A 144179-nucleotide genomic window follows, 5' to 3' on the forward strand; every position below is an offset into this window, starting at 1 on the left:
CTTGGTGGCAGCGAATATTTTGTCACGTTTATTGATGATCATTCAAAAAAGCTGTGAATATATTTTATAATGAAAAAGAGTAATATATTTGAGCATTCCAAAACCTTCAAGGCTATTGTTGAAATAAAAACAAGCTTGAAAGCTAAGTGCTAGGCCACATGGAAGGAAAAGAGTACCTCTCTAATGAGTTTAGTGACTTTTTGAGGTCTCATGGAATAAAGAGATAGTTTACTTGCAAATATATCCCACACCAAAATGGGGTTGTAGAAAGGAAAAGTAGACATATTACAAAAGTTGCTTGTGCATTGATGGTTGAAAAAAATATGCCAAAATACTTTTGGTGTGAAGTTGTTCATACTATTGTCTATATTATAAACAAAACTCCCACAGCTGCAGTTCATGGAATGACCGCTAAAGAATGCTTTATAGACAAGAAGCTCAATGTGTCACACTTAAAAGTGTTTGGTTGTATTGCATATGTTCATGTGCCAAATGATCTATGAAAGAAGCTTGATCCAAAGGCTGAATAATGTATTTTCCTTGGATACTCTTTAAAGAAAAAAGGGTATTGTTGTTATAACCCTATCATCACAAGTGAGTTCAGAGTGAGCAAGGATGTTATTTTTTATGGGATGATCAATTGGTATATATCTAATGGGGATGCATTTGATGATGATCATGATCATGATAGTTATGTGCGGAAAAAAAAGCAAGCATCACATCGCCTTAGTGGACCAATTGGGAGACTAAGAAACAGTCATGCATCTTTAGGTGCATCTACTAGTGTTGTAAGTAAAGACAAAAGGAAGAAGAAAGTGTCAGATGATAATCATGCATTTGCTAGTCATTTGGAATTTGATAGAGATTCCAATAGTTTAGAGAGTTTGGATGATGAGCTTGGTATTCCTTCATCCAAGATACTAGGTGTACAAAGTGCACATCGTAATGTAAAGGCTCCATTGAGTAATCCAATGGTATGCAAGTCTAGCAAGGTCAGATACCCTATTAAAATATTTGGTTTTGAAAGTTATGTAGCTCACCATTATGCTTATATGGTAAAGGTGATTGAGGATGTTGAGCTCACTTATTTTGAGGATGCTATTGGTCATGCTCATTAGGATGTAGTAATGGATGAGGAGATGGATACATTAGAAGCTAATAAAACTTGGAATCTTGTACGCTTGCCTAAGGGTAAGAAAGCTATTGGCTGTAAGTGAGTTTACAATATCAAACATAATGAAAATGGTTATGTTAGCATGTATAAGGCTAGGCTAGTCGCAAAAGGCTATGCTCGAACATATGGCATAGATTATGAAGAGACATATAATCTACTTGCTAGAATGGTAACTGTTAGATGTGTGATTGCTTTGGTAGTAGCCAAAGGTTGGAGTTTGTAGCAAATGGATGTCAAGAATTCCTTCTTGCATGGTGAATTACAAGAGGAGGTGTGTATGGAGAAACTAGCAGGTTATGAGGATTTAGAGCACCCACATATGTGTGCAAGTTAAAGAAGGCACTCTATGGATTGAAGCAAGCACCTAAAGCATGGTCTAATAAGATCAAAGAGTATCTTGTCAACATTGGCTTTTATGTTTCTGATGTTGATCACTCACTTTATGTGAGAAAGGGGGATGTAGGCTTGGTCATCATAGTCATCTATATAAATGACTTAATTATTACATGTGATAGTGACAATGGGATTATTAAAGGACTTTTTGATTGAGATAAAGGATTTGGTTGAGCCAATGTACTTTTTTGGTATTGAGGTGATCAAATGTGATGATGGTATATGTGTTGGAAGTGAAACATAATAGAAAATCTGAGTAAGCAAGGGTGCATGAGAGAAGGTAAGGTTTGAATGAGCTGAAGGGTAAGGGAAACCCTAACCCTAGCCCACAATTAGGCTATATAAACAACTTGGAGGTCACTCTCAAATGTAGAGAGAGTGTACAAGTTGTACTTATGAGCAACTCATTAAGCAAGATTTCCTTATTGTACTTGAGCTCTCTCTCCCTCTTATGCACACATCCTTTGGCTCTCACTCTACTTTTCAACATGGTATCAAAGCCATCTCTAATCCATCCTAACCTAAGTGCACAAGAATACCTCGTTCTTCTCACTTTACCTTCTTCTCCACCATAGCGAGCCTTTACCACCAATCAATGGAGAAACTGGGGAGAGGAAAGGAGGCAATATTTCTACCTAGTTTTTTTTAAATATCATTTTCCTACTCAAGGTATAGCAACAGAGAATGATAAAGCCCAATAGTTTCCACAACAAAAGCCAACATAGCAGCAAATGCATAAATAGGTACAATTTTAATTGCACAAAGATCAACAAGGTTCACTAGGTTGCAAGGGGCACAATCATCCAAGCCATCCTAGGGCATTTGTAGCTCCCCAAGTGGGCTACCTCCACCTTAGAGGGTTTCTAAAAATTTTATCACTATTGCTCAAACCCTAACTATGGGTCTTGGCAACCATGAAAGCTTTAGGGTTTTCTTAAGCCCAATCATTATTCCAACTCTAACATTGATTTTAATAATCATTGATTAACCTTCTCTTAAGCTCATTGCAGATCTGGAAGCTCCATCTCAGGCTTGGACACACTTGGTGGATATTACTAAGTTCATTAAACAAAAAGTCAACATATAGTATGAGATCAGTGCTTGTAGCACTAATGCTCCACCTCTCAGTCATAATCTTGGTTTAACTCAGCCTGAAAGCTAAGCCTGAAAGGTGTTTTATGTCTTCAAGGGATTAAGTGGGTCATCTTAAGCATATTTTCTAAAAACTTAACTCCCACTATTGATCATTGCAAGGATATATGTCAAGTATAAATACATAGACCATTTTCTTCTCTTCATCTAATCTATTTATTCAAGTTCACATCAATTGTTTTCAACTTGATTGCTTCTGCTTGTAGTGCCAAACTTGCCATTGTCCAATTGGCAAGACCTTCCTATCATGGCCTCCATTGATGTGAAGCCTCAAATCCACAAGTTTGATGGGAGAGACTTCCACCCATGGCAAGTGTTAGTCAAATATGAAATGATAGAGAGGGGCTACTAGCCATTCATCAAAGAGACAAAATCCATTGATCCATCCAATCCTATGGATATTGAAGATGATGAAAGAGCTCAAGCCATAATAATTTTGCACTTAGATGAATCTTTAATTCACCAAATTGAACAACTTGTAATCGCAAAAGAGAAATGGGATGAGCTCAAGAAACTTTATGATGCAAGAGTGAAGAATTCCAAAATCTTCCTAAAAATAGAGTCCTTCAGCTTGGAATACAAGTAAGGAGAAGACTTGGCAAAGTTCATTTTCCATATGAAGGGTCTGATAGCTTAATTAGCTTCAGTCCAAGCTCTAATTGTTATTGAAGAAGATGCCATTGCAATACTTTTGAAAGTCGTAAGGAAAGTCTTTTCAACTCTTGTTACTACCCTAACAAATGTACCAAATCCTACACTTGAAGGTGTCATTCAATCTTGTTTGGATGGGAAAGAGACTAAATAGAAGGCAACACCAGCTCAATATTTACCTTAACAAGTACATATTGTGATGACTACCAAGTGTTCCTATTGTAATAAAAAGGGAGATATTATAAGCAACTGCTAGAAAAAATATCCCAAAAAGATGAAGTGCAACAAATGTAAACAAGTAGGACATATCACTAGTAAATGTCCCAACTCTACTAAATTTCCCAAGGAATTTGAGGCCATTTATGTCTCCAAAGCACCTGATGACCGAATTTTTTAGTCCCCGTTGTACCATCTTTCCATAAGCATCCTTGTAGCACATTTTATAAAGGCATCCCACTGATCCATTGAGGGTCATGCTATGTAATCCAATGCCACTGTGGCATTGCGACGGGGTGTTAGAAGTGTAGCATAGAAACCCTAAGTAAACAAGGGTGCATGAGGGAAGGTAAGGTGTGAATGAGCTGAAGGGCAAGGAAAACCCTAACCCTAGCCCATCATGAGGCTATATAAATAGCTTGGAGGTCACTCTCAAATGTAGAGAGAGTGTACCAGTTGTACTTATAAGAAACTCATTAAGCAAAATTTCCTTCTTGTACTTGAGCTCTCTCTCCCTCATGTACACACATCCTTTGGCTCTCACTCTTCTTTTCAAAAATATGGATATCCCAAAGATAGTATGGCTTAGATATGTTATCCAAGTATGGCATGACAGTATGTAAGCCTCTTTTAGTTCCATTGGCACAAAATGTGAAGTTGAGTATTGATGTTGGGAATGAGATAGAAGACCCTACTATGTTCAAAAGGATAGTAGGGAGTTTGATTTACATAACTGCAGCTATATGCATATTGAGGTATGTGAAGTCAACTTTATATTATAGACTTTTTTATGAAGCAGGTAAGGATATACATGTATTCGAATACACAGATGCATATTGAGCTAGTAGTATATTTGATAGAAGATCTACCAACAGATTCATGTTTTCCCTTGGTAGTGTAGCAGTTATGTGGAGTAACAAAAAGCAACCTACGATTGCTTTATCAAATACAGAGATTGAGTACAGAGGTGTTGCTATGGTAGCATGTGAGATGGTATGGCTGAAAAAGTTATTGGGTGATATTGAGCTAGTAGTGTATCTGATAGAAGATCTACCAACAGATTCATGTTTTCCCTTGGTAGTGTAGCAATTATGTGGAGTAACAAAAAGCAACCTATGATTGCTTTATCAAATACACAGATTGAGTACAGAGGTGCTGCTATGGTAGCATGTGAGATGGTATGGCTGAAAAAGTTATTGGGTGATTTGAATGTGTAGTGAGATGGTCATGTTGTCATTCTTTATGACAACATGAGCAGCATGTAGTTAGCTAAGAACCTAGTATTCCATGCTAGGACAAAACACATTGAGGTGCATTATCACTTTGTGAGAGAAAATGTACTTGCAAGAGAGATTGACTTGGTATATGTTAGCACAAATGATCAGATAATTGATATTTTCACAAGGGCATTGGGTACAGAGAAACTTCAAAAATTTTGAAGCTTACTTGGAGTTGCAGAGATACAGTTGAGCTTGAGGGGGAGCGTTAAGAAGGGAAGTTCAACACATGTCGACATTTATGATGGATCGCTTGGTTAGATGGGTCTATAAGTCTACACTTAGCACATCGGTGGCCATTATGATCCTCACATGGCCACTGACTTATCACTTATTATATTTGGTTGTTACACCTACCTACATTTGGCATAGTTATAGCGCTAGTTGACTAATATAGTTAGTTATGCACTCTTTGACTTAGTAGGTCACTTTTCTTTATATTGTATCTTATCTATACTTTGTGTACATTGTATCGTGTGTGAAAAAATAAGAAAAAATCAATAATAAAATATTTTTTCTCCATCTCTCTTCTTGTGTTTTTGAGTGAACTTCCTCTTATGTGTATGGTGTGTGCTTGGCATAGTAGCTCAAGCAAGTCCCCCCACTACACAATTTCTAACAATATCCTCCCTCTTAATCCCTTCCTTCTTAATCTCTATCTTACACTCTATCTTACCCTCTATCTTAACCTCTTAATTTTTCTCTTATACTCTCTCTTAACCTTCTTAATCTCTATCTTACACTCTATCTTACCCTCTATCTTAACCTCTTAATTTTTCTCTTATACTCTCTCTTAACCTCCCAAAGCTTCCTTTTAATCTCCCTCTCTTACTCTCTTTCTCCAAGATCCTCTCTCTCTCTCTCTCTCTCTCTCTCTCTCTCTCTCTCTCTCTCTCTCTCTCTCTCTCTCTCTCTCTCTCTCAATATTCATCTCTTTCTCTCTCCCTCTTAATTTCTGATAACATATGTGATGTGGTGCAAAATGAAAATGCTCAAAAAACAACTCTCACAGAATGGTTTACATGCAATCGTTTGCACCCTGATGCTAACACAGTTCTCTCTCAAGACTTTCCAATGTTTTGTGTTTGGAATGCACGCAAAAAAATGTGGACAAAGAGAAAGCAAGGAAACACATGTGGTCGAATATACTTTGTTTCACCTATGTGTGGAAAAAAATACTATTTGCGGCTACTACTCACTGTATGCAAGGGGTGCACATCATTTGAGGCATTGCGTACGGTTGATAATGTGGTATATTCAACTTTTAAGGAGGCTTGCATTGCAAAAGGAATGTTCGAAACAGATGATGAATGGCAAATGTGTTTGCATGAAGCTGCATTGATGCAAACCGGTGCTCAATTAAGAAATTTGTTTGCATCCATCTTGGTATTTTGTTCGCCTGCCCGACCTGGGGCTCTATGGGAAGAGTTCTTAGGTCCACTGTGACAGAGGATATAAAACATCGACTCTCCTTGCAAAATAGGCGAAATGTTGGTATGCAAGATGAGGCCAATAATCATGCATTGATGCATATTCAAAAACTTTTAGATCAACATGGTCGCAATTTGGCAGAGTATCATGGATTGCCTGAGGTGACAATGCAAGAATATACAAATCCTTTGATCCTTGATGAACAACTATATGATAAAGTAGAACAAGAGAATACATTCTTAGCAATGCAAGCTTTGTTGAATGATGGACAAAGAAATTGTTTTATGGCAATAATGAATGCCATTGATAGTGGTTTGGGTAAACCATTTTTCTTAGATGGCCCAGGCGGTTCTGGAAAAACATTCCTATGCAAATGTTTGCTTGCAAATCTTCGCAGTCAAGGTCGCATTGCAATAGCTACAGCATCCTCTGGTGTTGCTGCATTGCTTTTGCCACATGGTCGTACTGCCCATTCAAAGTTCAAAATTCCATTACAGGCAGATAATAATTCTACATGCAATATACATGTTCAAAGTCATCTTGTAGCACTGTTAAAAGAGGCAAGTCTTATTTTGTGGGATGAAGCTCCTATATTGCATCGTAATACCTTTGAGGCACTTGACAAAACTTTAAAGGATATAATGCAGTGTGATATGCCATTTGATGGTAAAGTTATTCTACTAGGTGGAGATTTTAGGCAAATATTGCCTGTTGTACCAAAGGGTACCCGTGAGGATATTGTCGGTGCTGCTATATGTTGTTCCAATTTGTGGCAATATTTCAATGTTTTGAAACTTACACAGAATATGCGGGTCGCATCAAATGAGGGTCAGTTTGTTGCATGGTTGCAAGACATTGGAGATGGAAAAGATTTGACACATACTAATAATATATTGCAAATTCCACCTACATTGTTGTTGAAGGGAGGATCTATGCAAGACTTGATCAATTTTGTCTATTGTGAAATGAATTGTGTAATTGATTACAAAATGTTCTTTAGTGGACGTGCCATTCTTGCACCTCGAAACAATGATGTGGAAATGATAAACAATCATGCATTGCAGCTGATGCTGGGAGAGGTTAAACAATACTACAGTGCTGATTCTGTGGATAGAACCGAGGAGAACTCATTCCTCTATTCTGTGGAATATCTAAATTCCCTTGACCTCAGTGGAGGTATTCCTCCTCATATCTTACTGCTCAAAGTAAATGCTCCAATAATATTGCTCAGGAACTTGAATCCTTCTAAAGGTTTATGCAATGGTACTAGGTTAGTATGCAAGGCTTTCAATAACAAGGTCATTGATGCAGAGATAATTACGGGGACCAATATTGGTGATAGAGTTTTTATCCCGAGGATAACTTTCATCCCAACTACACTGGAACTTCCTTTCTCAATGAAACGCTTGCAATTCCCAGTCCGTTTGGCGTTTGCAATGACAATCAACAAATCTCAAGGCCAAATGTTATCATGTTTGGGAATATATCTAAAAACCCCAGTCTTTACTCATGGTCAACTCTATGTTGCTTTCTCCAAAGTAAAGTCTCCGCATAGATTGAAAGTCTTGATTAATGAGAAAGAGGACATGGTAAATGGTGCAATCAATATTGTATATAATGAAGTTTTACAGAAAGTATTGTAACCTCTATTTTTTTAAAAGTGTAATGTTTGTTCTCTCATATTATATTTGCATAATGTTTTTATTTTAATGCAATCAACGCCTTTTTTTCTTCTTTGTTCACATATCTATAAAATGTAGTGTTGTGCTTTCTTATGCTCTTTTTCACTAGTGAGTTCTTCGTCGATGAAAAGCAAGTTTGACTTATTTTCTCTGATTTAATACTTTAATGTTTTAATCATATCTCTCTTGTATGGATAGATATTCATGATTTTATGCGAAGTTAGACGTATGTTTGTTTTACTATATGAGAACATTGTGTTTAAATTATTTCTACTATAAAAGTTATTTCACCTTTCTATCATATTATATTTGCATTTAATTTTTTGTGTAATATCATCAAAGTGTATTTATTATTTTTTAATCATATATTTTTATGTTTTCTAATTTTTGTTGATAGATGGCCCAAACAGTATTTGAATATTATCGTGTCTCTCCTTATCAAATGAGACTTCAAGAAGCATTGCGAACTATTGCTACGGATGCTATTATCCAGAGAACTTTGGCTAGGGTAATCGAAAGATTACCCAATGATGGATTTACTAATGGAAACACTCCTTTATATGTAGAAATTTTATATTTTGGATGGATCCAATGCTACTATGTTAGACAAACAGATGTTGAGTACTTCATATCTCAGTCCCATACTAGACACATACCGAATGACTGGAGTAAATGGGAGTTTAAAGATTTATCATGTTTTGTAACTTTGCATCAGTTTCATCCAAATTCCGCCAACTGCTCTACTAATGTGAGAGGCAATCATATCACGTCCCCAGGTAATACTTACCATTTTCATTAATTAATGTTTTTCTTTATAGATTTAATCTCCTTATTTTTAAGTTTTTTTTTTCATTTTTAGATGTTGCAGCACAATCTACGGTGGGGCGTGTCACAGCTTCGCCCACACATGTTCCCCGTGCTAGATCCACGGTTGATAATTCATCTAAGAAGAGAAAGCTTTCTTTTCGATAGTTGATTTTCTACAGTACAACTATCTTTTTGAAAAACATTTTATACTCTTTTCCATTTACCTGTTGTTATAGTTGGAATTCTTTCAGTGATATTTAAAAATCACTTTTACTTCAGTTATGTTTTCCAATTATTACGGTTGGGATAATCAATTGTATTGTGTGGAATTATTAGATTTTTTAATAAAGTTTAAAAATTGCAAGACTACTTGATTCATTACTAAGTGGAAGAATGTGTGAATAAATTAAAACATTTGTGCTTCACATCCCGACGCGAAGCGCCGGGAGAAAGTTGGCGCGTAGCGCCGGGCTGAGTCTAGGTGTGGAGCGCCTAGTTGATATCTAAGCTTCACTTGAAAGTGCAAGATTTTATAGATCCATCATTGTATCACTTTTCTTGCAAGTAGAAATACCTAAGTTCATCTCTAATTATTTTATTACATTTTGTTTGTTGAGCCATGTAATTTCACATCAACATATAAAACTCAATAAAGCAGCTATAGGTGCAAAAATTCTCAATCAAATATACTTATTGTTGCCAAATCTGCATTTTGTTCCATTTTGTAATAATTGAAAAGTGTCCATTGCATTTCCTTGGTAGGTTTAGAATCATTCAATAATTTAGGCTTTAGATATTATTGCATTTCCATTGCATTTTCTCATGTGAAGTTAGCTTCATGCACTAATTTAGGTGTAGCTCCTTTACCTCCCATGTAGGTCTAGGTCCTAGTGTAGGTTTTATGTTCCCTCTATTTCTTCTAAACCAAGCACTACTGTAGCTTAAGATGCATCTTAAGTTTTAGGTTCTAAAGTGAGTAACATTGTGGCTTAAGAATTGTTGTTAATGGGAATGCCCCCTAGGCATTATGCACCCCATATCTAGCCTTAGGTAAGTACCACTTTGACTCTTAGTGCTTATATGTCTATGATCCTACTCACGCACACTAACCTAATTCAACCTCAAGTCACTTATTCAGGAGCTAGACTTCCTATTTCATGATAACAATCACTTCAATGTTGAATTTGCAACTTGGTCCAATCTGTTGCACTAAAATCTTTGGGTCTTTAAAACCTCATCCAAAGTTAGAGCTACAACTTGCTCCCACCTTAGGTGCTTTGGGACCTCATCAAAGGGCTTAGAGCCACAACATGATCCTAGCATATCCCAACTTGAGTTGTTTGTTAATGGAAAACACGTTGCTATAGAAAATGTAAAGCTCATGCAAGGTTTGTTGCCCATATTTCACTCTTAATTCAACTCTTTCCACTTGCACTAGCCTATCGGGTTCATCCTCTCTCGACCATTTTGTGACACAAGTTCAAATTGGACAAAATATTTTAGATTATGAACTCCATGAATTTAACATTAAGAATGATGATGATCCAAAAGTCAAGGTTAAATATTAGCATTTACTTCACTGAAGTCATCACCATTGGCTCACCAAATCATATGTTATAATTAAGGTTAAATATCGGTATTTACTTCACTCAAGTCATCATCATTGGCTCATCAAACCAGATGTGATAATTAAGTCGTGTTATTTCCCAATGCACTACCTTCTAAATGCTTCTACTTTACATAGCACTTAATTTGCTTACACAACTTGTTGACCATTCACAAACTCAAGTTTCTACTTATGTGTTATGCATTGTTGCATGACCAAGTCCATAAGAAGGAAATTTCTCCTCTTACTTCTAGTAAAAAGGGAAGGAGTGTGTGTTTGCAAATTTCCATTTCTTTGAAAGGGGTCGATGATCAATGCCATTAAAATGCTAGAAAATCATTGGGTAATTTATATTTAGCTACTACCCAAACCCCTTAATCACAACAAGGGACAGATATGCTCATCCTCCTTGGTAGATGGGAGGAGGCTCTAATCTGTCACCTTATTCCACCCTACCTTGACCCTTGGATGCCCACAACTATCTAGAGATCTACAAGTAATATGGTATATGCCAAACCTCCTCAACCAACACCTTTTGGGGCTCCTAAAGGGTTAATTGAGTAGATCACCAAACCTTCTTTGGACTTTGGCATATTTCTTCCTTTGTCCCTCAAAAGACACATACATGAGGATTCTCTCTTTCTCATAGCTACATTCAAGGGTTAAAATATGCAGAGGACTTACTTTAGGCTAGTTAGGCTAAAGTCGTTGTTTAGCGAGCAATGATCGAGGACAAGCCTCTCTAACAACCCAAAAATGAGACATTAAGGAGTGTTGATAATGGAATTGACTTTGTCGAAGGACAACTCAAAATGAAAATTTTTCAATATTTCATGAACACAATACTCAAAGTAGAGCATCGACACACCTTACACAATGATCAAAAGCACTAGCTTCAAAAACAATAAGTACACAAAGATCTCATACCTCATTGTAGTTTGTTCCAACACTTCAAATATTCAACTCCCAAGTCTTCATACATTTCTACCAACACAACAAGTTCCTCACACGCGTGTGACCCTCAACACTCCTCACATTAGATACAAATTGGATTGCAAGGGAAGGGCCTCTATCTTGTTTATTTCACCTCCTTATATAGGTGTTTACAACATATTGAGTGTCTCGTAAGTTAATTAAGGCTTTTAGCTTTTATAAGAGTGTTTTTAAAAACCTAAGGCATTTTAATCAATGTGGCATTGTATAAGGCTTAACAAATCATTTCTTTTTTCCCCTTTCATTTTCCAAAACACTATAAATCTTTTCTTGTTTTTCAATAATGTTCAATGCTTTAATGAAAACCATTAGATCACCATATGCTTTGGATCTTCTTAATATCACAGGTCACGACAAAGCATGCTTTCTCCTTTGCTTCTTTTTCCTTCTTAACAAATTTACAACCAAATATGACAACATCGGGACTGAGCTCGAATGGATTTTCCAAAATGCCTACAAGTATCATCTCATTGTTTATTGTAAGTAAAGCCACAAGTGGCTCCTAAGCATGAGGTGCAAAAACTATGTCAATGATGTAGTCCAAGGTCCTCATTGCTTTCTTCATAGAATCCTAATCTGAACTTAAAAGAAAATGATCAGCCCCCAAAACCTCCTTCACTTTTGTTCCTTCCTCTTTAACTATACATTCATCTTTTGATAGTCATCTTGTCATGATTTTACAGGCTGATTATGTATGCTCCTAAAAAACTCACAAGATTGAAGATTCCCTTCAATTTCCTTTTCTAGATGCATACAGGAATTTCCCTCCCTTAGAGACATTACTCCTATGCATCTTTTAGCCCTCTCTAGAAATTCCCTTCAATTTCCTTTTCTCTTGTAGTAGGCACAAATGATTCTAGCCCCCCCCCCCCTTAGAGACTCCCAAAGGTTTCAAATAATCACTTCTTTCACTCAAATTAGGTTTTGTTAATTCAACTTCTCTCAAACAGATACTACAACAATCTCCAACCCCATCTCATTTGCCAATTTGAAATTTTTTTGCATATGAAAGGTAGTCAAATCTGGCTCTACAACATTTTCCTCTTTGATGTCAACAAGCCTCTCTTTCAAGTAACTGAAAGAGACTACACATCTTGTCCATACCTTTTTTTCCTTGTTTCTTTGTCATAAAATGAGCATCTATCTCTTCTTGCCGTCTTTCTGCTCAAAAATGGGCACAAATCTTGCATAGACTCTTGTTGTTTTCCTAAAAATTCATCACCAAAATATTTGTTATGAAAGCTTTATGCTCCCTTGTGCAGAAGATTACTTGATTTAGCTCCAAATTCTTCAAATAACTATGCTTCCTACTTCTCTTAAAGAAGATATGCTTCATAAATACTAAACCTCCTATTTTGGGTGACCTGTATTTTATGGGTAAACATCTTTAGTAACCTTCAAATATGATGATTTTGCCTACGCAGCTACTACTCCCAATGTACCATATGATAGGAACTTTAAGAGGCTACATAATGCATGTATGATAAGTATCTTTACTCTCTTTTTCAAATCAACACAATGCCAACCCTCCAAATTATTAATATCCAATGTGCTATTTCTAACCATAATGATTTCATTAGTCCACTCTATAACACTGCTCTCAAAGACTTGATTGTGTTTAGATCTTACAAATAGCTCTTTGTCTTCGCTATGTTGACAAACATCACCATCTAGGACACAGTTCCCAACCATACTTCAAAATCTCGTAGTATCATTATTACCCCTTGCTACCACAATGTCATCATATAAAATACCAGCTACTAAACCCCTTCCTCTTCCATTAAACATCCTTGGATTGAGAAGCCAATTTACATACAAATCTAGTTTCCCTCAATGCTTTGCATCACCTTGCCTTATTTTGATTGGCTAAAGTTTAAAAAATCCACATTCTTGTCACATAGAATATCTTTAAAAATCTTAATATTTTGTGGCAATTTTCAACTAATATCCCTTTCTTCTTTCTTGTCGATTCTTGTTGAATTGCTCTTTGGTGCCTCCCTTTCTCAACAATTAAAATATACTACATAATGTGTCCTAGCAAAATATGCTATCAAATATAAACTTTGTACTCAACCATTCATGCTTTCGAGAAGAAATGCAAAGTTGGATCCATGCTATGCAATCATACAAGTGATGCTCAACACAAAAAGATGGATGCATTGGAAAATGAGTGCCTAGCCTATCTACATGTGTCCATGTGTCATGCAACATGCAAACACAATTCCTTGATTAAAGTAAATCTTTAACCTCACCTCTCAACACTCAGTAAAGAAAACATTGTACTCTGCTCCTCCCACCCAAATCTTACAATCAATCAAGAAAATGTTGGTCCTCAAGGTGTTGACCAAGAAGAATAGCCCATCTCACAACTGAGGGCGTTCTTCATGACCCTCAAACTCACCCAATCACCTTTCCCACTCAATCATAGATTCCGAACTTGGTGATGAATATCCCAACTCTCGTGCATGCATGAAATAGTGCATGCTCAATGAAGGTGTTCTCTCAAGTGTGCGTGTAACTAAAATTTACTATGTATAGCTGCAGTAGGTATCATGATGTGCTAGTGCTCAATGATGGTGCAAAAATGTGCATCAACCCAATGCATGGCATGGAAGTATTTCATAAATTCAGGGGACAACCCTCGAGTGCAATGTATCTGACAAGTGCGATGTGAAGTGCTTGTGAATCCATAATCTTTGTGATGTGCAAGAGTAACAATAGGAAAGTATACATGTTTCAAAATGTTCAACAGCTACTAATAACCTTTAACTTCAACTTGACCAAAAAAATACCAATCTTGACCAAAGCTATCGAGTTTCCACACTCAAAAAATCCAAACAAAATCACAAAGACAATTCCTAAGCTAGACAAACACAGAAAACCCAACTACGAAACAACAAAACAAATAGCCATGCAAAAAACTAAACTAACAAAAATCCAAGCTATCTACAATTTTTCTAGGGGTTTTTAGTTTTTGCAAAAATGCTTGATATCATCTAGTAGGGTCTTAAGCTAATCAAGTTAAGATATTTGGAATACTCATGTAGCCAGGACTTAAGATAAGTTAAGTAGGACCATTAGCTAAGCATCATCCTTGAATTTTGGCACTAGGAATTCCTTAGATTTATAGCTGCCTATAGGGGTCAATGTCTACCATGGCCTTACCCTTAGGCTAGTCATCCAATAGGGTCATAAGTTAATCAAGTTAAAATATTAAGAATACTCACATAGCTATGACTTAAAAGAGGTTAAGTAGAACCATTAGCTAGTCATCGTCATTGAATTTTTGCACTAGGAATTCTTTATATTTATATTTATTTGTAACCTTGCACCAAAAGCATTTCAATATGAAACATTAGATGCAATTCATCAAGTATTTCTATGGTATTTACATACTAGTATTGTATTTTAATTAAGGACTATCATTGTAGTGATCTACAATTGTGACTCAATACCTCATGTGTTGACGCATAGAAGCCACACACAAAAGCTTGATGAAGAGATCTATCGCATTGTCCTCTGTGGGAAAATAGGCCACTGCTAACTCAAAATCCAAGATCCGCTCTCAAACATAGTGGTACTGAACCTCAATTTGCTTTCGTGCGAGCATGAAACACACGATTCTTTGCCAAAGCTAGAGTACTCTAGTTGTTCACACACAGCTCCGTAGGTCTAGGCTAAGGAAAAAAAATCTCTACCAACATACAAGGAAGGCAAAATGCCTCCAAAGCTTTAGAACATAAAGCATGATACCATGTCTTTGTAGAAGAAATAGCCACAATATGTTGCCTCTTATTGCTATTCCATGAGATAACTCCCAAGCCAAGGGAGAAGGCATAGCCAGTAGTGGACCATCTAAAATCCACATCACTTTCCCAATTAGAATCATTCCAACTAGAGAGAGTAACCCCCTCTCCATACATGATCCCGTAGGATCAAGTCCTGTGTAATTAACAAAGAATGCATAATGTGGCTCTTCAACGCTCTTGAGTGATAGTCTTCAAAAAGAAGAAACCACAATAAAAGAAAGATTTGACCAAGTGTAAATAAGCCAGATAAGGGAGCCAACAAGACACCTATAATAGGTGACTCCAACTAGAGAGAGTAACCCCCCTCCAAAAATGATCCCGTAGGATCAAGTCCCTAAGTGGGAGTCTTTATGAAATAAGACAACAATGCCACAACAAAAGAAACATCTGACCAAGTGTGAATAAGCTAGATAAGGGAGCCAACAAGATACCTATAATAGGTGGCATCTATAAGGGGAGATTTGGTTGCCAAAAGCTTAGACTCAAGGTCCATGATGGGGCAAGAAATAGACTGACAATCGACCATACCAAACTCCAAGAGAAGCTTGGAAATGTACATGTGCTGCGAAATAAAAATGCCATGTGTTATTTGATATATCTCCAAGCCAAGGAAGAAATGTAGGATCCCAAGGTCCGTCATGTCAAACTCATGTTGCAAAATCTCTTGAGTACGATTAACCTCCTGTGAGTAGAGCTCCCTGTAAATGATAAGATCATCCATATACAAGATAAGCAAAACACACATGACACCTTCAACCTTGAAGTATAGGTTGGGGTCATGGGTTGATCAATCGAAGCTACTCTATAGAAAGAATCGATCAATCCTCTATTACCAAGCACAAGGATCATGCTTCATGCCATAGAGAACCTTCGGCAATTTGTAGACATGGTCCTCCATCCCCTACACAAGAAAATCGGGAGGCTGTTAAACATAAATCTCCTCCTCAAGGACACCATTCAAGAAGGAAGACTTGACATCCATGTGATAAACATGCCAATGGTAGTGGACACAAGAGCCAAAATAAGACGAATAGTAAAAAACCTAGTTGTAGATGCAAAAGTCTCAAAATAGTCCAAGCTTGCCCTCTAAGAAAAACCCCTGGCTACAAGCCTAGATTTATACTTGTCCAAGGAACGATCTGCCATTTGTGGTAGTGCTATAGCCCACAAAGATAAGCTTCTTGGACTTTAAGTCAAGCTTCATCTTTCTCTTCTTCTTGTCCACAGGACAAATGTATCACATCTAAAGATGTGGAAGTGAGATGCAAAGGGCTTTCAACCAAAGAAAGTCGCATAGGGAGTCATGTCATGTAATATAGAAGTCGAGGAACAGTTGTGGATGTGAACCACAATAGCCATCACCTCACCCCAAAGGGAATGAGAAAGATGCAACATCAATCAGGCTATCTCAAACATGGTCCAATTTTTGCACACTCCACTATACCATTCTTTGAAGGTGTGTTCCGATGGGTATACTCCACCCGAATTCCATGATCCCTATAAAATAGAGAAAAGAGGTTAGAAGCAAACTCTCCACCATGATTTTCTCGTATGTGATGAGATTTGGAAGTAGTCTCTATCTCCACAAATCCCTTCCACTCACAAAAACAAAAGTATGCCTCACTCTTGTACTCTAAAAAATATGGCCACACATAATACCTGAAGTCAGCTATAATCAGCATCGAGTTCTTATCCCAATGGAGGCCATGCCCATAGGGCCACAAAGGTCGGTGTGAACCAACTCAAGTGGGATAGAAGCCCTCCTAGTGGTGATGAGGCTATGCTTGTCCCTCAAATAACTAGGGCATAAAATGTGGATAAGAGGGAAGTTAGGAAGTCCCTCCACTAGCTTCTTTTGAGAATATCATCGTAGATGACCATAACAAGCATGCCAAAGTAGCCCAAGCTTGTGGAAAAACCTTGCAGCTAAGATTGTGACCATGCAAAGCCCACCCTCCTAAGATCTTGTCCAAAGAATGGCACTTGTAGAAGCATCCTCCACTATCACCACATCCTGTGTAAATACCACAATGGTACTAAGTTGTGTAAGACCATGAACAAACAATAGGTTGAAACCTAAATTTGGTACATAGAGAACTTTGGCTAAAGAAGAGTATATATTTAGCAATAAAGGAGTAGTTCCCACTACTTGAATGAGAATGGTAGAGTTGTCATCAAATGTGATGATGTTGCCTCTGTCACTCACACGTGAAACTAATATTGGCTGTAGGTCATGTTAGAAGAGGCCCCATTGTTAACCAGCCAAGGCTTCTCCTAAGCGCAAGAAGAGTTGTATCCTCCTTGGCAAATATATGCACAAAGACAAAATTTTTCATCACCAGAAAAGCCTTTGAATCTTTCTCATTTAGCTTCAAATGGGGATACTTTTTCCAACAGTTCTCCTCGAGATGAGTGCCCATCCCACAATGTGGGCACTTGTGCTTCTTCTCCTTCTTCTCATTTGTAATGTCCCCATTACTTAGTTTATTTTAATGTGCATATACATTCTAAAGAAAATTGATTTATGTTGCACATTTTTAGCAAGTAACTCTAATTATGAAATCGACTCTCATTATGAAGATAATTGTTACTATTAATGAGGTATTATATGCCAATTCATGGAAGGAAGACTTGGGAGACCCTCCCAAGACTAGCTTATTAAGACTATGTTTATAGTATAGACAACAAAAAGAACTACCCTAGTGGATAGTCACTTGGCAGTTAAGTGCACTTACGTGACGACACTGCCAAGATGGGTGACCTCTCGGGAAGATTTTCCTACAAGCTAGTGGGAGCTTCTCACGCACAGCCAACAGCGCCAATGAAGCCTTCATAGCCCATTGCCAAGTATGCCAAGGCCAAGATGCCAAGCTCTATGCCTTGGTTCGCTGCCTTGGTCATGAGCCTTGCAGTGATGCCACCCGACAACGAGACGTGCAATGCTCGCCCATATATTCGTTAAATTGGTATCCTTGCTCTACGAAAATAGAGACCCTCCCTAATGTCATCAATGACGTCGCTAAAAAATACTAAAAGAAAGCGTTCCCTCTTTATCATCGATGACATCATCAAAAACACTAAAAAACAAATGTCCTTTTTTTACCCCCACGCAGTTACTATATAAACAGGGGTAGAGCATCACATCAGGACCACACACAAACACAACAATGACCCGTGCAGAAGTCTCTATGCTAGTTGACGTGACGAAGCTCTACTGCAGCTCTCTCTCTCTCTCTCTCTCTCTCTCTCTCTCTCTCTCTCTCTCTCTCTCTCTCTCTCTCTCTCTCTCTCTCTCTCTCTCTCTCTCTCCACAGCTACCCAGGAGCGCTGCTCAAATCCATCAGCTTCTTCCATGGCTCCCAAGAGACGTCAAGATGCTGAGTAAGGTCACGCTCAGAGAGCTCCCCAAAGCGAAGAAGTGGCCACTACTGAGGGAATTCAACACGATATTGAAGTGCAAGTGGAGATTAACCCCAAGCCCATTCAAACCGAAGAACCAGTCATCCCACAACAAATCCAACATGCGGCCATAAACTATAATCACGATGGATGGCCGAACGGAGATAATCAGATTTAGTACATAAAAGAATGATTACTTTTTAAGCTATCAATTCTACAATTTCCTAATGAGGGATAAGCTAGTCCATTACATAGATTACGATCAGTTAAAACATACTTAAATTTACAAAAGCATGTTAGTATTGTCAATTGTTTTTTTAGGAAGAAACACGAAAATTGATGGAGGGGATAGACTCCATTCATCGCATTGACAACTATGTTAAATTGTCTTATGGTTATGACTACTTTTGGATTTGTGAATGATGTATTATGGTTCTTATGATTTCGTGCTTGCCACAAACGGATGAGTTGAGGATTATGGTGGTTTGGGACATTGGGGTCCCCAACCCAATGCTCCTTAACATTGTGGGGAGTGTGGAATAACTCACTTGCGGATGGGGGTCCTATGCTCCTGAGGGAGATAGGTGTTTTTGCGTTTTGATCACTCAAGCTCTTGGGAGGGCAAAGGGTCGAGTGGTAAGTGCTCCTGTTATGTAGGAAGGCTCCGAAGGCTCAGGGAAGCCTAGAGGGACTCTAAGCCAGTAAATTCCCTGTTGACTGTGGATGGAGTGCGATCACATACAATCCAATCCCAAGGGATTGGAAGGTCCGCGGATGGTGTCTTTCTGTGGAAAGACAGTGTCGGAGGGGTTTTTGTCAAAAGATCGTATCCACCGGGGATCAGAGGTTGAAGGAAGTAGAGATAGGAGATGGAAGAGAAGAAAGAGAATAGAGAAGAGGTTAACATGACAAAGACAAAGCACAATGAATTGAATCAATGTGTATTGAAAGAACCTGGAATCCTTGCACTACTTAGAAGCAATCTCCAGGCATTAGATCTCCTAGAGCATCTTCGTAGAACAAAACATGCATCAAAATTATAGTTTCTTCTCTATTGCTTGGAACCCAAATTTGATGGATCCGTTGGCTTTCAAAAGGGGGTAAATGCTCAGGATGCCTGATCAGGGATCTCCCAGATCACTCCTTCTTGCTCTTCCAGTTCAAAGTGCAGTTTTCAATCTGTCAACACCAATTGCGACCCACGCGATTTCATCAATCTGTCTTTTTTGAAAAAAAATCCAATAACTAGTTGAAAAAGCAACTTGCTATTTGCATGCCACCCTAATCTAGAAGCTTTTCTAGCTTTTTCGGATATTTACAATAAATAATAGGCTAAAATTGTCCAAAAATCTAGTAATTTTGGACCATTTATGCCACAAACACTAGCACTAATGACTCAGATCACATTGACTCTCTACATCAATAAAGAAGTCGAATGACGATGCATTCCATGCTTTTTAACACTATGTCCACATAGCATCACGACAACGGTTTTGTACCACTTTGCAAAGTGATGATTCTGGATGTTATTATGAAATAAAGTATCTGATTTTTCGAATTGTTTGTTATGTGCTAAAGATTGAGTTTAACGAACCTAGTTTAATAGAGTAATAAAAGGAAGCTATTTTTATATGTCCAAACAATGTGGTAGCATGCTTTGCTAATTAGAAAACTAAGCAAAACCCCTCGAGGAAAGTGGGAGGCTTCAATCCTGACATTGGACGCCTATGGCTAGGTGGACCCGATAAGTCTGGTAACTTTTCGACACTAGATAGAGCTAATTAAATCGTGGCCCTCCCAATATCGGTAGAATTAGTTACCAGGTTTAACACTGTTTTAGGGGGCCGGAGCTAAAACTTTACCTTATGGGTAGGGGGATCGAGTTACACTTTCCCCTGTCTCTTACAGTCAAGAGAGACAAGCTCATCTCTCCTATCCTCCATCTTTGTGATGTGCTCCTTCATAAAGGAGGAATCATTAAGACTGAGTATTTGCAAAAAAAATTTGAAGGGAAATATTGTGGGCAAACATCTTGTGCTAATACAAAGCTACAAGCTTCTTCCACACTTCTACTACTATCTTCAACCTACGAACATGCACAAGGATAGAACCCTACAAACTCATAAAGAGAAAGGATTGTACTCGAGAGTTCAATCAATCCCATAAGGTTGCATGGTCCGCCATCTGCTAGATCCTCCATCGAATAGGAAATGGAATCTGAAACAAGGGCCCAAAGATTGAAGGCTTCGAGTATGCAATGCACTCCACCTTACACAACCACAACAAATAATTAAAACCATCAAGTTTTTCTTCTTTGGATAATGAAGGTAACACTTGCACTTGTATCGAGGGTATCAAGGATGGCATCTTCTTTGAGGATGGAGCCTTTTGTGAAATATGAAAATAAGGGGTATGGGTGCAAACAGGGGAACTCCTCTCACCAACTATAATCATGATAATTCATATCTACTTAGAAGAGTGTTTGGAAAAAAGCTCCTCCTCTAAGTCATAAAAGCTTGTGAACTGGTAAGATATCTTCAATCCTGAAATCACCTAGAAATCTGTGTTTATCAAAGAAACAACTATCGCCTACCACCAGAAGTTGTTGCATGCATAGAAAGCTATTGTCTACAATAGAGAGTTGTTGCATATGCCTAGGAAGCTATTGTCTACAATAGAGAGTTGTTGCATATGCCTAGGAAGCTATTGCATGTAGCAAGATGCTGTCACCTACACCAAGAAGAGGTCACCTACAAAAAGTAAATTTGTGTTTTCTACAAAACGCAGAGATAGATGCCGCTTGGGTCCTAGAGGCTATTGCTTGGCTATGAGGAAAGTCAGACAATGGACCATGAGAGCAAGCTATAAAACGTAGTAAATGCAAGCTAAAAATTTGTGTTTTAAAGATCTAGCCTGCTCCTCTGCGATTCAAACCTACACTTCTACAAGAAATCTCTAGAATGTGTCCTTACTTGGGCAATGATACCATTTGAGAATGCGTAATGAAATAGAAACACAAACACACTCTTTAGTTGGCCACCAATGAAAGGGTAACTATAAGAGTCTTGAACAAAGAAGTGAAAATTGTCTTTTATGTCTCCAATAGTTATGTGCACATTAGGACATGCAGCATATAAATCTCTAGAAGAATCATTTGCAGCTCTCATTCGCTAGCCTGGATCAACATCTATGGGCCATCCGCCGCTTTCCTAGCCATAACATTTATCTCATAACCATGGTCTAAGAGTGCAATACATGTTTCTTTTTCTCCAATTTTGACGACTATCTCCATTGTTACTCTTGACCAATGCGTACCAGAGTAGTGACTGCTTGGAATGAATCAAGCTTCTTCCTCATCAGGCATGTGATGTAAATGACCTTCTTTTTGAGAGGTAGGATGCCCAACTAGTTTGGACCAATCGACCATTACATTTTCATCCTTTACTTCTTCAATTTCTACTTCCATGCATTCTTTATCTTTAGCTTCAATTTCTACAATTAATTCTTTAACTGCTTCAAGTTGAATTCCTATGCATTCAACTTCTCTTCATCTTACACAAATACTCGAAGAGCTTGCAAAAAAGCATGCATTGTTTCTTCAACATCATCACTAACATATTGTCTTTTTCTTTTGATTACATTAATAATTGAATCGTGAAATTCACGTTTGACAATTCTAAGAATTTCGCCTAAGGTAAACTCAATTTTGCTTCCCAGAATTCGTTCTTTTAGGACTTGTTTAAGATCGATTGTAGTTTCTATGTCAGACTGCAATTTGTAGCCTGCCTGCTTGCCTTTATTTTTTCCTTTGGCCTTCTTAGTTTGTGGTGCATCTTCCATCTCTTGATCTGGGGTTGTATTTTCAACAGGCTTTGGTTGTTCAGACGTTCTTCTAGTTACCCATTTCGGAGGGCCAGAAGGGGAAGGGCCAAGTTCATCTTCTCTTCTTCTCTCTTCTTCAACCAAGACTTCTTTATGATTGACTTCAACCAAATGTGCAAAGGCAAAAAAAGAATCTATCGGTTCTTCCCAACGAGTTATTCTTTGAATGCATTGGCTGGTGTTAGTTAAATCATCTTTGGCTACTTTACCGTGTTCCATTTAATCTAATGCCTGCATCCATACTTTAGATTTCACATCAATTTTACATGCTTTCAAATTAGATTTAATTGGCTCAATTTGTAGCCCATAGGTAGTTGCATCAATCGCTAGTAGGCATTCTTTATAGCTAAATCTTCTAATCTTTTCTTCATTCCACCATTCCCAAAATTTGGCTCCAGTGGAAGACCAATTTCAGGTGCATGAATTTTCTGTCTTTCCAAAAGATGAGCTTCTGTGCTTCAACCTCATGGAAGGCAGCACACTCCCTCTTGTCATGTTGTTGGCTGTCACACTAAATACAGCACCTCTTATAGCCTTCTCTCATGGGTCGTTGAGTTGATGATCGTCCTCGTTCTTCAACTTTGACATTTAGCTTCTCTACTTTGGAACTAATTTCTGTAAGATTCAGATGAAGATCTCACGTGCTTTTAATGAGTTTATCCATGACATCATTTTTAAGAGGTGAAACAGAAGGAAATAAAGAAGAAAGAGTTGGTTGATTAGTCAAAGAGATAGGGGTTTTTGGAGGTGGAACAGGCTCCATCAATGGAGTTGTTGAAGTTGAAGTAGAGCACAATCTTAGTCGCATCCGCTCTCTTTGAGCAATCATGTTAGGTGCATCAATAACATTTGTCCATGCAGTTTTGACTCCTGTTTCAGAGGTAACATCCTCTAGGTGATCAGCAAGCTTATCTTGTAGGATGGGATCTCCAGCCTTAAGGAATAATTCAATCTTCTGACCTTCCATACTTTGTTGGTCTTCAGCATCAAGTTGTCCAAATTTACTTTCAAAATCATGGTATAGAGCTATTGCAGCTAAACCTTTGTTAGGTTTCTCAACCCAATCAGTGAAACTTTTCTTCGTCATAAGGCCAGAGTCTTCTAAGAAGAATTCTTCACATAGGGCTTTTTTGAATGCAATCCAATCCTCATCTCACTGAAAAAGACCATGGATTCTCTCTTGAAGATCGTGCTTGGCTAGTCTGGTAAAATAGCGACTCCATGCATGTTGCGATACACCAAAGAAGAGCATTTTCTCAACATACAAGAGAATGAAAACAGATAAATTTTAACCATTAAATTGTTTTAATTCCCGCCCAACTTCTTCTAGGGCCTTGATAGTTATGGATTCAATATTCTCTTCATCTTGCCTTTGTTGTTGTTGTTGTTGTAACATTTGGATTTGTTGTTGCTGAGTCTCTTACAGTATGCACACCAACTATTGTAAAGTATCTCCTGAAGAATCCCCCATCTTGGAGTTTTCTTACAACCACCAATGTCAATGCCTAGGGTTGAAGGTCACCACAAGGGTTTGGCAAGAAAACTGGACAAGATAGATGGAGATATGTCTTCAAGAGATAAGTAGGATTCAAGTGAACGTTTATTGGTTTGAGAGGAACTTCACAACCTTCAGTTCACCATATACTTTGGCTTATCTTGAAAAGACAGATTATACATACTACACTTGAATAAATGGGTTAAGAGAATGAAAGAGTACAACTTCAATCGATACAAGAAGAGTCTTGCCCTTCCTTGCCTATGAATATAGATGCCTATTTCAGCCTAGGCATGAAGAAGATCTTCAAGACACTTTCTCTTTTCAACTGATTAGTACAATGAAGATAGAGGATCAAGATGAAGACTGCCTACCTTTGAATGATTCAAGATTATGGAACTAGCATCACTATTGCTAGTATTTCATGAAAATATCATGAGATTCATGACTTAGATCAACATAATACGAATAAAGCAGCTGCATAAAAGCTTCAGCCTATGGAATGACTATTATGGGCAACCAAGATTAATTCCAAAGCATGGCAAGAAATCACCAAAAGACTTCTTTGAAACCTCCCTTGAATGAAGAGGAAGCAATATACTATGTAGAGGGAATTACAAGTCTAGTTTGCACTTGCAATGATTGTAGATGAAGAAGAATCTGTGTTTACAGGTTTCAGCCCTAAAATACCCTATTTTGGGCTAAGAAGAAGAGACCAAAAGTATCACATAACAGTGCCAAAAGATGCCCTTGAAACTTTCTTACAAAGAGTATAGCTTGTACTCACTCATAAGAACCAAGAACATCCCATGTTTTACCAAGATAAAAGAAGAGGATCACAAATAAAGCTTTAGCCCATGAATACCCTATTTTAGGGCTGCCAAGGATAATCCAAGATGACACAAATAATCTCCCAAAGAGTACTTTCAATGCCTTTTCAAGGCAAGAGTGATTAGATGTAGCAATTACAAGTGAAAGTAGAGCATGTTCTCTTCATAAACCATGAGAATAGAAATGGAGCATCAATGAGACATGAATGGGCTGCTGCCCTCCTCTTTATACACATTTGCCCCATTTCTCACAGCCAAGAGTGGCCTTCCATTTCAATCAATGCATGGAAAGAGAGATACTGTTGCATGGCTTGACCTCCTACTTCGTGTGGTAGCTTGGACTCCTCTCTCCCTCCTCCATCCATGGCACCTTGACATGTCTTCTAACTACACAAAAATCATGGCAAAAAAAGTGGGATGATCCTTCTCTACCACAAGCTTAATACACAAAGGTTTTAAAGTCTCATAAGTCATATCAAGTCATTTACACAATGTCATGTGTGCACTAGGTTGACCATATACACTTTGGAGAATTATAAGAAGCTTAAGAGAGTGGTTTTCCCATTCAAGAATAGTGATAAAGAAGCTTACAAGGTAGAATCAAAGGGCTAGAGTTCCAACAACCCAATCTTACATCATGTTTTATGCTTGATGATTTACATGACTTATTACAACTTGTGGTCAAAGAAGCAAAGTAGAGTGGGTTTTAACTTCAAAGTAGTCATGACATTGTCTTTATTCAAGGTGGGAACATATGAATCAAGGCAGAAAGACCAAAGGATGGAACATTATGTTGGAATGAAAATAGAAGTGAAGGACAAGAGTGACTGAAGTAAGAAGAACAACTTTTTTTGTGAACTCTCTAGAAAGTTCTAAAGTGGTTGAGAAACAACAGAAAGTGTTATTTTTCATTCATGGGCAAACTTTCCCATGACACCATGATAGGATTTAAGGTACACTGAAAGATTATCCATCACCATCGAGTGTAAAAGAATTTAAGGAGACGAGTTTTTGATGAGTACCATTGTAAAGCAGGACTATGATGGTGCTAAATGGAAGAAGCTATTGCCGCATATAGTAGGCCCACGTGATGTTTACTTAGGGTATCATTGGAGTTCCAATAGGGATTTTCATATGTTTTCAAAGAGTTGAGACCATGAATAAGGCTGAAAAAGATATGAAAGGCAATGGATTAGTGGATGAAAATGAATATATTTATGGCATATATGATAGGTTATCTTATGCGGATATGTTCATTAAAATGTTAGCTATGTGAAATTTGAGCAAAATTCTGAAAATGGTTTGATAGAAGTCTATTCTTTGGACATGTACTCTGTGATAGTGAATTTTACGATGCAAGAAGGTCTATGCTTAGGTGACAGGGTTAAAGCTAAGGTCAATACAAAGTGTAAGACCATGGATAAGAAAGTAAAACCAATTGTAGTGCCATTGCCTCTAAATCGTGAGGAGATGGTTGAGTTAGCCTCTTGTTAGCCAAATTTGAGGGATCCAAATAAGATTTTACTACAGATTCTCTCAAAGAGCTGTGTATTAGATGTGATGTGTTCCTTTTTCCTTCAAAGAAGTAATGTTTTGAGGAGATGCTGTCTAGGTATGGTAGGGCTTTTGCATTTTAACCACATGAGATCGGTTGTGTGGATCCATGTATAGTTGCTCAAATGGTGATTTTTACTATTCCACATGTACCATGGAACTTGCAAAGCCAATTCCAATGCCAAAAACTCATTTGTAGAAGTTGATTGATCTCTTGAATGAAAAGATCAAGATGGGAAACTTGAAGTCTTTCTCAGCTCCTTGCTCAAATTGGTGGTTCATTGTGCCCAAGAAAAATGGAACTTTGAGATATGTACAAGATATGCATGAGCTAGTCAATAAAGTAACCATTGTGAATGTAGGAGTAGGTCCCATTGTTGATAAGTTTGCAAATGATTTTTCTTGGGAATGTAGTATATTCATTGGGAGGCTTATACTCTCACTCTAATAAATTCTAATTAGGAATTAAAAGCATGGATCTTATAACTATGAAGCTACTATTTGGATTAGTATGCATGTGTACTCTACCATAGGGGCAACAAGTTATATTGCACACATCATGAATGCCATGAACAAGGTATTGAGTGATTACATAACTAATCTAAATATGCCTTTTTTTTCATGATGTGCCAACAAAAGGGTGTGCAAAAGAGGATAAAGATGAGGGATTGAATGAGCTAGGATGCCAAAGATTTCTTATTGGTCATATTGTTGATAAAGATGAGGGATTGAATGAGCAAGGATGCAAAAGATTTATTGTCAGTCATATTATCAACTATGAGAATATCTTAGCTCTTTCAGGTCAAAGGTCAATCTTTGAAGTGAATGAAGTCTTGATTCTTGGATATATGTATAGACCACATGGCAAAAGGCCGTCACCAACAAAAGTGGATGTGATGGACAAAATGGATGACACTTACTCTTCAATGTTAGAGGTGAGGAGGTTTTTGCAAGCCTATGTAATGTATCTATTCTAGATACCTCATTTTTCACACATTGCAAGTGCTCTATATCAATTATTGAGAGGCAAAAATTCCAATGGGATAGGATGCACATGATGGCTATGAGGAAGTGGAAGAAATTGTTGACGACTATGCCTACTTTGAGGAAAGAAATACAATTGGAAGACCCATTGGGCTATTTGATCAGGATGATGATGAGGGAAATAGGTATGCAATCAGATTTGGAAAAAAAGTACTAAACGAGAGACAAAGAAGATATCCACAAATAACGAGAAAATTATGGGGAGTTGTTATAGCTTTGAAATATGACAATGGATCCTTTATTAGAGCAATGATTGTGGAGACTAATTGTTTACCTCTTCTTGGGATGATTACAAGTTGTTCTACTCTTGATATTTCCTTGTTGAGGTGGATTATAGATATAAAATCTATTAATCCAGAATTTATGCACATTCTTGGGAAAGATAACCCAATGGTAGACATGTTGTCTAGAGCCAAGTACGATGAGGAAGAAGATATAGTGGTTGAGGGTAATGAGGTTGAAATTGCAACTACTACACTTTTTTAGAGGATCTTTATGATATGGAGAGTGGCTGCAAATTGGACAATATTTGAGTACATTGACTAGGAGGGATGAATGGTGAGCTCAAGAGAATCAAGAGAAAAGCATATGGCTACTTTCTAAAGAATGACTTTCTTTTGGTGCGCAGATCAGATGCTGTACGCTCGCGTAGTGAATGCCGGAAGGTCCCCAAGAACAAAAGAACTCTACTTTTTGCACAAAACTCAAGGTAAAAAGCATGCACGACATGAACAAGAGACCAATTGGGTGCAATCTCCCCCCATGCCTTCTGTGAGCGCTCCATAAAGCATGTATTTTATGTATTAATCATCTTCAAGCTCAAATAATAGCCCAAATTACAAAATAGCAAGCTTTTGGCTTTTGAGTTTGCTTTAGCACAAAATAGAAATAAAGCTAATGGGCGGTGCCCAAAGAGTCAGGCATACCCAATACAATGTCCAAGTACAAATAACATAATCGTGCGCCTATGCGCATACAAAATAATAAACAAATATCCAATGCCTCAATAAATAGGCGCGACAAAATATAGGCACCATGCCTAAGGTATGTGTCCATCAAAATATAAGTGATAACTCAAATACTCGCTATCCTCCAATACTTTCCTCTGCCACTGCTACTATCTCTACACATCAACTGAAGCATTCACAATCGTTAGTAAAATAATACAATTAAACCGACAAAAGTGAATACCTAGCAGTCTTCAACTACATAAATAAATCAACTGGTTAGAAATCAATCCTAACCTTAATTTATTACGAGTGCGCTCTCTAAACTCATAAATGTTTATTAATTTAATATGCATTTTATGGAATCACCCATGTACACACTAAATTAATGAAACGCCTGAAAAGGATAGGCATCCCCATCAACTTCTCGCACAAAGAATCCACTTTGTGTATGAGCCCCGGTCATCAAAGTTTACGGAATCCACCGTGGCACGGAATCCATCGTGAAATATGCCTCCTGGCATCATACCCCTGGGGTGGGATAGCAATTGACCTCAATTGCTATTAGCTCAATGTGGAGCTAGCAGAGTGGGGAAAGCATTTAAGTCTCTAGCGTGCATCCATTGGGCTTCCTCTACAGGATGGTTCTTAAACTTGACTAGATATCTAGAATATCTTCGGCCAGTTCTAGTGGTCATAAAGTCAATGTCTATGATAGCTTCAAGTTCAAGTATTTCAGTCTGTTCCTCTAACAAAGGTGGGTTTTCATAAACAGGTGTAGACGTCGTAATAAACTAATGTGAAATGTGTTGTGAATTTTCCAGTGAGGTGGTAATTCTAACTTGAATGCATTGTCATTAATTTTGTGAATGATCTTAAATGGTCCATAGAATCTAGGGGCTAATTTGACAACTGGGTGTCTATCTACACTTTGTAATCTACGTTTTTCTATTCTCAACCAAACATAGTCATCAACTTTGAAATTCATTGCTTGTCTTTTCTTATTGGCTTACTTGGTATATGATTGCTGGGCTTTGGCAATCATGTCTTTAACTTCATCAAAAATAGTAGCGTGCATAGTAGCAATATCATCAGCACTCTGAATTCTATTTGATAAAGATGCAACAGGTGTAGATAATCTATAACCATAAATCACTTCAAACGGTGCTTTCTTTGTAGATGTGTGTGGTGTATTGTTGTATGCAAATTGCAGTAAATGCAAATGTGTATCCCATGTCTGTGGTTTAGAAATAGTGTAAGCACGTAAAAGATCTAGAATAGTACTGTTAGTGGCTTCTGTTTGTCCATTAGTTTCAGGATGAAATGCAGATGAGAAATCAATTTTTGTTCCTAGATTAGCAAACAAAGTAATCCAAAAGTTGTTACAAAATCTAGAATCACGATCAGAAATAATAACTTTTGGTAATCCATGGTTAGTGAAAACAGTTTTTAAAAACAATTGTGCTGCCTATGATGCTGTTAAAGTTTTCTTACATGGAATGAAATATACTTGTTTACTAAACCTATCTACTACAGTCCAAATCATATCATGGTTAGTTTTAGTATTAGGTAAACCAGTAATAAAATCCATAGAAATTTGTTCCCATGGTCTTGATGGAATAGATAAAGGCATAAGTAATCCATACTGTTTACCATGATGTCTCTTAACTCTTTGACAAATCAAACATTCAGAAACAAAGTTAGATACATTAGTGTCCATATGTGGCCAATAAAAATCTTCAGTTAATGTACGTAAAGTAGATATGATACCTCTATGACCTTGGTATGGAGGACAATGAATATCATTCAAAACAAAAGATCTGAATGGAACTGTAACACATAATCTCTTTTCATAAAATATGAATCCATCATTATAAGAAAGTGAATCAATAGGAATCCAGTTATTTCCAACTAATTTATTCCAATCAGCATGAAAAGTAATGTCTTGATGATAAGTATCTTTCATAGAAGCTAAAGATCAAATGATATAACAGAAATATTATGAATGGCAGGTCTTCTACTCAATGCATCGGCCACTACATTTTCTTTACCTGGTTGATATTGGATAATGGGATGAAAACTCTGAATAAAGGCTGCCCATTTGATATGTCGGTCATATATTTGAGGTTGGCTAAGTAAATATCTAATACTTTGTTGATCGGTCTTAATCATAAATTCAGAACCCATTAAGTAGTGTTTCCATTGTCTTAAAGCTTGTAATACAGCTAATAATTCTTTATCATATGTGGAATATTTAAGTTCGGAGGGTTTCAGTTTACAACTAGAATAGGCTATAGGATGATTGTCTTGCATAAGTACAGCTCCTATTCCAAATCCGCTAGCATCAGTCACTACTAAAAAGAATGGTCTATTAAAATCAGGCAGTTGTAATACAGGAGCATGGGTTAATGCATGTTTCAATAAGTCAAAGGATTTCTGTTGATTATCAGACCAATGATAAACAATACTTTTCTTTAAAAGTTTAGTCAGAGGCAAAGCAAGTAATGAAAAATTACGCACAAACTTCTTGTAGAAACTAGCAAGACCTAGGAAAGATCGTAACTCATGTATATTTTTTGGTATAGGCCAGTTCAATATTGCTTCTATTTTCTTAGGGTCAACCTTAATACCATTTGATGATACTATATGAATATTCAATTTCTGTTTTAAAGAACTCACTCTTTTTTGGATTAGCATACAGTTGATTATCTTTCAATAACTTGAAAACCAAGGACAGATGTTCATAATGTTCTTTCTCATTTTAACTAAACACCAAAATATCATCAAAGAATACAATAGCACAATGCTAATATTTCAAAAATATACGATTCATCATTCTACTAAATGTAGCAGGTGCATTAGTTAATCCAAAAGGCATCACTAAAAATTCATAATGACCAAATTGTGTCCTAAATGCAATCTTGAATATGTCAGACTTATCTAATCTTACCTGATGATAACCAGATTTAAGGTCTATTTTACTAAATATAGCAAAACCTTGCAGTTTATCCATAAGGTCATCGACTCTAGAAATTGGATACCTATTCTTTACAGTGATCTTATTTAAAGCTCGATAGTCAATGCACATACGATAGGTATTATTTTTCTTTTTTACTAACAAAACAGGTGCACCAAATGGAGAACTACTAGGTCTAATCAATCCTCTATTTAGTAATTCCTCAACTTGATTTTGAATTTATTTTTGCTCTATTTGGTTATGCCTATATGGTGCTTTACAAGGTGGTTGTGTACCAGGAATCAAATCTATTTTATGGTCTTCTGGACGTGAAGGAGGTAAACCAGGCGGTAGATCTTCTAGGATTTGGCTGTGAAGTGGGCTTGGGGTTTTGATTGGTATTCGATGGTAAAGCAGGTGGTTTTGCCCAAGTTTTACGGAAAGATGATGAAGAAAAATGACCTTGATTAAATCTTCTAAAATTTGAGTTGAATTGCTTAGATCCATAGTTACCATTGGCTTGAAATTGCTGTGGACGCTTGTCTCTTCCTCGAAGCTTGTCTTCAGTGTCATGAGCTAATGAAATTGTGTCTTCAAGAGTTGCAGGCTTGAACATATTGACTTCAACGTAGTAATGCCCAAGTAATCCAGACATATACTTGCGCTTGTGAGTCGCTTCAGGTACGTCTTCAAGCATGCGTAACTAGAGTAATGCATTCCAAAAGCATTCGGTGTACTGAGGAATAGGCTCAAGATCTCGTTGCTGAAGAAGGTCCCATTGCTTTATGGTTTTTTCATGAAATTGTGGAGGAAGGAAATTCTGCATAACCTTCTTATTGAAATTCTCCCAGGTAGTGGGACAATCTAGACTCTTACGAACCACGGTCCACCAAAGAGATGCTCTATCCACTAAATGATTAGTGACACACTTGATTTTATCTTTTTCTGCGTATGTTTCCTCATGAAAGTAATCATCAAACTGACTGATGAATGCAAGAACAGTTTTTCCATCTCGAGTGCCATTGAAAGTACGGAATTTGAAATTTCTTTTACTTATCTTTGTTTCCTTGCGGATGGATTGAGCTTCGAGAGTCGCGTCGATGGTACGTTGGATAAGGTCTTTAGATTGTGGTTCCTCTTTGTCGGTAGTCGATCTTTGTAAATTAGCCAATTGAACTTGTAATGCTTGTCGAGCTCGTCCTTCTTCATCCAACTACATCATAATTAAATCCAGTTTTTGCTCCATCGTAGGTTCAGGAAGATCGCCTTCAGCCATTAAATCATCCATATGTGGTTCCGTCATCTTGCAAAACTTCAAAAGACCTCACACTCTCAAAATCCAATTAGCGGGATGAGCGTAGCTCAAGATTGGGTGTACAAGGCTTATATATTTTTGTGTGTGGCTTTCACAATCTTCGTCTTTGAATATTGCGGGATTTGTAAGCTTTGAAAAATCTGTGTTTTAATCTTCTGCGCGTGCTGAAACGGGTTCAGCAAACTTGCGTATGCGAACAGTATCTTCCAATGAACAACTTTGCAGTTCGGAGTTTCTGCGCAGGAACGGTCCTTTTATGAGTTTTGAACAGAAGTCAGTTTTGACTTCAAGTGACTTGTCTGACTTGCAGAGTTGCAGACTTATGTGACTTGCAGAGTACCATGACTTGCAGAACTTGAGTGATTTAGCAAACTTGCAGAATTTGAACTTGGAGAACTTTGAAGACTTGAATAGTTGAAAAGCCTTGGATGACTTAGAGGATTAAGAAGCTTTATGCTTCTTGATCAATCGAAGATTTTGAGGACATGAATATGTCCTCGGTAGAAATTTCGGCGCCTTGAACGTCCTCACGTCCCTGCGATTCAACATTTTGAAGCTTTGATAAAGCTTCTAATTAAACTAAGCTTTTAAACTTTAGGGTTTAAGCTTTTAAGCTTGCAATAGATATGGCTTATCTCTGTAACTCCACGACTTGTATGAGAGGATGTAGGAGTGGTCCTCCACTGTTGCAGGCCGGTTCTTCGTGATCTAAGGATGGAAACAGAGGTTCTTGACAGCCAGGAATCCACCCGTATCAACCGTTCGTGATGAGATTGACCGTAGAGCTCGATCGTTCCAGGAGCTCCGCCTTCGCACAAGATGGGTAGCGATTGGAAGCTCTTGATCTCAGCTTTGCTCTGATACCACTGGTGCGCAGATCGGATGCTGTACGCTCACGTAGTGAATGCCGGAAGGTCCCCAAGAACAAAAGAACTCTACTTTTTGCACAAAACTCAAGGTAAAATGCATGCAGACATGAACAAGAGACCAATTGGGTGCAATCTCCCCCCATGCCTTGTGTGAGTGCTCCACAAAGCATGTATTTTATGTATTAATCATCTTCAAGCTCAAATAATAGCCCAAATTACAAAATAGCAAGCTTTTGGCTTTTGAGTTTGCTTTAGCACAAAATAGAAATAAAGCTAATGGGCGGTGCCCAAAGAGTCAGGCATACCCAATACAATGTCCAAGTACAAATAACATAATTGTGCGCCCATGCGCATACAAAATAATAAACAAATATCCAACGCCTCAATAAATAAGCGCGACAAAATATAGGCACCATGCCTAAGGTATGCGTCCATCAAAATATAAGTGATAACTCAAATACTCGCTATCCTCCAATGCTTTCCTCTGCCACTGCTGCTATCTCTACACATCAACTGAAGCATTCACAATCGTTAGTAAAATAATACAATTAAACCGACAAAAGTGAATACCTAGCAATCTTCAGCTACATAAATAAATCAACTGGTTAGAAATCAATCCTAACCTTAATTTATTACGAGTGTGCACTCTAAACTCATAAACGTTTATTAATTTAATATGCATTTTGCGGAATCACCCGCTATGGAATCACCCATGTACACACTAAATTAATGAAACGCCCGAAAAGGATAGGCGTCCCCATCAACTTCTCGCACAAAGAATCCACTTTGTGTATGAGCCCCGGTCATCAAAGTTTACGGAATCCATTGTAAAACCTCACGAAATCCACCGTGGCACGGAATCCACCGTGAAATATGCCTCCTAGCATCATCTTCAGAAACACTCGAAGAACAAAAGAGATTCCCCACTATGAATGTTGTGTAACAAGGATAGTTAGCTACACATTATGCAAAATTTTCATAAGAGCTTATGGATTGGTCATATGGATATTTGGGCGACTTTTGAGAAGATCAAAGAGGGATACTGGTGGTGGAAAGCCATGCACATGGATGTTTCACAATTTGTAGAGGCTTGCAACATGTCACATGTATTCTTCTATGAGACATAGAGATGGTTTGCATCCTGAGATGGTTTGCATCCTATGTATCCTCTTTTGATGCATTATAGATGTGAGGATTTAATGTTGAAATACACTGTTGTATACAACACTGAAACACGGCTACCCTTGTCATAATATACCTATGTAGTCTTGAAGCTCTTTATTAAGAGTGTCAAGGGCTTCTTTTGAAGCATACTTGTTGTTTTATTGTCCCGGATTAAAGGACTAAATTATTAGGCTGAAAACATATACTTTTATTGATCAAGAGCAGAGTTTACTTCATGTTTTGGGCTAAACACAAATAAGGCTGTTCTAGGGATTGCTTGTATCACATAAAGACTGTCTATTGTCATAGATGTAGAGGATGATGAATGCAAGTGAAAGCACGGTTATTGAGCAATCCAAAGCATGATTTTCAATGTCTATGTAGGCTGATTATACCTTGGGCTACTCGTATATATGGGTAGGCCTAAATTTGATACATTGAGATTATGTCTAATCTCTAGTGAATATGATACATTTGTTTATGTGTTCCGATATGTTGAAAGCTATGACCATGATGAAATATGGTTTTCTAAATTGATTTCCTTGCAAGATGTAACATAGATGTATGTTCTTTGGGTGCATCAATAATATATAGATTAGTTTTGAGCCCTATCTCTTGGACCTTTGCCATCCCAAATCTTCCATCTCCTCTCTTTTTCTTCATGTTCTAACATTGACTCCTTCCCTTCTCAAACTCTTCTTACCTAAGTCTGTGTGGATGTTGGCCATACACGCAAAATACCTTGGCAATGTCTTATGAGCCATTCCATACTTTTGACAATTTGATTTATTTCGCTTTTAAGGAGGCTTGCTTGGTAAAGCATGTGTTGGAAAGAGATGAAGAATGGCAAATATGCTTACATGAAGCTACAATAATGCAAAATAGTGTTTCGCGCGCGCAAAGAATGCTAGGCCGCTTTGCGGCAGCTTCGTTGCCTCAAAGCGGCGAGTGAAGTAGCCGTGCTATCGCACGGCAACTTCGCTCAACAATCCATTTCTCATCTTTCTCTTTCCTCTTTTTCCTCTCTCTCTCTCTCCCTCCTCCAAATTCCCTCTATCTAATTCTCTCTCTCTCTCTCTCTCTACCTTCTATTTTAGTTTATTTTTCTCCTCTCATGGTTCTCTCTCTCTCTTCTTTTTTTCTCTCCCCGCTTTTCTTGTCTCTCTCTTTCTCTCTATTCTCTCCCCTCTCCCCTCTCTTTTCCTTCTCTCTCTCTCTCCTCTTTTTTCCCTTCTTCTTCTTCTTCTTCTTCTTCTCTCTCTCTTCATTATCTTTTTAAATTTTTTTCTTTTCTCTCTCTCTCTCTCTCTCTCTCTCTCTCTCTCTCTCTTTTCCTTCTCTCTTTCTCCTCTATTTTATCTTTTCTCTTTTTATAATTCTCTCTACATGTTCTCTCTCTCTCTCTCCTTGCTCCATCCACCCCCACCCCCTCTTCTTTCACTTTCTCCCTCCCAATCTCTGTTAAAATATGTAAATTTTATATTTTCCCTATATATAATTCTCTCTTTATGTTTATATTCTCTCTCTTCTTCTCCTTTCTCTCTCTCTCTCTCTCTCTCTCTCTCCACCCCCTTTTCTTCTTCTCCCCTTTCTCTTAATTTTCCATTTTTTCTTCTCTCCCTCTCTCTTTTAAGTTTTATCTTTTTCTTCTCTCCTTCTCTCTCTTTTAAATTATATATTCTCTCTCTCTCTCTCTTTCCCCCTCTCTCCTTCTTCTTTCTCCCTTCCTCTCTTTCACAAAAAATATTTAAATTTAAAAAAGACTTTTCTCTTTTCTCTTTTTTCCCATCTCTCTTCCTCTTTCTTCTTCTTCTTCTTCTTCTTCTTCTTCTCTCTCTCTCTCTCTCCCCTCTCTCCTCTATTTTCTTTTTTTTTCTCTCTTTAAATTTTTATCTTTTCTCTTTCTTTTAAATTTTATATTTTCTCTCTCTATAATTCTCTCTCTGTGTTCAAATTCTCTCTCTCCTTCTTCTTATCTTCTCTCTCACATTTTCTTCTCTGTCTCTCTCCCCCTCTCTCTTCTCTTTTTCTCTCTTTCCCTCTCTCTTAAATTTTATATTTCCTCTCTCTATAATTCTCTTTCTCTATTTTCCCCCTCTCTCCCTCCTCCTCTTCTTTTTTTTTGCTATTTGTATATTTCTATCTCTCTCTCTCTCTAAAATTTTTCTTTTTCTCTTTCTTTTAAATTTTATATTTTCTCTCTCTATAATTCTCTATTTGTGTTCAAATTATTTCTCTTCTTCTTCTTATTTTCTCTCTCTCATTTTCTTCTCTCTATCTCTCTCTCCCCCCTCTGTCCTCTCTTTTCCTTTTTTCTTTCTCTCTCTCTCTCTCTCAAATTTTATATTTCATCTCTCTATAATTCATCCCTCCCTCTTATCTTCTTTCTCTTTTGCTCTTTGTGTGTGTGTGTGTGTGTGTGTGTGTATCTTAGATTAAACTTTTAAATGTAAACTTTTTGTTTGATTCAAATAGAGAGAGAGAGAGAGAGAGAGAGAGAGAGGGGGAGGAATTTAATTAAAAAGGGGAGGGGGAAAAGAAAGAGAGAGATTATAAGTGAAAGCGAGGGGAGGGGGTTTTAATTTAAAAAAGGGAGGTGGGGGGGGGGGGGAGAGAGAGAGAGAGACTTTAATGAAAAAGGGGAGGGGGAAGAGAAAATGAGATATTACACATGAGAAAGAGGGGAGGGGAAGGGGAGGGAGGTTTGGAAAAGGGGGTAGATTCGGGAAGCCCTCTGGAGGTTTGGGGCTTTCCGAACCTATAGCTAAAATAATATAGTAGTAAGATATGTGCTCAATTGAGAACTTTTTTTGAGTCAATTTTGGTGTTTTTTTTCACATGCCTAACCTATTGTACTTTGGATAAAGTTTTTAATGTTGCTAATAGAGGATGTAGCACATTTCTTATCTTTGAAAAGTAGACAAAATGTTTTTTTTTTTGCAAGATGAGGATAGTAATCAAGCTTTGATGCATATTTAAGATTTGCTATGTCAACATGGATGTAATTTAGTAGACTATCATGGACCACCTAAGGTAAGAATGTAGGACCATGCAAACCCTTTGATCCTTGATGAACAAGTTTATGATAAGATAGAACAAGAGAAACTTTCTTAGATGTAGAAGCTATGCTCAATGATGACCAAAAGAATTCGTTTATGGCAGTAATGAAGCCTATTGATATTGGTTCAAGCAAATCATTTTTCTTGGATGGTTTAGGGAAAGCATTTCTTTACAAATGTTTACTTGCAAAGCTTCATAGTCAAGATTGTATTGCCATAGCTATAGCTTCCTCTAGTATTGTTGCATTGCTTTTGCCACATGGTCATATAGGTATTGTTAAAAGAGACTGTCTTATTTTTTGGGATGAAGCTCCAATGATGCATCCAATTGCATCATTATACTTTTGAAGTACTTAATAGAATTATAAAGGATATTATGCACAATGTTAAGCCATTCAATAGTAAGGTTGTTCTACTAAGTGGAGATTTTAGGCAAATGCTACCCTTATACCAAAGGGTACATGTGAGGACATTTTGGCGCTACTCTTTATCGTTCCAATTTGTGGCAATATATCAATGTTTTGAATTGTACACAAAATACGTGAGTAACAATGGATGAGAACTAATTTTTTGCACAGATGCAAGGCATTGGGGATGGAAAAAGTTTGTCACATACTAACAACATATTGCAAATTTCCATCTAGAATGTTATTGAAGTGAGGGTCAATGCATGACTCAATCAATTTTATCTATCAAGATATGCATTGCATAAATGATTACACATTCTTCTTTCCTAAAGTGAACGTGCAGTTCTTGCACCTTGAAATAATGAGGTGAAATTTTAAAATAACCATGATTTGAAGTTGAAGCTAGGAGAGGTTAAATAATACTCCAATGTTGATTCTATATTGTTTTGATAAGATAGATGAGAACTCCTCCCTCTACACTATGGAATATCTTAATTCCCTTGACCTTCATGGAGCTATTCCCCCTCATATCCTACTATTAAAAGTAAATGTTCAAATAATATTGCTCAAGATGTGAATCCTTCTAAAGGTTTATACAACAACACTAGGCCTAAATACAAGGCTTTCCACAAGAAGGTCATTGACATAGAGATAATAATAGGGACCAAAATTGGAGAGGGAATAGCTTCTTTCATCCCAACAATGCTACAACTCCCTTTCTCAATGAAACATTTGCAATTCTCTATCTGTTTAGCATTTGCAACGACAATTAACAAATCTCAAGGACAATTGTTATTATGCTTGGGGTTATATCTAAGAACTCTAGTCTTTACTCATGGACAACTCTATGTTGTATTATCAAGAGTAAAGTCTCTAGACAGATTGAAAGTTTTGCTTGATGAGAAAGAGAACATGTTAAATGCTACCATTAACATTATATACAAAGAAGTTTTATAGAGAGTAGTATAATCCCCCATTCTTAGCTTCAACATGAAGCTATTTGAATCATCTATTAAGCGTAATCTTTCTTTTCTTCCTATAAGTACTTATTTTTTCTCAAAAATATGTTCACATAAAGTTTTGATTGCATGACCATCAAACTTTTTATTTTCTTATTTGTTTGTTTATATATGTACAAAAAAGATTTACAAAAGGTACTATAATTTCTCATTCTCTTTTTGAACCCAAAGTTGTTTTAATTGTCTATTAATTGGTGTAATCTTTCTTTTCTTACTTTGAGAACTTATTTTCTTTCAAAATATATTCACATAAAGTTACAATTTCTCCACTATCAAACTAATTTTCTTTACTTATTTGTTTACACATATATATGAATAATTTTTATATAAAATATTATAATATGTATTTCTCTTATTCAACAAAAACTTATTTGAATTATCTTATCAAGTGGTGTAATCTTTTTTTGCTTACTCTAAGTAGTTTTTTATTTCCAAAATATATTCATGTATTTCACCACCATTAGATTTATTTTTTTGCCTATTTGTTTTTAGTTTATCATTACATTATAAGCTATGCTATATTGAATAATATTAAGAAAATGATCCTAGTTACCAAATTTTAAAGTATTTTTCTTATCTATTTTAATTAGATGGCTCAATCAAATATGTTATGGATCCCACATCAACTTTGAACAATTCTATTGGGCGGAGGAAGTTGTCATTTCAATGATTGATTTTGGATGATGAATCTTACTCAAAACATGTATATTTTCTTCTTTATTCATCTTTTTCTATGGTTGGGTAGAGCTTGCATCCATTAGTCTACCACTAGAAATTGAACACGGCTTCTCATGCAACCCACATAGATGCCTTAATGACCGCTCAATAAGGATATCAATTTAAAAGTACTGTAAGTTTCTAAATCTTTAAAGCTCCTTGACTTTGTCAGCATTGCCCTTTAGGGAAAATGCTCATATAATGGTCCAGTGATAAGGTGGTGCGTGTCTCAGAAAAAATGACCCGCTGTTTAATTTTAGTTAAATAGCCTACGTCAAGGGTTATGTGAGTGGATATCTTATTTTTTGAAAAAAAAAGGTTTTATCAAAGAAATTTAAAGAAAAAGGATCACACACACACACACACGCACACGCACGCAAAAACGCACACACGCACGCACGCACAAAAAAGGCAATGTTCTTGTGTACAATAGTGTGCCCTTGTTTCGTTGAGAGCGGGCTTAGAGGGCTGCCAAACGTTTAGTCTCTACTTGCATTGGAGAAAGTAAAAGGTGACTATAGAGTTAGTAAGTAAGGAAAAAAGACATGTCACACCCAGCCAACTTTAGTTATTTGAGATGTTAAAGGTCTGCAGGTGAGCACGTGACCTCACTGGGTTATCTCAGCATGACCGCGGTCCTTCTCTAAAAAGCTTTTGAAAATTTTAGACAGGAATAGATAAGTCAATTAAAAAATATATTTGGTAGATACAAAACTATGCGGGATTATTCAAAATACTAGCGAGAAAAACTTCATCTATTGTCCCGAGTGTAAAGGAATGATAACAACTTAGAAGTATCGTCACTTGCATACCCAGCTAGCTCCCGTCTGTTGCCGTCGACGGTGCTGTCGTAGTTGGGGTCTCGTTATCCCCTTCCTTTATCTCTTCTTCTCCTCCTCCTCCTCCTTCCTCCAACCTTGCAGCATCTTGTCCTGCTTTTCTTCCCTTCAGCCATGGCCGCAGATGTCAATCACCCCGACGATACCTATCCAGCTGCCTCTCGCTTGCCAGTGTCTAGGCTCAGTGCTCCAGTAAGTGTTTGATTCTCTTCTTATCACTGCCATGCACTCAAACCACAGCTGATAATCCCGAAGACTGCGCTGGTCATATAATAGCCTTCGAGCACGCTTTCCCCCAACATCTGGCTCAAAACAGTGAGCTTTCTGTTCCATGCCTCTCTGCCATGCAAAGGCTGGCCATGCCCCCCTACTGCAATCGAGAAACCCAATGACGATGACCGGAAACGATGGCTCTCTTCACTTACATGATAGTCGCATGCACCCCCCCCACCCTTCATATAAAATATATGCAATGCAATGATGCATCCTTCACCCCGCGCTTTCTCTAAGAATATATTTTATTTTCAATATGCACCCACTAGCAAGGACTGCCCCTTTCTAGCTTCTGGTGCATTTCATGCTCTAATTGATTTATGCCCTGCTACATTGAAGCCATCTCCGATCCTTACTTTCTCATAATTGGTTTTTCCCTGTCATCGTCGATGCCATGGTCGTGTTCTTCTAACTTGTACAGATCAGGAAGCGTGTTCTGGTCACAGGCGGTGCTGGCTTTGTAGGGTCACATTTGGTGGACCGGTTGATGGAAGATGGAACTAATGAGGTAAAGCTTGGATGCTTCTTATTGGAGCTTTTGTTCAATCTCTCACGTGTAGTTAAGGTCAACCTTCCAATGGCTGTAACCCAATGGATTCCTTTGGTATCAGTTTGAGCAGAAGGTAGAATTTGAGAATTCTGACTGGAATGAAGAAGGAGTTGTTTTTTGAACCAAGAAACCTAGCGAGATACTCACTTCTGCATCATGTTGGAATCTGCGACTAATGGAGACTAACAGATTGTCCAGGCTTCGTTCGTTAATTCTGCAGAATAAGCTTTTTATAGGTTTTCTCTAGAGTTAAGATTCCTTGCTTCCATTTCACTTGGAATGCATTGAGAGTTTCCTTGTTTACTCGCATAAGTTTTACGATGAAGGTCATGCTTTGCTGTTCTGCACTTTTCATGTAACATTAACGTCCCCCTGTTGATGTCTCAGGCCTTGTGTTATCACGGTTAGATTAATTGCAAATTTATTTGAAGAGTTGCTTGACTTTTGTTTTAATTCATCATCAGATCATTGTGGGTGATAACTTTTTCACTGGAACCAAGAATAATATAAGAAGATGGATAGGGCATCCAAATTTCAAGCTAATCCGCCATGGTAATTACTCTTGTTTATCTGGATGCTCTGTTACTGGTAACCCAATGAAAGTAGCAACACCGTTATCAATTCTTGAACCAGTTTATTGACATACTATATGTAGGGAGTTCCTAACCAAAGCAGTACAGTACCTACATATGGAACAAGATAAAATATAGAAGATCTTTCTTTTTATCTCTGCAACCCGAGAGTTTCACTGTATGCAGTTCCAGGCTGCTGTTATAAGAACTGATTGATATTAATATCCCAAATCTGGGTTTGAGCCAGGTTCTTTTGTTGGCTGTGGTGTCCCAGAGAATCAAGGGACTGTCTAACCTGAGTAATACAGAATTACGTTCCCCCTTGTTCTTTTGCATATGGCAATTTAGAGTCTTGCATGTGACTGAAAAACGAGAATATTTGCTCAGTTCATTGTTTAAATCTAGCTACAACTAGAGCTAGTCTTCTCAGCATTATATACTTTACTTTGGAATCTCTAATATTGGAACGTGTGGAGTTACATGCAAATATGTGCTCAATTTTTCTTTTGCCAGGTTTTCTGGTCAAGGTGACTAGATTGCTTCTACATGGTAAGACAGCCTCAGGAAAATTTCTGCTTTCCAGCTCTTTCACAGCCTTACATCTTTAGTGGGAGCTGCTACATTAGCTGCCTTTTCACCTTCCATAGGATAACAAACTGGCGATTATTCTGTAGTTCCAACTGCTTCTGTTTCAGCTCACAAGAGGCCATGTCGTTTTTTCCTCCTAGAGAATCGACATATTGTCATAAGCTGGGTAAGGGAGACTTAGGTTTGTGAGTGCATGTATGGAAGCAGCATTGCATTGGAAAGAAAGAGAGAACACATAGAGAATGAATGCAAAACCTGAATAATGCTGAAAGGAACGCAAAAGAATGCAAAACTGAATAACGCTGAAGGATCAGGACTGCATACAATGCTGAAGATGATGATGGACTGGGCCCCTGCACAAGCACTGATGGCGGACTGCATAGGGAAATAGGCACAACTGCCATAAAAGCTTGCGTCCTGCTCAGAAATGCTGCCACCCTGCCTGGGAAAACTGCCACCCTGCAGTAAATGGCCCACAATGCAAGGACAAGGTGATGCCTACTAAAAAAGGGCCACTTGGCTTGCTGGAGAGTGAGAGAGCAGAGCCAATACACAAACCTGAGAACCTCCATCTTATGTGCTTACCATGAACACTGTTGATGCAAGTGGACTGAGAACCAGAAGATTGTCTCAAATAATGACATGAAACAATGTAATCCTATTGACCCGCTAATATTAGGGTTTGCACTCAGACATAGCTATAGGGTATTAACCACCAGTTTAGTCTCCTTAAAACAGCCTTAGAAAGCAATTAACACAAAATTACCAAAAATAAGTGGCTTATTGTCTACAATAGGACAAATGCACCCAATATCCTCTATAAATACAAGTCTTATGTTTGTGCATCCTTAATCCCTCATTGCAGCTAGCCACACCTTCAGCCCTCTCATCACCCATTGCTGCCCACATCACTTCTGGAGGACATCATTAGTTTGTAGAGCCTTGTTTGATTGATTTGCTGCTGTCTACAGCCTCTTCATCAGCAGGTGACCTGATTTCGAGCACTTCTACTGCTGCATCCTCATTGTCTATTGGCTGGCCTGCTGCCCATGACATTATTTCACCCTGACAACCTGTTCCAGCCTGCTGTACTGCTGTGTTTGCTGATCACACAGGCTGCCTATCTGCTAGGCTTCATCTGCAGACTGTTGCCTTCACTCCAGCACCCTATGTTTTGCTGTTTATGGTCTTGCACTGCTGCCACTCTTGCATTTTGTCATCACCCATGCAGCCCTGTTACCGACCACTCATCACTGCTGGTCCAGATTGCTGATGTCATCATCCTTCCAGCCTGATCTGCGTTTTCAGCCTTTTGGGTTGAACACACTGCTGGCACCTTCTTCATCAGACATATTCGGAGCACTGCTGCATTTCGGGATCCATTTGAGTGCAAAACACTGCAACACCCACTCCTTCAGCCACCTTTTCCCCAGTCCTACAAATGTGTAGGTCCAAGGCCCTCTGATTTGTTATCTTCATGCTCATTATCATTCATTAGCATTCAGCATTCTATAGATTGTGTTCTCTGTGCTGTTGTACACTTTGCATGCATTTTATGTTCGCCATAGTACCATTTCTTTACATGGTATTAGAGTAGAGGTACTCAAAAAGCAAAAGATGCTCACCCCTCGTGAAGAATGAAGTTTGGCCTTCTAGAATGCAAGAACACATTTTGAGATGTCTTTGACATTGTCTCACCAAAGCATTCTTTCTTAGAGCCCCTGACATCAGCTCAAAGGAATTGGTATTCTCAATTGACTTTCTGGAGCTTACCACATTGACTTTGAAGGATTGGTATTTTCAGTCTAGAATGTATATGCTCACTTGTAAGGAATCAACCTGGTACTGAGGCACAAATTTGAGAAAGATCAAGTTTTGGTGAGCTCCTACGCTCTTAATCCACCTCACTCAATATGTTTGTCATATGGGTCCACCAACCAAGTCTACAATGTGGAGGATCTCCCACATCAGTTGGAAATCCTTGTCGGTGCGGATTTTACAAACCCCAACCGAAAGAGGATAAATTGATTTGCGAAACATGAGCTATCCAATGTCAACCATTTTGCCAAGCATGGTGCAAGGTAGGTATGAGACAACTTTTGAAATGCAGGGTGAAAGTTATCATGAAGATCCAAATCCATACCAATATGTAAATGCAAGACAAGATGATTATAGGAAAAAAGAGGTCAGGGGTAATACTTTTATGTCTCATGCTTACTCTAATGAATTTGCTTTTGGTGCTGCATCTTCATTGACTCAAAATCAAACATCGCAGTTTCATTTCCCACCCATCCCACCCATTATATTGCATGCTTTTGCTTCCGTTGTATTCACAAACACATCCATTCCACAATTCATCACATTAAGTACATCATAAGGCACATATCCCATAGCTCACACTCCTATCCCATAGTTGGGTGGTGCTAGTGTATAGGTGGTGGGCTTTCCACTCCCAAACCAAGCCTTGATGGGGACCTACATGTAAGGGTATCCCACCCAGGCATATCGATCCACGTGTTGAGAAATGGTAGGGTTTGCAAAACGCGGAGGAACATAGTGTGTGTATGGCATACATTGTGATGACATGTTTGTAGAATCAGTATTGGATGAGCGAAGATTGGAGATGACTGCACTGTCTTGGCTGATTAGGCGGCACTACATGTGGATCAAGGTGCTTTGTAGAGGGAGCAAAACGTAGTCCTCTAGGCAGTGTGATGTTGGAGTAGGCAGCAGGAGTGAAGGACAATAGTAGAGGGAGAAAAACACAATCCTCAAGGGCTGTTGGATCAGAGAAAACACAGATCTGGCTGAGATGAAATGATGATCAACAGCCCAGTAATGCTCTCGACCCTAGACGACTAGTAGATGACAAGATGGCCTGATGAGCTGTAAAACACAGGTATGGACAGCTATGATGACTTGCTGTCAGCAGACATAGAAGGTGCCAATAATGATGATTGTCTTTTGGAAGCGTTTGAGTGCATGGTGGTCAGTGTGGACAGCAAATGCAGGTGCAAATGGCCACTAGAGTAGGAAATGTATGCAGGTAGCAACTCGGTGGCAGCTATTTGAACGAGGCGACATCTTTAGCTGAGCTAGGTGGTAGCAGAACAGCTCTTGTAGGCAGGAAACAGCCACTCCCTTGGGGCAGCATCCACTGTGCATTGGAGAGGTGAAGATGATCAGTACTAGTTGGTGAAGAAGGAGATTGATTGAGAATGAATGAATAAAATGGGATGAGTCTTGCCCATGCCCTTTTTAATGGCACACAAGACACCGCTCCCTAGGGTGTCGGTCGGGCCGTCTCCGGTGGTGCCCAGATATTTTGCGTTTTTGTTCTACTATGTATAATAAATGCCAAACAATACAAATAAACCTTTTTGGGGTTGCAAATGGAGATTAATGATCCGTGAGCGGCTCATTGATCATTAATGATGAGATCAGTTATGATTAATGATCAAGTCATTAAGTAGCCCTTAATAAACAACTCAATTTGATGAAGAAGCAATTAATTGTTCATTTGGAAACTTGACCTTGGCTATTTGGGGCTCTTCTTCTCTCTCAAATTTTGGAGCAAACTCGGTGGTGCCTAGATATTTTGGGTTTTTGTTCTGCTACAATAAATGCCAAATAATGCAAATAAAGCCTTTTTGGTTTTGCAAATGGAGATTAATGTGAATCTTGGACATCTTTGATATTTGGAATTTTATTACTGCCCCTTTTCCTTGTCTACTGGAGGATACCCACATAGTTTCTATGACGGACCAAGCTACTCTATGGGATTGACTTAACTCTAGTGCTTGGTCTTTCCTTTACATGACCTTATAGGATTCTATCCTTGTCCATGTATGTAGGCTTCCGGCTGTAGTGGAAGAGTGACAAAGTTAGCTTTCCTCTATCATTGAGACCTTTGCCCGTTGCATCACCACCTTAGAGAAGAAACTTTGAATGTTTTCGGTTGATGATTCTCCCTCTATACAAGAGCACATCGAGCAAATGGAGGATGTGGGATGAGCTTGTTGTGAGAGTGCGCAATGGAAAGAAAAGTGAACACGGAGAGGAGACAGAGAGAGAACCCAAGTGAGAGAAGGAACAATGTGATTCCAATGGCTGAAGGTACAAGGTTGCAACAATCAGCCCCAACATGCAACTCTACAAATTAGTGTAGGTGCTAGATGATAATATGGGGGATGAGGGAATGAGGAGGGTTGGTTGATCACGAAGGATCAATGATGGATAATAAGAGTGGGGTATGAAACCAACCTTCCTTCTTAGAAGGGGTGGTAATTTCTTGATTAAGCACTAAATTACAACAATCAGCAAATGAACATAACTTAAAATGCACAATTGCCTTGATAATCTCGGACATTGGACACCCTGTTGGCCCCAAAAATGGCGCCCCTTTCAGTATTTCTTTAACTTGATTGCTAATGGAATGAGTACAAGTTGAGATTCACAATCTCCTTTGCTCTTCCAAAAGCCCCTTTTTCTTAGCAACAATCAACAATCGATTCGGACCGATTGTCCCTTAATTTTTTACCCAAGTAGAAATGAAACCTCCCATTGGCCAAATGCTATCCCAAATTACAATGAATGGGTTGGCATCTGAATTTTGTGACAACTACATAAATTTCAGTGTACAATGCTTTCACCAATTGGCATGGATCTTGAGGTGGCTTTTAAATCATTTTTTGCAGAAATTTAGGGTTTATAGTAGAGATCTCTCTATTGTTCACCAAATTTGACTGAGATTTGATTCGAAAGGCTGAGAAATGAGATTGACTGAGCACAAGCTAGAGAAGGTGAGAGAATGCTAGAAGAGAGAGAAATTTAGGAATTCTTTGCGATGAGAAAGGCCTTTAGATTGGTTGTAGCTTGTCAAATACTGCCTAGGAGTTGTTGCCTACTGCTAGGGATGCCAAAATTTGTTGTCGCCAGCTCCAAGAAGCCTCAAAATTGCTATTTCTTGTTGTTGATTGGTTTTCTCTTGCCCTTGGCTATCTCACAAGGTTCTCTAATGGCTGTAGATAAGATGAGCAGCATCTTTTCCCTCTCTCTTGTGGACTGAAATGCATTGAATGCCTCTCTCTAGCCTCCAAAGACGTTTTTCAATCTCACATGGGCATTTTTGCTAAAGTGGCAGCCTTCTAAACCCATTGTCTAGCATTATCTAGCCATTTAAATAATTTTTATAATTAAATAAAGTTAAAAATTAAATTTAGCTATTCAAACCTTGCCTAGAATTACATGTGCCCATCCATAATTTAATTGGCTAGTCCTTTTGCAATTTGAAGTGATCGCCAACCTTTGTTACCCCTTAGAATGATATTAAATAAATAAATAATTAATTAATGCTAGTCCCTAGTGTCACTATTGATACTTGTTGGTCAAACCACTGTCCTAGGGTCACATTTGATACTAATTGACCACCAAAACCTAGTTGGCATAACTTATTACAGCTTTTGCTTTTGACACTCATTGCATCCTTCAGGTCCTTGGGGTGTCACCATAAAATAACTGCCATGTGCAACACGTGCTAAACAACCTCGCACATTTGATTAATAGCTTAATTGAATGTTATCATCAAGATTAAAGCATCTCAAAGTTTCACGTCCTCATGATAGAGTAGGCTATATATGTTTAAGAAAACTAGAGCCACAATTGGTAATAGAGTAGCTAGGTCTAAAATGTGGTTGCTCAGAACAGTCAAAAGTTCCCAAGCATATAAAATGATAGACAAATAGAATGTTAGAGCTCCTATTTTTCTTGTTTAACTCAGATTGAGGCTCATAGGTAAGAGATGACTACACAACACACATAAGGATGTGGTAGAAGGCCAAAGGAGATGTAGATCCAAGGGAGGTAGGAAGAGAGTCACAATGTTGTTGAAGTCTATCAATGAATAATGCTAGCCAAGGAGGAAGACCCCCTCTCTAGAGGCAAAGTTGATCTAATGGAAGGCCATTAAAGGCCAATGGAAATAAAGGCCTCAAACGGATCACTCTTGAAAATTCCAATCGAGGAAGGGTGAACCAAGCCTCTGACCCAACTATGAGATGATAGTGAGGAACTATTGAAGGTGCTATAAGCTTCATAGAAACAATAGGGATCAATGGCCAAGTGGTAGGGGATGGTGGTTCAATGATGAAGAAAAAAGGTCATTGCATGAAAGAAAGGCCCAAGGTAGAGTGGAATCCCTGAAGAAACTCCTTATGATCCTAGGAAGCCCTCTTTGAAACATAAAGGGCTAGAAAATCCACAGCCACATTATCGATTTCGTCCCCTTTTGAAAGGGATGGGAGATACGAGGGAACCATCAAAGGAGATGGTGGGGGATGGGATAGAACTTGTGGGATAAATGGTGGATAATTGGAGAGAAGAAGATTAGAGGTAAAGTTTTCAGAAGGTATTTGGTGAAATTTCAGAATTATTTACCAATGGATGCCAAGTGGATGGAAAGGATGTCTTGGCAGACCATTCTTAGTTGTTGATTTCGTCCCCCTTTGAAAGGGATGGGAGGTACAAGGGAACCACTAGAGGAGATGGTGGGGGATGGGATGGAACTTGTGGGATAAATGGTGTACAATCAGGGAGAGGAAAATTAGAGGTAAAGTTTCCAAAAGGTATTTGGTGAAATTTTAGAATTATTTACCAATGGATGCCAAGTGGATAGAAGAGGATGTCTTGGCAGACTATTCTCAGTTGTTGTGGCTTTACCTTAAGGCCTTTCACTTAGAGCCGACCTTAAATCACAGGTTTAGTCAAGTTTAGTAGAGCAGGGGTCCAGAGCTTTACCTAATGCTCAAGGGGGAGGTAGCACTTCCACTCCTCAAGTGATGGACAACTCTCGTGTATAGTGGATCTCAAATGTATTCAGCATGTATTCAAGGTACTAAGCTGATAATATGTTTGTTGTGGGGCCAGTATTAAGTGCACTAGTGATTGCAGTTTACTATGCACATGTTATGGTTTTTCACTTGCAATTCTGAAACTATACATTTATAGAAGTATGCATGAGCGTGCATCGGTGCATGATCATCAAAGATTGATTATTAGTTGTTGGTTTTTAGTGGATGATCATCAATTATCAATGATATTCAGCTGGTTTTGTGACAACAATGTGTTTTATGAATGCCATTGATAGTTCGACCATGGTTTATGCTCAATTTTAGCTTTGCTATGGTTTCTAGCTAGAACAATTGAGATATGCTAATGAGAAATGCATTCTATGAGTTTTTGGCAACAATTTTGGCAACAATTTTGGTTTCGGGCTAGAACAATTGAGATATGCTAATGAGAAATGCATTGAGGATTTCAAGGGGGATTTCTATCACCATGATGTGAAATTTTGATGCTTTGCTTAGTTATTTCACATTGTGGAACTTGGGACTTTGAAATATTAGTGAATGCCAAAGGCAAAAGTTGTAACAAGTTATTTTGGATAGGTACTAGGTGGTACGTGGTGTGATAATTTGCCCTAGACCATTTAATTAGCACGAAGTATCAAAGGTTACACTAGAGAATTGGCATTAATTAATCAATTAATGCAAATTCCGAGCTTATGAGTCCTAAAGATCACTTGGGTGATAAAGTGACCTAGCCAATTCAATTGTTGGTTAGTCAATTTTTTTCTTTGAGCCATAAATAATAATTTAAATTAATTTTTAGGATTAATATTTTGAGCATTAATTTAATAAAGCTGAAAATTGTTTTTGCAAGGTTGCCACTTGGCAAGACTTGACTGTGCAAGTGGGGAAAACGTTTTTGGAGGTTGAGAGAGAGAGAGAGAGAGAGAGAGAGAGAGAGAGAGAGAGAGTCATTTTGTAATGCACTAGCTGAAGAGAAGTAGTGAGATTAGGCCGCTTGTTGTTGGAGACCATTTCTCCCATTGGGGGAGACTTTTGGACTAGGCGATTACAGCCCAAGGTCCTAAGGATGCAGGTGACTGTCTTTAGCTCTAGACGACAGCAGTTTTGGGAGGACTCCGTAGTTTGTGATAGCTTCCATGGCTGTCTAAAGAGGGCAACAATTGATTTTCTCTAGTTTCTGTCGATAAAAATCAGAATTTTCGCTCTCCTCAGTATTCTCTCTCATTCTCTAGCTAATTCTCATTGTTCCTCATAAATTTTCTAGCAAAATCAGCGAGATTGGAGGTGGAGATTTTGACTAATCTTTGATGTAAACCCTAATCACAGTAGAAATTAGGGTTTGATAGCCACCTTAGAAAGTGTGCTCGGAGTTAAGGCCTACAGACTTGAATCTCAGTCACTAAAATTGGGGCAATTCTAGGAGATTCAAGTTGCCATTTAGCTAGCAAACATTTGGGGCTGAATTTATCACCCAAGGAGCACAATGGAAGGCTACTCTCCAAGCAAACCAAGGGCCAGATTGGTTTGAAGTCTTGTTAATCATTTGTAACAATAGGAGGCACTTGGATCAACATAGGAGATTAAAGAATCTGAGTGTACTCCATCCATTTGCAATAAAAGATAAAGAAATATTGTGAGAGGCGCTAGTTGTTGGGACCAATAGGCTGTCCATTGTCCAAGATAAAGTGGTAAAGTATACTTTTCAGTTTATGTACTTTAACATCTTGCTGTAATTATTGATTGATCAGGTCATTACTACCCTCTCTGAGGAGGAAGGCTACTTTAATTGACATTGGTATCCCTTTACTGTTTTATTTGTGAGAGTGCACAATGGAAGAGAAACATGAACACAGAAAGAAAAAAGAAAGAAAGATATATTAACGTTTACATAAGGCCAATGTGGCCTATGAGACAAAATCCAGAGTACATCCATGTCTAATGTCATCTCATCAGTAAGGTAAAGATAACATTACAAATAAGTGGGTGGCCTATGAAACAATATAGAAAATAACTATATGATGGGACTATACTAGGGTTGAAACATGTGTAGTGTTATTCCATTGATAGAAAAGAAAAGGAAAGGAAAGGAGAACCAGATCTAATAGAACCATGTACAAAAGTGTGGTGGGGACTATGGGCTGTAGCTGATCTCAAGATCTGCACATGATCTCAGCTATGATGCGGTCCCTAGCTGCTTCACTGATATGCCTGGTGGTGAGTCTACGGTGTCTCGTGATAATGGCTCTAATCCGACTGTGGTGTGGCCTCCTCGGACGTGGTCCTAGAAACCGGGGTTGTTGTACTCGACGAAGGGAAGTGGCTCTATCCAATGTGACACCATGGTGTGGCCTGTAAGGTGTCTGGCGGGGTGGCTCTGTCTTTGCTAGGTTGGTAGTGTCAGTAGGGTCGGCTTTGTAGAAGAAATCTGTCACTGCTCTGTGTGTGTGTCCCTTTGGGTGAGCTGGCCTCCTGTCTCGTAGTAGTGCAGTTCGGTGCCTCTCGAGCTCCAGGAGGAAAAGACCTAGGCATCTCTGGTCCTCGTACTCCAAGACACGATGAAGGGGTCCAAATCCATCACGGAAGAGGCAGTGGTACCGTCCTCGTATGTCATAGTATATTGTGCATCTGCATATGTAGTGCTCCTCCATCTTAGGCTCTCGACAATAGAGCTGGCAAGTCCTATCCTCTGCTAGGGTATTTGTCCATCTGTCTGTCTCCATCTGAAGCCTATGTGAGGAGGCGCGAATCTGTCCGATAGCAATCCATACGCTATGGGAGAGATGAGTGTCCATATATGCTGGCCGAATAGTGAAACCATCATATGAGAGAGACAAGAAATGACTCCTGAAGAACTCCATCCTCGATCCTAGAGGGAGTGGTGGATGGATCCATGTCCTTGTTGTCTCAATCCTCAAGATATCAGCCCTGATCACTTGGTTCAACTCTGCAGCTGAGAGAAAGTGTAGGACAATCAAGGCTATAATCCAAAGGTGGAAGACAGTCAATATCCAAACCATGTAGGCTCATCCAAATAGTCATCTGTGAAAACCAATAGTTCTTCTTGCCTCCAGCTACTAGTTGTCTAGATGAGGTTAGTGCCAATCTAGAGTATCTATGGCATGGAAGTTCCCATAGTCTGTGCCAAAAGGTCACTGCCCTGAAGAGTGCCTCCGTAACTATAGATGTTGCCCCTAGCTCTGCTCGGACAATGGGATGTGGAGTGGAGGGCTTACTCCTAATCATGTGTGCTATCATCATGATCAATGGCCTTTCCATGCTATCCCAACCATCATAATAATCCCTCTCTATTCCAATCTGATTAGTGAGTGGGCTAAGACTCCTGTGGTACAAGCTGCAACCCCATACCTCTGCTCCATATAGTAATGTAGGTGTGACTAGGGTGTCAAACAACTAGAGTATGGTGCGGGGCTCCTGGAACTGTATGTGAGCATATTGACTCTCGAGTGTCCCTAGTGCTGCATATCCACGTGTCAGACATGCTTCTAATGCCCCTCAACGAAAAACGTGGGCCAGAGAAGGTGACTCCCAAATAGACATATTCCCTCACATGCTCCAGTATGTCTCCCCCAAATGTGAACTGGTACATAGATCTAGTCACCCATGCTACTGAAGTATTGAAAACCATGGTTTTGGTCTTCCCAAGGTTCACTGTGATATCTTTATCTCTACAAAAGATGTGCAAAGCATCTAGATGGCACTGCAATCCCTCCGGTGAATCTGAAATGAGAACAATATTATCTGCATAAAGTAATATCGGTATTAGCACCCCTGCCAGGCTGGCTCTAGCTCCTCCTTCTCGGTCTATGTAATCAGACACTTCATCTATGTATAGACCAAACAATGTGGGTGAAAGTGGACATCCTTGTTTCACTCCTATGGTACTGTCAATCCTCTCTGATAGCCCCCCAGGTGCTCGTACGTGACCTGTCACTGCCTCATACAATGCATAGACACCCCATCGTATACCCTTTGGTACTCTAATGTCCTGCAATCTCTGCATGGTGCGTGTACGAGGCACTGTATCAAAAGCTTTGCGAAAATCTACAAAGCAACAATAAATCCTCTTGTCTCAGGTTCGACCCTCCTCAATAATGGCTCTAAGTGTGAGAATATGGTCCAACGTGGTATATCCTCGTCTGAAACTTGCTTGTCCTTGTGCTCTCTTGCCTTGCATTTCAGCCCACTCACTGAGTTCATGCTCCGATATAGATCCATATATCTTGGCCAAAGTATGACCAATCATGATAGTCTTGTAGTTGCTAGGAATCAGGGGATCACCATTTTTAAATAGCGGGATTATAGTATTGTCTGACCAACTCATAGGGAAACGTTCACATACTGCTCTATTGAACATATGTGCTAATATGGGTGCTAATATGTCACAAGCATGTGAGAAATGTTCTGCTACTAGTCTATCTTCATCCTGTGCCCTCCCATTTTGTAATCTATAAATTGCATCCCTAACCATTTTCCATGTGAAGAATGACCATTGTGTTGGCCTACAAGCTTGTGGGGGCTGCATAGGTGGCTGTCCTGGCAGGTTATACAGAGCTCTCCCATAGTCAAGCCACGTATCTGGTGATGTAATCTGTATGGGGGGCTGTCTTTCATGGAACATCTTCCATGCGCTTTTGCTATCCAGCCCCAAAAATAGCTGATATATCTCTGCTTTTGCTTTCGCTAAGTAGTCTCGTTTCTTCTTCCGCACAAGGCATTTGAAGAACGCCTTTGCTTGGCGATGTGTCTGAGTGTCTAGCTCCACTTCCCTCTGTAGGCGAGCTCGTGTTACTCTATACTCATCATCATACCAACTATTTTGGGGAGCAGTAGATCGTGTGGGTCTACATCGGGGCAAGGTGTGTGGGAAAGCATACATGGCTGATCCATGTATGGCCTCTACTAAATCCCTTGTACATTCTTCCAACGATCTACTCAAGTCCAATGTATGTAAACTGGTTTGCAAAGAACCACTGTAGATGTGTTAGGTGTCTTCTGTAAAGTAGTACTTGGGATGTTTAGGGAGGTATAGTGTTTCATGTTTCATATGTACACAAGAGAGCATGAGTGTCCAAATAGCATGATCTGTTGCTATGCCAATTGGTCTCTTAGATATCTTAAAGTTTTGGATGTTTGGTATCAATGCTAGTGAGCCTATCAAGTAGTCCACAGTACTTGCCCCTCCTTTGTGATTCCAACATGTCAAATTGTCAGATCATGGCCATTGTGGCAGAGCATTAAAGATGAAGTAAGCATACAACACTGATTGAAGAAGAATGATGATAAATGGGAATGGATTGGTCAGTCCCTGCATGAGCCCAAAGTGTTAGTGAGGGTACCAGATCAAGCTGATAACGATGGCAGCACCAAGCACGGAGAGTTGGAGTGTGCACCTACAAACGGAAGACTAAAGACTGAAGAGTGTGTGTGTTTGGGGGGTGTGGCTATAAATAGCCTAACCACCAAAAAACTGGTTGACTTGCTCTTGTAGGGGCCATAAATGTTGGCTGACCAGCAATAAATGCTGGTCATTGAAGATAAAAATGCCAAAAAATAGGGGAGACCTTGGAAAAATCCTAGATGACAATGACAATGTCTGGTAGATGTAGGTAGATTGTGGGAAGTAGAAATTGACCAAGGAATGTACATAGGGAGCCGACAAATAAAGAAAATGCACCTAAGTTGCTTGAGCTCCTATGTCTCCATCGGACTTTGGTAGGAGCTCACAACCAGGAGATGACAGAGAGACATGGCTAACATAAGTAGGCTAACACCCCCTCTTAGATCGTGGGAGTGTCTAAAGACCTAACAACCTCATGTGATGACGTATAGAAGCCTTGGGTAAAGGCTTTGTGAAGAGGTTGGTCGTGGTGTCCTTTGTGGGATAGTAGGCCATTGCTAACTCGGAATCCTATAACAGATGAGATCTTAGAGGGGGGCTAACAAGACACCTATAACAGATGAGATCTTAGAGGGGAGCTCTAGCTGCCAAAAGCTTGGACTCTAGGTCCATGGAGTAAGAAATAGGTAGGCAATCGGCCATACCAAACTCTAAGAGAAGTTTGGTAATGGACTTGTGTTGCGAAATAAAAATGCCTTGTGCCATCTGATAGATCTCCAATCCAAGGAAGAAATGTAGGATCCCAAGATCTATCATGTGAAACTCGTGTCATAAAATCTCATGAGTATGATCAACCTTTTGAGTAGAGCTCCTTGTAATGATAAGAACATCCACATACAAGATAAGCAAAACACATGTCTCACCCTCAACCTTTTTAAGTATAGATTGGGGTCATGGGTTGATCGATTGAAGCCACTCTATAGAAAGAATCGATCAATCCTCTGGTACGAGGAGCCTACTTCAGGCCATAGAGGGCCTTCTGCAATTTGTAGACACGGTCCTTCTTCCCCTGCACAAGGAAACTTGGAGGTTGTGAAACATAAATCTCTTCCTCAGGGACACCATTCAAGAAGGCAGACTTTATGTCCATCTGATAAATAGGCCAACGGTGGTGGGCTGCAAGAGCCAAGATAGCTTGACTAGTAGAGATTCAAGTCGTAGATGCAAAAGTCTCAAAATAGTCCAAACTTGCTCTTTAAACAAAACCCTTGGCTACAAGTCTAGCTTTGTGCTTGTCTAAGAAACTGTCTGCAAGGTACTTGGTCTTACAGACCCACTTCACACCTATCACCTTCCGCTTTGGGGGACATGTAACCAACTCCCAAGTTTGATTACACTTGATAGAATTGAGCTCCTCTTGCATGGCTTGATGCCAAATATCGTGTGCAAGAGCCTCCTCAACTATAGTAGACTCACTGGCATGAAGAATCTGTGACATAAGAGCATAGTTTACACAAAGTGAACTATTCCGTTGGGCTTGTAAGCGAGCTAATTTGCGTGGACTTGTATGAGAAGCAAGAAGGTGAGAAACACTTGAATCCTACATGAGCTGTCAATATCAAGAAGGAATCCAAATAGACTCATCCTGCTATGAGGGAGATTGAGTAGTCTTCAGTACTTGTATTGCACTTGTTTGTGGTAGGGACTCCCCCTCACCAAGGGAAGGCAAATTTGCCTCATTTGAAGAAGGCTCCCCCTTTGATGGCTGATCAGTTGAAGGGGTGGAAGTATGCGAAAAAGAAGTAGTCGTCATATTCGTCAAATGTGGTGGGAAAGCTGGAGTAGAGAGTAGGGAAAGAGGAGGGGGAGGAGCCAAAGACGAAGAAGAAGTGCTAAGAGGCAACTCGGAAGAAAGGACAGGAACTGAGGGTGGGGAAGGGTCAGCCGATGATGAAGAATCACCTTTAAGAGAACCATCAATAGGATCCTCAGAGGTCGTAGCCTTGTCGAAGATCACATTCCCACTCACCTTAAGCTTCCGTGTCTGCAGGTCGCAGGGTCAATAGCCCTTTGTGGTAGTGCTATAGGCCACAAAAATGAGCTTCTTGGACTTTGAGTCAAGCTTCATCTTTCTCTTCTTCTTGTCCACATGGACAAATGCATCACATCCGAAGATGTGGAAGTGGGATACGGAGGGCTTTTGACCAAAGAAAGCCTTGTAGGGAGTCATGTCCCATAATGCAGAAGTCGGAGAATGGTCGTGGATGTGAACCATAGTAGCCACCGCCCTACCACAAAATGAGGAAGCCTCGATGCTCCGGACCATCTCTAGTATGGTTCGATTCGCATGCTCCACCACACCATTCTGTGAAGGTGTGTTCGGATGGGTATACTCCACCCGAATGCCGCGATCCCTATAAAATTGAGAAAAGAGATTAGAACTAAACTCTCAAGCATGATCTTCTCGTATGCCATAAAATTTGGAAGCAATCTATCTCCACAAACACCTTCTACTCGTAGAAATGGGAGTACGCCTCGCTCTTGTACTCCAGAAAATCCACACATAATGATTGAAGTCGTCTATGATCAACATCAAATATATGGCCTTCTATGCCCATAGGTTTGCAAAGGTTAGTATGAATAAACTCAAGCGGTGTAGAAGCCCTCCTAGGGGCAACCTGGGGATGAGGGTACATATGTTGCTTGCCCCTCAAACAGTTAGGGCACAAAGTGTGAATAGGAGGGAAATTAGGAAGTCCCTCCACTATCTTCTTTTGAGAAGGCTGTCATATAGCATCAAAATTAAGATGGCCATAAGAAGCATGCCAAAGCAGCCCAAGCTCATGGAAAGACCTTGCGGCTAAGGCTATGTGTATGTAAAGCTCACCCTCTTGTGATCTTGTCCAAAGAACAACACTTGTAGAAGCATCCTCCATAGTCACTGCATCTTGTGTAAATACCATGTAGGTACCAAGCCATGTAAGACTATGAACAAACAAAAGGTTAAAACCTAAATCTGGTACATAAAGAACTTTGGCTGAAGAAGACTGCTTGTTCGGCAATGAAGGAATAGTCTCCACTCTGTAGACGAGAACAATAGAATTGTCAACAATAGTGATGGTGCCTCCTTTGGCACTCAAGTCTTGAAGCCAATCCTATTTGTAGGTCATGTGAGAAGAGGCTCCACTGTCAATGAGCCAAGGATTCTCTCGAGTGGAAGGAGTAAGAGCTGTATGCTCCTTAGCAAATACATGCACAAAGATAGACTCTATCGTCACAGGGGCAACCTTCTTATCTTTTGAAGCCTTCTCCTTTGTCTTTAAATGGGGGTACTTTTGCCAACACTTCTTCTCAGGATGAGTGCCCTTCCCATAGTGTTGGAACTTGGGCTTCTTCCCCTTCTTCTCATCCTTCTTGTCCTTGGCTTGCGCCTTCTCGAGCCAGAACCACTAGCTCCAATCTCTTTGAGTTGCTCGTCATGCTCCAAGACAAGCGGTGAAAGATCCTCCCATAAGAGTGTCTCGCGGGGGTCCTTGATGTGATAAGGCTAGTGTAGAAGACATTGAATTGAGGAGATGGTAGTTGAGTCAAAAGGAGCATAGCTATGTCTTTGGAGGATATTATCTAACCAAGAGAGGCAAGCTCACCCCTCATGCCCTTCATCTTTATGATGTGCTCCTTTAGAGGGGAGTCATCAAGATTGAGCATCCACAACTTCTTCTTAGGGGAAATCTTGCGGCCAGATGTCTTATGTTGAACATGCACAAGGATAGAATCCTACAAACTCATAAAGAGAAAGGATTGGGCCCAAGAGTTTAGCCGATCCCACAAGGCTACTTAGTCCATAGAAGTTCCATTTGTTGGATCTTTCTTAGGATGAGGGATAGAATCAGAAGCAAGAGTCCAAAGATTGAATGTGTCAAGTAGTATGCACTCCACCTTACATGACCACAATGAATAGTTGGAACCATTGAGTTTGTTTTCTTTGGGTAATGAAGGTAATATAGGCACCTGCATTGACGGTATCAAGGATGGCATCTTCATTGAGGATGGAGCCTTTTGTGATAGATGAATAGAAGGGGGACAGGTTCGAATGGGGGACTCCTCTCGCCAACTATAATCGCGATAATTACGTCTCTGTTCAGAAGAGTGTCTGGAAAGAAGCTCCTCCTTAGAGTCATCAAAGTGTGTGAATTGGTATGACATCTTCGATTTTGCAATCACCCAGAAAGCTACGTTTGTCAAAGAAAGGCTATCACTTGGCACTTGAAGGGGGTCGCCTGCACTAGGAAGCTATTGTCTATGCTAGAAAGCTATTGCTTGAGCCAAAAAACTGTTGCCTGCAAAACACAGAAAATTGGAGCCACTTGATGTTTGAACAAGGTCACCGGGTCTTGGATGATGTCACTTGGGTCTTTGAAAGGGTCAATTGGGCATTGAACCACCTGTACAGGCACTAAATGCAGCAAACACAACCTGAAAATCTGTGTTTAAGAAATCTGGGCTACTCATCCACGATGAAAACCTGCTGTTCTGTAAGACATCTATAGTTTGTGTCCTCACTTAGGCGATGATACCATGTGAGAGTGTGCAATGGAAGAGAAACATAAACATAGAGAGAAGTAGAGAGAGAGGGAAAGAGAGGAAGCACAAGATGAAGGAAGAATACTGCAATGACTAAAGAAGAATGTTGATACAATGGGAATGGACTGATCAATCCTTGCATGCAGCCCAAAGCATCAGTGAGGGCATTAGATCAGGGTGATGGCGATTGCAGCACTAAGCATGGAGAGTCAAAGTGTGCACTTGCAAATGGGAGATTGAAGAGTGTGTGTGTCTGTCAAGTGGGGGGTGCGACTATAAAAAGCCAAAACACCAAAAAAACTGGATGACTTGCTCTTGTAGGGGCCATAAATGCTGGCCGAGCAGCAATAAATGTTGGTCATTGAAGAGAAAAATGCCACAAAAATAGGGGAGACCTTAGAAAAATCCTAGATGACAATGACTGTTGGTTAGGTCTAGGTAAACCATGGAAAGCAAAAATTGTCCTAGGAATGCATAGGAAGCTGACAAATAAAGAAAATGCACCTAAGCTGCTAGAGCTCCTATGTCTCTGTTAGACTTTGGTAAGAGCTCACAATCGGGAGATGATAGATTGACATGACTAACATGACTAACATAGGTAGGCTAAGAGTATCTACCCTTTTTTCATTGCATACATCACTGTATCTCATTCCATAATTAATTCTTGTAAAAGGGCTCTTGGAAAAGTGAACAATTCCCCCATGAGGGCACTAGCCAACTAGCACCTTGTTGCATGAATATGCCCCTATTTCATTACTCCTCTGCATTAGCATTTTGTGTATATGTTGGGTGTGCCTTGGTTGAGTGAAAGCTTGCAAGAGCAGATGCTCCTTCAAGGGGGAAAACCTATGCATTGTGTAGCACGATTCCCATTTACTTCATGGAGTAGAGCATACATGAGCACATTGCTCACCTAGGATCTTGAGTAGCTACCATTGACACTACAATTACTTTACCATTTACTTCTTTGATACCTTTATTAAAACATTTGAGTGTGGTTTTGTAGTATTGTAGGAATTACGGAGTCATTGTCAAACAATCTCAAAAAAAGAAAAAGAAGAAACCAAGTTCCATTCCATTCGAGTGACCCAAAAAAAAAAATCCATTGCCTCTAATATTCTTGTAGGTCCTTAGATAGTCCATAGTGAAACCCTTGGTCTCTTTGGGGTAGGACCATTTGGGTCGAGGATGAGCCATCATGTCACTCTACTTTGGTCTTAGTTTGGGCCTAGGAGGGGTTGTTGAGCCACCAAATTTATGCCATTTTGTACAACACTCTAGACAATTTTATGATACATGACATCTTTTGGCTTGAATAGTTCTTATAAAAGGGACTCAATATGCACACTACTCTTCATTCCTTTAATCCCTTTGCACACACTTCCACTATTACACCATCATCATTACCAACCATCTACTATTAGTATGCTACTTTTTAGAGGCATCTTTACCTTGATTCAGCAGCCACAATTTGGTTACCAACATCCTCAGCACTCTTCTACATCAAGCAACTTGCTAGTTCCATACTTCCACATCCACAAATCTTCCGCATGTAGGATATGATCATCGGGGAACCCGTGTAGCAACTTGTGGATATTTGCCAAATCTTGCTATAGGGCCCTTTCCTCCTCCCAATATTTCTTTCTTGCATGGGGGACTGCCTCTTGCAAATCGTGCTTGACTCTCCTAGGGTCTACGCCATCTCCCGGTCCTTGGAAAAGAGCTCTTTGATCTTTCTTTGCACTTCCTCACACTCATAAGTCAAATTTGGAGTGTGATACGAGTAGGGGTCAAGCGCTGAAGTAGGTGCATCTAGAAAAAGAAGAACCAGACAGCATGGTCCATACCAATTTTCCAATTTGCCTACCCTATGAACTATCTCACTCCCCCACATAGAACCTATCTAGTTGCTCTAGAAGAATACCACCAAGCCACATGTACCCTCAAGAAATTCTAGGGAGCCATGTGTCTAGGGAAAGTCAAGTCTCTCTAGATATCACGGTTCCTTTTGTGAAATTGAAAGCCTTGTAGGCCTCTTTCTCATCATCAACAATACCTTGGAAGTCAATGCCTCCGTGGTGCTAATCTTCCAAAGTCTCTAGGGTGTTGAAGTCACCTCCAATGATCCAAAATTCCACCTCAAGCAGTCCGGCCATAGTCTTTGTCCGGAAACTAGCATGTGCTTGAGCCGCTGTATATGCATAAACATTGAGGTTTCTAATTTAGGGGTCCCCATGTCTAGCCTCACCCATAAGGCTTGATCTGCAGCAATACTCATGTGGTCCCTCATGAAGGAATTAGGATAGTAAGCTTGAACCAATCAAGGTGCATACTTCTCCTCTTTTACCATGGGTACTAATAAAGTACTCCCAAAATGTGTGAGATTGGTTCCTCCTGGAAGCACCTTATCAACTCTATCTTGGGATGGAGAGAGCTTATGCTTGTTTTCGACGCTGTCAAAACCACAAACACATGATGTACTTTGAAGGTTGAACAAGAGGCACACACTGCCTAGCCTAATTTTATTTGATCCTATGGTTTGTACCCATCAATAAAGGGAGAGTCGCCGTACACCCACCTTGCACTGTGCGAATGCACTTTAGCCACCAAACCTTGATCGTTAGGAAACCCTAATCCATCTTATTGTATGCCTATGAAAGGGCATTCATCTTTCATGAATAAACTTGTCATTTGCTTTGTACGTTCCCTCTCATTCTCTTTTCAAATATTAACATGGTATCTTAGAGCATTGTGAGGTATGGATCTTTGGAGATCTTTCTCTCAAAAGACATGGCTGCTATCATGGCAATGAGGTTGAAGAGGAGCTGTCCTTGTTAGAGTATAGGCATAGAAACCCACTGTAAGCAAGGGAGTTAAGGGCAGATGAGTGTGAATAGCCCTAGCGGCAGGGGAAACCCTAACCCTAGCTGGCAAAGGGCTATATAAACAGCCTATGGGTCACTATCATTTGTGAGAGAGTGTATCCAAGTTGTACTCTAAGCAACTTAGTAAGCAAGATTTCATTCTTTTACTTTGAGCTCTTCTCTCCCTCTTGTGCACACATTCTACTGCTGCAAACTCTGATTCTTAACATGGTATCAGAGCCATCTCTGATCCCCTCAGCTTCCCTCAGCATCAGTCATCACTAAGTGCACATGAGCTGTCATTTTCTTCATCCTATCCTTCTTTCCTCCATAGCTGCCTGCAACCTACCTCCATTGGAGGACTTGGGGAGGACAAAGGAGGCCATATTAGCCTGAGCTTTCTTCTGGAAATCTCTTCCCCACATCAGGGCGCAGCTCCTCGTCAGTTCAAACACTGATATTGTCCACGTGTGAGGCCAGCATTGGCAAGATTTCAGAAAACGGCATAGTCTGGACAGGCGCAGATTTCGGGCTGCAATCCCAGCCCCTATCATAGGGGTTTGATACCTCCCAAAGTGGGCTATCCTCAGCTAAGAGGGCTCTGAGAAATTCTTCCTCTATTGGCTGCTACAAGCCAAACCCTAATTGTGTTTTTTTGGGCAGCCATAGCCAACAAGCTCCAAACTTGACATTTTGGCATTTTTACACTTTGAGCTTCATTAACAGTGATTCTAATCACTGAAGCAGAGTCTCTGAATCCTATTCCAGAGTCTAAAGCTCTTGGGCATGATCAACGGACATCACCAAGCATCGAGAAGCCGACTTCTAATCGGGTTCCATTCAAGCACTTCACTAAGCTTGATAATAGTGTTCTCTTAACACTAATCATAAATCATCAGTTGAATAGCTTACTGGGCATTCACTAAAACCCAGTGAGTTTCTTATTCCTCTTCATGAATTGTTGTAAGGTTATGTGTAAAATGAACACATAGACCATTATGCATAAGAAGTGTATTGCATACTGTAAGTGACATTGTCTCAAGTACATTGGTCAGTGAAATCAATAGCATGCGTGTCATCATACTCTCCTCGGAGTCGTCAGCAACAAGCATTGAGATCAAAGACAAACCGTGTCCAACACAAGCTTCATCCACTAAGCCATACCACAAGGAGGAGCTTGAAGTCCAGTCTAGGTTTACTTCATTAAAACCTAAAAAGGCTATTAAACCACGGAAGAAGCTTGCTCATAAGAAAGGACCACCAAAGTCATACTTTGAAATATTACACTTATATGATTTTCAGACTTTCTCTTCATTGCAACTTTGACTTCACTTTGTCTAATTTGCTTCCGCATTCAGTGAAAGGTTTGTAAGGGACTAGACACTGCCCTTGTCCTAACAAGTGGTAAGACCTTCCCAATGACCACAACATATGCTGATGTCCGTCCTCAAATTTGAAAGTTTGATGGTAAGGATTTCCATCCATGGCAGGTACTTATAAAATACAAAATGATGGAGAGAGGGTATTGGCCTCTTATTCAAGGAAGTAGAGTTGTAAACTCTGTAAATATGATTGATATAGAGGATGACCAACGTGCTCAAGCAATCATAATGCTACACTTAGATGAATCCCTGATTCATCATGTTGATCAACTAAACATTGCTAAAGAAAAATGGAATGAGCTTGAAAAGCTCTATGGAGCCACTGGCAAGAATACTAAAATCTTCCTTAAAATTGAATTCTTTAGCTTGGAATATCGTTCAGGAGAAGATTTGGGAAAATTCATTTCTCATATGAAGGGACTTATGGCACAGCTTGCTTCTGTACAAGCTCCAATACTTGAAGAAGATGCTATTGCTATTCTCCTAAAAGCTGTAAAACAGTTGTTTCCTACTCTTGTAACCACTCTCACCAACATTCCAGATCCTACTTTGGCAAGTACCATTCAATCCTGTTTGGATGAAGAAAAGAGGAACCACAAAGAAAGTAGCAACAGTCAGGCAACTTCAAATTCCCGTGAATAAGTATTGGTTCATACAGTTCTCACTAAATGTTCTTTTTGTAAGAAAAAAGGGCATCTTGTAAACAACTGCTGGAAGAAGTATCCCGAGAAGATGAAATGTAACAAATGCAAGAAGACAGGGCATATAATAAGTAAATGCCCCAATACTCCTGAAATACTCAGAGAATTGGTGGCCAACTATGTCTCCAATTCATTTGAAGATCGACTGTTTTGACTATTTAAATCATCTACCTAAAACAACCTTGTAAGCCTAATTTATAAAGGCATCCCAAAAAGGGGGGGAATCTTTTACATGCCTTGTAATCCAATGCCACCCTGGCATTGAGGGGGGGTGTTAGAAGATAGGCATAGAAACCCATTGTAAGCAAGGGAGTATAAGGGCAGATGAGTGTGAATAGCCCTAGGGGCAGGGGAAACCCTAACCCTAGTTGGCAAAGGGCTATACAAACAGCCTATGGGTCACTATCATTTGTGAGAGAGTGTACCCAAGTTGTACTCTAAGCAACTTAGTAAGCAAGATTTCATTCTTGTACTTTTAGCTCTTCTCTCCCTCTTGTGCACACATTCTACTGCTGCAAACTCTGATTCTTAACAGTCCTGTGGTGCATCTATATTTGCTGCAGTTCATTCACTTGGATCAAGATCTGCTATGGAAGAAAACTCAAATTGGTGCTGCCCACTGAAGCCCTTCCTTGTTGCTTCTATCTATGCCAATGGCTATCATCTCTGCTTCAAAGAGTTTACCTGAGGAGATCTACCACTGCTATGGACTACATGTCTGCTGTGATCTACACAACTGTTGTATTGGTGAATCAGGAGCTTTAATCTCGTTGAATCATGCTACTGACGTGGGAGCAAAAACATGCTGGTTATGGAGGCACATTCTTCCTGATTCTTTGCTGCCTGAAATCAAGGATGAATCTATTGTTAACTGATAGAGCTGCTGCCCACGCTGAATTACAGTCCCTGTACAGCACATGATTGGCCACTCTCTCTCATATCGGATGTTTTGTGTGATTAATACAAATGATGAGCTGTTCAGACTGCACTCATGTGAACTGCTCTAGCAAGAATCACAATTCCTACAACTGTCTTTGCCTGAATAGAGTAAGGTGCCCATGTGAGCTGTCACGCTGATTCCCTGGCACCATTAGCAGATGAATATGCCACCATTTTCTGAGGTTTCTGCTGCTCCTTTTGACTGATCTGTGGTTATTTACTATGGTTATTGTGCTCAGTAGTGCTGGTTATGAGCTACTCTAATTGTGGCATAGCCAGCTCATCTGCTGGTGTTATTCTTCCTGCTGCCTCTGCTGAAGAGAAACAGATCTACAGGTGCCAACCACATGGAAACTTGTATTGGTAACCATGACATTGCTGCTGCTTATTGTGTCAGAATGAAATGGATTCCATTGAGTGTAAACTGATTGTGCCTTTGACATTGATGCTCATGATCTGCCTCATTGTCTATATTCCTTTACTGACATGAGCTGCTCTATCATCGTTGTAATCAATATTACTAATCTGAGATGAGTTTTGACCACTGTATTACCAAAGAAGTATGTAACATCGTTGCCATTTCTCAACCTTCATAACTGAGAGTCGTTGCTGTAAAAGGAGTTTCTCTTTGCCGTGTCTCCTAGTCCGTATTCCTACTGAGATCTTGTGTTTCTAAACACAACATCATGGCCTTCAATGCTGAAAATGGATCCACCAAGTTCAAAGGTTATGCATTCCATACTCGGCAAACTAGAATCAAACTGATTCTGATGAAGAAGGGACTTTGGAATACAGCCAATGACAAGGAGAAAAACCTTGTGAAACGGCTCAACAAACTGCTTGGGAAGCACGGGATGACAAGGCACAAGCAATCATCAAGCTTGAGCTGGATGACACTTAAATACACCATGTTGATGGTTGTGATACCACTAGAGACATGGAACCAACTCAACAAATTGTTTGGTGTTCAGTCAAAGAGCTCCAAGTTTGGTCTTTTAATTGAGTTTTTATGTCTTCAAATGAAGTCGCAAAGCCCTCTTGCATCTCATTTTACTCATATGAAAGGACTTCTAGCTCAACTTGCAGGTATTGAGCTAAAGATTGATGAGGATACCATCATTGGTGTCTAACTAAAGTCATTGCCCAAAAAATATGACCATGTGGTCACCACTCTCATTAATATGCCTTCTCTAAAAGTGGTGGAAGTAGAGGCATCTCTGAGTGAAGAGGAGAAGAGATTGAAATTTAAACAAGAGATCAACAACACTGCTCCAAAACTCAAGGCGCTCTACACCCAATCAAAATAAAAAGGACATAATAAAATCATTCATAATGAACCCCTTGTATGTGACTTTTGTTACGAGTCCGGTCATAAAGAAAAAGATTGTTTTCATAGGAAGTGAGCTCAAAAAGTGTTTCTCATGAAGATTGCCCAGGAAAGTGAAGAGGAAGGTGAAGAAGACAAGGAAGAAGCAGAAGTTGAAGATGAAAAGCATGAAGCATTATCCATGACATTTAAGAACAAGAAGAAGAAGGGAACTAAGAAGGCTCCTCCAGATGTGTCTACTTATGAAGAATTGCTCTAAATGTGTGATTCTCTTTTGTAACTCTCTTGATTCATGTCATGTAACCCTCGTAAAAATTATTTGTAACAGCCCTTGCTAAAATCATCTTTGCTCAATCCCAAGTCTCCTAAATCATCAAACCTTTGAACCTCAAGTAATCAAGTTAGAAGAGCCTTTGATTATCTTCAGATTATAAGTCCATTGTGCATCTGTGAAACTCAAGGGTGGAGATGTCACTGTAAGTCATGGTGACCAAGCTATTGTAAGATGGTCATGCAGACAGACGCCTACAACCATGAATTTGAAAGGGGGTGTTAAAACCGCAAACACATGTGTACTTTGGAGGTTGAACAGGAGGCACACATTGCCTAGGCTAATTTATTTTATCTAATAATTTGTACCCGTCAATTAAGGAAGAGTTTCCCTACATCCACCTTGCACCCTGTGAATGCACTTTAGCCATCAAACCTTATCTCTTTAGGAAACCATAATCCATCTTGTCATATGCTTATAAAAGGGCACCCATCTTTCATTAATAAACATGCCATTTGCTTTGTACTTTCCCTCTCATTCTCTTTTCAAATTTTAACAGATGTACCTTGCAAGGGTTGGTTGAAGCTCATGTTGAACAATTAGCTTCTTAGGACCGGATACGCCATTGCAATGGAGGATGTTCAAGTTTCAAAATGCTAGGTGTATGCTCATGAGTATACTCTAGGATTTGCCAAACAAGCTTTTGCTTGGCATGGTCAAAGACAAGAAGAGCTCAGTGGTGGCTGGCTTAGAGGGCGAACACCACTTCCCCATATGGGCCCATGGGTGGAGAAAGGGGATGATGCTTGCACTTTGAAGTGTGAAGTGCATCTTGAAGAGCCATGTCATTAGGGGAGCCTATGCGTGATAATAACGAGCAACGTGGACTAGCGGCCGCTCAATCACATCCAATGCTAGCGTGGACTAGCCATGTCATTAGGGGAGCCTATGATGCGTGATAATAACGAGCAACGTGGACTAGCGGCCGCTCAATCACATCCAATGCTAGGTGTGGTTGCATTGTGGTGTGGATGAGAATGCTTTGATGTCCATAATGCATCTAAGCAACTGATGTGAAAGTAGCTTCTACCCTGCCTCTCCTAGCCACTTGGAAACATGCTCCATCACCTCGTCATAAACAACCTCCACTTGGGCCTTAGACATTTTTCATAGTGGGAAGTTTGAAGGAAGAAGAGATGGTTTAGCCCATTTGAAGGAGCCAATGAGCATGCCTTGCTGTTTTGAGACTTACGAATCATAAAAAATTCCACTTCTAGTAGAATTTAGAACTCCCAATGATCCACATCTCTCATACAAGATCAAGGGCCATGACAATGGGAATATTTTGGCAAGATTTGGGCATTGTAGGGACAAAGACATAGCTTTTTGTAGGGGTTGTGGTGCTTCTTTTGGGAGGGAAGTGCCGCTCTATGGCTTTGCTACTATTGAGGAGATGTCGTAGGGGTGGGGGGCTCTTGATTGCCTTGGGGGGGAGTGAGGAAGTGGGGGTGGTAGGGGGAGCAATATCAATGGGGGGATTGGGGTGAGGTGTTGGGCATGTGAGATGGTGGTCCCCTTTGATGTACAATAGATTGTGGGGAGGTGGAGGGGGGTGGAGGTGGTGGTTGGGGGGGGTTTGAGTTGAGGGTAGAGAAGGGGTAGGAGGTGGTGGTTGGGGGCGGGGGGTATCGCATCTAGTGTGCTCGCTCTCCACTAGGGTTGTTGGGGACCGAACTATCCCCTACCTCTGCAATGCTTAACTCTCTTGAAGTTGTTCTCATCTATCGAGAGATGTGCCTTTGCCTGATGTATGTTGTCCTACTGAGTGGCCTTCACCCCAAAGTGGGTGCACCCTTGAAGCTTGATATCCAAAAGCATGGCATTTCAGCCATTGCCAAGGCTATCTTGTGAGTAGGATCTACTAATCGATAAGTGGATAAGTGATTTTATGGTCCCACTTTCTAGAAATTCAAGTATTATCTTGACATTTGCATAATTGCACACACCTTTGACACCCTTGTTCTTAACATTGTGTTGGCAAACAAGTTAGGGAGTACTATGTGAAAGAGTTTCTTAAAGTCCTCCACCAGCTAGTGGTAGTCTACTACATGACTTAGGAGAGGAGGGTGACAAGATATTTGGGAAATCTATGGGTCATCCGAAGGGGGAGTCTGTGAAGTGGTTGTATTGTAGAACCATGTATATGATCCCCTTAGTGGATGCAATTGGGGAGCTTTGGACGAGCTCGTGCAGCATTCACTGATGTGAGGCAAACCATGAATATAGCTTGGCCCATCAACATTGCCTCTATTATGCAATTACTCGTTCAAATGAAACAGAAGATGTAGGCATACCTGATGATGAATGTTTGCTTCTTGAGCCCCCTCTATTAAGATTTACATACATTTAACCATTCGGTTTGTGCACACCAAAAGGCAAAACAAGAGAGGGCTTTGATTCGAATGACTCAAAAGGGTTGTACAAACTTGACATAGGGCTTGACAAAGATGATGAAAATGGATCACTAGTCGTCTCCAATGTAGTATTGCCTCCATGATTAGAAAGGTGGCCAGTCTCACTAACCGGTCTGGAAGTAGCAAAACAGGAAGAAGGGATGTATTTTGGTCCATACTTATTGCATAGGCACTTCTCAAACTCCTTTGTGAGGTTAATGAAATTTGGAATATCTAGCATGGGTGTAAACATAGAGGGTGATGGTGAGGGTGAATATGGAATGTTATCTTCCTGGCTGAGTCCATAAGGCCTCCTTAGGGCTTCCAGTGATGGAGAAACCTGATAAGATATCATGGGGTCACAAGAAGTTGTCTGTGACATTGTGATTCGATCACGAGTTGTATTGTGTGTCTCGTGCAAGGACTAGCACTTCACAATATATGCACAATACTCTTTATAAGAGCATAAGCCCTGATACCATGTGAAGAAGAGTGTGGAGTCACTGCTAGGGTTTGCACTGAGAAAACATAGAGTGTACAACCATGATAGAAGTTGTCATGAGGATATGTATTTTTGAAACCTCACTTAACATGTGGATTAATTTTTAATCACATGGTTAAGTAAATGTTGCACATGTGAGGTGTAACTGGGGTTAGAGTAAATTTACGAGCCCGGGATCGAAGGAAATCACGGGATGTTAAAGGCAAAATTTGCTATAAGTTATGGCGCACAGGTACTTCATGGTATCTGGTGCCAGTTGTTGTCCTAGGTCATTCATTTGGCCATAAGTATCAGTTGGTGACACTAGATTAGTGGTGTTTAATGGTACCTAACGCCAATCTAATGGTCAAAGATGGCGCAGAGACACTCGGGAATGGAAGTTTCCTAGCCAATTTAATTATTGGCCAGTTAGATTATTTTTCAGGGCATTAAAAAATTAATAGATTAATTTTTCAGTATTAAAAGACTGAAATTTAATATTTAATCATGGTTAATGCTGGAAAAACCATTTGGGAAGGCTACCACTTGTCAAAAATGCCCATGCAAGTCTGAAAAATGTCTTTAGAGATTGGAGAAAGGCATTTTTAGTGTATTCAGCTTGTACGAGAGAGGTATGAGATGGTCTAATTTGCAGCCATTGGAGGACCTTCTCAAGTAGCCAGGGGGAGGAGAAGACTAATCAACAGCAGGTGACAGCATCTACAGGCTGTTGAGATAGGGCAGCAAGAGTAAATGAGTGATTTTCTTCAATTCTTTGCATCTATAACTTGTTGAGACAGGGCAGCAGCAGTAAGTGACAAATTTTCTTCAGTTCTTCGTGAAAAAATCTGAATTTTCTCTCTTCTCAGCATTCTCTTTCATCTCCCAGCCATTCTACAGCCTTGCTCCAAAGATTGCAGCATTGAGATCACCGGAGGCTGAGAAATTTCAAATTTCTTTGTTGTAAATCCTAATTTGCAGCAAAAATTAGGGTTTAGTAGCAACCTGGGAAAGCGTGCCAAAAATTGGAAGCTCCAAGACTTGGATTCAACAGGGTTGAAGCTGTTTTTAGCCCATTTAAGTGGAGGGACTAGCAAATAATTGAATTTGGGTCGTTTTTCATCTCCATCAAAGCGGGTGAAGGCCAATTGATTGCCCAAATCAAGGAGCAAATGAGATTAAAGACTTGCTTGTCATTTTGGACAACAAGGGAAGTTGGAATATTGAAAGGGATTGGGAGAATCCCATTGTACATCAACTTCTTCTTCAATTAAGTTAAATAAATACCGAAAGGGGCATCGGTTTTGGGGCTAATGGGGTGTCCAATGTCCAATATTATATGGTATAAAGTGTACTTTTTCAGTTTGTAAATTTGTTAATTGCTGTAAATAGTGCTTAATCAGGTTATTTACCACCCTATCCGAGGAGGAAGGCTAGTTACAGAAGCACAGCGAGACAAACACAGACACAGAAAGCAAAACTAAAGCCCTAAACACAAAACTCAAAACTTAAACACAGAAACTCAAACACAAGCAGAAGAAAGGTGAATGTTGTAAATGAATGTAAGAGTATACAATGTGCCCAAGGGTAGAGTAATGTGCCGGCGAGTGATGTCCATTAGATACAGATCCCACGTTTGCGACCACCAGACGGAGTGTAGGAAGAGGAGAATGCTGCAAGACGATGATGCGAGAAGGGCACGGAGCACCAAACGTAAGTAGGAGAGGTGTGGAAGAGAGAAGGTGGCCCCTAGATGAGTGTAAAGGCAAGCTGCAGATATTACCAAGATGAGGAGACCACTAGCATCTATCGCTTGGAGCAAGAGACACCGAATGCAAGCAGTTGGAGTGTGTAGGAACTATCGCTTGGCTGGTTTGGGACCAAACGCAAGTTGCAGAAGGTGATGAAGATGCTGGCGATGGCTGATGGATGCCAAACGCAGCCTGGAAGGGTGTCACTCAGTGGGTGGCAACTATAGCAGAGGATGCTAGCCACTGGAGCAGCAGCAGATGGAGTGCCAGCAATTGATGGGGCTGGACAGCCACGTGTGTATGGACTGATGGGTGAAATCTGCACTCAAGGGTGAGAAACCTGCACAAAAAGGGATTCAGGCTGAATGGGGACAGCCTGTCTATTTATAGATGAGGATGGACCTTCCCAAATTAGGGTTTCGCTTAGCTCTCCCTAACTGTGCCTTGTTTTAGGGCTTTTATTAAATTAATCTTGTTTTGGGGCTGTTTAAGTGACTAATCAGCATGGAATGGATTTCTTAGCTCAATAATATCATCTCCTTTCAATGCACAAGATTTGTGCTCTTGGTTTGACAGTCGAGTTTGATAAGAATTCCTTTCGAGTTCTTGATGATATTTCTCGACAGGTTCTTTGTTTAGGACATGAGGAGAATGGAGTATACAAGATGCGGTCTTCTTTTGTGTTTTCTTATTTTCTTCTTTCTTCATAGACTTAGGCCGAGCTTTGGCATGCTTGGTTTGGCCACTTTACTATGAGTATCTTCAGAAGGCAGCTCGTGGTTAGTTGGTGCATGGATTGTTAGAGATTGGGGTGAGCCATTTGCCATGTGTATCTTGTATTTGTGGCAAGCAACATAGGGATGCTATAACTAGCAAGGCTTCACAACAAGGTAAGGAGCCCTTGGAGCTTGTTTTGACAGACTTATGTGGATCCATGAGGATAGAGTCCCATAAGGGGAGTTTGTATTTCATGCTAATTGTTGATAAGTTTAGTAGGATGACATGGGCATATTTGTGGGTTGTGAAGTTTGAAGCATTCTTACATTTTAAGGATTGGTTGATCTTTGAAGAAAACAAGTTTGGCATGGAACTCAAGACCCTGCATTTCGACAAGGAAGGGGAGTTTGTTTCCCATGAGCTAACTCGTTTTGGTGTAGATTGTGGCATTCACTAGGAGTTTGCCAACACGAATACCCTTCATGAGAATGTCATATTGGAGCGGAAGAATCACAGCGTGATCAAGATGGGATGGACCATGATGGAGCATCAGTAGACACCTCAGTGTCTTTGGGCCGACACAGTGGCCATTGTTGTCCACATTCTTAATCAATTCCCTACTTTGCCCTGGTTGGCATGACCCCTTTTGAGGCTTATTTTGGATAGGGGCTGGATATCTCTTATTTCAGGATATTTGGGTGTAATGTCTATACTCACATCTTGAAGAAGAAGAGAGACAAGTTCGAGTCGACTTCCAAGAGATCGGTGTTTGTGGGATATAGCTTGCAATCCCAATGATATAGGCTTTATCATCTCGTTTCCTAGGTGGTGTACATGAGTTGAGATGTTCGGTTTGTTGCCCCTAGCTGCAAAGGGGGGTGTTGAGCATCCCATTCTTGGAGATCCATGTGACAACTGGGCACCTGCTCCAATGCCTTTGAAGCCTTTGTCTATTGAGCTTCCACCCTCAGTGGAGGAGGAGATTGCTTCACCACTTGATTCAGCCGTTGAGTTGGTTTCAATGGATATTCCAGAGACTTGGCCATATGGTGAGTAGCGGGAGAAATATTGGCCTCCACCTCATTGGGCTCGAGACACACTCCGTGATTTAGGGATTGAGGGAGTCTTTGACGAGTGGTAGCAGTAGGATGATGTGGTCTCTCGGAGGAACCAAGCATATAACACCAAGCTTGTTTGTACTAACTATTGTTTGATGACCCGTGCCATACAATATATAGGGATCCCACCTCCATGAAGGAGGCTTTACAATCACCACATTGGCAGAAGGCTATGGAGCAAGGGTTGCATGCTACTGAGCCAAATGGCACTTGGGATCTTGTGCCTTGGCCCGTTTATAGGAAGGTAATTGATATAAAATGGGTCTCCAAGACCAAATATCATAGTAATGGTGCTCTGGATATGCTCTAGGTGTGGCTCATTGCAAAGGGCTTTGCACAACGTCCAAGGGTAGATTTCCATGACACATTTGTACCAACCGCTCGAATGGCTACCATTAGGGCTGTTCTTGCCTTAGCCAACCATAGGAGATGACTTATTTATCAGCTTGATGTGAAGTTTGCCTTCCTCAATGGTGATTTGAAGGAGGAGATCTATGTTGAACAGCCTCCTAGTTTTTCCTCATCAGATGGACAGGTGTATAGGTTGAAGAAGGCTCTTTATGGCCTGAAACAAGCTCCATGCGCTTGGAATGAGAAGATAGACTCATTTCTCCAAGGGAAGTTGGGGTATTGATATTTCTCTTTTGATCCCTAGTTGTATATCCACATCTCGGTTGGAGGGCACACGTTGTTCGTGGTTTACGTGGATGATCTTAAGAACCCAATCAATTGCTTGTAGTGGGTAGCATTTGCCACTGGAGAATCTGCATGTGCCGCAACCTTCCAGTTCTGATCCATAGGAGTAAAAATGGCCTTATATCCCTCTGTCTCAAACATGGCTAAAAGCTTGTGTACATACTGCCACCACTGGGAGATGAAAACCCCTCTTGGAGTCTGGTAAATCTCATGGCCTAAAAAGAAATGAAGAAGGCTCATATCTGTCATTTGAAACATCTTGTTAGTGCCGTCGTAGTCTTCTTGAACTTCTAGGCATGGTCACTTGTCAAAATTAATTTGGCTTCTTAAGAGTTGGGTTGATTTGTGCTTTCTTGTAGGTTTGTTGGTTGGGTTCATGAGTGAACCCAAGATGGTACATTGGAAGTACGCTATTAGGATTTTGCGGTTGCTGAGGGGGACCCCCGATCCTAGTATTCATTATCTAGTAGGTATTGGAGATTCACCTTTGGTTCTTATAGGCTGGATGGATTCAAATTGGGCAAGAGATGTTGACTACCAGAGGTCAATGACACGATTTTGCTTTACTTAAGGTGTAAGTGTTATCTTCTGGAGTAGCAAGAAGCAGCCTAGTGTTGCCCTTTCTTCCATAGAGGTGGAGTATAGAGCGTTGTCTTCTACCACATGTGAGTCAATGTGGCTTCGGAGGTTGCTAGGAGAGCTTTGTAGTCCTTAGATAGGTCCTATGACAATTCGTTGCAACAATAAGAGTTGCATTGCTTTGGCAGAGAATCCATTGTTTCATGCTTGGTCGAAGCACATTGAGATTCAATACCATTTCATTCGAAAGAAGAAAAAAACGCTTCCTTAGGTTTTTCTCCGATAGCACTCCAGATCCTTGAGTCTTATGCTGCATCCAGGATTTGAGAGAGATGTTAGAGATTAGTCATCCCTTGGATTAGCATTTCTCAGGTTACTATTGGTGTTGTCAATTCTCTCAGAGGTACTCTCGGAGGGCATTATGCATTTTTCTTGTCAGTTTGGTTATTATTTCTAGCATTCCCCAGTCTTTGGGCAGATTTTGTGGGCTGGATAGCACGATGTGGACAGGCTGGCTTTAATCCGCATTTAGTGCAGCTGTTCAATCAGCCATTTTTAGTGGCATTTGGCCAGATTTGGCAGGTCAGCCAAATCTAGCAGCAGTCAGCTAGATTTAGCTGTCCGATCTGCCATATTTCTCCCCTCTTTTGCTAGCTATTTTTAGCTCATTTCAGTCTGCCCATCCTTAGATGTTCATTTCATGTTGGTGGGAGAGATCCAACTCGAGGAGATACACCGACAACCCTTGTACATCTCCCCTCTTCATTTCAGCATTCATTGACTGCAGATTTCTGCATTCTTTTGTCTCTTTTGTCTCTCCCTTTCTCTCCTATTCATTGTCTTTCAGTCTTGTCCATACGCTTCTGCATTCACTGCACTCTGACAGCAGAATCCCATAGTTTCTAGAAACAATGCTTCCGACTTGTTGAAACAGGATGGCCATTTCTGGCCATTTTCATTTCTTGGAAATGGTGTTTCAGAGGCCGGTCAGTGACAGGCAGGGTAAGACTTCCTTTTTGGCTATGTTTTTTTCTTTCCTGCTCATTTCGTTGTTCCTTGCATGTTTGGACCACTGCGCCTGCTTGAACTACTCCAGACCTGCCCCCACAGCTGCACACCAGTCCTTGGTCACCTTGACAACTCTGAAAGCACTCTTCTCAAAAGGTAAGCTTCAGCTCTGAACATTCAGCTTGCGTTCCTACAGATTTCAGACCTGACTTTTTGCATTTTTCAGCCAAGATATATGAAGTTTTTTGTCTTGCCAGCACTGTGCGTACTATTTCAGCCTTATGGGTCATTTTCTTGTGAACATTGAGCCTATTTTCTTGCAGATTTCAGATCTGAATTTCTGCAATTCTCAGCCAATATGTAAGAAATTTTTAGTCTTGCCAGCCATGTGCACACTATTTCAGCCTTATGTGTTGTTATTCTGCAATTTTGAGCCAAGATATAATAAATTCTTAGTCTTACAAGCCATGTGCACACTATTTCAGCCTTATGTGTTATTTCGTTGATGTTTGGGCATCTTGCAGCCAACAAATTACCATGGCCCCCCATGCTAATTGGCACCATGTTACTCTTGTAAACTCATATGTCACCTGTGGGTTGCTTGTTTCAAAATACTGTAAGTTATTTTGGGTGATTTAAGATTACTCAATACTAAAGAATCTTGCAAGTTGCAATATGCAAAACTGGTATCTATGTGAGATTGTGAAATGAGCACGATGGATCTTGGATTCTTATGTTAAAAATTAAGATTGTTGAGTGATTCTAGTCTCTAGTATGCTTAGTATGTATATATACATATGTTCTATATATGTGTGTGTGTACATCCTTAAACACATATATTATTATTTATATTATAATTTATTGGTACATTCCGACGTGTTTCAAGTGGCCAAAATTCCAAAACTCTGTTTCTTTCAGTTTCTGAAACTTCCTTTTCTGAAACACGTGAAAACTTTGTAACAGACAGGAGGGTGCTCCAACCACCTCTAGATATGCTGTCATACGAGATTGACTAATGCACGGACTTCCAAATTTATAGTCAGACCTTCCTAGTTTTACTTTAAAGGATGTAAACAATTCCAAGGGGAAGCATTGCGAAAAATATTGGGACATTTATAAAAAACCATCAGTGGGAGATGTGACTGTAAGTGTTTTGTTAAACATTAAGGTACAGGTTTCTGAGGGGCACAACTATTGGCACACATCAAGGACACCTATGACAATGGTTTAAAACAGATTAATTTACAGAGCCCAAGCCATTTAATGTGTGAACAAGGTCTTGATCCAAGTAACTGGGTAATGTGCTAGACATGCACACACTTGCTAAAGGATTGGGAGATGAATGAAGTTTCAAAAGCTCATCCTACACGTTTTTTCTACTTTCTTCATTCTGCTTTCTCTGCTCAACCCTAGTCTCTGATCAGACCAGCAATAAAACCCCCTTCACTTGACACCTGCAGATAACATTAAACTTCTGAACTAATTCTTGTATTAGATCTCCCCTAAACTTTATTCATTGGTCATTAAGAAAATTTAGAGGTACACTAAACCCAATTTAGATCTTTTCATGCATAAATCTAGCTATTTTTGGAGACCTAGCCGTGCTATTTTTTGAAGGCCTATGAGCTGAAATTGACTTATGAAGGTCATATTAAAAAACCTTTTCCTTGTTTTTGATATGGTTCACGATTTCTACACCACTGGAATACGTTTAGGCTAGATGCAACAAGTAGTAAAAATCTTTCTGAGGTCTAGGACCTAGGTCCACTGTTCCACAACTACCTCGGGACTTAAAGCAAGAATACAATTCTTGATTGTGTACTCTCTGTAAGACTTTAGCCCTTGTGACTTGCGTCTGGCCAGTCATTAGGTGCATTCTCTGGCCCTTTTGGTGTTTGGTGAAATACTGTATTTAGAAATACTTCAGCACACCAGTGACATGCTTTTAGAATGTCTATCTGAACCTAGCATTCTTCCTGCAGATGGACGAGTATTGGAACTAGGCAGCACCACATGTAGACCATATGTACTTATGATAGCCCAACAGGCCATTCATGGCCAATCTACACGTGTGGCACACACCATCTAATGCGACATTACTAATATATAGCTCTTTCCATTTACACCTGTTCTGTATTGCGATATTAACACCCCTTTAGCTTATTAGGAGTCTTCCTCATGTAAAAACGAATCAATGGATGTACCCAACATTTGTGGGAACAATGGATTTCATAATCCTATCTATGCAACTTTATGTTTAACCATTTGCAACTCATATACTAGCATGATTGGATGAGTGTCATTTGTCTTGTATGAAATACTGTTTTTGGATACAGACATGGTAACCTAATTGTAGTGCTTAAGATTTCAGTCATTCATCTTGTTTAAACTGGTTCCCTTCTACACAGATGTCACGATGCCATTATTTGTGGAGGTCGACCAAATATATCACTTAGCATGCCCTGCATCCCTTGTTTCAACCAAGTACAATCCTATTAAGGTAATTTAAATTTTGTTTTTTCCTGACTACTAGATTTTTGTTTCTTGTATTGTGTGGGCTCTAAGTTGCATTTGTGTTTTCCAAAAGATAGGGTAAATCTTGCAGGAGTAAGAGGTATTTGCACAAAAGCACACTCAACACACACCGATGCATAGCAATGATACGAGGATAGGAGAAGTAGGCTTAAGCCTTAGATATCCCTGAAACTACCAAACATCACAGTAATTGTACATACAGGGAAAGAGGCTCAATGAACTAACAGATGGCTACCTTCCTAGACTAACAGAGAACACAAGGAGGGATGACCATTTACAATGATCCTTATAGTGGTTTTCATAGCACATTTCTCCTAAATGTTCAGAAGTCAGCCAAATTTGGATATCTGTAATTTTTGACCATATCATAACTGTTGACAATCATTTTTAAGCTCCCAGGTCATTGATAAATGCATGTTTCAGGCATGCTTTTGCTGAGGTTCTGATGCTAAATGGTCCTCCAATTGTCTTGCAATGAGAATCATGCTACCCATGCTACTACTTTAGTAATAATTATACATGTTAATGGGGTAGGTCGGTTACATTCCTCACTGGGAATATACCATAATGTCTATGTCCTCCTTGAGACCACTGAAGAAGATGGTAAAGGTGAAGGCGTGTCTACGTCCTCCTCGAGACCATAATGCCTTCTTAGAGCCTCCAATGATGGAGAAGCTTGATAGGGCATGATAGGACCCCCAAAAGAAGGTGCCCGAGACATTCTAAGTCAGAATCAAGTCGTGTGTGAGTCTCGCATAAAGACTAGGCTTTACAATCACTGCAAGGTACTCTTTAGAAGAGCACCAACTATGATACCATATAAAGATATGCTAGGGTTTATACTGAGGATACATCATGTACGACCAAGAGTGAAACACAAAGACTCAGATAGTGACAAGAAAGACTTAAACCCTAAACGCAAAACTCAAAACTCAAATTGAGAGAGAAGAAACTCTGGAGTGAATGAGTGATGTAAATGAAAGTAAGAGTGTACAGCAGACCCAAGAGAGCAATGAAGTGTTAAGAGAGTGATGTCCATTCGTGACGGATCCCCAAGTGCTGTGACCACGAGTCGGAATGCGATAAAAGAGGGAAACACTAAATGTTGATCATCACAAGGCAGTTAGAAGACAGAGGCGATAGGAGGGATGATGCCTGGAGTAGAGAGGAAATGCAGAAAGATGCAAATACAACAATAGAGGAGCTGCCTAGAGGAGAAAGAACACAACGAATTGTTGCTTGCACATAGGAGGGCCAAACAAAAGCTCTAGAAGGTCGAGAAAGAACATAGGACATTGTGGCTTGGTTGATGAGGATGGAACGCAACCTATAGGGAGCAATTTGATGGCTAGTGATGGCTGATGGGACCAAACACAATAGTAGGGAGAGCACCAGATGGTGGGTAGCAACAGTGGATGAAGATGCGAGGCACTGGAGTAGTAGTGGAAGGAGTACCATCAATCATAAAGGTTGGATTACCACGTGGATAAAGGCTCATGGCTGAAATCTACATGCAAGGGTGAGAACCTACACGAAGGAATGATGCTAAATGGTGGTAGCCTGTCTATTTAGAGTTGTTGAAGGGTGCTCCATAAATTGGGATTTTGGGGGACCATTGAAACTCTCATGAAGCGCACACCAAATTTACATTTTTCATTAATTAAGTATGCTTTGGTGTTGTTTAAAGATGCTAATCGGTTATAAAGCGTGTTTTAGCTCAACAATGACAATACCATGATTGTTCATTGATATTGATACTCAGTAATTACTAGTACTCATTGGACTTTGGATAGATTATTCACATGACACAGTTACATGTATTTTGATTTTACTTATTATGCATCTTGGTTCCATTGTTCTTGATGTCAGTCTTCAAATGATTCATGAGTCATATATTATAACTTGCTTTATTATTTAAAGTTTTGAAAATCGAGTCTTAATTGTGTTAACTATTGAGTCTTCACTTATGACACATGTAATGAATCATGAGCTCAATCATATGACATGACGACTCAAAGTTTTGTATGAAATTTGGGTACATGTTGTTGTAGGCATTGATATATTTGTATGCCTATGTAATAGTATATTTATTTAGTGTACAATTTGAAACGTTGTTTTCTCATTTCCAAAATTTAGCAAAAACTTTGAAACTTCGGTTTTTTCTATTTCCCTTTCCTCCATTCTTGAAACTGCCCCGAACTATGCGATAGACTCAATAGGTACTCTTTGAGACATCACAATGAAAGTACACATGAAGTAGATTGGCTAGAAGGGGGCCGAAGAAGTTGCAGCATGCCAAGAAAGCAAATCTTGTCTAGGGAAAATATCTACTAACCCAATCAAGTCAAGTTGCCAATGAAGAAGTCCTTTCGGGCGGACTATATAGCTTTGCACTCTTGATGAAGCATCAAAGACAAATGCATTCCTCATAGTTGATGTGTACTAATAATCCCAGAAATATAACAAACAAAAGAGCACTTTCATATTGGCTTGCACAGGATTCATGAACTTGGAATGTCAAAAGACCCAGTCTTTTGGAAACATCAATAGCCCAACCACTTGAAATCAAATGGCCAATAGTAGTGACTAAACCTTTCGCACTATCTAGCAAGTAAGGAAGGAATGGCTGGGGGTTTCTATAGATGTTTGAGAAAAGAAGCAGCCACGATTGGAAATCCTTAGTTTGGAGGATTAGAGGCAAGAGGAAGAGCACCAATTGACATTTGCCAAATGAAGACCTTGGATCGGAAAGGTGTTTTGTTCAGCCATCTTGTTATTACCACAAATTTCCACCACACTTAACCTTAGGTGATTAGAGATAATATCTTGAGGTTTGAGACAAAGAGGACTTGGACCCACCCACCAATTCCTCTAGGTTTGAGGATGGAGTTCTACTTGAGTCACTTCTTGTGCCTCTTTAATGATAGATCAATATCTAGGCATTGTACAATGGCATATGTGTTGCTATTGGGCAGATTTGCACCTCCTCCCATAGGCTATAGATGGAGACAACCAAATGCACAGATACATCAACATAGGATAGGATTTGCTAGATCTATGATAGAGAGCTAGAGCTAGAGGAGCATTACATTTGGAGATGTTTATTACTATGATATACGGGGATAGTATCATTGTCTCTTGCGATGGCTTTGGACCTCTTCCCACATCATAGAGTACAAGGATCAGAGATGCCCAGGTGTCTGCCTCTTGGAGCCCCAGAGGTGCCACAGGAGTATTGTGAGATAGGAGGCTAGCTCACCTAGAGGGACCTACACAAAGAGCAGCGAGAAACTTTTTCACAGAGCAAACCTTGTAGATACCATTAGCCAAGTAGAGGCAAAGCCACTCTACCAGACATCCTCCATTCCATGCCATGGAGTCACACTAGATAGAGCCATTGCACTCCATTGAGTGTGACAAACTTGTCTACAAGGATGATGATCAAGGATCCTGCACCATAGTCAAATCAGGTCTGTTATTGTGAGACACTATAGACTCACCATTAGGGACATCAGTTGAGCAGTTAGGAATGCATCATAGCTGACATCGTGCACACAGAACTTGAGATTAGCTACAACCTCTAGTCATTCTACACACAGCTCTAGATGTACACTGCATCTTTCTATAGCCTCACTAGAGTTCCTTAAATACTAGTATTAGATAGGGACTTCTCTTTCACTCTACCTATGAGATGACATTACATATACATATACTCTAGCATTGTCTCATTGTACACTTATTTTCAGCATTGTCTCATAGGGCACTTATTTTTGTTGGTATCTCCACTTTACTGATGAAATGACATCAAGCATCGATGTACTTTGGATTGTCTCATAGGCCACATTGGCCTCAGGTAGACATTAATATATATGTTTGTCTGCCTGTCTTTCTTTCATTCTCTCCAAAAGGTCCTCTCCTCCTTGATGCCTCCTCCCTAAAGAAGGAGCTGATCACTTGGAGGCTCATCTAGATCTCTGGCATCCCAGATATTCAATAATGGTCTAGCTCCTGAAATCTAATGCAATGAACTCTCTAAGATCGTAATCATAATAAAGGAGATCATGAAATCCTGATACTAGAACAGGGCCTTTTGATTCTCTTGAAGGAAACCAGCAAGTCAGGAGTGATACAAAATAGCAGTGCTAGGAATTATACCCACTAAACCTCCTTATCATTAGCCTGGTCAACTACATAGAGAATGTGAATCTTGGAGATCTTGGCAATTGCTGCCCTGTATCTCCTGAAAATTTGAGGAGAGCCTCTGGATTTACCAAACTGCAATGTGTACCAAGGATCTTATTCTCTGATTTGGAAGATGAACTCCTCACAGGCTGCCTACTCTTGTCGTCCTCTGATATAAATGCATTTGTCCATTGTGACCTCCTCACAGGCCGCCTACTCTCGTCGTCTCTGATGTCAATTTTGGCTTGTGCAGGGGGGGGGGGGGGATGGCGTGAGATGGTTGTTGTTGTTGTTAGTAGTAAGAAACCATCTCTGTGCAAACAAGTAATGCTTATGAAGCATGAGAAAATGTATTGATTCTCCTTTCGGGGGGTGGTATGGTGAAGGACGATGGCACAAGAGGTTGGTGGTGGGTGGATGACTAGTCACTATAGGGAGGCAGCACACAGAGGCAGTGCATAGTGCAGGAGTAGGTGGTGGCATGTGCAGGAGGCAAATTGGGGCTGGATGGTTTGTAGAAGCCAGCTGAGGAGGATCCTTTTTCTATCTTAGAGTTGGACTACTCCATTATCGTGCATTTCACCCATGAGTGTAGCCATACATAGCAGCAATGCATTGATATTTTGATCTGCATCCATAAAGAAATAACCTATGATACCAAGATGTTTTGTATCAAAACTATTAGTGCAAATGAAGGCCTAATTTTACAATTAAACTTAAACATGGAAGCTCCTATATATTGTTTAAGTCATATCACTGCAAACCCAATTCAAATTCAGTATAGTCATGGAGAGACCTGAAGTTTATGTGTAGCCTTAAAAAGTTCATACACCAATGAGTAAACCAGTTTTCTACTTACAAATATTGTGCATTTAAAGGCTGTTTTCTTCCCATGCAATAAATCCCTGATAATATATGTTTGCATGGGGTCTAGGATATCTGTGGCTTCATTGATCACTACAAGGGTAATATGTCCTCTCTTAGCACAGTCTTAGTTGTTTAAGCTATGCTACATCTCTTTGATTGGAGTGCTTTGTTGCTATAGTTGTTAAAATGATTCATGAGATGCATATACATTGGGGTTACTTAATAGAAACTTTGTTTGTAGACATTGAAGACAAATGCGATTGGGACCCTGAATATGCTTGGCCTCGCCAAACGCGTGAAAGCAAGGTAGCACATAGTTTTCCTTTTTACTTGTCTACATCTTGTTTTTTACTTTGTACATTTTTTTGGATTGCAGGATACTACTAAGCTCAACATCAGAAGTATATGGTGATCCTTTGCAGCATCCTCAAAAGGAAGATTATTGGGGCAATGTTAATCCTATAGGTTAGGAGGTTAATTTTGGACTTTTTTGGAAAGAAATATGAGTAGTGGAAGTCAAGGAGTACACATCCTCTCTAAATTCTTTTCAAGTTAGAAATGGGAATATTTTTAAAGCTTAAAATTGGTCTAACATCTCAGAAGCTTCATATCTATTTACATTGTGCTAGGCACAAGTATTGGAAGTAGCAAAGCAAGTGTGTGAATAAGCTAGCAAAGCAATGATATAATACATAGTTAATTTAGTAAAAGGATAGGGTCTTGTGCTTTTAACGAAGGGACACATGCACTCAACTAATCTAAGGTACTTGCCGCTAGGCTTGAGGAGGTAACCTTCAATAGTCACTTGGACACCTCTTCTCATGAGTGGCACTGTCCTGACCCCATAAGCTGCACAGATTTAGTTCATCAGGTGGTCTCGACGTCTCACTGTGGACGTCAAGGACTCGATCCAAAAAGATTGAACTTGAAGATCTCTAAACTTCTTAAGTCATCCTAAGGTTATTTGAACCTCTACAAACACTGTACCCTTTGCAGCTGGTGGTTATTTAGTGACTGTAACTAATTCTGTACTTGGTTCAAGGAGAAAGATACCTTTTTCTTTTTGTATAAGCATGGCTATGTGGTCTAGATGAATTACAACTCTTACTTTAACTAATCCTTTATTGTTGAAAAGCCGCTTGACTAATTGGGGCCATCTATTCATAGGATGGGGCCATCCGGACCTTCATCCACCCGCTTTCCACCCCACACAACATGCTAGCTTTTGTTGTCTAAGTAGTTTATGCTATTGCACTACTTTTGGCGTGCAAAATTAGCTTCATTAATTAACCAGTTATATAAGGTTTATTACATATCCTTCACACAAAACACACCAATCAAATAATGAAACATGGAACTTAAAAAAGTCGTTTTATTTGCATTAAATTTTTTATTTTTAAGAGAAGAAAATTCCATTAATGATACCTCAAACAAATTTCCATTGAGGTAAAAAAACAAATACAAAGAGTACTTGTAAAGAGCATGTGGCGACATCATAAATATAATGTTTTTTTTTGCAAGTAAAATGTGGCTAATTATATTACTTAGAAGGTTGAATACAATGAAGTGCACATGCTCAACAGACTGGTTGGAACTGATGCAAATCACAAATCCATCATGTATACAAGCCTCTCAAGGCATTTGGGGGGGATGGGGGCAAGAAGCCATGGAGGGGGGTGTATCTCCATTCGGGGCTACCCACTTGTATCATGAAGAATAGGTCATGGCCGCCCCAAGTGCATAGAAAGTGAAGATGGAGTTCCTGACGGGCTCGAGACTCGCCTTGCACCCAGTTCCACCGCAGAGGGAGTGGATGATGGAGGTCCAAAGCTTTGCCAAAGTCGCATATATTGAAAGGCACTCCTTGCCAAAAACCACTCGACAGCGTGCCTTCCAAATGTGCCATCTTGTAAGACTTCCTATGATCTCCCATACCTTTGAGTGCTTTGTTGTAGGCTCCAATACTTGGCGGATGGGTAAAGCCTCCAAGCCGACCACTGCACAAGACCCAATCTCGATGAGAAAAATCGTGTCGTGTATCTCGGCCTCATACAAAAGGTGATGGCCTTGGTTGACTACCTACCAGCAAAAAGCTCCCCACGAGATGCAGCCAAGGCTGGGTGCCGCTCGTTGGAGAATACGACAGGCTCCTCTCCACATGAGCTGTGCCACCTCGCAAGACCAAAGGCATTGCTTTGGAGTTTCCAAATGCTGCTGTGCGTAGCGCTTACAACCTCCATCGTGTTGCATTCTAACAGCCAGACCCCTATGTGCCAAAAGCCAAAGGAAATACGATACCCTCCTCGGGGGCTCCACCTATCCGACAAGCGACTCTAGAATGTCCGACGGAAGGCATCCGTGATGCTATGCTATGCCCAGTATCTGTTGTGCAAAGGTGCCCAATCCATGTCTTTTTGCATCAGTACATGTCTACCAATCCTGGCTGTGTACTCCAAGAACCTCAGAGGCTTCTTGGTGACCGCAGTGGCCGGCCATAGCCACTCTCTCATAAATACAATGGTTATGTGAATAACTAATTTGGTGGACTACAGTGCTAGACTATAAGGGGGCCTAGATGAAAGAAGTTTCCTAAATTCCATGCCCATATAAAAGCGTCTCTTTTGCTTATATTGCATAGTGGGCCTTTGCCTCTGATCCAAGCTTCTATCCCCTAAGTTGTGACCATGTTCTCTGTTGTGCTGTGAAAGACCATCTTAAAGCCCTCTTACATATCTCCTGAGCCCTAGGACAATCCCATAGACTATGCCTTTGAGTCTTCTCTAACTCACCACATCTCACACATGGCATTGGGACCTTGCCATAACCGAGTCACGTACCAATTATCAAAGTGTTATGAGGTACTAGTCATAGAAAGAGAGGAAGCTTTTTAGGCCTAAAGCAATGATCTAGGCTCCTCGAAACATCTAATAAGGGATCTAAAATATACCTATTTGTGCTAGTGAGAAGTGATTGCTGGCTTACTCTAAACTTACTCATTTGAATCCTTCTCCTCCTGAAGCCCGGTGGTGTGGGTAGGGGAAGCTACATCTCACGGTGTATCAAGAAATGGATCTTTTATTGGAAAGTTAGTCAAGTGCCCACCTCTCAAGTCACTTGCCTATATTACAAGAGGATGCCAGTTGGCATGACATGCACTTCAACACATCGTATGAAATGCATGCTGACACATTGCATGCTAACATCAGTGGACATAAGTGATGATGCAGATATCTTCTAGAAACTAAGAAACTTTGGAACCAAGGGCTATCCCAACTTGCATACGAACCAAGGGGCTGTCCTTGCTTGAGCGTTCGTTACAAGAGGTTCCATTAAAATAAGAGGGAGATGGATGGATTAGACTGTTGGGGAGTAGGATATCAAGTATCTTCCGTCAACATGTAATATTAAATATCCAACATGGTTTTCCTTAACTCACCACTCACATGTTTCATCTTAAAGAGATGCTGCTTGAGAATATTCCCAAGTATATTTTTCAAATTCTCACAACTCATCAGCTAGTGTATTTCATTAACTTTCCCTTAACCTCTATAGGCTATAGTATAAATAGGGGTCATGGGCTACAAGCCCTTCAATCTTCTTAATACCAGTTGTGAGGCTCCTGCAAGGTAAGTCCTCCTCCAATTCTTGTCTTCTTTTAGTCTTGTCTTGTAATCAAGCCACACGCATGTGAGCATTTTCTTGTAATTGAGTTATCTCGCATCAAGTTCTAGTTCAATTTCTCTTTCAATTTCTTCTCTTGTAAGCTGTGATGGCAATCTCCTCGCTCTTGAAGAGCACTTGCCATGCCCATAACATTTTGGCAAGGCTCTCCTACCACGATCTTGCCTAGTGGTGATGGAGATTGTGATGGAAAGTATTGTTGCTTCTTTATAAAGCATCTATCAGCAAATCCAAGTGCTTCAAGAAAGTAATGCAAAGGTACAAGTAGAGCAACCGAAAGCTTTGGGCTTAGTTGTGTAAGACCTATAACAACTTCTTCAAGAAATTCAAGAGGCAAGCCTCATCAAGCTAGAAGTACAGCTATTCAGAGGTTTGCTCTAGTAGGTACGATTGTTTATATGTATGCGACTAGATTGTTACATAAATGATGCTTCTCGGGTCAGCCCCATAGGAACTCTCTCTAAGGTCGAGCTCTCTCTTGGTTTGTTCTCTTGCTTGAAAAAGAATCCCCATTGCTAAATAATTTTGAGGCCTTTATACAAGAGTTCTTTGTTACATTTTGAGAGGTAGATAGAGCAAGAGTAGCTGAAACAAAGATTAGAAATCTATGCCGAGGGTGGAGACCCACCTCGATATATGCATCGAAATTTCGACAACTCACATGCTATTTAATATGGCATGAGGATTATTTTATTAGTCAATTATGTTGGGGATTGAAAGATGATGTTAAAGATCTTTTGCTCACTATGCCAAATGTGCATATACTTAGTGAACTTATCTCTCAAACAATTGAATGTGACAATCGTTTGTTTGAGAGAAGACAAGAAAGACATCGAGGAGCTACTCCAATCTTAGAACTCCTTGAATGACTGGGGAAAGCCAAAGCCTTCACCAAGATAGAACTTCGTAGTGCTTATAATCTTGTCAGAATAAGGCAAGGTGATGAATGGAAGATAGCTTTTCACACAAGGTATGGGCATTTTGAATATATTGTCATGCCATTTGGCCTCACGAAAGCTCGAGAAGCCTTTCGACAAATGATAAATAATATCTTTCGAGAATATTTGGATGACTTTATGGTGATCTATTTGGATGACATATTGATCTTTTCCAAGAACCAAGAGAAGCATGAGCATCACGCCAAAATAGTCTTGAATAAATTGTGGGAAGTAGACTTGTATACAAAGCTGGAAAAGTGTTTTTTCCATCAAACTAAAGTTGAGTTTTTGGGGTATGTAATTTTTGAGAAGAGAATTTCTATGGACCCTAAGAAGGTACAAACTATGCTAGAATAGGAGGCTCCTTCATTTATGCAAGATGTTCAATGCTTTTTGGGATTTGCAAATTTTTATCAAATCTTTACCAAGGATCACTTTGATATTGTTGCCTCTCTAACCAACCTAGCTGGAAAGGACAAGTTTGTATGGGATCAAAAAGTTGAACAAGCTTTTCAAAGATTAAAGCAAGCCTTTACCTCAGGACTCATTCTCATCCATCCAGATCCATTGAAGCCCTTTATCATGGGGATAGATGCCTTAGATTTTGCAGTGGGAGTTGTTCTATTCCAAATCAATGATGACAATGGAGTTTATCCAATAACTTTCCACTTCAGAAAATTCTCTACTATGTAGAAATCAACTATGAAATTTATGATAAAGAATTTATAGCTATTGTAGACTCCTTGGAGACCTGGCGACACCTACTTGAAGGCACTGCCCCTCATAAGATCACTATCTATATGGATCACAAGAATCTAGAATATTTTATGACTTCTCGTGTCCTGAATCGTCGCCAAGCAAGATAGAGTGGCTTCCTGTTATGATTTGACTACGTCATTATCTATAGGCTTGACCACCGACAAGGAAAGTCAAATGCCTTATCTCACAGATCTTACTTGGCACCAAAGAAGGGTGATGAAGCCCATTACCAACAGAATTTAGTAATCTTGAAACATGAGTAATTGAAGTTAAGGGAAATTATCAACAAAGCCCTAGGAGACTTTGGATTCTAATCAAAGGTCAAGAAGGAAATTACAAAGGACTCATTCGCCAAGGACATAAGGAGGCAATTACATCAAGGCCAATAACAAACTCAAAGGGATTTTTAGGACATTGATGGGCTGCTCTATTATAAATGACTCCTCTACATACCTTTCGGTTCTTTGTATGTTGATATGCTCAAGAAGAGAGATGATCTCCCCTTACCAGGGCGTTTTGGGGTTAACATGACAATTGAGCTGGTTTCAAGGGATTTTTGGTGGCCACAAACATGGAAACTAGTCAAGGAGTTTGTGCATTCTTGTGACATGTGCAATCGGGCTAAAGTCCCTCATCATTAACCTCATGGGCTTCTTCAACCATTACCTATTCCAAGTAAGCCATGGTCATTCTTATCCATGGACTTCATTGTTAAACTACCTTTTTCTAGTGGTTATGATTCTATCTTGGTGGTGGTTGATCAATTCACAAAAATCATAGCCATGAGGGACGTAGGGGACATGGGCTCCGGACATAGGGGATTGGACTTGGAACGTGCAACTCGACCTGAACATGCCCCGAAACATGGGCGTTCCCACACGACTTTGGGTCACAACAGGATGCAGGTACGGATGTGGTATTGCTTGTGGGACATGACTAAGATTTCATGTGACAAGGGTTGTGCCTGTCACTTTCAACGTTCACGGTGCATACTGTTCACCCGTACCTATCACCTGCGAATCAAGACTCAACTGCCATTCCAAAGTGCCACTGCCATCATCATCTCTGTTACAGACCACCTGTGCCAACTCACATCCTCCACACTCCCTGCAGTCAACTGTCAACTGTGACCTGTCAGCTGCAGAGACTAGTCACATGAGTCATGACACAGTCACATAGGGGCCAGGGCCCACATTGCACAGTCCTCTCACTTGTGACTCCAGAGTCCAGCGGCCTGGCCTCCAGGACCTAGGTAACCTGTCCAGAAACTCATTATTCAGCACTTAGAAGTTAGGACTGTTAATTTTAAACAATACATAATAAAAAATAAAGTCAGAACTGGGAACTGTTAAGTTTCACTAGTCGTGACCTCAGACCTGTCTGGATAGTGGAGTCTGGACTCTAGTCTCTGGACATTTAACATTATAATGAACTGTGCAGACATTATAAGTTATAAATGTTAAATTTAAAATAATGACACAATAAGTTATAACTCTGCTATTTGAAATGTGCAGAGTTCTAACTTCTGAGTCTCTCAGTCTTTAGACTTCAATCTAGACTGCAGTGCGGCAGTGTGCTCAGTAACCAGAGAACAGTGACAGAACTGAGAGTGTGTACTCAGACTCTCAGACTTCCATGCTGCACAGTGTGTACTCAGTGCAGTACAGAGTGTGTTCTCAGACTCTCAGTGGCAAGTGCAGTAAAGTGCAGGTAGCAGGACACAAGTGCTCAGTAATCAGTTGAAACTTGACAGCGAGTCACTGCAGTGACCAGCAACTTGCAAGTCATGGCATCATCTTCCTGAGTCCCCTCAGCTACTTCTTCTTGACCTCCTGCCCCTCGTACCGGTGGGAGGGGCAGGAGATCCAATGATTGGTCATGACAGTGTGAGGTTGAGGCCAAAAGGCCAACATCGGGGGATGGCTCACGACTTCAGAAATGTCCTTTTTGTGGCAATGAAAGAACAGGTTGGGCAAACAAAGCAAGGGCCTATTTTTTTAGAGAGTGAGGAAATCAGGTGCTCTTTTGTGTGAGTGTCAGTCCAGAAGAAGCAGTTTCTTCAGCAAAAGACTGCTGAGCAAGATGCCATTTCAGCACAGAGGAGAGTATCACGGTTGATGGCAGTTGATCCGCACTCATTTGGCACTGCTACTACTGTTGCTTCTAGCGGACCAGGTTCAGCTAGGCCGTCATCCACTATAGCTCACTCCACCAGTAACATTGGTGGTGGTGCTTATGAGATGTCTGGCTCTATAGCTCCTGCAATACCTATTGTGACATGTGTTAGGGAGATCACTCTTGATGCGCATATGGATACCATAAAAAAGGAGGATGCAGACATTGTAGTTGCGAGATTCTTTTCATGATCACATTGCATTTAATGCAGCTAGGTTCGAGTACTTCAAGAACATGTGTAAAAAGATTGGAGAAGCAGAACCCCTCCTATGTTCCACCATCCTTCAAGTCTTTGCACACCTCTCTTTTAGAGGAGAGACGTGCAGTGGAGATTGTAGCAGCTGAAAATACAAGAAGTTTATAACAATGAAATGGGGTAACTTTGATTGCAGATGGGTGGTTAGATACTTGAAGGCGATCTATTCATGGTGTGGTTGCATATTCACGTGACGAGATGCATTTCATAAACTCTCATGATGCCACTGCAACTTGCAAGTCAGTGGATGTACTGGCAATTGAGTGGATAAGCAACATTGAGATGGTTGACCTTGATTTGGCCATCGGATGCGGGTGGAGAGCCCGCAAATAGGGCTGCATGTGATATTGTTTAGCAGGCATATTCACACATTATAGTGTCTTTTTGCACGACATATTGCTTGAATAATTTGCTAAAAGACATTGGTAAGTTGGATTGGATTGAGCCTGTAATTTAGTAAGTAAATGCTATGGTGATGTTTGTGTTAAACCACTAGTTTATGTGTGCTGACTTTCACAAGAGATCTAAGAAGGTTCTCTCATAGTACTCAGAAACACGGTTTGCTTACAAATTTTTGATGCTTGGTTGCTTAAGCACATGCATTGTTGCTTTGATATAGATCTTCATTAGTGATGAATATTGTGCAAATGCATTGCCCTCCTCTATTGTAGAAATAAAATGTGTTGAATATGCAGAAGATGCTTCATTTTGGGATGATGTATGTGGGATTGATGCCATGGTGCAGCCAGTGATGCATTTGTTGAGACTTGTGGATAATATGGAGCCATGCATTGGGAAATTCTACGAGGCAATGAACAAAATGATTAAGAAGCTGTGTATTTTCTTTTCTTTTGATGATGTTGATACATTCATGCAGTCCCAAGGCTTTTATAGAAGTCAAGTGGATCACTGCTTGTACACCAAGAAGGCAGCAGATGGCAACTTGATTATCTTGGTTTTATATGTTAATGACATGTTGATTGCTGGCAGGGATACTCATGCCTTGGATTCATTGAAGCAAAGTCTTCATGGCAGCTTTGACATGAAGGATCTTGGTGATGCAAATCACATTCTTGGCATGCGAATACTCGGAGATAGGTCGACAGGCTTACTTTATCTATCTCAGCAGGAATATATCTCCAAGGTTTTACAGCGTTTCAATATGGAGGGGGGAAAAACAATTGGGGTTCCATTGCCTCCATATGTGAAACTCAGTGTAGAGGACAGCTCTACATTTGATGATGAGAAGGCTGAAATGGCCAAGATACCATATGCTTCAGTTGTTGGCAATTTGATGTATGCTATGGTTGCTACATGTCCTAACATTGCCTTTGCAGTGGGAGTGGTTAGCAGATACATGGCAACCCCTGGCAAGAAGCATTGGGATGCAGTGAAAGGTATTATGAGATACCTCAAAGGCACAAAGGAGTTGTGCATCTGCTTTGGAAAGCAGAAGGCATCTGTTGTTGGCTTTACGGATGCAGACTATGCTGGTCATGCGGATTGCAGAAAGTCCACTTCTGGGTATGTGTTTACTTTCACAGGAGGAGCAATCTCTTGGATCTCCAGGTTACAAAAGTGTGTTGCATTGTCTACTACAGAGGCAGAGTATGTGACTGCCATTGAGGCATGCAAGGAGGCTTTATGGATTTCACATCTGGTGGGAGAGCTTGGCATCACAGAGTTATCTATTCTTCATTGTGATAGTCAGAGTGCTATCATGTTAGCACGGAATCCTATCTTTCATGCAAAGACAAAGTACATACACAAGTAAAACTTAATGTTGTTTGCTTGAGCTTTGAGTTCTCAAGATCTTAAAATTTTCATCAATGTTCTCAGTTTCAAAATGGATTCACTTGTTTGAGGTTGATCAATAACCAAGTTGACTTGCAGTGTGTTGAAAAACACATATAGTGGTAGCATAAAATTTCACTATGCTTGATGCTTATTCTTCAGTGAAAGCTTCAAATCTTCAAAAGCTTTCCAAGGCTTTCTTGTTGGATACTAAATCTTGATGGAGTTTTAGTAGCTCAGTGGATCTGAAGGTCAGAACCTTTCTTGAGTTTAGTTGGTGAAGAGAAAAAAACGAAAATATGAGCTAGATGAAACTTGGCTATGGAGTTTTAGGGTTTCCAAGAATAGGGCCCTGGTTTTTCACTCTATGTGGGCTGTGTACTCAATCATTTCCAGAAATTTTTATCCCAGTGGGTATATCATAAAGATCAATGACCTGGCTACATCTCACAGTCCATATGTACCAAGCTATAATGCTGGAAATCAGCTCCCATTTGTGACAATGTCCTTGAGTCCACTGTGTCTGTCAGTAGTCTGGGGTGGGGATCTTGCTCAAATGCTGTCCAATGATGAGAAAAGAAATGCTCTCCTGAGTGTTCTCATACCCGCATGCTGGACCTCTGTCTGTGACCCAAGCTACAACCCCCCATGTCGCCACCATGGACTCCGCTGTACCATGGAATACTATTCTAAGAGCTCTCCTCCAAATCTCCTAGGCTCTTAGACAGTCCCATAGGCAATGTCTCTGTGTCTCCTCTGGCTCACCACATCGCGTGCATGCCACTGGGACTCTGCCATATCCAAGCCAAGTGCCAACTGCTCTTCCGTCCCAATCTAGCAGTGTAGCCAAAGAAGGGGATGTCGGATGGCCTATCAAGGAAGGGATCCCTCCACACCCACTCTCTTGGATCCCACTGAAGTCTCTCTAGAGGCCTCCTCTGGTATACCCAATATCTCCATCCATCTATAAGACAAGTGGTTGGGTCTGGGTCTATGTGCCATTTCCTTTCAAAGTGAGCCACTATTTTGATTCTCTGCCTGGAGTAGCCAGCGAGTGCTGTAAGGTCAAGGTCCTCTCACTGGAGGCGGCCATCTTCCTCAATTGTGAAAGTGAATGTCCTGTCTTTACTAGATGCAATGATTGCTAAAAGGATATCCCCTCTAGAGAAAAGACCAATCCAGGTCTGAGAGGAAGCTATTTCAGTTTGCCAATTTGGTGGAACCCCTTCCATCACATCCTCAATCATAGCCATGGCTCCCCTAAGACCATATAATCTCTGCCTTTGGGTCTCAGGTGGTAACTCCTGAAATGCAAACCACTTCCCCATTGATGTAGCGACTTGTAAAGAGAATCTCCCCCATGATAAGTGTGTCTGCTGCCCAATGGTGTGGCCTCACTCCGATCTCAAATAATGATTAAAGAGAAGAGGCTGTTTCCTCGTCTCTTCAATAGTAGTCGGGGGGAGCTGGTGGAGCCTTGGAGATGTAGATCTCCAAGCTCTAATAATGGCCGCTGTAAATTTGAGCTTGAAGCTCCTCCCAAAATCTCTAGTGTTGATCTCTTGAAATATATAGTGAATGCTGGGCTGCCATGGTCCTCCATGTGTAGGTATCAAGTCCTCTAGCCTTCCCATCAGAAGTTTCTTCCAAGGCTCCTCATCTGGAAGCAGACCCCTAACAATGAGCATGACCAATAAGGCTTTGCTGTGACTATCTGGGTCTATGATCCCCAATCCTCCTTTGGATCTAGGCTGTATGATGACATCCCAAGCCACCTTTGCTGTGGCTGTGGACTCCCATCTCCTCTTGACCAAATGAAGTTCCTGATGAGGCGCTTCACTTGGCCGATACATGACCTAGAGAATGCCCAACAAGAAGTGATGTACCACATAGTTGCTAGAAGAACTTGATTGGCAACCACTACTCTTCTTGCCAATGAGAGTCTTGTCGAGCTCCAATACAAAAGGTTTTGTTTGATGCTCAAAAGGAGGTATGCCAGCTGCTACTCTGAGGTAATGTCAATCCCCACATGGCATCCGAGATATCTCACAACAGTCCCATGGGAAACCCATGTGAAATTTTCATGTGGTCTCCACTTTGACTATCTAGTGTCACATACCCAGAATCCATATGTGTTGAGCTTCTTTCCTTTAGAATCTCCCTGATTTTCCAGCTTGCCATCTATTGGGACAATCCCTTGCAATGTGACTCTCCTATTCACAAATAAAACATTTATTTGGAGCCATCAATTCTCTACCTTGTGCTAATGTTTTCGAGCCCTTTCTTTGCTGTTTTGGCCTATTTTCAGGTTGATTTTCAGATCTATCACTTTTCTCAGCTTTAAATGGCTCCTATTCTCTAGGAAGCCCGAATCCTTTCCATGCAGCACAATATCGATTGTAGCACCAGTCTCTATAAGTTGAGACATACTAGACATGGTGGATTTAATGCAAAAATCTCTGATTCCTTTGGGCAGCCCACAAATATATTTTTCCACTTGCTCATGAAGGGGTGCGGGGCGATAACAAGTAATAGGCAGCAATGCAATCCCAAAACTTCTTATTATATTGTTCCAAATTTGTACATTCCTTAGCATCTGGCTTATTTCAAGCTATCATGATGTCCACCTCAAAGGTACTTGTCAACCAACACCAAATGGAGCATTTGTATAACTAGCATTTATTTGTTGAGCCCCATAAGCATTTGGGGGTGCAGATACAGTACCAAACATGTTGCTTTATACCCTTGACATAAAACCAATTTTGCTGTACATAGGGTTTTGCATATATTCAGGCATATCCGAATACATTGGGCCTTGCACACCATGCATTCGTTGCTGCATACCATAGGGTTTTGTTCCATACATTTCTGTATGCAGTCCCTTTCCAACCATAGTGTAAAAAATCTTGCTTTCATCAAAATATCATGGCTACCCCATCATAGCATGCATGCCCGGTTGACCAAAATCCATTGGATAGGCACTTCCTTGATGGCCTTGCATTTGCATCCCTTGCTCTGTAGGTACGAAGTTTTTTGTTTCATTAGCATCTTTGGGAGATTCAAATGAAGGGTTTGGTATTATCTTTGGTGCACCTTGGTCTTTGGAAGGTGTAGAATATGTTTTCTTCTTCTTGCCTTTGCTATCCTTCTTCGGAGCATTAAAAAACCAGGTAAATTGAGGATCCTTTGTCAATTTAGCAAAGAGATTTGTTGCTATCCTCATCCGATTCTTGAACTGGTCATAAAATTCATTTTCACTTTGCTGGTTATCAGCCTCCTTATATCCTGAAGGCCGCATCTTGCAAAACAATAACATTTCCAGCTTGCTGTCTATGGTCTGAGCCTTATCCAAGGTCAGGCATTGCATTTTCTTCATTCCCATGTGAATGTTCATACTGTGAGGCATCATGACTGCTTGAGTCCATATTGCTATGATTTCTCAATTAAGACTAAAAATCAACACTAGCACAAAGCTTTGGCTTGCAATCAGGTGCCTCAGGCCCACCAAATCAAGAGATTGGTTGATATCCCGGCAATGGAACCATGAAACTAGTCTTCCTTCTGTGGATGGGTGGTAATTTCTTGATTACAACCTAGTTACAATAGCAACATTTATTACAAAATTGAGAAATGCAAATTAACTTACAATCTTGGACAATGGACATCTCGTTGGCCCCAAAATTGGCGTCCCTTTCGGTATTTCTTTAACTTGATTGAGGAAGAAGTTGATATACAATGGGATTTTTCCAATCCCTTTCGGTATTCCAACTCCCCTTGCTGTCCAAAATGACTAGCAAGTCTTCAATCTGATTTGCCCTTTGATTAGGGCAGTCAATTGGCCTTCACTCGCTTTGATGGAGATGAAAAATGCCCCAAATTCATTGATTTGTTGGTCCTTCAACTTGAACTTGACTAAAATAAGCTTCAACCCTATTGAATCCAAGTCTTGGAGCTTCTAATTTTTGGCATGCTTCCTGAAGTTGTTGCTAAACCCTAATTTTTGTTGCAGATTAGGGTTTTAGCAAAAAAATCTAACATTTCTCAGCCTTTTGATATCTCAATGCTGTAATCTTCAGAGCAAGGCTGTAGAAAGGCTGGGAGATGAGTGAGAATGCTGAGAAGAGATAAAATCTAGACTTTCTTCGCGAAGAACTGAAGAAAATCAGTCATTTACTACTACTGCCCTATCTCAACAACCTGTAGATGCTGTCACTTGTTGTTGATTGCTCTTCTCTTGCCCTTGGCTATCTCTGAAGGTTCTTCAATGGCTGTTGATCCCATAAGCATCTCCTCCCTCTTTCTTGCAGGCTGAATGCACTAAAAATGCATCTCTCTAGCATCTAAAGACATTTTTCAGTTTTGTATGGGTATTTTTGACAAGTGGCAGCCTTCCCAAATGTTTTTTTTCAGCATTATCCATAATTAAATATTAATTTTTTAGTCTTTAAAGATTGAAATTTAATCTAATAATTATTTCAGTGTCCAAAAAAATGACTTGCCAATAATTAAATTGACTAGGAAATTTTCATTCTCGAGTGTCTTTGCACAATCTTTGACCATCAGATTGGCATTAGGTACCATTAAACAACACTTCTCTAGTGTCACCAATTGACACTTATGGCCAAATGAATGACCTAGGCCAACAATTGGCACTAGAAACCACCAAGCACCTATGCCATATAACTTATAGCAACTTTTGCCTTTGATATCTTGTGGTTTCCTCCGGTCGTGGGCTCATAAACTTTAACCCCAATTACACCTCACATGTGCAACATTTACTTAACCATGTGATAAAAAATTAATCCACATGTTAAGTGAGGTTTCAAAAATACATGTCCTCATGACGGCCCCCCTTGATGAGAGCATGGCTCAATATGCTAGCATGTAGGATAAGTTGTTCAAATGACAACAAAGTTAAATTTCAGTCATAAAATGCTTTATTTTAAAGAATTAAGAGAAAACCAGTTTGGATTTTGTTGGCTGCCATCTACTAGCATCTAACATTTGAGTAGGTCAATTTGGTGGACACATTGTTGCTGAAGTATAACATGTTGTATTAGGCACACATGTTGTGAGGAGCAAAAGAAAAAAAACCATAGAGCCCATAATATCAAGATTTTCTCCTCAACATTCAGTTAAAAAAAGAGCACTTGGAATCGTGCCTAATAATGTATAGATTTCAAACACACATAGGAATCATCAACACTTTCACAAATGTAGTAGCCATATCTACAAATTAGGCTTTCAGATTTAGAAATTTCGAGGAGAAAATCTGTATGAGTAGGATGGAAATTTAATGAAGTGTATTGTCCTAGTTTAGGAGCTTCAACTATCATTAAGTCCTTTTTTGGCTTTGCATTTTTAAGGCATTAGGTGTTCTTGTGCCACTAAAATTAAAGGCTTGCAGTAGCACAAAATTATCATGCATTTTAGCCTAATTTTACTCCACAAAAATAGCCCCAAAAAGATTTACTCATGATTAAGGCATTTATTTTATTCATTAAGACTCCTCTTCAAGTGTTCTGTCTCCCCTCTTGGACTCTCTTGCTCTCAGACTCCCTGTAGGAGCTGCCATACATTTGGAGGTGCCTTCCTATTGTCCAAGTGCAGCCTTTCCCTGCTGAGGCTTCACCAGCCTGCTGGACTTCAGGCATGCCCTAGAGGACTCATCGCCAGCCTATCCCTGTTGCTGCCCTGCTGTCCAGCCATGTCACCATCTGCCCCATGCTTTCCACCTGGCAGGCTGTGTTTGGCTGCTGCAGAGAACTGCCTACTGACATCCTCTTCTTCTCCTTCCCTTGCTGAATGTGGAGCTGCTTTTCAGTCAGCAGAACTTGTGTTCTGCTGTCCAGACCCATCATTGACACCATGCTGCCAGGAGGACTGCATTTCACTCCCTCTATTGCTACCCACATCATTCCTTCTGTTTCTTGGAGTCTTCACCAGCATACTACTTCTAGAATCCAGGAGGACCGTGTTTCGCTCCACTGCCATCACCAACCCCCTGGCTCTTCTCGGCCCCAGTCCTAGAGAGACAGAGGCTGGAGGTCATTGTATCATTATTGTATCTCATTCATTAGTACTTTATTGATGCTCGGTGCCTCTGAGTTCATTCACTACTAGTGTTTGTTGTACACACTTTGTTGTGTCCATTGGAGACCCTACCATTTATTTACAGGTGTAAGGTTCAGAAATTTGTTAATCATTTTTTTCTACTGTGCTTAGCACACTTTGGCTTCCAACCTAAAAGAGGCCTCGTGGTCATTGGGTTTACATGGGCAGCGGCTTGTGCCTGCTAGTGTGAGGGTAAGTCGCATTCTACTGTGTTTTGTCATTTTAGCTATGCTTTCTTAAGTAAGTATGCTATTTGCTTAGATTAGACTAGTTTTCTGCTTCATTACAACTCCCTATCAAGGATTTGGAAGTGGGAAACCAAAGCAATGGTCAAACTTGCCTAACAAACATGTTTGGAGGCATCCTCCTTAGTTACGACTCTCGAATCCTAGGTCCAACAAGTAGCACATCCAAACTGAGGGGTCCCACTTGACGTGCTAACAAAAGATAGGGCCATCTGACGGACCCTTAACTTGCAATCTACTGTCTTTTACCTTCCTCACAATCTCTATATTGATCTTTGTTTTTAAGGGAACTCTTAGGTGGCTGACTAGGTCAAAGTAAGTCCATGGTCACTTGCCTGAATATGTTGTGGATTATCAAAGCCTGGCCAGCCATCAGTACCCACAAGATTTTCCTGTTAACTTTTAGACTTTTCATACCAACCTCTTTTTTGAGTTAACAATACATCCTTCTGTTGTAGGTGTAAGGAGTTGCTACGATGAAGGGAAACGAATAGCTGAGACACTCATGTTTGATTATCATCGGCAACATGGACTTGGTAAGAGTTTGACAGCATTTGTCTCTCCATTTCAAATGGTTGGGCATGTTTCTCAAACATGTCATTGTCTCGTACAGCCATGTCTAATGGGTTGTCTGCTTGCTGGACTTTTCTTACAAGCTTTTTTAAGTTAACATATGGTGCTTAAATTTTTTGAGTGGTCTTTTGAACTCTTGAATCATATGCCAGAGATTAGGATTGCTAGAATCTTCAATGCCTATGGACCTCGCATGAACATTGATGATGGGCGAGTTGTTAGTAACTTCATTTCTCAAGCTTTGAAGTAAGATATGAACTTAATTGAACAAATATCCAGGTGCATTAAGCATTTCTGATGTGTGTGACATAGGTGTAATATATGTTCTGACTTTAAAACAGCTTTCACTGGATGTCTTTTTGTCATTGTTGAATGCTATGTTGCAGAGGAGTGCCGATGACTATACAAGCACCAGGAACACAGACTCGAAGCTTTTGTTATGTCTCAGATACGGTATGAGATTCAGGGAGAAGATCTTATACATATTTTCATAGGACTTGTGCTTCCCCTTTTCTTATTAGCTAGGGTGGGCAATTGTCTACTTTGTAATATCACACAGTTTTCATTACTTGAATGCAAAATATATAGACTTTTAATGTCTTCCCTGTAACTGTTCAGACTTAGGAGTTCTTCTTTTGGTTGGTTTTGACTGTATAAATTTAACTTAATGCATGGGAATGAATAAAATCAACATATATTGTCCTTTAATTTGGAGATGAACAATGGAGTCAATTCTGGTATAGATTGCTGTGATTTTTGTTCCAAACGTGCACCTTTTCTGCAAGACATTATGTAGCTTCCTCTTGTTGGTATATCCATGAGTGGTGAATCTTGTTTGAGGATGTTTGAGGATCAGGTTTTCTGTGTGCTGTTGATTTTTACTCCATGTCCTAGAGCAATTTTGTCTAATTCATGGTTGAGGGATTGGTGTTCTTGGCTTTGGAGATGAACACTAAGGTCAGTTCTGCTGTGTTATATTTCATGATTACAAGTCTAAACAGTCGGTGTAGTATCTGTTTCAAACACTGGCATTTCCTTTGAGATTGTAGCTTTCTCTCATTGATTATATTCATGAGTGGTGAATCTTGCTTGTGGTTGCTGCATGAGCTGGACTACTGAATAGAGATGAAATAGATCAGCACAAATTGTTCTTTGCCTTGGAGATGAACATGGGAGCCAGTTCTAAGATATATTGTAGTTAAAAAAGTGCGAGCCTAAAGAGTTGCTGTGATGTTTGTTTCAAACATGGACTTTACCTGCAAGACATCATGTACTTTTCTCTCATTGTTTGATGAAATCCAAGAGTGGTGAATCTTGCTTGGTGATTTTTCTTATTGTTTTGCATAATGCTAATTTGTGCTTTGCATTAAACTTGGAAAAGAAAACAAGTTATGTTTTGCCAATTTATGATTTGGCCATACTCAAGTGCTGTTATATTGTTTTTTCTCTCTCTGATACTGTGCTCTACTTGTCTTCCTTGCTTAAAATGCACGAATGAATATCCATTCATTGTGTTGAATGCACACTTGAACTTAAATTGCACACCTGACCAGGAAACTCTTATCTTTCTTGGTCGTTGAAGAACTGCTATTGAAATTATGCAGTACAAGTTATTGCTGATGTCGCAACAAAATATAGCTTGGATTTTAAATTTGTAACCTAGGGGTTCAGTTGGAGTAACAGTTTTCCAAACTTTGCAACATGTATAGTTATCATGATAGAAAGCTTGAATGATAAGCTGTTGTTGACAAGGAAGGCAACTTAACCTCAGAGAAATCAAACCAATATGGACCTTCAGATCAATTTAAACATGGGAGGAATGGATCTAGAATTGATCTGAAGTATTCTTTTCTTTTGATTCTTCTATGTGCTGAGGATTTTCATCTCCATGCTTAGCCTGAGATGAGGATTCATTCATGTAATAACAGTGGTCATATTATATGTGCTGTGCAGGTTGAGGGCCTCATAAGATTGATGGAAGGAAATGACACAGGGCCCATAAATCTTGGCAATCCAGGTTTTCCTTATTTTTAGGCTGTCAAAATCCATGTTATGGAAACATATTTATGTAATTAGGTATCCATTGTTTCTGGGCTGTTAAAAATACCAGTTTTTAATGCTGATGTGTACTTGAGCAGAAGAGTTCACAATCTTGGAACTTGCTCAGGCAGTAAAAGAGGTAATAAGGCTGGCTCTTACTATGGTGACTTTAATAGTGCAATCCAGTCATTATGGTTCTGTCTCTAATAAACAAATCCACCAGTACTTGGTCTGCAAAATAATTTCTACCCCTGATTTGAAAATTGTTACAGCTAGTTGAGCCGTCAGCATCTTGGAAGATGATTGACAAACCGCCAGATGATCCACGGCAGCGGAAGCCAGATATTACGAAGGCAAAAGAAGTGTTAGGATGGGAACCCAAGGTCTTGATTTGATGCATATCCTGCACATGGTTTCTACACATCACTTGTTCTTTAAAGCTGTCTCTCTTGCAATCAGGTAAACCTTCGAGAAGGACTTCTGCTTATGGCTGCAGATTTCAGAGATCGTCTGGGTGCAGTTGACAAACACAAAACTGTTCAAATTTGAAAAAGTTACCCTTTAGTCCATATTGGTAAATTTTCAGAAGGAGCCATGGCAGGCATCTTGATGCCTCTTCTATGTATAATGAAATATGATTCAAAGGACAATGGCTATTGCATGCATCTGGTCCAACCTTGCGATCTATGGCGTTATAGCTCCCTGGTCTTTCTCCAAATAGGCCTGCCATGCATCCTAAGCCCCAAGATTCTACATGCTTTTGAAAAAAATAAAGAAGAGAGAATTCTAGACTATTTGGAACATAGTATAGTACAAAGCAGCCATGTAAGGGACTTCCATATGTTTAAACAAAATGTAACACGGATAAGTCTATTAGAAGAGTCGGGAAAGTCTGTAGTGCCAGACTATGTGGGTCTAGAAAAGGAAGAAGGTGCCAAAATCCCTTGTCTTGAGAAAAGCATCTCTCCTGCTCCTCAGTCTCTGAACTGCTTTGTATCCTCTGCCATACAAGGAGAGTGTCTGTAATAGATATGTTTGAAAAATCATAGCCTGCAGGCTACGTCTAGCTGTCCATATGTACCAAGCAATGATGCTAGCTATGAGTTCCCATTTGTGACAATGTCCTTGCATCCACATTGTCTGTGAAAAATCTAGCATCATCATCCTACTCACAAGCTGCCTCAAGACAAGATAGGCATGACACCTTTTGTACATCCTCATATCCACAAGTTGGATCTCTATTTGTGACACGCAGGTCATGTCTTGAGTTTTGGTGGGGGGTTCACACACACACATACACATTTATTAATGTGTTTTTTACTCCGTTATATGTTCTATAAGCGTGTATATAAGAATAAACTAATATTATGTTTATATATATATAATCATTATAATATTACATTTATATGCGGCATTATAAATGTACTATATTATTTATAAATGATAGTATACAATATTAATTGATTAATGTGATGATTGATGATTGATGATTGATTATATTATATTATTACATTATGTACATACTATGATAAATTGATACATAGTATGTATATATATATTATTATTATATATTTATAATACATAAATATAATGTAATATTATACTAAAAATATATCATTATATTTAAGTTATATATAATACATATTATCCTTCATTATCAATAAACATTAATGTCATTTTTATTTTTAATATGATATATATATTTTAAGACATTATTATATATACACACTTATTATATGTTGTCAAATAATATATAATATAATATAATATTTATACTATAAAACATCATTTTATGTATATATATGGCATAAGTAATGAAAAATCATGTAAAAAACATGAGTGACCTTGGCTTGTCTACTTAGCATTAAGCATGTTAGATGTGGAAGAAGTTGGTATAGTGTTCTTGCCAACTATGTCTCTTTCATTTGTCACAAGTGTTGATTGTTTAGGTCTAAATATTTACCATGGAATGGTGGAGTTGTAAGAAAATATATTAATTTTTTTTTTAAATTTTTTCAATGAATTGCTCAATGTAAATATGTTGTTATAACTCCTAGGATGCCTTAATTGGATTGATTTCTTTACTTCCAATTTGACCTTATATATACACAAGATTTTTATCCGCTACTTCGTACAAATGGCTTTCAGTGGCAATCCATTCATACCATTGCTATCCAACAAATACAGGCATTAATCCAAAAGCTTTCCCCTCTACATTTGCCTATAGGACATCCTTTGGTCATCTACACGGATGCCTTAGATCATGGATGAGATGTAGTCCTTTGTGATTCTAAATCTCCTATAGTCTCAACACATGTTAAAGATCTCAAAATATGTTATTGTCTTAGGAGTTTTCACCTCCACTCAAAAGGATTATCTGTCATCTTAGAGAAAAATATCGGACATTATCAAAGCAATCAAAGCTTTTAGGATTCTTGTGAAATTTGAAGCTTTTATAATATGTACTAACTTGTGCGAGGTTATCTCACCAAAAAGGCCTTGATAGAGATACGGAATACACAATTGTTAAGGTGGTCTTTGTTCTTTGATGAGCTTGACATCACCTTTGAGTATGTCTTTGGAAAAGAAAACGTCCTTGTTAACTTATTATCTTGAACTCATCATTTATCTTGAAAAGAAAAAGCATTGCATTGTACATTATTCATGTAGCCACTAAGCGATGTAGTCATGTCTCGTATATATTTTTATTTAGTGCATATGTACCATGCACTCTACTCAAAGTTCATACTTCGCTATGTAGTGGAATGTTGACTCGAATTGCATTGGTGACCTCTTTTGCAACTCTTATAAATGCTTGGTTCAAGCCTCATTCAAGGCACATGTTCATTAAGCAATATAGCTCTTAACATTCTTTACTCTTTAACTCTCTTGACTCTCTACAACCACTTCTTCTCGTTGTTCTCTCTCATTTCGCCGTTGTACTTTAGCTCTTATTTTGCTCTTGTTGCGCATCTCCAAGTTTGTGGTATCAAAGCCTAGTCCTTGTGACAAGTTGTATTGTTGTGTTGTCGTGTGTGAGGTGTGAGACACGAGGCTATTGGTCGAGTGCATTAAATCCTCATTTTTTCTGGTAAATCCTATGGCTTTCGAAGGAGATTTCTGGTAAATCCTATGGCCTCTTGAAAACTCAATGATTGTGATGATGGATGAAGCAAATTCTAGTACTAAGTAGATTTTGCCTCACATTGGAGTTGTCAACATCTATGGAGAAAATAGCCTATTCAAGTTCAAAGCTTCTACTCTATATGTAGAAGACCAAGGTATTTTGAGAGTTAGTGATACCCTAGTGCAGGACCAACATGCCAACCTTCTCTCTTTAGTTATGCAAAAGCTATATAAACAAAAATAAAACGAAAAATATCCCTATTTGCATCTAGGCTATATTGCCATAGGAATTATTTCTCTTTCATCGTGGGTTAAATCTAAGTTGCATGGCTGTTGTGTTAGATACTTGCCACTAGGAATTAATGGACATGATAGTAGGAGTTGTTGTGTCGCCATTATCCAATGGTTCAATCTTTTTTGAATTACATCATAATTATGTAATGTTTGTTGAAGACCCCTATCTTCTAGACTTATTGCGCTTGCATATACACACTTCTGTTTTGAATATGAAAGCTTCTTCCGCTCACCTAGCTATTCAATATAGGATGGTGTTTCGCGCCATGTCTCTTGCTATCCCTCGAGTTGTAGAAGGTGCGAATAGTGATAATGATAAAGGGCAAACTATCATAATGAAAGCTGATGAAACTACTAAGTGATTTCTTCTTGAGGGTATTAATTGGTCAAAGATAACTCTTTTTGATGAATGTCATTTGGACATTCAATCCATTTAAAAGGAGATGATGCCTTCCAAACATATAAGTCTTGGCAACATAAAAGAAAAAACACTCCAATTGTCCTAAGGTGAAACTTCAATCACTATGCCAAATAAAGCTCCACTTGTAGTACTTGCACAACTTGCCGTAAAGGTCTCTCCTTCAGAGAGCCAACTCATTAAGGTTTTTATCTTAGGCTTGTCCCCATGCACAAGTGACAAATGGGGTTTGTACTTATTGTAAAAAAACTTATTGAGCAGTCTGCTGTTCATGTTGTAAATGCTATTATAGAGTTTGAATATGAAGGCCATATACATAAGGTTGCACCCTGTTTGCGCCATTAAGATGATACAACATGGTCTACTGACCTCCATACTACTAATTGGACTCATCTTGCTTTTGTTGGCTTGATTGAGTGTATGGAAAAACTTTATGAACTATGTGAAAGTTTGTAGGATTTTTTGCAAAAAATTCAAAGGAAATTAGAGACTCTTGTACATGTTGTGCATGCACCAACTATTGCTTCTCCAAGTGTTAGTACTGTTATGATTGCTGTTGCTATTGCTCCCTATGTGACACCTCCTGACATATCATGGGATGTGTTTTCTAGGAAAAGGCTTCAGAAAGGATGGTCTCCTTTGTTTAAATCTTCAAACTTTGGCTCCCTTAATGTTCACACTGTTGTAAATCCAATTGATAAAGGAAAAGCTCCTATCCAAGATAATTTAGATACTTTACTATTTAAATTTCAAAAGATTTATATTTCCTTGCTAAATGAAGATCAAGTTGTGCCACAAGATGATAGTGCTGGTCCTTCTACTAGGCCAACCACATTGCTTCCTGATTGCATGGGTTATGCAAGGATGTTACCCCTCTCTAATCCTCATGAAAAGCCAATTGACCAAGAATTGGAGTAATACATGAAGATGGTTTTCCCTAAATGGGAACCTTGTGACTATGATGATGCCTTTGCAGCAGAGATTGATAGATTGACTGCTAAAGCACAACAACAAAGGGAAGATACACTACTTAGAGCAATGCCTCAAAAAATTGCACCAAACAACTCTGATAGAGATGTAAGAAGGTGTGTATAAAACAAAGTGGATTCAAAAACCATGAGTGAATCTTTAGAGTTCATTGCCATTGACAATCTACATGCATGGTGCTATATTGATGCTAATGCCTACAACTATAGAATCTATTCTATTTTCTGTTTTGACGAAGATGATGAGAGCGTAGTTGATGATGACATTATAGATGACTCTTTCAGACCTATAAACCCACATCATGAGAACCTTGAAAATGAGTTTCTCAATGCCCATGTCTCTTCCAAGGATGGTGACAAAAAGCCTGAAAAAATGGGTGTACTAGAGAAAGTGGGGAGTTTTCCCATTTGGTCCATTGATGGTAAAAATCTTGATGAAATTAAGCTTTTGATCTACATGATGTATGCATATGTTGGCAAAAAAATTTAGATAAACCTAATGCTAATTGTGTGGATGTACTGAATGCCATGACATATGGCTTTGTGGGTGGTCTCAAACAATGATGGATGTCTATTCATCCCTAGATAAAGTTAGCAATCACCCAACAATGAGATCTGATTAGTTTGTTCTTATTATTGAGGGAACTTGTGGGAAACAAGTTAGATGATGTTGTTGAGATCAGAGAGGCCTTTTTAAAGGCAAAATTGTGTGATCCTTGACAATATAAAGATTATTTAATCTTTTTGAGAGTTTTATTGTGTGATGATGTTGTTGAGGCTAGAGAAGCCTTTTCTAAGGAAAAATTGTGTGATCCCTAGCATTCTAAAGATCAGTCTACATCAGGGATTTACTGTATGAAGGTATGGGTGCTCATGATGCATCCATGAAAGAGCATTTGGTCTATTGTTTATCTGAGCCTATACCCTTCTTCTACACATAAAAGATGCAACATGAGAAGCGTGACTTTAATGACAGTGTTGGACAAATAATCCAAACCATAGAACAAACAATAAAGGAAGTCTACCATCAACAGAAGTTGATATCCATACAATAGAAAATTTCGTATGAAGTTTGTAAGCACAACAGAAAATACTACAATGAATTTGGATGTGAGAATTGCAATTGTTCTCCTTGAAATAGTTCAAAGCCTACTTGGTGGAGAACTTCTACCTCTTTCTCCAAATATTTGTATCACCATAAATCTCGTCGATACTCTAGAAGATCCCATGGCCATTTCCATAGACATGAGTATCAAGACAACCAAAAGCACTACCAATCCTGAAGGCATGGTCATAAATCTTCAGCTCATAAGAAAGTCCTACAATGCTATATAAATGCCCACAAAAAGATAAGCATTAATTAAAGAAGGAAAAAAAATCTACGGTTGCTAATTTGCATCATTATTTGTGTGATATTTCTTATGATTCCTTTTATGACTTTGGTTATGAGTCCTCCACAAAAGCCTACATCTTAGGAAGTGACACTAAATCTTTGACTCCTACAGAGTCTGATTTCTGTCAATCCTCTTCATATGAATCCTCTTCAATCAGCACAGCTACTTTGTGTGTCTAGAAACAATTTGTTTCTTGCTATGATTGTTCCACCATAGAGTTTTTTGAAGGAGAATACTCCTTGCTGAACAAGTCAAAGTTAATTTTGATGCCTTTATGTCTCATGTTCAGATAGTTAATGCTCATACCATTCCCTCTCACTTTTCCATGAAAGGAAAAGAAAAATATTTTCCCACTCCATTAACATCAGAACATGTTTCCTACAAAGAAAAGGGTAAGCATAAGAAAAACTATTCCTTCGAAGATGAAGAATCTATTGACCAGTCCTCTTTCACTGAATTTGAGTAGTCTTCTTCTTGGCACAAGAAAAAAAAAAGGCCAAGATCAAAGCTGAATTATTATCTAACTCTCATGGTTTTTCTATTCCTCTAAAGGATATGCTAATCAAAAGGATTAAGAAAGCTAAGATTTTTAGCAAGTTTGATCTAAAATCATGATTTTGACACCTTCTTATCAAACTACAAGATAGGTATAAAACTGCATTTTGTATCCGGCATGGACAATATCAATGGACAGTCCTTCCTTTTGGTATGAAGACTACATCAACATATTCTCAAGGGTAGACACATTTAGTATTTGCCGAATTTCTATTTTGTCTTGAATATATTGATGATATCCTAGTGTTCTCTAAAACCATTAAGGAACATATGTCTCACCTCACACAGTTCATGTTAGTTGTGGAAGAAGCTGGCATGGTGTTATCGACAAGTAAGTCTCTTTTATTTGTCACAAAATTTTATTTTTTAGGTCTAAATACTCATCATGGAACGGTGGGGTTGCAAGAACATGTATTAAAAAACATTTTAAATCTTTTTGATGAATTGCCCAACTACTACCCTTTGGTCATCCACATAGATGCCTCAAATCATGGATGGGGTGCAGTCCTTTGTGAATCTAAATCTGATACAGTTTCAACACATGCTAAAAATATCCAAATCTATTGTTATGCCTCAAGAGTTTTCACCTCCACTCAAAGGAATTATTCATCATATCAAAGACAAATATCGGGCATTATCAAAGCAATCAAAGCTTTCAATATTTTTGTGAAATTTGAAACTTTCATAGTATGCACTGACTTGTAGCATCATGGGCAATGCTATCTCACCAAAAAATCCCTGACATAGATAGGGAATAAACGATTGTTAAGGTGGTCTTTATTCTTTGATGAGCTAGACATCACCTTTGAGTATGTCCTTGGAAAAGAAAATGTCATTGCTGAACTTATTGTCTTGGACTCATCATCCACCTTGAAAAGAAAAATCATCCTATTGTACATTACTCCTATAGCCACTAAGCACTGTAGCCACTCATGTATGTATTTTTATTCGGTGCGCATGCAACATGCACTGTACTAAAAGTTCATACTCTGCTATGTAGTAGAATGCTAACTCAGACCCCATTCGCAACCTCCTTTGCAATTTTTATAGATACTTGGTTCAAGTCTCATTCAAGGCACATGTTCATTAAGCAATATAACTCTTAGCATTCTTCACTCTTTGGCTCTCCTTACTCTCTATAACCACTTCTTCGCTTTGTTCTCTCTCCTTTTGCTCTTGTTGTGCTTCCGCTCTCTTGTTCTACTCTTGCTCCACATCTCCAATCCTGTGGTATCAAAGCCTTGTCCTTGTGATAAAATGTGTTGTCGTGTGTGAGGCTGTGAGATGTGAGGATATTAGTCAAGTGCATTAAATCCTCAATTTTTTGGGTAAATCCTATGGCTTCCCAAGGAGGTTTCTCTATTGCATTCAAGGCCCTAGCAGATCGTGACAAGTCTCTTGAAAACTCAATGATCGTGATGGATGAAGCAAATTCTAGTACCAAGTGGATTTTGCCTCAGATTGGAGCTGTCAACATCTATGGAGAAAATAGCTTGTTCAAGTTCAAAGCTTCTACTCTATGTGTAGAAGATCAACATATTTTGGGAGTTGGTGATACCCTAGCCCGGGACCAACATGCCAACCTTCTCTCTTTAGTTATGCATAAGCTACATAAACAAAAATAAAACCAAAAATATCCCTATTTGCATCTAGGCTATATTGCTATAGGAATTAGTTCTCTTTCATTGAGGTTAAATGTGAGGTGCATGGTTGTTGTGTTAGATACTCGCCACCAGGAATTAATGGACATGATAGTAGGAGATGCTCTATCACCATTATCCAATGGTCCAATATTTTTTGAATTACTTCCTAATTATGTAATTTCTGTAGAAGACCCCTATCTTGCAAACTTATTGCTCTTGCATATATGCACTTCTGACCTAAATATGAAAGCTTCTTCCGCTCACCTAGCTATTCAATATAAGATGGTGTTTTGTGCAATGCCTCTTGCTATCCCTTGAGTCATAGAAGGTGCTAATAGTGATAAGGATAAAGGGGAAACTATCATAATGAAAGCTAATGAAACTACTCAAAGATTTCTTCTTGAGTGTATCAATTGGTCAATGATAACTCTTCCTGAATGAATGGCATCTGGACATTCAATCCATTCAAAAGGAGTTGTTGCCTCCCAAATAGATAATTGTTTGCAACATAAGAGGAAAAGCACTCTAATTGCCCTCAAGGTGAAACCTCAACCACTGTGTCAGATAAAGCTCCACCTCCTGTAATACTTGCACAACCTGCTTTGAAGAATTCTCCTTCACAAAGAGCCAATTCATTAAAGTTTTTATCTTAGGCTTGTCCCCATGCACAATGACAAATGGGATTTGTGGTATTGAGCAGTCTGATGTTCATGTTTTAAATGCTATTAAACAATCTGAATATGAAGGCCATATGTATAAGGTTGCACCGTATTTGCATGCTTTATGTAAATCTACATGAGAGATTTATTGTGATGATGTTCATGGAAGTCTACATGAGAGATTTATTGTGATGATGTTGTTGAGGCTAGAGAAGCCTTTTCTAAGGTAAAAATGTGTGATCCTTGGCAACCTAAAGATGATTTAATCTACATGAGGAATTTATTGTATGAAGGTATGGATGCTCATGATGCATCCATGAAAGAGCATTTAGTCTAAGTCTAATCCCTTCTTCTGCAAACAAAAGATGAAACATGAGAAGCGGGATTTTAATGACAGTGTTGGACAAATAATCCAAGCCATGGAGCAAACAATAAAGGAAGTCTGCCATCAATAGAAGCTGATATCCCTACAACAAAAATTTTCCTCTAAAGTTTGTAAGAACAATAGAAAATACCACAAGGAATTTGGATGTGAGAAATGTAACTCTTTCCCTTGGAATAGTTCAAAGCCTACTTAGTGGTGAACTTCTATCTCTTTCTCCAAATATCCACATCACCATAAATCTCATTGATACTCTAGAATATCCCATGTCCATTTTCCATAGACATGACTATAAAGACAACCAAAAGCACTACCAATCCCAAAGGTATGGTCATAAATCTTCAGCTCATAAGAAAGTCCTAAAATGTTATATTTGTGACACTACAGGTCATCTTATCAACAAATGCCCACAAAAAGATAAGCAATAATTAAAGAAGGAAAAAAAATCTAAGGTTCCTAATCCACATCATTATTTATCTAATATTTCTTATGATTCCTTTTATGACATTGATTCTGAGTCCTCCACAGAAGCATACATCTTAGAAAGTGGCATTGAATCTTTGACTCCTACATAGTCTAATTTCTCTCAATCCTCTTCATCTAAATCCTGTTCAATCAACACAGCTACTTTGCATGTCTCGAAACACTCTATTTCTTGTGATGATTATTCCACTAGAGAGTTTTTCAAAGGAGATAATACTCCTGCTAAACAAGTCAGAGTTGATTCTGATGCCTCTGTGTCTCATGTTTAGATAGTTAATGCTCATACCATTCCCTCTCACTTTTTCATGAAAGGAAAAAAACAATATTTTCCCACTCCATCAACATCAAAACATGCTTCCTACAAAGGAAGGGGTAAGCATACGAAAAACTCTTCCTCTAAAGGTGAGGAATCTAAAGACTAGTCCTCTTTCATTGAATATGAGTAGTCTTCTTCTTGGCACAAGAAAAAACAAAAGGCCAAGATCAAAGTTGAAGTATTCTGTAACGCTCATGATTTTCTTCACCATGGAGCCTTGAGTATAGATACTCTGAAGAGAGCCAATATTTTTGTGCCTCACATAAATAGAGAGGATCCATAACCCTAGGATAATCCAATTTTCTTTTTGATGAACTAAATAGAACCACATAATCTACTATAGGTGAAATGGTAGAAATGGTTAGTGCATTTCGAGCAATGCAAGTGCAATTACATTCCTTGTGCAAAAGCTTAAAGCGCACCAGCAGAGCTCAAAAGCATATTGCCCCAGCAGCGAGACTAATACTGATGTGCTCAAAGAATTAGCTACCTCAATTCCTTCATCACCAACTGTGGATTTCTCCTCTAGGACAATTAAACCCATCAATCCGATCAAGGCTATAAGCTCCAAACGCACTATTAATTCAAAGGTGCTAAATCTATTGGATGGTGGTGGACATATCCCCACAATTTGTGTTAGATTCCACTCTACTGTTGGTAAATTCTAGTTCTTCCTAGATGCATTAATTGATACAGGTTTTTGAGCCTTACCATAGCTCCCTATGAGCTTTTTGCCCTTGATCTGATAGAAGATAGGAGTCCTATTACTATGGAGCTTTCAAATAACAAATGACCGACTTTTACTAAGATAGCCAAATCATTTCCCTATTTAAGAGAAATCAAACAGCCTATGAGATCTAATTAATGTGCCAAATGTGCTATGACTTGCTAATTGGAGCGGATATCTTATAACATCTTACCCCCTATACCTTCTAGCAAGATCATATTATCTTCTCCTACCAAGGGTAGAAAGCCCGTGTGCCACTTTTGGAAAGATTTGGAAGAAGTATCTACTCTATTACCCCTTCTCCTTCTTCACAAAAGATCTAACAAACAAAAGATTGGCTCCACCAAGAAATGAAGAAATATTAATAGGAAATCCAATAGCTTACTAGTAAGTTGAAATGTTTTATGCATGATGATCCAAAAGAAGCTAATTGAACCCACAACATCAGAATGGGTGTGTCAAACAATTTATGTGAACAAACACCCCAAACAAAAACATGGTAAGAAGTGCATGGTAATACATTATAACTCATTAAATAACCATCTTGTCGGTCCTCTAAAGGATGTGCTAATCAAAAGGATTAAGAAAGCTAAGATTATTAGCAATTTTTTATCTAAAATCAAGATTTTAGTAACTTCCTATCAAACCAGAGGATAGGTACAAAATTGCATTCTATGTGTCAAGCAATTTATGTGAACAAACACTCCAAACAAAAACATGGTAAGAAGTGCCTGGTAATACATTATAAGTCATTAAATAAATATCTTCTCGGCCATGGTCATCCTATTCCTCTAAAGGATGTGCTAATCAAAAGGATTAATAAAGCTAAGATTATTAGCAATTTTTGATCTAAAATCAAGATTTTAGTAACTTCCTATCAAACCAGAGGATAGGTACAAAACTGCATTATGTGTCCCTCATGGACACTACCAATGGACAATCCTTCCTTTTGGTGTCAAGACTACACCAACATATTTTCAAGGGTGGACATATTTAGTATTTTCCAAATTTCCATTTTGTCTTGTATATATTGATGATATCCTAGTGTTCTTTGAAACCATTAAGGAACATATGGATCACCTCACACAGTTCATGATGTTAGTTGTGGAAGAAGATGGCATGGTGTTATTGCCAAGTAAGTCTCTTTTATTTGTCACAAAGGTCTATTTTTTAGGTCTAAATATTCATCATGGAATGATGGAGCAGCAAGAACATGTATTTTAAAAAAAGTTAAAATTTTTCGTTGAATTGCCAATGTAAAGATGCTACAACAACTATTGGGATGCCTTAATTGGAATAATTCCTCTACTCCGAATTTGGCCTTATATACACAAGATTTGTATCTGCTACTCTGTAAAAATGGCTTCAATTGGCAATCCATTCATACAACTCCTATCCAACAAATTAAGGCATTAATCCAAAAGCTTCCCCCTCTACATTTGCCTACAAGACAACCTTTGGTCATCTACACGAATGCCTTAGATCATGGATGGGGTGCAATCCCTTGTGAATCTAAATCTCCTACAATTTCAACACATGCTAAAGATCTCCAAATCTATTGTTATGCCTCAAGAGTTTTCACCTCCATTCAAAAGAATTATTTGTCATATCAGAGAGAAATATTGGGCATTATCAAAGCATTCAAAATTTTTGTGAAATTTGAAGCTTTTATAGTACACATTGACTTGCAACATGCATGGGGCTATCTCACTAAAAAAGCTCACACAGAGATAGGGAATAAACAATTGTTAAGGTGGTCTTTATTCTTTGATGAGCTAGACATCACCTTAGAGCATGTCCCTGGAAAATAAAATGTCATTATTGACTTACTCTCTTGGACTCATCATCCAACTTGAAAAGAAAATGCATACTACTGTCCATTATTCCTATAGCCACTAAGCAGTGTGGCCACTCATGTATGTACCTTTATTCAGTGCGCATGCACCATGCACTATACTCAAAGTTTATATTACACTACATAGTAGAATGTTGACTCATACCACATTGGCAATCCCCTTTGTAGCTTCTATAACTACTTGGTTCAAGGCTCATTCAAGGCATGTGTTCATTAAGCAATATAGCTCTCAACATTCTTAACTCTTTGGATCTCCTTACTCTCCACAACTACTTCTTCTCTTTGTTCTTTCTCCTTCCATTGTTGTGCTTTTACTCTTGTTCTACTCTTGCTGTGCATCTTCGAGCCTGTGTTGTCATGCTTTTGCTCCTTTTCCGCTCTCTCTACACATCTCTAAGTCTGTGGTATTAGAGCCTAGTCCTTGTAATAAGCCTTGAATAGGTCATCAGTGATGTGAGGTTGCATACTCGTTAGGTCGTATTGCCATGTTGCCATGTGTGAGGGTATGAGGTGTGAGGCTATTAGTCAAGTGCATTAAATCCTCATTTTGCCCTCGGTAAATACTATGGCTTCCCAAGGAAGTTTCTTTGTTGCATTTAAGACCATGGCAAATCACTACAAGTCTCTTAGAAACTCAATGATCATGATGGATGAAGCAAGTCCTAGTGCCAAGTGGATTCTGCCCTAGATTGGAGTTGCCAATATCTATGGAGAAAATAACATGTTCAAGTTCAAAGCTTCTACTCTCTATGTAGATGACCAATATATTTTGATAGTTGGTGATACCCTAGCCCAAGACCAACATGCCAATCTTCTTTGTTTAGTTATGCATAAGCTAGATTAAAAAAAACAAAACCAAAAATATCCCTATTTGCATCTAGGCTATATTGCTATAGGAATCATTCCTCTCTTCTTTCATTGTGGGTTAAATGTGAGTTGCATGGCTGTTGTATTAGATACTCGCCACTAGGAAATAATGGACATGGTAGTAGAAGTTATGTCACCATTATCCAATGGTTCAATCTTTTTTGAAATATATCCTAATTATGTAATTTCTGTAGAAGACCCCTATCTTCCAAACTTATTGCTCTTGCATATATGCACTTCTAGCTTGAATATGAAAGCTTCTTTAGCTCACCTAGCTATTCAATATAGGATGGTGTTTTGTGCAATGTCTTTTGGTATCCCTCAAGTCCTAGAAGGTGCTTATAGTGATAAGGATAAAGGAAAAACTATCATAAATGAAAGCTACTGAAACTACTGAGAGATTTCTTCTTGCATGTATCAATTGGCTAGAGATGACTCTTCCTAAAATGGCATTTGGACATTCTATCCATTCAAAAGGAGTTGTTGCCTCGCAAACAAATAAGTGTTTGCAACATAAAAGGAAAAACTAATGCTAGCAGACATATTCCATGGTGGATTTCATGAGGTTTTTCTGTGGATTTCGTCAAACTAGAGGTATATTCCATGGTGGATTCCGTGATGTTTTTCAGTGGACTCCGTAAAACAATATGTATTTGCTGGGGCTCGTACACAAGGTAGATTCCTTGTGCAAGAAGTTGACGGGGACACCTGCCAAGCATCGGATTATTTTAATGTGCACGTGGGTGATTCCACAGCGAGTGATTCCACAAAATACATATTTAAATTAATGGGCATTTATGAGTTTAGAGTGCACTCGTATCAAATTAAGGTTAGGACAGAGTTCAAACCTATTTATTTATTTTGTAGCTGAAGATTGCTAAGTATTCACTTTTTTGGGTTTTATTTTATTATTTTCCCTTCAAAACGGAACATCTTCCCCTTTGTAGTGGAATGAAAGCTGAATTCAGAGAGATTGAAAAGAAATAGAAGAAATGTTGGCAAGAGAGTCCTCTAGAGACTGAAGCCCTTCGATTCTATTGTGTTGAGTACAATCAATCCGGATGGAGCTAACTCCCCAATGAATGACGTGATTAAGAGGCAAGCACTAGAACGAGTCTAGAGGTACATGAGAAGAGAGAAGGCAAAAATCAAAGCCGAGAATGAGCTAGCAGCAAAAGCCTCCTTTGACACCCTAGTGGCATTCTTTATAGAAGTCCCCATGATGACTCTGTCCTAGAAATATTGATGACATGCCAACAAATGTAGTCTCATTTCCCATCTTTAAGAGAGAGTATAATGAAGAACCCTAATCTTCACGTTGCAAAGTTTATGGTAGCATATATAGCTAACAATGTTAGAACCCACGTTGGTGATATTGCCTGTCACTTTCAAATGCACGGCATTTCAGTGGTATGAGAGACAAGCAACATGAACTCTTGGTACATGGGATGACCTAAAGTTGGCATTTCTCACTAAATTCAAGTGTCAAGATTTTGAGGAGCGGATGTGAGAGGAGTTTATGAACCTAAGTCAGTCCTTTAGTGAACAGGTGGAAGCATATGTCTCTAGAATGGAATCCATACTGAAGAGATGGACTAACCATCACTTAGATGAAGGCATCTAGAAGGAAGTTTTTCTTAGAGGCCTACAATCAGAAGTTCATAAGTTTGTGGAATTGATAAGACCAGTCAACCTGCAAGCTGCAGTGGAAGGTGCAAGACTATATGATGAAGTTGAAGTAAGATTGTCAATGACTTTAGGAAGAGGAGTCTTACCTCCTCCTATACCAAGAATGGTATATCCACCAAATGTAGTCCCAGGGAGGACTATTCCCTATCCCTACCCCTAGATGCAGATAGTGCCATAGTACAGTGCACCGAATCCACAGTGAACTAGAAATGATAGTACCTTAATGATGGTCCCAACCACAACAATAGTGGTCTCAAACAGTTTTCCCAATGGCGACTTAACAAAAATAGTGGAATCCTACTAACTGGAACCAACAACCCCCAGTCTCAATAGGAGCTCTGACTTAGAATCAAAATGGAGGACCCTCTGGATTAACCCAATCAGCATATGCAGTGATTACAAAAGCTTCCCAAAACCCTACTGCAAGTATTCTAGGAGGAGAAAAATTGAAGGACTACTTGTCCAATTCAGTTGCAAGCATTAAGAAGGAGTTGATGGATGTGCATACAAAACAACTGCATATATTGAAGGTGAATACTACCAACATATTAAGTCTTGTAAGAGGTGGAAGAGATGTGATGCGATCTAATACATGGTGTGAAAAGTTTCATCAAGTAGGACATTTAGCCATTGAATGTACTCAAAAATTAACTATGCCTAGAGCCTTTTGTTCATATTTTCTAAGGAAGAACCATACAAAATATATTTGCTCTCTGAAGGAGATGCATGAAAGAAGGAATAAAGACGAAGAAGCATGATTCAACTTGTTGCAATCCAAGATGACCACCTAGGATGTTAGGCCAAAGCCTAGAGAGTTTGGTCGGCCTAAGGAGGTTTCCCTCTCAGAGTTACAGAGAACGACAATTTGGTGGTGGCCAGAGATCAGAAGTGGAGTGTTACATATGCAAAGAAAAGGGGCATATCTCACCAAACTATCCAAACCCTAGAAGGTCCATGGACTATAAACCCTTATGCAGGCGCTGCAAAGGAGAAGGCGACACTACAAAAGACTGTTCAAGTTCGCTCCTGTGAAAGTTACCACTGATACCAAATAGAAGACTCAAGAACCTACCTCCAATTTGATGGAATAAGAGGTTTTCGCAGTAACACGTGCCAAGAAAAGAAAGCCCACATTTCCAAAAGAGAACATTCATTTTGCCAAAACAGTGAAGTTCAACCTTCCCAAGGAGAAACAAAATAGTGCACATCAGAACAATGTAATACAAAGCACTGTAATGCCACAGAGAGCTACAGATACAGTTATAGAGACATGACTAGAGGTCCAAGAGATGGAGGAGGCAGAAGTACCTCCCATAGTAGAAGATGTATAGATGTTGCCACTTTTGGAGGAAAAAGGGTAGATAAAAGTGGGGTTGCTCCAATTCCCTAGCTGATTTGTGAAGCCGATGGATCCTATTAAAGAATATGAGTTGGCCAAAGACCTAGACGCCTAACTAAACTTGACATTTTGAAAATTGCTTATGTTGTCTCCCAATTGCCGAATGAAATTCAAAAGCATATTGACAAGAATAAGAGGCCTAAGGATTGCTCCCTCGATAGAAACTAAGTCCAGCAATAGGAAAAAAGTGGGAAAATAGAAAAATCTGAGAAGCATGAAAAGGCATAGGGCAGGCATGGAGAAGGCGCCCAGAAGAATAATAAGTCTGGAAAAAATTCAAAATCATGGGAACAACTGCCAAAAGTCCAAGGCGCAGCCGCCGAAGTCTGGAGGAGTTAAAAGCAAGAAAGCGCACCTTTAAATGCAAAGGCGCTCTCAAATCCTTGTAAAAGAGTGCCAGACTCCCTCTTGTGAAAATTGTAAACTTAGAAGGGCGGTAGGACTAGCTAGGAAGTGAAAGAATACAAAAAAAGGGTCTAGGCCATGGCTGGCCATGTAAAAATTGAGGATGACCGCCCGTGGGAAGTAGGGCATGTATATAAACTTGAAGAATGAATGAGAAGCTCATTCTTGTGTGTGGCAAAAAGCTTCTTCTTCTTCTTCTGTTTTTCTTGCCTTCTTACTTGTGCTTGAGAGAGGGAGTGAGTGGGTGTGAGGGAGTGAGTGTGTGAGAGTGAGGGACCGAGGAGAGGAAGCTCCCCATCTCCTCTCTTCATCTTCTTCTCTTCTCTACTCTTCTCTTGTCTCGCGCGGCTATGGAGGATGGAGCTTGTTGGAGAGGGATTGAGGTTGCTTGAGCTTGCCTTAAGGATCGTGGAGCTACCGGTGTGCATGGGAGAGGAGGGTACTCGATCGAGCATCAAGGTAAGCTCATTACATCCCATAGGTAGGGAGGGTGCGTTAGCTATGTGAGAGGTAGCCATGGTTGCTCAGTTTAAAATGCTTGACCAATAAGCGGTCTGTAGGTCTCGGGGGTTGAGCTTGTAGCTCCCTTCATTTTGGTTCCGTTGCCGGGGACCTATGGAATCGAGCCTTGAGCGCCGTGCACTTCGAATTGAGGCACAGAGGTAGGGTTTTCAGCCTGAACTAGTGCTTGAGATAGATAGGAGATCTAGGTGGCTTGATCTTTGGAACAAGTAAGTATTTTGGTTTGTTGTTGAGTAGGCAAGTAGGGAAATCAACCTCAGCCACTATTTTTTATTTTTGTTGCACTTGGATAGGATTAGGACCAATAAAATAGGGAAAATAGAAGGGTTTTTTACTGCTCAAAACAGGCTAAAAACTGAGACAAAGGGGCATAAAATCTAAATCTTGAGTAGATGGGTGCAAGAGGGGCAACCATAAGGTTGAAGGAGATTTGAGCAGGGCAATCAGAGGCTCAAAAGGTCAAGGAAGGCCTCATTTTGCAGTCAAACATCGAGAGAGAGAGAGAGTGTGTGTGAGTGTAGGTATAGAAGAGGTTCGATTTGGTCATTTTGCTATTGCCCAGCCATTCCAGGTATTCCTTGACCTTCTCTGAGTTGTGCTTGTTTGACCTAGAAAGTTGGAGCTTATACCCGGATCTCCACACGTAGCATTCGTCACTCGCATCCTCGCAATTGCACCATGGCAAATGCAGTCGGACCAAGCTGCACGTGTCTGATTCCCAGAATCAAACACTCGGATTGTCTGACTCTCGGAGTCAGACCGTCAGACTCTACCAGTCGGACCACCTGTGGTCTGATCTGACCACTCGTCTGATTGGATGCACCACCTTAAACTTGGACCACCCGGTTTGATTGGACCAACTATGAGATCAGACTGTCCGACTCTCCCAGTCGGACCCTGCCACATGGTAGTAGGACCCATTTTTAGACTTAGACCCACCCGTCCAATCGGACCGCCGCCAGCAGAGATAGTCGGGACCAAGACTAGGATCGAACCACCCGGTCCTATCGGACAGTTTGACTTGGACAGTCGGACCACCCAGAATTGGACGGGGTCCAATTCTGAGAATTGGACCACTAGGGCAAAACATTTTAAATTGGTAAGTGAGCCACCTCTTCGGGGCAAGGCCACTCTGAACACATCCCCAAACATCCCTGAGTACCTAACCCAGCTCTCAGAAGCCAGAAATTGGAGAAACCACACCTAGGAAGCCTAGAGTCAACCTCTAGTAGCAAGCCATAGAATAGACGATACTTAGAGCCGAAACTAACCCTCAGATTCCAATCCGGCCTTGATGGGGTGTAGAGTGTGCAACATAGACCCTGGACAATACAAGAGGACAGCCAAGAAATGTGCTTAAAGCCATATTAGGCTATGAACAAAAGGGGGAAAAGCGGAAACTGCATTGTTCATTTTGCATTCACACGCCACACTAATTTCATCATTTAAAGTGCACTAAAAGGGAGAAAACCTGATTTGGCACTGTGCACTGGAAAGCACTAAGCACAAGTGGATGACCAGCTAGACTTGGGCGAGTTCCCAATTGAATTGCATTGTATGGTAGACCAATACAATGTCGGAGGGGTTTTTTTTTCGAAAGGTCGAATCCACCGGGGATCAGAGGTAGAAGGAAGTAGAGATAGGAGATGGAAGAGAAGATAGAGAATACACAAGTGGTAAACACTACAAAGACAAAGCACAATGAATTGAATCAATATGTAATGAAAGAACCTAGAATCTTTACACTACTCAAAAGCAATCTCTAGGCATTAGATCTCCTGGAGCTTCTTCGTAGAACAAAACGTGCATCAAAATTACAGCTCCTTCTCTACTGCTCAAAACCCAAATCTAATGGCTCTGTTGGCTTCGAAAGGGGGATAAAACCTTAGGACACTTGCTCACGGATCTCCCAGATCACTCCTTCTTCTTCTTCTTTTAGTTCAAAGTGCAATTTTTAGTCTATTTATAGCGATCGCGATGCGTGCGATTTCGTCAATCTGTCTTTTTTATGAAAAACCCATAATTGACTAAAAAAACAACTTGCTTTTTACATGCCTTTCTAACTTTTTCGAATTTTTTAATAATAAATAATATAAAAATAGACTAAAATTATCCAAAAATCTAGTATTTTTGGATAATCCATGCAATTCGCACTAATACTAATGACTCAGATTACATTGACTCTCTTGATTAATAAGAAGTTGGATGATGATGCATTCCATGCTTTTTCACACTGTGTCCGCATAGCATCACGACATCCACCCTCTCTAAACCTGCAATCCTCCGATATGTGCCAAAATCCTAGTTTACACCAGATTCTGAGTCCTCCTCATCCTCTCCAACCATATCCTTTGCTTCTTCATCTTCCATATCTTCCTAGCTAGCCCTTGTATCATGACCACTATTTTCTTCCAATTCTGGCAACTCATAGGCAGTAGATTCCCACCTTTTGAATAATTTGATTCTTTTCCCTGCTCTACCGGAAGTTTTATGGCTATCCCATCAAGCTCATTTAATGGATAAGTAGCATTATCAAATACCTATCTTACCACATAGGGTCCAAACCATCTTTTGGAAACTTTACGCATGGCACTATGCTGGTTGTCTAAACTGCTATCATAACCCAACACCCAATCCCCATCTTGTATGGTTCTTGGTCTCAATCTATGTCTTTTTTCAAACCGTTTCTTATTTTGTATCCTTGTTGCCCTTAACTTTGCAATTGCTGTCTCTATGTCTTTTGACTTTCTTTCCAATTTTCTAATGCGCAAGGCCAACAAATCCTCTTGATTCAACTCCTCCTCCCAAGGTAGCACACTCCAGGTGACTGTCATATCTTCTATTGGCATGATAGATTTTTAACCATAAATCAATTCTGCAGGCATATATCCTGTAACAGCACACTGAGTTGTTCTGTTAGCCCACAAAGCATAAGGGAGCAATCTTGGCCACTCTCTTTTACCTTTTCTCCACATGCTTTTGCCAATGCCTTTACAATAGGTGGATGATCCCTTTCATTTTTTTCATTTCCTTCATGGTTATAGGCTAAATTTAAAGCAAGCTTTATCCCCAACTGTGCAAAGAAATTATGAGCTTCATCTGCATCCAACTCACCCCTACTGCTGTAATTTTTTCCACATAGCCATACTGACAAAAGATCTCTTCTAAGAGAAAAATACGTACATCATTTATTGTCTTAGTACATAAAGATTTCCCTTCCACTTGATTAGTCAAGTTTTCATGGGCAAGCACAAGATACCTCATTTGTCAAAGACCTGTAGGCATTGTGATCAAATCCACCACCCACTTAAAATGAAGAGACAATGGATATGTGGGCTATAATCCATCCTGATGTCTCACAGATGAATACATCTGACATGTCGTACATGTTTCCACAAAGTGAGCAACATCCTTATACATACCCTGCCACCAATATCTTTCTTTGATCTTTACAAAAGTACCCGAAAACACCTCTATGACCAGCCCACAAGCTTTCATGAAATTCTTGCATAACATTTACTTGTGAAGCTCTGTCATCCAAAACTTGCAATGGCATACCCTGTTTCTTTTTAGCATATTTTCATAAGTATCCATCTTTTAAGAAAAACCTATAGGCTTTCCTCTTAATCTTCTTAAGCTCCTCATCTGACCATTCATCTCTCTTTGTTAATGTACTGAGGTATTGACCAATTCTCAGCCACTCTCCTGCATATTTGTCTTCCAGAAACACTTCTACACAATATGCAAAACATCTAAAGTGTCTTCTCTTTGTTATCCAAGCTTTTGTTAATGCTGTAGCAACACCTTGCATTGCTAAATTCACTCTTGCAACATTATTTTCAACCGCAAGAAAGTCATCTTCTTCCTCCTAATCCATCATCCCATCTTCATTCTCATAGCGTGCTTGAGATAACATGTCTGCCACTAGGTTATCTCTTCCTGCAAGATGCTGAAATTTAGGGTTCAAAGATTTGATGTATGCAATCCACCAGAGCATAGCAATGTTTGAGGAAGCACAACTAGTAATCGTACCCAATATAGGCAAACAATCAGTCTCAATGACTACATGAGCACCCATAAAATACTCCTTATCACATTTAAGGGCTGCCACAATTTCCCATAATTCTCTTTTTACCTATGGATATATTCTCTATCATCCAATTAATACTTTAGCACCAAAACATATTGCATATCTTTGCCCTTCCTGATCATCTTGCCCAATTGCCCATCCAATCCCAATTGGACTTGTATCAACAGTAATAATGATAGGCTTTCCATGTGAATAGTCAGCCTTTCTCAATGTAGGAGCAAATTACTTCCTGATGCTTCCTTTCCCAATGAAATTTCTGACCTTTCCTCAGAACTTGATATAGAGCATTGGCTACATGTGCAAAGTGAGGAATCCATATCAAATAGAACACACATGCTCCCAAGAATCTACGCACCTCTGATACATTCATGCATACATCTTGCATTCTATCAATCCCATCTATTTTTGCTGGTGATGGTCTTCGCCCATAGGACCCACACATATGCCCAACAATCAAAATCTCTTCAACTCCAAAGACAGACTTTTGTCCAGAAAGAGTTAAATGCACCTCCTCTAGACACATTAAAATCCTCTCACAATCCACAATATGGTCTGCAACAAACTGTCTGCATCCATGAGCATCTATCTCTTCATTCTTTTCATCCACTACACACTCTTTGATTGGAACATCATCCAAGAAGGGCATAGTCAATTTGTGGTATAAAATCCCTGAGTACCCTATTCATAGCATTTGTCATATGTGCCACTGAGTTTATTACACCCTGTGGAAGAGTACACATCCGTACTAACCTCAAGGGAGTCTTCATGGTTGTGATATCCCTACTTTCAATTGCAAGCTAAAACCGATCATACCCTGAGTAAAGGTCACTCAAAGAATAGATCGCTTTGCCTGAAAAATCCTTTGCAAATTCATCAACCACAGGACTTGCACCCACATTTCTTATGGTCACTTTATTGACCGGTTGCATGTCTTGAATAAATCTCAAAGCCCCATTCTTTTTGGGAATAGTAAACCAACAATTTGAGTACGGGGCTAAAGAAGGCTCCAAGATCTTCATGCGAATCTTTTCATTTAGTAAATCCATCAGCTTTGGCAAGTAAGATTTAGGCACTGGAATAGGCCTCAAGTTCCATGGTACATGTGGCACAGTAAATATGACCATAGGAGAGACAACATTTGGATCCACACAACCTATTTCACTTGGCTGAAATACAAATGCATTTCCATGCCTAGACAACATCTGCATAAAACAGTCTCTCTCAGTAGGCAAAAGAAACCCTTTTGCACTAACTTTCAATTCCTGTAATGTTTCAGATGTAAACTAATGACCTATATCTTTAGGATCCTGTAAGCTTGGTTGTCTTGATAATTTTTCATACATACCCTCACTCTCTGGTGGAAGTGGCAAAGCAATTGGTTTCACCTTTTTGTCAACTGTCTTATACTTTGTCTCCACAAGTGCTTCAGCCCATTGTAATCCTTCCTACTGAGCAAATAATGCTATAACATCATACATATCCAAAGAACATACTGACAATACTATGTTTTCAGCCTCATTTTCTGCATGCATAGTTATTGAAATTTCAACCATTTCTGCATGTATAGTTGCTGAAGTTTCAGCCATAGTGTCATTAATATTCAATGCATAAAAGATATATGAAATGCCATCATTTTCAGCTAACAACCCCAACGTTCTCAGTTCCTTAGTAGCTTGTTTCATAGATATGCATTTAGCCTTGCACATAGCTTCCATAGGCTTAAACCAACATGAACTATTTGCTGTAAACTGAGAATAACCAATAGGCAATACATGCTTCATTTCATCAAGAGGCGAGTACACCCTCTGAATAGCACTACTATAGCCCCGCATTACAACAGTGCTTAATGAAAATCCAGGTCTTTGAATTCCCTTGCATTTGGAGCCAAAGGAGACTCTCGAAGTGTATCCTAATTTCTAGGATAATTAACACAAATAGTAAGAAACTGGACTGCTTTCCTCCCATCCTTGCTTCTGACTCTTACATAAGCAGAACCATCATCAAGCACCTTTGTTTCCATATGCATTCTTATAATATAGGGCTGTCCCAAAATCAATGCATATGAGGAATTATCTTGCACAAAGAAGTGTTGCTCCTCTTGTACATCACCAATTGTCACTTTTACATTAGGACATGCAACATAAAGCTCTCTCGAAGAATTATTTGCAGCCCTCATATGACAACCATGATTAGTATCTATAGGCCATGCACCATTTTCATACAATCCATGCTCAATGATATTTATCTCAGACCCATGGTTAAGTTTCACTACCGTTTCACGTTCTCCTATTTTCACTACCGTTTCAGTGGTAGCCCTAGCCCAATGATTTCTTGCGTAGTGACTTCGAGAAATAAATCCTAGAGTCTCTTCCCCATATTGTTGCATTTGCCTTACTCCACCATGCATATTGCTACAAGACAATGCATTTTCAACCACTTTTTTCTCTTTTCCACATGCTGTCCACTGATTAGTAGCATCCTGTATAGACAATCCTGTACTTACTTTATGCTCATATTCAGCCCGAATACCCAACAAACTAGTTTCCTCTTCAAATTGCAACAATGCACTAGTGGTATCACAAAAAAATTGACACTTACTCTTAATTATGTCAATGATCTCATCATGAAATTCTTGCTTGGCAATGCTAAGCACCTCTCCCACTATGAATTCCACTTGACTGTTTAAGATTCGTTCTTCAAGAACCTTCTTAAGATCTGTGGTTGTCTCAATGTCGGACTGCAACTTATATCTTGGCTGCTTGCCCTTCTTTTTGCCCTCTTGTTTGTTATCCTGTTTTTGCTCCTGATTGACCTCTTCCATAACATGCTCGGGAGGTGGTTGATTTGCAGCTTTAGGCTCATCCACACTTGTTCTTGTCATTCTTTTAGATGTCCTTGCAATATCTTCATCTCTTTTTCTTTTTTCTTCCACAAGTACATACGTGTTTCGTACCTTTGCTAAATATGAATACACTGAATATGCATCTACTGGCGATTCCTAACCAGTTATGCCACGAATGTCTTGCCCTGCATGAGACATTTCACTCTCAATGGCCTTTCTCTTTTCAGCTGCATGTAAAGCATGTATCCATATCTCAGCCTTTGGACCATCCATCACTGGCCATGCATTCTATCTAATTATAGACCAAAACTAGAACCATGTACTGCCACATAAGCATTTCGGATAACCAAGTCTTCCAACAACTTTTGCATACCTCCCTTTCCAAAATTCAAAGCAAGAGGCAATCCCGTTTCTTGTGCATGGATCTTGCCATCTTTCCAAAAGATGAGATGTTGCGCCAAGGCCTCCTGATACACAACACAATCCTTTCTCTCATGCTGCAAACTATCACACCACATACATCTTTTTCCTGGCTTAGGGATTGCTGCCCATCCCCTATCCTCTTGTCCTTTTTCATCCAATTTGTCAACCTTTAATTGAAGATCCTGCATGTCTTTGACCAATTCATCTAAGACATCTTCCCTAACAGAGGGAACAATAGCAGGTATAGCCATAGGGTTAGCCACAGAAGTAGGTGGCTTACTGGATACATCAACTGCCTTGCCCGTAACAGTGGGCAAGCTAGAGACATGCAATCTTTCTCTTCTTCTATGCTTCTTCACAAGTGTAGTAACAGCTTCCTTGACATGTCTCCACTCTGTTTTCAAACTTGTCTTTGTAGTCTGATCCTCCAATAATTCATCAAGTGTAGTAACAACTTTCTTGACATGTCTCCACTCTGTTTTAAAACCTATGTTTGTAGTGTGATCCTCCAACAATTCATCAAGATTCTCTTGAAGCTCAGGATCAGCTGCCTATAGTAGAAACAATTTAATTTTCTGACTTGCAAGAGCTTGTTGTTCTGCAAGATCCAACTGCTCAAATCAACATTCAAATTCTCTTAATAGTTCTATAGCCACAAGACCCTTATTGGGTTGTAAAACCCACTCCTAAAAAGTCTTGTGCATAATCAAACTGGTGTCCTCAATGTAAAATTCTTCCCTGAGTATCTTCTTGAAGGCTACCCATTAGCATCTTGCAAGTATAATTCAGTAATCCGTGCTTTTAGTTCATGAACAGTAACATGTACAAAATACCAGCTCCATGCAGATTGAGCCATCCCAATGAATTCCATCTTCTGAGCATTGGTATGTACATATGCAGATACATTCTTGCCATTGAATAACTTCACCTCACACTCAAGTGCTTGCAAAGCATTCATCACAACACTTTCTGTTTGAGCAGAAGCTTGCATCACTTGTTGTTGTTGTTGTACTTGCGTAAGCATATTCATATTTTGCACTAACTGTTGCAAAACATCACTAGAGATTGTATTCGAATATTCTTCTATCTTGTCTTTCCTTCATCTGACGGCCTTTCACGTTGGGTTCACCAATGTCGGCGGGGTTTTTAGTCAAAATGTTGAATCCACCGAGGATTAGAGATAGAAGGAAGTAGAGGTAGGAGATGGAAGAGAAGATAGAGAATACACAAGTGGTAAACACTACAAAGACAAAGCATAATGAACTCAATCAATATGTAATGAAAGAACCTGGAATCTTTGCACTACTCAGAAGCAATCTCCAGGCATTCGATCTCCTAGAGCTTCTTCGTAGAACAAAACATGCATCAAAATTACAGCTCCTTCTCTACTGCTCAAAACCCAAATCTGATGGCTTCGTTGGCTCCGAAAGGAGGGTAAAACCTCAAGACACCTACTCACGGATCTCCCAGATCACTCCTTCTTCTTTTAGTTCAAAGTGCAGTTTTGAGCCTGTTTACAACGATCGCGATGCGTGCGATTTCGTCAATCTGTCTTTTTTTATGAAAAACCCATAATTGGCTGAAAAAGCAACTTGCTTTTTGCATCCCATCCTAATCTAGAGCTTTTCTAAAATTTTCAAAATTTTTTACAATAAATAATTTCAAAAAGAGGCTAAAATTATCCAAACATCTAGTATTTTTTGATAATCCATGCAACTCACACTAATACTAATGACTCAGATCACATTGGCTCTCTTAATTAATAAGAAGTCGGATGATGATGGATTCCATGCTTTTTCACACTGTGTTCGCATAGCATCACGACAACGATCGGCTAACAAGGACAGTGATCCACAACAGACTGATCAAGGAAGTAGTTACAAGCCTTGAGGAAGAGAGGAAGGAAGCTAGGAAAGTGCTGTAGAGCATCACGGTATATAATCGCGAGCAAAGGACAAGGAAATTGCGGCAAGACTTAGAGGTGCATGAGACACGACACATTCTAGCCTTAGCTAGTAAGGCCACAACAGGGCCCAACGTAGAGAGGGAGAGGGAGCTAGAGGCAGACCTGATGCTGAGCGAGCTTGTCACCAAGTGGCTCATAGATAACACAACTGCAGAACAGAGTGCAACTGCATTAGCCACCTCTTTGCTCACAGGCTTAGGAGTCACATAGGGGGCGAAGAGTCACAACAAGATCCCTGTAGTGGCCAAGCAGCTGGACAGGTACCAGCCCAACAATGACTCCTACAGCTTCGTGGAGCAGTTCGAGCAGGTTTGCGAGGCCAACAGTTTCATGGACCTTGCCCAATGCTCACAGGCTTTCGGGCTTTGCTTGGGTGATAAGGGAAGGAAGTGGTACACCAACCTAGATGCAGCAGAGCAAACGAACTTCAATCGCCTGAAGGATCTCTTTATCAAGAGATTTTTAGAGACAAGGTATTCGGACAACCTCATAGTTCAATTGATGAATGTCAGTCACAAGGACAAAGAGGACATTAGAGACTATGCCACTCATGTACGCGGCCTATTTAAGAGAATCCCTACCAACGAACGACCAAATGAGAGAGCAGTCTCTACCATTTTTTAAATGGAATCCGTAGTGAGGAACTTTACAAGGCACTAACAAGCAACTCGAGCTTGCAGAGAGATGTGCTCACTAGGGTTTTCGATGAGGCAATAAGGGTAGATGACTAGCTTAGGGAGAGAAGAGCTAGAAGCTCGAATTGAGATAGCTCTAGCCAAAGTACCACAGAGAAAGCCACAACCTATAGCAAGAGATCAGCCCTTGACATGCAGGATAAGGGCAAGAGCACATCACAAGACCAAGAGCTAGCCGAAGTTAGGATAGAGCTAGCACGATTGCAAGAGTTGGTAAAGAGACCCATTAGACCGCATGTCTAGTGTGTGCACTATGAAGGCAACTACATCCTTGCCAAGTACCAGGATCCAAGATCCAAGCCTTGTGCAAATTGCTAAAGGTTTGGCCATGACGCAATGCATTGTCGATTGCCAAGAAGGTTTCCTTACGCACATTAGTACAACTCACCATACTACGGGAATAGGCCACCTAACTTCTTCGGAAGAGGAGCCCCATTGGCCCTTCCAACACCTAATGATGCAAAACTGGTTGTTCCTAGATTAGAGATTAATCCCATGGGCATACCCAGACCGCCTGGACCCTTCGTGACACATCCACCGAGTGACACTCCCATCCACTACATGGAAGAGCCCAATGACAAGGAGTCATATGTGAACCCTTACATCTCGTATGATGAAGAGGGTAATTCGGTCCTCATGGACTATTGGCTAGTGCCGGTGATGGCATTAGGAAGGGGAAGAGAAAGAGGCTTTTAGGGCCAACCCAAGACCTAGTCACGTGCTAGACTTGTGGTCACCCTGGTCACATATCGACATGATGCCTAGAAAAAGAGCAAGCTAATAGGGAGAGAGCTGATCTCAAGTGCTCCGAGTGTTGCATCACCCATCTCTTCAGGGAATGACCTAGACAAAAGCCATCCTCGAGCTCAGGCAATGTACCATCAATACCTTTGGGGTTGTTTGGCGTTGAGACATTTGACAGCGATGATACACCCATCTCGCTACATGCCATGACACGTGCGCAAACACAGCATGTCGGCATATCAATGCCTAGGCCTAGAAACCTAGACGCTGCCTCAATTGGGAAGAAGAGTTGTAGGTGGAGAAAGAAGAAAATTTACGCTAAGATCACTCGCAAAACTAACGGAGAGACAATGCTAGTGAGTGGTAGGAAGGTAACTGGTGCTGAGGCTAAAACCACCACTCCGAAAACAACAGAGAAAGGGAGTGCTAAGGTAGGGGAGTACCCTCGCTCGAAGCACCAATTAGAAGCAATTGAAAAGGTCAAGGAGTGGGTAAAGGAAGCCCAAGAGAACCTGAAGGATGCTGAGGCCATCATAGAAGACAGAACTGAGGACTTCTCTAGTGTGAGCACCCCAGTCTCACCCTCTCGACCAAGGTCAAGAGATGCGCCTATGCCACAGGCAGCATCATCTAGGAGAAGCTTAGGAGCCATGGCCAGCAAAACACCCAAGGTCAATGGCCTAGAGGTGTGGGAATGGAGGAGAGAAAAATGATGAGTAACCTCCTCACGACATTAGTAACCACCCCAATAACCGTGAGCCTAGGAGACCTACTTAAGTAGCATCCGATGCTTTGGCTGGAACTAAAGCAATGCGTGGAGGAACCAACTGAGCAGATTGCTATTGACCTACATGAGCATGATGCAATCACACAGATACTGAGCTTGATGCTGCACTCAGTGCCTAAATCTCTGCATGTAAATGCTTTTTGGGAGGGCACCAAGATGCACGATGTGCTACCTATCTTGGCCCTAGGAGACATGACGTGGAAAGGAATCGTAGACACAAGCGCAAGGGTTAATGTCTTGAACCACACAGTCTTGCATGCCTAGGGAAACCCTCCCATCGAGACTGCTAGGTTCAATGTCACACTGGCAAATGGAATGAAGGTAAGGTCGTTCGGAGTTTTAAAGAATTGGTCAGTGAAGATTGTAGGTGTCTAGTTCTATGTACACTTCATTGTTATGAAGGGAGTGGACTACGACATCCTGCAAGGCCGACCCTGGATGAGGAATGCACGAGTCATCGAGGACTAGGGAGATGGTATAATCTTCTTAGGGAATTGGAAGGAAGCAGTAAGGGTGGAGATGGATACCTGGAAGACAACACCTATTGATCTAGATGCCATCTCAGCCACATTGAGGGGTGACACGCAACCAACCACATCATATGGGCTGCTAACCAAGTATATCCCCTACCCTGAGGATGAGCAAGATTGGATGCATGTCCTTGCAACCATTGATCTCCCATTCTCAGATGATGAGGACGAGCATAAGCAAGCCACACAAGCCATGTGCATGCCAGATGAGGAACACTCAGTACCACTCTGCATGATGGCAAGGAGTGCGTGTGGTCGGCCCAAACCAGTCACTTTCCATGTCCCAAATAATAAGCTAGAACTCCAGGAGACCCTAGAGTATTTGACAGAAAGATTAGAAGGCAATCCTTCCGCTAATCTCTTGCCCCTCAGAGACCTCTTGGGTGAGCACAAGTGGAAGTGGTCATGACCTGAACTTGCTATACAATTGGGCTCTAGTCACTGACGAGAAAGAGGCTAGAAAGGAGGACCCATGAGACGACAAGCAGTCAGGGAGTGATGGTTTTGACAATGAATATGAGGATTTTTTCTCCATTAGTGAGGAGAGCAAGGAGGAAATGGATATCGTGGAGTATGATACTGATGGAAGGGTGATAGAGCAGATAAGAGCAGATTCCATGCCCTAAGAAAGGAATGCATATGAGATCAAGAGAGGAGTTATGAGATTGGATTGCGATTACTCTTGGTTGGGTTACTCTTGGTTGGAATGCATAGGGGCAGTGGTTGATGAGCAGGCTAGAATTGCCCAACCACTAGTGGCACCTGTGTTTAGGACAGACACACCTACTAAACTACGATCACTTGGGGAGACTCCTTCCTCCAGTGAGGGTTGTGAGTTCAACTCGGAGTCTGAAGTCAGTACGGAGAGTGACCCTGAAATACCCATGCCATCCAAAACCAAACGCACCAAGGTGGACTTGCCGGTCCACCTAAGGTGCAATCAGCTAAAAGGGGAAAGAAAGAAATGAACAAAAGAGTCAGACAAAAAATGACAGAAGAAACTGTAGGACCTACCCAAACACTTCACTAAGTTCAAGAAGGGTGACAGAGTGGTGGTCCTGCTAGGAGAAAAGAGGTAGGGCCAGACCAGTGAGCCTATTGAAGGACCCTCCAAGGTTAAGGAAGTCAACTTGGTAGGGGAAGGTGAGAAGCCTTGACCTGTATTCATAGCAGACGACCTAACCAAGGATGAGGAGGCTAGCCTTGTTGCTCTCCTATGAGAGTACGTGGACGTGTTTGCCTAGTCTCTGGATGAACTTAAGGGAGTCAACCCCAGGGTTGTGACTCACAACATCCCTATGGTCCCTGACATTGTCCCTGTAAAACAATGCCCTTACCCCATGAATCCAAAGCATGCCCATGCAGTAAAAGAGGAGATTGATAAACTCATGAGAGCAGGATTCATCTATGAAATAGAGCACATGGACTGGGTATCACCAATAGTGATCATTATGAAGAAAAATGGAAAGATGCGAGTGTGCGTCAACTACAAGAAAGTCAATGCCGCTACAAAGAGAGATAACTAGCCATTGCCATACACCGAGCACATGATTGAGACGGTGGCAGGTAAAGAAGCCTACAGTTTTCTGGATGGCTTCTTAGGCTACAATCAAGTGCGAGGACACCCCGACGACAGGCACAAGATTGCCTTCGCTACAGAGTGGGGGGTGTTCCCCTACATCGTTATGCCCTTTGGGGTAATGAATGCACCTGGAACCTTCCAACGCCTGATGTGCACGATCTTCAAAGACATGCTCAGACGTGAGCTAGAGGTTTTTGTGGATGATCTATACGTATACTCCAGCTGGGTGAAACACTTAGAGAAACTAAGGGCAATCTTTGAGCGGTGTTGACTTTATAATCTCCCATTGAACCCCCTGAAGTGCCAATTTTGGGTGAAACACGGATGCATCCTAGGGCACGTGGTGTCCGAGAACGACATCGCCACTGATCTCTCAAAGATCAGGGTTATTGCCGACTTGCCACCACCCAACAATTATAAGGGTGTTCAGTGCTTCTTAGGTCACATAAGTTACTATTGCTGCTTTGTACTGAATTATGCACTAATCACAAGACCATTGTACAAGCTACTAATTGTATTCGAGTGGACAGAAGAATGCCAACGTACTTATGAAGATTTGAAAAAGGCTCTTACCACTGCACCCATCTTACAAGCCCAGATTGGACCCGAACATTCCATGTGCATATAGATGCATCTAAGTTTGCCATTGGAGCTGTTCAGTGCTAACCTGGCGAACACAACCTTGATTACCCAATGAGCTTTGCTAGCATGCAGCTCACTGATATGGAGATTAACTATTCCACTACGGAAAGAGAGGGGTTGGTCATGGTGTTTGCCATTAAGAAATTTAGACATTATCTTCTGGCCACACCCTTCACCTTACTTTTTGACCATCAAGCATTGCTCTATTTAGTGAACAAGGCTTGCACTACAGGACGTATTGCACAATGGTTATTTCTTCTTCTAGAGTTTGACTTCTTTGTGGTTGTATGTAAAGGGAAACAACATTACATGGCAGATCACATGTCCCACATACCCACAAGTGAAGCCGCTGGACAAGGCATAACGGACGACCTTCTAGATGCGCATCTCTTTGGCATGTCCAGTGACAAGGAATTATTCAAGGCTGATTGAATGCCATACTGGGTTGACGATGTTGTCCACGTGCTCAAACACGATCTACCCGAGAGAAATATCGAGAAGGCCAAGCTTAGGAGGCTTATTGTGAAGATCCAACCCTATCAACTAATTGTCAGCCAACTCTATAGGTTAGGGCAAGACATGTTGCTATGCAAGTGTGTGTGCAAACATGAGATGCACGACACATTGAGAGAGGCACACATTGGAATTTCTAGGGGGCATTTCAATGGAGACATGACAGCCCGCAAGGTGCTGCAGTCTCAATTGTGGTGGCCCACGCTATTCTATGACGTAGCTAGATTTTTCAAGCATTGTGATGAGTGACAAAGGACCAAGGTCCCCGCATGGAAGGACAAAATGGAATTGACCCTTGTAATAGCACAACAACCTTTTGAGAAATGGGGCATTGACTTCATCAGACCCATTAGTCCTGTGGACCAGTATTCACAGGTTCGATATATCATCGTAGCAACTGACTATTTGATGAAATGGGCTGAAGCAAGAGCCACAAGGAAGAACAACGCAAGGACCACAACGAAGTTCTTATGGGAGTAGGTCATCTCGAGATTTGGTTTCCCTATTGAAATAGTGAGTGACCAGGGCACCCACTTCATCAATGCGGTGATTGCCCACCTGCTCTCAACCTTCTTGATCATCCATAGGAAGTCTTTATCATACTATCCCCAAGCCAATGGCCAGGCAGAATCAATGAATAAGATCCTGGTCAATGTGCTCACAAAGGTGGTTTTCACTTCTCGAAGTCCCCAAGCCAATGGCCAGGCATAATCAATGAATAAGATCCTGGTCAATGTGCTCACAAAGGTGGTTTGCACTTCTCGAAGTGACTGGGATAACAAGCTCATGGCAGCTATATGGGCCTATCGAACAACCTATAAAACGGCTATGGGACAAATGCCCTTCACGCTAACACACAGAACCGAGGCTATCCTGCCTTTAGAATTTTTTATCCCTAGCTTGAGGATAACAGTGCAGGAGCGTTGGGAAGGGAAAGATGCTTGGACTAACTGTCTTATCAAGTTGGAATGCCTCACTGAAACTAGACGTATTGCCACCCGTGCTCTAATTTGTGAAAAGGCGCAAAGAAAGATGTGGTTTGACAAGCATGTCAAACAATGTGATTTTGACCAAGGCGACCTTGTATTGTTGTACTCTGTGAAGGGCCATAAGCAGAAAATGAAGTTCCGAGAGTTAGGACCTTTTAGAGTGCTTGCCATCAGTAGGACGGGCAATGTCGAACTTGAAACACTAGAAGGCAAGGGCATAGGATTTTTCATTGGCAGTCGCATGAAGAAGTACTGCCCTCCCACACATCCTTTACATGAGCCCCCTATGATAGAGGCCCCTATCAATGTATGCGTCGCAATCATCACCGAAATAGAAGATGGTGAGGAAGCTGTTGCTCCAGCTTATTTACGAATCACGGCCACAACCCAAAAGACACATTCTTTTGATGCTTCGATTGATGAGGGAGCTGACTTCAATATCCTAACCCATGCTCATTGGACCCTCTGCAAAGTCGTTGTGTCTATTGAGTCTGAAAGTTTGCCAATCATCTTCTATGTGTTGCCCAACACGAAGGAGGCAGGCAAGGCATCGCTACTAGGGTGCACTTTCAAAAAACAAACCCATTGTTACATCGATTATGACTTGGAGCATATCCACCTCACCATAGAAAATGTGCGCGTCGTGACAACTTTCAGCAAGGGCAGTGTGGGTCCCTCCAAGACCGCCACTCCACCAATAGAGAAGACCATGCCTAAGGCTAAGGAGGGGGGTCATGATGTGACACACCCCACTCAGTCCCTCACAAAACACCACCCCACCAAACCCACTCCTAAGGTTAAGCAACCTACATTTCAATGGGTACCTAATTATCAAGGCAAGCCTTCCCACAATAAGCAAATGCGACCCCGCAGACCTAGGAACTCTCATGCAAAGCCTAGAAAGCAGCCTAGACGCCAAAGCTATAAATGCACCCTTAAGTTGCGATGGGTCCCCATAACCCTATTACGTGCTCAAGGATACTATGAGGGCAACACCTCAATCTAGGTGTCCAAGTCATCAGTTCTTAAGGACAAACCCCTTACACAGCTTATGGCCACACTTGCTTCAAGCAGCGTGTTCACTAAACAACCAGCCATACCTAAGACCCAAGCTGTCAAATCTATGGCAACCACAAAGGCCGAACCCCCAAAACCTAAGCCCATCTATCGACCAAAGCCGCAACCTACTGGCTCTAAACTAGCCACTACTGGTGCCAAAGCAAAGTCTCTAGAGACTCGACCAATTAGTCCCATGCAGCCTAAACCCATTATGTCTCTCAAGATCTCACAAACCTATCAACTTACGCAGCAGCTAGATGTCCCGCAATCATCTAATGTGACCGACTCTTCCATGCTCAAAGCACCTCATGATGAAGGTTGCACGTCTTCAAGCAGCACGACACACAACTAACCTTCCAAGCGGATGCTCATCCCAAGGAGCAATCTAGCAGAACGTCATCTCTAACGTATTCATCTAGTATTGTTCCACCATAGCCACCAGCATGTCTTAGGCCTTCATATGAGTGATGCTCATCTCTTGCTATGGCCAAGGACCTTGCTGCCAATTCAGGTGATGACTTGGTTACTTGCATCAAAATGCCGGACAGCACATTCACGACCTTCGCCTGAAGTTATGAGCGGCTAGACTTTGGCCTTCTTGATGAGCCACTTGCTTCTGAAGTCTGTGCTTTACCATGCACCTAGGAAGAGTATGAGCTCATGACCATCAAATTCCCTAAGGTTGTAGCTGAGCTTATCACTAGCGGTGAAGTCTCAAAGGAGCAAGCAAACATCGGCAGGATACAGACCTCATACCAAAAGCCTGCCGGCTCTGCACCAATCCAAGAGCTTGAAGAGCTCGTGAGTCTTGCAAACTCTACCTCTTCATTCTTACAGCAATGGTACACCTTATGCCTCCAATGGGAGTGGAAAGGTTCCCAAATTATGACGAATGTTGAGCAGAGACGTGCAATCAAGGCTGTGGAATATGACCCCACGTACGTAGCTCCTACTTCTTTTAGGGTTATGGCCATCCTGAAGACAAACTGCTTGACAAACATTTATTGGCCCATCCTTACATCGACCAAGTCCTTACAGAAGAAGAGCTACACATTGCTAGCTGCCTCAAATTTGGCGATGTGCTATACGATGTCCTAATGTATATCATGCAAGCATCCATTAGACCGCATGAACTTGACCATCATGCCCAATTGGAATACAACCCAAATTTCTACCAGTGGTTGTTGTCAAATTAAACACACCAAGCTGTGATTTAACGCCCTTGACTCATCCTATTCAATCCTAGGAAGGATTTTCATCTTTCCATGAGGGGGAGGGGGTAAGGTGATTAGGAAAACATAACACAAAGGAAAAACATAATGAAGAGTTGAACTACGCATAAAAACTTAAGAGCAAAGCACACTGGGAAAATTCATGTATTTTCTTTCAGTTTGTTATTTCTCAAATTTCACATTCTTGTGTAGCTTTTCTAATTGTTCAATTCTTTCATAATGCCATAATTTAGTCTTGCCTACCCCATCAATACTAATTATGGGTACTGTTGCATGGTAGGTACCCACAATGGCAGGACAGAAAAAAGGTGGTAAGCTTCCATTCACGGAAGAAGAACAAGCCAAGTACAAGATAGGTGTGGAGACACGAGGATTTAATTAGTTCACCTTCAAACACACTCTAAACCTGGACGAAGCCATCCTAGAGGAGCCATTAGTAAAGCAATTGGTGGACAAGTGTACTCTCTGGAAGTATGTGGAGAAAGTGGGACAAGCGATGGATTATAGTGCTTGCGCAGAGTTCCTGAGGAGTTTTGATGCTCGTAGGAACTATGGCACAGTGACAGTAAGAAGAGGGGATGTTGCCCACCAAGTGGAGGTATTGCTTAACGCTGAACTGGTGGAGAAGGCCCTTGGCTTGGTCCCCAAGGCTGTGAAGAATCATAAAAGAGACATATATGCCATGCTGGGGATGAATAGGAGTGAGGTGCACACAGTGGATGGAGTAATTTTGCCAAACATCCCAAACTCGGAAGTAAAGATGCAAGCAAAGATGGTCCACACCCTCTTCTCAGGATAGAGATACAATGCTTTGATGAACAGGATCAGTGTGTTGGTGTTGGAAAGCATGGTGGCAGGGTCCCCTAAGGAAGTGGATTGGAATGGGTTTGTCATAAAGACCATCGAGACAATAGCAAAGGCCCTTGCTACGGGTGCAGCACAGTAGCTAGAGGAGAGTCCCCAGCCTCTATAGTGAGATCAGTCTGCAATAAGTCCTTTGCCAAGGCTTCTACCATCAGATACGGTGGTGTACTAACGGCCATTATTCATGAGGCCACCAAGGAAGCAGGGGGAATTGAAGAGATAGTAGCACCCTCCCAACCGGTGCACCGTGAGGAAGACATATTTAGTGAACGCACCATTAGTGACAAAGAAGAGCCTAAAGCACCATCCACTCAAGCTGAAGCTAGGGCACGAGGACAGGAGAAGACTTCCAAGATCCAAAAATAGAAGAAGGAAAAGTTAAGCAAGGAAGAGAAAGCTAAGTTGAAAAGAGCACAAGAAGAGTCCAAGAGAATGGAGGAGGAACGAAGGAGAAAAGAAGAAGAAGAATTTGAAAGGATCAAAGAAGAGTCGAGGAGGAGAGGAAGAGAAGAGCTGAAGATGAAGTTGAAGAAACGAGGAGGAAGGAAGCTACAGATTTGGCAGAGGCAACTCACAGGTCTGTTGAAGAGACCCATGGAGGGGGAGAGATGATCCCACTAAGCCTGCATCATGAGGCTGGAGTTGGTGGCAGTGTAGAAACAATGCCGGTGGTTGCAGGAAAGGGAAAGGCCCCACTGTACCCCCTCCCCTCTTCCCTTGTGCCACTCCCAACAACTGAAACCACACCCACCACGACACTGGAATCAGTGCCAGCTGTGGACAAGGCTCAATTAATGGCAGTGATATAGCTCCTAGCTAACAAAGTGGTGGAGATTGCCCCCAAAGCAGGAACAAAGAGGTCAGCTGCATAGATGCAGAATCACAGCAAGACCCTAAGCGGCAGAAGTTGGAAGCATCAACCACTACGGCCCCTCTCATAGTGTCACCAGCAGAGCAGACTATGATGCATATGTGGCTGAACTCCTCACTCAATTGAGCAAGGCCGGAGAGGAAAAGAAAGTGGCCTTGGCAAAGCTAGACGTTGAAAAGGAAACCTCGGCAACTTTGAGGCTCAACATGTCCAAGCAAGCCACATATCATCAAAAAGATCTTAAGGCCCTAAAAGAGCAGTTAGATGCCAAGACCAAGGAAGCTCAAGAGAATGAGGATCATTTGAGGTGAAGATTGGAGGAGGAAGAACAGGATCTACTAGCTCATCTAAAGAGTCAAAAAATATTAATTCAGCAGTATGATGAGCTAATGGAAAGGATCACTCACTTGGAGAAGCACTAGCAGGAAGAAAGCCAGGAGTTGGAAGAGCAACTTCAAGAGTAAGAGGACACCCTGGCATTCTGGCTGTGGTATGAAATAGAGGAGCAAGGAAGACTAGAAAGAGAGATCGAAGTCCTAGAGCAAGAAAGACAGGATGCCATAGGAAGAAGCACATAGGAGCTGAAAGATGACTTGGAAAACACAAAAAGAGATGTGGAAGATCTCATGGCTATGGCAATAATAGAAAGAATACTGCATTTTGCAGAGTTAGAAAGCCATGAGCAGATTTGGGAAGAATTGTCAGAGAGATTCACAAAGGCAGAATAAGGAAGGAAAACAACAGAAGAGCAGCTAAACTGCTACAATAAGGAGAAGATGCAAATGCTTGACTTAGTGAATGAGTAGCAACAGGTGGTAGTGATGCTGTCTTGAGAAATGGAGGAGGGAAGGAGAAAGATGGAAGAGAAGGCATGGCAATGAGAGCGGCACAACTTCGAAAGAGTGTGTGGGCTAACAAAACGCCTAGCAACAAGTGAATGCGAAAGAGTGTTCGCGGAATCAAGAGTAGATGCTGCCGAAGTGAAGGCATGGCAATGAGAGTGGCATAACTTTGAAAGAGTGTGTGGACTAACAAAACGCCTAGCAGCAAGTGAATGTGAAAGAGTGTTCGCGGAATCAAGAGCAGAGGCTGCCGAAGTGTGCTCAAACACTCAGAGAGACAAGCCTTCTTGAGCACACACTGTTGAATGTCACCCAAGTTGAATGCAAGGACTCAATGGAAAGAATGAAGAGGAAGTTAGAGTTGACATCTCGTGCCTTGAGATATGGCCTTCAAGAACACACCCTTTCAACTGGCATAGGTATTATTGCAGCACAACAATATAGTTACCTGCGGCAAGTCGGCCTTTCCGTTGACGAGCTCAGGGAACTAGGATTTGAAGGACAAGTGCAACAGCCACCACCTGAAGACTAGCCAGTGGTAGAGTAAGCCACGGAAGAGGGGCTAGACTTTGAGCAAGAATTCGAGGAAGAACAGAATAGAGAGCCCAGTCCACCCTTGCCTGAATTGCCACCGGAAGAGCCAGAAAGGGCAAAAATTCCTGAACACATGGTAGCAGCCCGAAGAAGAAGGTAAGAGCTTGTGAAGTAAGCCTAGAGGAGAGCAAGAGTACGGCCACAGCAACTCCCTGAAGAGCCCATGCCAATACATGAGGATCCCCATCCCATCAACTAGTCTCAAGAGTTGACTATATGGCAATAGTAGGAGTTCTAGACATGATCATTTGAGCTGTCCTTTTCTTATCCATGAGCTTTGGATCGTGTTCTACCCCTAGAGACGGTGGCAAGAATCAACAGAATGGCTAATGACCTCGCCAACTGATGCCAGGAGGCATATTTCACGGTGGATTCCGTGCCACGGTGGATTCTGTGAGGTTTTACAGTGGATTCCGTAAACTTTGATGACCGGGGCTCATACACAAAGTGAATTCTTTGTGCGAGAAGTTGATGGGGACGCCTATCCTTTTCGGGCGTTTCATTAATTTAGTGTGTACATGGGTGATTCCATAGTGAGTGATTCCGCAAAATGCATATTAAATTAATAAACGTTTATGAGTTTAGAGTGCGTACTCGTAATAAATTAAGGTTAGGATTGATTTCTAACCAGTTGATTTATTTATGTAGCTGAAGGCTGCTAGGTATTCACTTTTGTCGGTTTAATTGTATTATTTTACTAACGATTGTGAATGCTTCAGTTGATGCGTAGAGATAGCAGCAGTGGCGGAGGAAAGCATTGGAGGATAGCGAGTATTCGATTTATCACTTATATTTTGATAGGCGCATACCTTAGGCATGGCGCTTATATTTTGTCGCGTCTATTTATTGAGGCGTTGGATATTTATTTATTATTTTGTATGCACATGGGCGCACGATTATGTTATTTGTACTTGGACATTGTATTGGGTACGCCTGACTCTTTGGGCATCGCCCATTAGCTTTATTTCTATTTTGTGCTAAAGCAAACTCAAAAGCTAAAAGCTTGCTATTTTGTAATTTGGGCTATTATTTGAGCTTGAAGATGATTAATACATAAAATACATGCTTTGTGGAGCGCTCACAAAAGGAATGGGGGGAGATTGCACCCAATTGGTCTCTTGTTCATGTCGTGCATGTTTTTTACCTTGAGTTTTGTGTAAAAAGTAGAGTTCTTTTGTTCTTGGGGACCTTCCGGCATTCACTACGCAAGCGTACAGCATCCGATCCGTGCACTAGTGGTATCAGAGCGAAGCTGAGATCAAGAGCTTCCAATCGCTACCCATCTTATGCGAAGGCGGAGCTCCTGGAACGATCGAGCTCTACGGTCAATCTCATCGCGAACAGTCGATACGAGTGGATTCCTGGCAATCACGAACCTCTGTTTCCATCCTCAGATCGCGAAGAACCAGCCTGCAACAACGGAGGACCACTCCTACATCCTCCCATACAAGTTGTGGAGTTACAGAGATAAGTCTTAAAAATTTCATAATCTTCAAAGCTTAATACAAAGCTAATAAAGCTTAAAGAAGCTTTAAAGCTTCACGAATTTCAAATCGGCGCCTCAGAGTATGTTCGCGAGATTTTCGGCGGCTGAAAAAACGGTCCCCCCCTAAAATTCGCCGTTTTGATCCAGTTAAGCTACAAGTTAAATCACCCAAGCTTTTAATCACACGTCTCACAAATTCTGCAAGTCTACAAAGTTACTTATTCTGCAAGTCTGCTAAATCAACCAAGTTCTGCAAGTCCTGGTACTTTGCAAGTCACATAAGTCTGCAACTCTACAAGTCAGACAAGTCATCTGAAGTCAAAACTGACTTCTGTTCAAAACTCATAGAAGGGCTGTTCCTGCGCAGAAACTCCGAACTGCAAAGTTGTTCACTCGAAGGTATTGTTCCCATACGTAGGTTTGCTGAACCATTTTCAGCACACGCAGAAGGATAAAACACAGATTTTTCAAAGATTACAAATCTCGCAATAGCCAAAGACAAAGATTGTGAAAGCCACACACAAAAATATATAAGCCTTGTACACTCGATCTTGAGCTACGCTCATCCCGCTAATTGGATTTTGAGAGTGAGAGGTTTTTTTTGAAGTTTTGCAGGATGACGGAACCACATATGGATGATTTAATGGCTGAAGGCGATCTTCCTGAACCTACGATGGAGCAAAAGCTGGACTTAATTATGATGCAGTTGGATGAAGAACGATGAGCTAGGTAAGCATTGCAAGTTCAATTGGCTAATTTACAAAGATCGACTACCGACAAAGAAGAACCTCAATTTGAAGATCTTATTCGACGTACCATCGATGCGACTCTCGAAGCTCAATCCATCCGCAAGGAAACAAAGATAAGTAAAAGAAATTTCAAATTCCGTTCTTTCAATGGCACTCAAGATGGAAAAACTGTTCTTGCATTCATCAATCAGTTTGATGACTACTTTCATGAGGAAACATACGCAGAAAAAGATAAAATCAAGTGTGTCACTAATCATTTAGTGGATAGAGCATCTCTTTGGTGGACCATGGTTCGTAAGAGTATAGATTGTCCTACTACCTGGGAGAATTTCAAGAAGAATTTTATGCAGAATTTCCTTCCCCCACAATTCCATGAAAAATCCATAAAGCAATGGGACCTTCTTCAGCAACGAGATCATGAGCCTATTCCTCAGTACACCGAACGCTTTTGGAATGCATTACTCCAGTTGCGCATGCTTGAAGACGTACCTGAAGCGACACACAAGCACAAGTATATGTATGGATTACTTGGGCATTACTACGCTAAAGTTAATATGTTCAAGCCTGCAACTCTTGAAGACACAATTTCTTTAGCTCATGACACTGAAGACAAGCTTCGAGGAAGAGACAAGCATCCACAGCAATTTCAAGCCAATGGTAACTATGGATCTAAGCAATTCAACTCAAATTTTAGAAGATTTAATCAAGGTCGTTTTCCTTCATCATCTTTCCGTAAAACTTGGGCAAAACCACCTGCTTTACCATCCAATACCAACTAAAACCCCAAGCCAATTCCACACCCAAGTCCTAATATTCCTAGACTTCTTGCCATTGCAAACAATGTAACCAAAGCCAAACCTATAGTATGTGATAAATGCCACCAACCTGACATCTAGCAGCCAATTGCCAATCAAAGAAGCCACCTGTCCATATCAACTATCTTGGAGCAATGGAAGATGACGAACATGAAGAAATGCTTGATTTCATGGAAGATGAAGACGACATTACCACTCCTTTGGATACTTTACCAG

The 144179-nt window shown here is 40.2% G+C and overlaps 1 protein-coding gene and 1 long non-coding RNA gene across 2 annotated transcripts; both read left to right on the forward strand.

Moving 5' to 3' along the window:
* The first annotated feature begins 40643 nt into the window (after positions 1-40643).
* LOC148024763 (UDP-glucuronic acid decarboxylase 5-like) lies at positions 40644-103189 on the forward strand. The gene is made up of 13 exons (XM_087694414.1): positions 40644-40879; positions 41382-41468; positions 41975-42062; positions 78178-78269; positions 83595-83659; positions 83730-83818; positions 99774-99851; positions 100041-100134; positions 100275-100341; positions 101842-101905; positions 102027-102067; positions 102201-102311; positions 102388-103189. Exons 1-13 carry the CDS (start codon positions 40802-40804, stop codon positions 102475-102477), a joined length of 1044 nt encoding a protein of 347 aa, XP_087550540.1. The 5' UTR covers positions 40644-40801; the 3' UTR covers positions 102478-103189.
* Positions 87151-90694, forward strand: LOC148024764 (uncharacterized). The gene is made up of 2 exons (XR_015693356.1): positions 87151-89636; positions 90246-90694. It is a non-coding gene; the product is annotated as an uncharacterized LOC148024764 (long non-coding RNA).
* Positions 103190-144179: the final 40990 nt, after the last annotated feature.

This window comes from Lygodium microphyllum, chromosome 15 (assembly GCF_053477565.2).
Source record: "Lygodium microphyllum isolate KBCC chromosome 15, Lygodium_microphyllum_v1.1.10, whole genome shotgun sequence".
NCBI classification, from domain to species: Eukaryota; Viridiplantae; Streptophyta; class Polypodiopsida; order Schizaeales; family Lygodiaceae; genus Lygodium; species Lygodium microphyllum.

Excerpts from the sequence above, each read along its gene's own strand:
- LOC148024763 (XM_087694414.1), top strand. The coding sequence starts at position 40,802 with ATGGCCGCAGATGTCAATCACCCCGACGATACCTATCCAGCTGCCTCT. Across the intron at positions 40,880-41,381 it reads TGTCTAGGCTCAGTGCTCCA|ATCAGGAAGCGTGTTCTGGT; the intron begins GTAAGTGTTTGA and ends TAACTTGTACAG. Across the intron at positions 78,270-83,594 it reads CCAAGTACAATCCTATTAAG|ACATTGAAGACAAATGCGAT; the intron begins GTAATTTAAATT and ends CTTTGTTTGTAG.